Source organism: Haliotis cracherodii, unplaced genomic scaffold, assembly GCF_022045235.1.
Source record: "Haliotis cracherodii isolate W230 unplaced genomic scaffold, xgHalCrac1.p SCAF_3, whole genome shotgun sequence".
NCBI classification, from domain to species: Eukaryota; Metazoa; Mollusca; class Gastropoda; order Lepetellida; family Haliotidae; genus Haliotis; species Haliotis cracherodii.
In genome coordinates, this window is record NW_027266286.1 from 11,156,180 (window position 1) to 11,300,358 (window position 144,179).

The 144,179-nt window shown below is 42.0% G+C and overlaps 2 protein-coding genes across 4 annotated transcripts; one reads left to right on the plus strand and one right to left on the minus strand.

The window, feature by feature from the left end:
* Positions 1-1,879: 1,879 nt before the first annotated feature.
* On the plus strand, positions 1,880-49,095 carry LOC139473783 (multidrug resistance-associated protein 1-like). Its single transcript, XM_071256539.1, has 30 exons — positions 1,880-1,912; positions 11,225-11,401; positions 13,458-13,589; positions 14,683-14,811; positions 15,676-15,792; positions 18,819-18,880; positions 19,204-19,374; positions 20,914-21,180; positions 21,694-21,871; positions 22,834-23,154; positions 24,138-24,275; positions 26,720-26,866; positions 28,023-28,104; positions 28,976-29,042; positions 30,482-30,608; positions 31,240-31,416; positions 33,246-33,413; positions 34,713-34,902; positions 35,335-35,446; positions 37,416-37,536; positions 38,188-38,422; positions 40,525-40,835; positions 42,032-42,231; positions 43,309-43,435; positions 43,910-44,011; positions 44,682-44,828; positions 45,372-45,530; positions 46,066-46,232; positions 47,214-47,408; positions 48,952-49,095. The coding sequence occupies exons 1-30, from the start codon at positions 1,880-1,882 to the stop codon at positions 49,061-49,063; spliced, it is 4,671 nt and encodes a 1,556-aa protein (XP_071112640.1). The 3' UTR covers positions 49,064-49,095.
* A 4,118-nt stretch (positions 49,096-53,213) lies between these two features.
* Positions 53,214-119,674, minus strand: LOC139473784 (proline-rich protein 5-like). Of its 3 annotated transcripts, none has more exons than XM_071256540.1 (10): positions 119,569-119,674; positions 64,026-64,154; positions 62,186-62,266; positions 61,383-61,431; positions 59,520-59,577; positions 58,471-58,562; positions 58,254-58,329; positions 57,468-57,532; positions 56,220-56,382; positions 53,214-54,840 (listed from the first exon to the last, which is right to left on the minus strand). In XM_071256540.1, the coding sequence occupies exons 1-10, from the start codon at positions 119,631-119,633 to the stop codon at positions 54,659-54,661; spliced, it is 960 nt and encodes a 319-aa protein (XP_071112641.1). In that variant the 5' UTR covers positions 119,634-119,674; the 3' UTR covers positions 53,214-54,658. The 3 variants fall into 3 exon arrangements, with proteins under 3 accessions (XP_071112641.1, XP_071112642.1, XP_071112643.1); XM_071256541.1 differs by lacking the exon at positions 119,569-119,674 and adding an exon at positions 106,318-106,869; XM_071256542.1 differs by lacking the exons at positions 64,026-64,154; positions 119,569-119,674 and adding an exon at positions 62,579-63,576.
* Positions 119,675-144,179: the final 24,505 nt, after the last annotated feature.

Here is a 144,179-nt window from a genome sequence, read left to right on the forward strand (position 1 = left end):
TGCATCTATCTCTGAATCTGTATGCATGTATCTGATTCTGTATGCATGTATCTGAATCTGTGTGCATGTATCTGATTCTGTATGCATGTATCTCCGAATCTGTATGCATGTATCTCTGAATCTGTATGGATGTATCTCTGAATCGGTATGCATGTATCTCTGAATCTGTATGCATGTATCTCTGGATCTGTATGCATGTATCTGAATCTGTATGCATGTATCTCCGAATCTGTATGCATGTATCTCTGAATCTGTATGCATGTATCTGATTCTGTATGCATGTATCTGAATCTGTATGCATGTATCTCTGAATCTGTATGCATGTATCTCTGTATCTGTATGCATGTATCTCTGAATCTGTATGCATGTATCTAAATCTGAAACAGAAGGCCCTTGGAAATTGATTTTTTGGTCCTATCCTTCGCCCTGGCCCATTCCACAAAGCGATCTCTTCTCCCCCACCCCCTTTTTCAGGTAAAAAATTGACTTGTCTTTGCATGTGTTTGAGATGGGTGCCATGGATGGGGCAGGATACGCTAATCTGTTCGTGAACACCTGTATCATGGCTATTTGATAATCGTTCATAACGACATGCTCTTCATAATGCTGGAATTGAACGACCCATTTTTAGTAGAGGAATATTAAAAAGGATTTGGTAGCGTATTTATACTTGCAGGTTGCTGACAGTTACCAAAAACCAAAATGCACTCCAATCATTCACACGTGTGTTAGCAGTAGGGATAGAGTGTATTGTTAGCATTATTTGCACACACACATAACTGTAGAAACAAACTGCACCTTACACGCCAACGTATTGCGGTAACGTTTGTTTGATAAGTAGTGTAACTAATTTGAAGGCGAAAATATAATAGTATTTAATCTAATAATATAAGCATACACGGCTTCATTTTATCTAACCGTGGCAATATCCGCCTGCTGTCGTGGTCATGGACTGTAAACACATTGAGCCATATTGATCCGCAGTCGAGTATTGTTGATTGAAAAAGAAGTTACAGAATCCAGTTATTATACTGATTGTGCCAATTGAATAACACTATATTTCCATCAATGAAAAAACAAGACTTTGGAGTTTTATACGAACTCAAATTCATATAACACCAAATTGCCTTCTTCCTGAATATTGATAATATTGACTGTTCACTATAACGCTTCATCCAGAAACAATGAGTGAATAAAATGACTGACCAACTTTATAATAACATTGTTGGTTGCTCATATAAGTTGAACAGGTAATTCAATACATACAGTAAACTACGGTTATAACGAACACGCTTATAACGAACTGACTGATATAACGAACTTACTTTTTGGTCCCGACTACTTGCTGTAGTCATGCTGTATATGTACTTATAACGAACTACGGTTATTACGAACTGAAATTAGTGGTCCCTTTGAGTTCGTTATAACCGTAGTTTACTGTATATATATATATATATATATATATATATATGTGTGTGTGTGTGTGTGTATATATATATATATATATATATATATATATATATATATATATATATATATGTAATTATTTACATAACAAAACTTAAACGAATTCATAGGTGTAAGCTGAAAATTGTCAACTCAAGAAATCTACCAGTCACTGACAACCATCACATCCCGAAAGTGTGGCAAAAGGAAAAGTCTGATTTGGTCTGCATGTGAGCGAGCAACTGTTGCCATTGGCCTCGCTTCTTGTGCCGTGTCTGTGAATAAAAACAACCAATACAGCCACACTGGGAGATAAGATGACCCTAGTCTCACGGTGAGTTGAGTCACGCTGTTGGAGACACGTGAGACTGGTGTCTCATATTGACTTGTCGGTGTGTCTCCTGGTGGAATGGGTTGACTGAAGCCTGCTGTGATGACGGAGTTCTGTGATGGAGAACCCTTCTGGGTAAATATAGATTTTCATTTGTCACACACAAATATTACATTATTGCGTTTACGCCAATGTTGAAAAGCAGGGGTATTTTTACCATACACCTCTCACAGATAAGTGACGGTTCATTTGATATTGTTTGACGTTTATTTGGCTGAATATTTTTTCCGACAGCGCTTTGATGCATGGAAACCTATATTCTTCTCTGCTTGTCAGCGGCGACTAAATGGATCAGGTGGTTAGGCTCGGTGTCATATCATTCCAGTTGCGTAAATCGATGATAATATTGAAAATCACTGGACTGTCTGGTCCAGTCGGACGTCATATGGATGGAGTATTCCCGAGAGTTGCATTAAACAACAGAATTAACAAACAAACAAGATGAAAACATAGGAAGAGAATCACAACACATTATTTTCATCACTTCCAGTAAACGATTTAGTTTGTAAAACCCGAGAAGAAATTATGTTTTCCAGCATTTGCAGGAACAGATTATTTTTTTTTTTTTTCAAAAGAATATAAAATGGTCTGCCCCAAAAGGCATTTCAGATTCTTTGGTAACACTTTTCCATCCGATGCTTCATTTCTAAACAGGTCATAAAGTTTAAACAGTAACAGAAATAAGTCAGCGTGTTTTTAATTTCGATTTTCCGACGTCCTTCCAGAAATATCAGTTGTGTAGTGCAAGTATCACAGTGGTCTCTTTAGTATAATTATTTCTGATATCTTATATGTGATATTCATAACTATCTCTTTGACGTGAATACACAAGTAGGACAGTGTTTTTGAATGCCAGCATATTCAGTGGGCGCCTGCCGGTTGTGACTTTACTTATTGCGTGCCAGGGAACCTTTGTTTATACTGTAGTGTGAATGTTGTGTAATCATCTCCAGTGTATACATTGATCAACCACAGTTTAGATGAAATTGTGCAATCACTGGTAATGTAAGCTCAAGGTAAACAATGGTGGGGTAAGAAATTTGATTTTCAAAAGTTGTCTGAAATGTCACCGCAAAATTGTCAGACACACTACAAGTACATTGTCGACACAGTTGTATGACCTCCAGCTGCCTCAATGCATGCTGTGACACGCCGCCTCATCGATGACGTCAGTCTTCTGATGACGTGGACTGGAATTCGTTGCTACTCGTCTATCAGGGCCTGCTGCAATTCTTGCCTATTGACGGGAGGCTCTAATCTGTCTGTCAAGATGGTCCCACAGATGTTCAATAGGATTCATATCGGGTGAGTGCGCAGGCCAGGGCAAAACGTCAACGTTCTGCTGGTTTAGAAATTTCCGAGTCAGTTTTGCAGTATGGGGCCTGACATTGTCGTGTTGAAACAATGTCCCCTGCTGTTGGTTTTGTAAGAACGGAAGCACAACTGGCTGCAACACTTGGTCTCTGTACTGCACAGCGTTCAGGTTTCCCTGTATAATCACCAAATCAGTCTTCTGATCTCCACAAATACCGCCCCACACCATGACACCTCCCCCGCCGAATGGATGGACCTCTCGAACACACGCCGGAGCCAAACGTTCCCCTCTGCGTCGATAAACTCGTTCTCTGCCGTCATTTCGAAACAAGTTAAACCGACTTTCATCAGTAAACAGCACTCGACGCCAATTTCTCACTTGCCAGCGTCGAACCTGCCTCGCCCATCGCAGTTTCAGGCGTCGATGTTGAGCAGTCAGTACCATTCCTCGGAAAGGACGATACGCTCGGATTCCAGCAGCACGAAGTCGTCGTAGTACTATACGTTGGCTAATGGGATGTCCCAACGCTGTTGCTGTCGTCGCCGTCGCTGTCGCCGTCGCCGTCGCCCTTACGAATCTGTTTCGCAGGTGAATGAGTCGTATCTGACCAGTGGTGTTGTCACTCGGGGTCGTCCAGTTCTAGACCTGTCCTGTGTCCGTTGTATCAGCCTGGCTACGGTCAGTGGTGTACAACCAAACCTTCTGGCAATTTGGACCTGTGTTGCCCCCATTTCGGCCATACTGATGGCTCTCTCTCTCTCTCTGCTCCTGTGACAGTCGTGGCATTTCTTTTGTGTGCTTTCATCACGTGTGGTTATATCCTGCAGACGAACGCATTTATACAGCTAACATGCACGTGCAGTTTTTGCCATAGGCGGGAAACCTGTTTCACCATTTTTTTTGCTACCTCACGAGCGTCGTCAAAGGTGATGCGTTCTGGTGAGGTGTTTTTTGGTACCTGTTCCCGGGCAGTCATATTCCCAATACCCACTTTCCACTAGTTATCGCTGTTTTTAGGAAAATTACAAATTGCCAACCTATACTTTCTTTTGCCGCTTAGTTTAGATCTTGGCCTTTTAAAATGAAGGAAAAAGATTGGCAAACGATTAATCGTAGCTCCCATAGATATAATGTGTCCTCAAAACAAAAATGGTTCCAATACAGTATTATTAATACTGTACAAAACAGGATATAAAGAAATGATTTCTTTGCAATTTTAGTAAACGAGAAAAATAAACCTTAGTGCACATTTTGTTTGAGTGCAAAATTGTAAAACATATCTGGAACAACCATACACAATGGATCAAAGACAAAACTGGAACAGAACTAGAATTTTCAAAATAGACAATTTTATTAGGATATCAACAAAAACGAAATGATGTATTAAATCATGTTATAACTGTAACAAAGCAAAACATATTGAAATCAAACATTTCTGACTCCATACCAAATTTCCCACACATCAAACAAGAAATAACTGATTCAAATTACATCGACAGAAATATATTGTAAATTCAGAATATCGCTACCCGGTTTTAAGATTAACATGCTACGAAAGTTAAAACATACAAATGAAGACTTGAGTCTATATCCTTGTACCCACTGTAAAGGGAGGCAATTAGAGGATGAATTTCATGTTTTGTTTATATGTTCAAAATATTCTTCTGTCAGAAACCACTATTTGCCTTGGTTATCCAATGTCCATCATGATAATCACAGTTTATGTAATCTACTCAACTCCAAAAATATCAACATTGTAAAGGCTTTGTCCTTATACTTAAATCATGTATTTAATGTGAAATAAGACTACCTGTATTTATTTTCCTGACACCACGTGACGCAGCAATTATTGTAATTGTAATTGTACTCTAGGCCATATGGTCCAAAATACTGAATAAAGAATCTTGAATCTTGAATCTCTTGACAGAAATATATCATATTCACAATGTAAATACACACAGTTCATGACATTATGGTCTCTCTGTCCCACACGAATGGTAAATGTCTAAAACCTGCGTTACTTTGCCCCCCCCCCCCCCCCCCCCCCCCCCCCACACACACACACAAACACACACCATTTGCAGGCACATTGCAACAGAACTGACTACCGTTTAAAGCAGCGTTAGGCCCAATTCACGATACCATTGTGTCTAGGACTAGTCCATTCAAAGCCGGTGACCTTCCCTTGTTATTATGAAAGACTGATTACCACCGAGACGCGCCCGACCACCTGGACGCGTCACAGAGATAGTGGTTCTGGACGGTCAACTCAGCTGTCATTCTGCATCATCTAACCTTTATCTCGGTCACTTGGGCTCCTTGTTACGATGTACAGTAAACTACGGTTATAACGAACTCAAAAGGACTACTAATTTTAGTTCGTTATAACCGTAGTTCGTTATAAGCATATATACAGCATAACTACAGCGAATAGTCGGGACCAAAAAGTAAGTTCGTTATATCCGTCAGTTCGTTATAAGCGTGTTCGTTATAACCGTAGTTCACTGTATTGTAAAATGGGATTTCAACCTCGCGTACAGGATTATTGCACTGATATACGTGTATGTATTAGTCCGGGCTTAGGCTAACAAGCTGAGATACCATGTCGCGGTAACCGCACCCAGAATCCTTGTAGGTTACACACAACCAAATGTTTTCCCATAGACTTCTATAGTACCGTTATAGCTTTTTAAAAAATAACTAGGCATTCAACAGCCATTACATTTACATATTAAAGCTGCAATAAAAACACAAATTTTGGCTAGGTTACCCAGCTCCTTTTCCGAGTACAGGAAGCTGAACACACCAACCCCAGTTCCGCACCAAATATCACCTGCTTGAAAATATCTGTGCTTACATAAAGCACAAGTCATCTTGTTCAAAAAGTCAGCACCAAATATTGAAAAATAAGGGCAGTTTTAATTACTGGATGGATGTGCATTTAAAAGACATAAAAATCTTACACAATATCATCCAATCACAGCCTGCATATGTCTCTTGATCTGTACTGAAAACCGCACTGTCACAACCAGTTCTGATTTAGTGTAGTAGAACCTGTACTCAGTCCGAGCCGACCAGTCCGTGTTCTATCCATTCAATGCCGAACGCCAGGCAGCAAAACAACAAGTACCATCATCCTCTTTTGGAACGACGCGGCAGGGGATCGAACCACCGACCGACCGTTCTCCGGGAAGACGCTCTATTCACTAGTCCACGGAAATACGTAATGTAATTATATATATTAAATGTCCTTATAGAATTAAATCAGTCAGTCAGTCAGTCATTCAGTCAGTCAGTCATTCAGTCATTCAGTCAGTCAGTCAGTCAGTCAGTCAGTCAACCAACAAACCAACCAAATAACCAACCAACCAACCAACCAACCAACCAACCAACCAACCAATCAATCAATCAATCACTAAACGAGCCAGATTACTGTAGTGTAAGAAATGAATTAGAAGGTAAATTTATTTTTTTTACGAGGATCGTGATATATATGTACTGGACATTTATAGAGAAACTGAAACTCATCTTCTCCGTTATTTGCATAACAGAATTTACAAAAAGCGAACCTGACGTGAAATACCATCACGTCTACCAATATGTTTTGTAAAGGGATAGTTCTCCAACCCTAAATAAAGTAATTCTACATCGTGCGTCTCTTGATTTTATGTTTAACAAGTAGGTGTCAATATAGAACGATTGTGCAAATATCCAATAATGAACAATAATGTTTACCCCAGAATACAGATCGCACCTGACATTTGTTTATCCTTGTTTCATATTCAAACACAAAGGTCTCTTTATTGCCAACCCGCTGTGCTTCCCAAACAAAGCCATATCCATATCTAAACAATATCGTTCTTCTATCGTATGACCACCTTTAGCGTCCTGTACCATGAACCGCCATGGCCACCAGGGAACATATCTGCCTAGTGCTCGGAACTTATTGTTTGCTGTTTGCTGTTTGCTGTTGGTGCACGCAAATGTCATTTGTTCAGACGAGTTCATACAAACTGAGCATGTACTCTGAGTGGCAACCGATTTCTTAATGTCATCGTTCTGACCATCTACCCGAGGCAAGAGCGTTAACTGACTTTAAAAGTCCAGTTTCCGCCCTTGCCGAAGTAGGCTGGAATTACTGGGCACAATCGTAGCGCCACCAGTGGCTATTACCAGTTATGTCCCTTTTAAGCCTCTCCTATTGGCCAATCAAATTCCACCGCTCTCATCACTTGTGTTTACTTCACACAAAATGGTGGCGCCGAGTCAGGACGAGCTGATCGATAATCAAGATATATATATTGTGATAAAACGGGTCTTACATCGCGAAATGCATCAAATCACGTGAGCACTTTGATTATAAACATGAAAAGATTTGGAAAATATCTGCTGACAACGAGTTGGCGGTGCAAATGCTTTTCAAATCCTGCAATCAACCGAAATCTGCACGACAGTTTACGAACCGGATTTCGATTTTGGTGCGCGATTTTGATTGGACCATGCATAGACTCGTTAGTTCAGCCAACATGTAACTCCATAATACCAGCCTTGTTCGGCAAGGGTGGAAACTGGACTTTTATAGTCAGTTAACTCCTTGCCTCGGGAAGATGCGTTCTGACCAATCTATCCTGGGCTGGGGTTGTTGCCATTGGGCGTCCTGAGCGGACGTAGCCAATCGGCGTTATGTGTTATGGGTAACGGTTCATCTCTCAAGATGATAATGTACGTGCTCATTGTTCCAGGATTGTGACCCAATTCCTCCACACCACAACATCCATGTCCTGGCTTTCCCCCATTGAACATCACTGTTGGAGCTTGAAAGAAATAAAATGCCGAGAGTTTGAATGCTCCAAAGTTGTTTGATCAGAGTTTCAACATTCAAGGCCTTTGAAAAGCTTTCAAAACGTTTTATAGTAGACATGTGGAGGACATTCCCAAATGTGACGCATCAGTGACAAGAATTACGTCTGATGAAATTCCCTATTTTCACTTTTACCCCACGCCCCCGTGTTTGTTCAGGTTAACCAATGCCTTCCCTTTGCATGTGTTTGTGACGGTTGCAACCGATGGAAAGTAATACCCTCATCTTTTCGAGAACTCCTTGTATATCACTATTTCATAGTGCTTTATACACACGCTGAAGATATAGTCGGAATGAGTTCTGTTCTTAGTAGATATTTCTCATGAATTTGGAAATAGTTTCGTTAATTTGATTAAAACACGAATTGAAACGGAATTCGTTCATGAAATGGGAAATTGGTCCGGTAGTCCATTACACTTTCACCTCGAAACTGACGGCGCTGAGTAACACAAGCGTGGCTGGAAGGTTCTCCTTGATGCCTGAAGACCCCTCCATGACTATCAAAGCTGTTCAGATGAAACTGGACTCAACTGTGAACAATATACTGTGAACAGTATACGGTCTTGACGCCCGAAGACCCTTGCACGACTATCAGAGCTGCTCAGATGAAACTGGACTCAACTGTGAACAATGCACTGTGAACAGTATACGGTCTAGACGCCTGAAGACCCTTGCACGACCATCAGGGCTGTGTTCCAGCCTTGTTTTCGGAACCTGAGATGCATGTCGGACACAGATGCTGTGCTCCCTCAACCGATTGCGTACCGTCCTGCAACTAACTTGTCTCATCCCAGGAATTATGTGACATTTCGGTATCGATTCCTTAGATGCACCAATGATAGCTAAATGCAAATGATCCATAAACAATCATTATGATCGCCAAACAAGTATTGTGTGCTGTTACTAAAATACGCGTGAGAGTATCATGCTCACAACAAACACACAAACATCCAAATTGTGCGTCGTGCATTGACAGGCACATGCAAATTGTGAATCACGACCTTAAATGCGGGGAGATGTCTTCATGAATATGTATTTAAAGATGCATTATCTAATTCCAGAAAAAAGAGGTTTTACATCGAACCTTATTATACGCATAGTTACAAGCATCTTCCCGAGGCAAAGGAGTTAACTGACTATAAAAGTACAGTTTCCACCCTTGCCGAACAAGGCTTGTATTATGGAGTTACGTTTTGTCTGGACTAACGAGTCTATGCATAGTCCAATCAAATTCACGCACCAAAATCAAAATCCGGTTCGTAAACTGTCGTGCAGATTTCGATCGATTACAGGATTTGCAAAGCATGTGCACCGCCAACTCGTTGTCAGCAGATATTTTCCAAATCCTTTCATGTTTTTAATCAAGGTGCTCACGTGATTTGATGCATTTCGCGATGTAAGACCCGTTTTATCACAATATAAATCTTGATTATCGATCAGATCGTCCTGACTCGGCGCCACCAAGCAAACGCAAGTGATGAGAGAGGTGGAATCTGATTGGTCCATAGGAGAGGCTTAGAGGGGACATAATTGGCAATAGCCACTGGTGGCGCAACGATCGAGCCCAGTAATTTCAGCCTAGTTCGGCAAGGGTGGAAACTGGACTTTTAAAGTCAGTTAACTCCCTTGCCTCGGGAAGATGAGTTGCAAGACACCTACCAGGCCAATGTAGTGACTCGTTCAATTAGGTGTGTCACCAGCCACACGTGGACAGTGCCTAAAGCGCCAGACCGAGTATGATGGCTTTGTGAAACCTCAACTTTTACACTGTAAAGATTTAATACAACATCTTAGAGAACGTCTGTTTGACAGCATCAGTCTTCATCACTATCTCTGTCTTGAGAGCGACTGTGAACATCCCAATAGACGTTAAGCTTGTTGTTACCCTGCCTGGCACACCAAGGGCAATACCCTTCTTGTTGATTTATTCACTGTAGTAATTTCCTTTTTTGTACCGTGCCTGTGAAATCACAATCCTACTGTACAGAGTCTATATTTAATGTAAGCTACAATCTACTCACCGACAATAATGGTGGAAATAGAGACAATGCATTCATTCACGCATTCATATATGCATACGCACGAAGGACTCCAGATTCTCTCTCTCTCTCTCTCTCTCTCTCTCTCTCTCTCTCTCTCTCTCTCTCTCTCTCTCTCCCCCAGATCCACGTGAGGATTGTGATAATATACGGGAACTACCAAACTTAGCCCACCTTTCTTTAAATGGACTTGGCCGGATTCTATTCAGGGAGTCATCATTATTAAACGACGAGTGAGAGTTGTTTATCGTACAATGAATCACTGCAGGGAGAATAAACCATGAATGGCGCAGTCGTTTATTTCTTATATGAGATATCAACATTATATTCAGCTTTCTTAAGGATGTTGATCAAATGTGCGAGTCTTTCATTTTCATATTCTCACAATCCTCACGTCGATCAACTGTAGCTTTTCTCCCAACATGGTTTATTTTCCCTGCAGTGTTTTTCTTGTACGATAAGCAACGACCAAGAGTAGTTTAGTTGTTAGATATATGTATGTAAGTATGTAGGTGTGCACGCATATGTTATTACATGTTGGAGTATCTTCCGAGTAAATACCGAGAAAACATGTTAGAATTTGTCTTCTGATTCCCATTCTTGTAGTGAGAGGCGGCTAACGGGATCAGGTGGTCAGGCTCGTTGCCATGGTTGATGCATGTCATAGTACGTCATTCGCGTAGATCGATGCTCGTGATTTTCATCACTGGATTGTCTGGTCCAGACTCAAAAGGAAATGAAAAAACCCCAAACAAACTAACAATCTATACCTGTAAACATGGTCTGGGGCTAAACCAGGTTTGAGCCCAAACAGTTTGTCTATCTGCCATTTAGTTTGTAGATCTGTCGCCAAAGTTGCCCCTGAGCTATGGAATAGGCTGGTTTGGATATTAGGAACATTGACAGTCCTACTTTGTTCCGATCCAGACTCAAAACCTATCTTTTCACCAAATCTTTCTTAGAGTATTGAGGCTTTAAATTTGTGTTTTCCTAGATGTGTAATGTCTCTTTTTTGTGTAGACACAAATGAAGCGCTTTTGGGCAGTTCTTCGAACTGGATACCAGCGCTGTATGAATCTGTAGTTATTATTATTATTACCTGTCATTTTTGTCTGTCTGTGTCATAATAAAGAGATACCGGATGATGCTTACTCTTACACTCTGTATTGCAGGACAGTAACCTGACCCTCACCAGCACCTGGCCCCAGGTGACAACTTGCTTCCGGAACACGGCGCTAGTGTGGGGGCCATGTGGGATGCTGATGGTGACCACGCCCTTCTATGTCTACTACCTCGCTCAGCAACCCCCCAGACGCTACCGGCATACCCTACTACAGCAAATCAAACTGGTATGTAACTATACATGTCAACGCCAAGGAATAACCTGTCTCGATTATCCACGGAAATAGATTCCAATGTGCGGAACAGGCTAAATACCAGTGACAAATAGATGGATAGATCACTGAAAATCAGTGATGAGTGAGTGAGTGAGTTGGGTTTTATGCCGCTTCTAACAGTATTTCAGTTATATCACGGCGTGTCAGCTTAATGTTGAAGGAAAGCCCGAAGTGATGCAGGTATCAGACGTTTACCACGAGCAAGGGTACGCTGACAAACCTAGAAACATAATTGGGGCGAACCGGGATTCGAACCCACAATCATAGGTTTCTGGCGTGCCCAAGGGACGCAACTCTGCACAACGAATCGTGGCGCCTTAGACGACTGGGCCACCCTTGCCCCCTAAAATCAGTGATGTCAACAAATGTTCGTGAAAGGGGGAACATGTTTTTCTCTACAGGTACCACCCGCCTACAGTAAGACATACAGTAAGACCGTTATTGCAAACACTACGCTGTGCAAACTGTATGAATCCGCGTTTTTCGATTCATACCTCATTCTACCATGAATTTGGAATTTACTTTATTCAGATTGGTCATTCAAAGGCTATTAAATCACAATAAACCCACTCTGACTGAAACAGCTGGTTTGACGGCCGCATCACTGCGGAAGCTAATATTCAAAGAATAGTACTATTTTCAATCATTGTCGGTAGGCATATTAAAATAACTATATCTACAATTACAGGTTACAAAATGTACAGATGCGGTTACTACAATATTCAAAGGATGTGTGGCAATACATTTCATGCAGATAAACATGACAGAAATCAACAAAGCGAATGTATTTACGTTTTGGAGACAACAGAGAGCTTGGAATTTTGGCGCTTTTCTATATACGACTGTGACGTCTTATTTTTTGCGTCACAATGAGTGATATGACGTCGTAATGATGACGCGATGTAGAGCGAAAGCCTGGCAAGGTTTGCTTTGTTTTCTTTAGGGGTGCCCACCTCATGTTAGCTTACCAAGTTGCCATGCTTATATGCTTTCAATGCCTGTCATATGTTCGAGTGAAGTATAACTGTGTAAACAAACTGCTTGAGTATATACAGCACCATATTTTGTTCGGTGATTCCGTAATTCAGATCGATAACTCACTCAAAACACTGAACTCAACCCATGCCGCTTCACTCAGTATATTTGCTGACACCAAAGAGTCCGCGTTTTATTTATTCATGGTAGAATGTTGATAAACATACTGTGTTTTCAATGTAGAGCTGCGCGTTCGGTTCCAAATTCAATTTAGCGCGGTTAAATCTACAGATAACCTAGCTCTACATTGAAAACGCAGTATGTTTATCTCCTAAATGAACCGAACAAAATACACAGTCAATGCTTATGATTAAATTCGACAACGTAAAACATGTTTATCTACAGTAGTTTGATATATATCAAAACAGACAAAAATGACGATATTGATATGGTAGGAATACATACCATGGCGTGACATGAATCAGGTGATCGTTTAATTTATGCACATAACTTGACACACCTGCACGGTCAGTAGCCCATCAGCGGGAGTAGGATCAAAATAATGTTCATTGGACCTGTCAATCAAGGCAAGAGGCGAAAAGAACTGCAACAGTCAGACTGTAACCGATCGGAAGAAATATGTCCGGGAGAAGGCGGCTGTTTCAAATAACATGGTCCGTTACCGCCAGATTCAAACATTACTTCCCTGATTACGGTAAAACACAGTTGGAAAAATGCAAATTAGAAATGAAACCCGAAGACATGAAAGTTGAACCGAGGCGAGCGAAAAAAAAACCCAGGCGAGCGAAACTGCTCGTTTGTCACTTAACCAAGACCACTGCCCTCGTTTGTTCAACACTGACGATAATTCATTCAATCCTGTCACAATTTATACATTTTGTAAATGACCTCAATGAAATAGGACGAGGCTCCTGCATCTTGACACTCTGACCTCGATGTTCTGAAAATGAAAAACTAAAATTGCACTGGAATGACATGGAATTGCAGTTTCTAATTTTCTTCACATTTTCAGTTTTCCAGCGTGATGCTGATCATACTAGGCGTCGTGGAGATAATCAGCGCGTTCTCGGACAAACAGGACGGTGGGCTGTCCGTACACTTCAGTGCGGGCGTCATTGCGCCGATCATAAGGACAATAACACTGGTGAGAACAGTTCTGACTCATTCAGTGGTTATTCAAATTACAGAAACCGCTAAGGCCCATAATACACCACGCGAGTGAGTTAATGTTATTTAACACCACAGTCAGAAATAATCGAGTCATACCGCGACGACCTGCAAACGGCACTCGAGTTTGAACCAGGTAAACCAGTGTTTGAAATCATGAGCAATCATACGATGGCATCACCTAACCCACCCGTTCGACCCCGATATTTTCTCATCTCTACAAGTATGAGATTCTGGGGTTTATTCTCCCTTGAAGATCAGGGTTAGAATAGGTCTTCAGAAACCCATGCTGGTCGTCAGAGGCGACTAATGGGATCGGGTGGTCAGGCTCGCTGTCTTAGTTGATGCATGTCATTAATCCCAATTGCCTTGAACGATGCTCATGATGTCAGTCACTTGATTGTCTTGTCCAGACTCGATTATCTACAGACCGCCATCATATACCTTGAATATTGTGCGGCGTTAAACGAACTTATTGTCTTTAGCATCTATAAATATTTTACGATACTAAAGGTGAGGTGAGGTGAGGTGAGGTGAGGTGAGGTGAGGTGAAATGTAACGTCGCGTACAACACGTACCATACTTTAACGTCTTTTGGTACGAACCACCCGGGGATCGAACCCACGACCTTCCACTCTCTGGACGGACGCTCTACAACTAGACCACGGAGGCGGTGGTACGATACATAAAATATGATTGATATTTTTTATAAAACAAGTTGTAATGTACAATATTTATAAGTTGATAATTCGATGTATAGAAACAGAAGATTATTGTGCTTATTTTTTACGTGTCGATTCCCAAATTTCAACTATTTCCTCGAAAGTTCATGGTTGTGAAATTAACGAGAAAATGATCGAAATAACATAATTGAAGCAACGAGAATGTTTTTTTTGAAATTTCGTTTTTTAGATCAACTTGAAAAAACGAGAAAATATTCGAAGTAATGAGAAACAATTAATTATTTCGAGAAAATTATTGAAGTAACGAGAAATTTTTTCGAAATTTCAAGTTTTTGAAAAAAAAATTCCTGCAAGATTATTCTGTGACATATATAACGATGTTTTCAGCTCCTTGCACTATTACTCATTATACTGGAGAGAATGCGAGGCCTCGTCACATCAGGAGTGTTGTTCATATTTTGGTTCCTGATGGTATCGGCCAACATTATACCGTTCTACACATTCATCATACAAAAGGTAAATACGCTTACCTTTCTGTACATCTTTCTGATTGAGGAACCCGATCATCTTATGGTATATACATTAGCCGCCATCAGACATGGTGGATACTTTTGCCCGCCAGTTTGCTTCCACTTTGTTGAACCACGTTAGCCACAAACCAAGGGTTCTCCTGGGAATCACGTTCAGCGTATCATGGCCTAACTAAGGGACACAACCCAACGCAGCTAATTCCTGCACCGTAGACCTCTTGCTCAACAGGCCACAATTTTATACGAATTGAACATCGTTACAACGTCAGATAACAACTTCAAGTTGAATTATGTTTCTCACATTCACTTTACACATGTCTAAAAATTCATCAAGTTTACACTCGGCATGTCAATCAGCCCATCCTTTACATAATTAACCAAAATTTGTATTTACAGTTCTGACAAGAATGATCAAGGAAGCACATAGGGCATTAGTATCTTATCTGTCAGCGAGAGTCATCGAAAACAACTGACAATTGAGTGAACAGCGACAAATGAATATCTTAATGCACGGAGAGGAAAATACTCTCCCTCTGCATCATGATCCAGCAGATTCCGGGGTAGAATAGGTCTTCAGCAACCCATCCTTGCCGTAAAAGGCGACTTTGCTTGTCGTAAAAGGCGACTAACGGGATCAGGCTCGCTGACTTGGTTAATTAACGTCATCAATCCCAATTGCGTGGATTGATGCTCATGATATCAATCACTGGATTGTCTGGTCCAGACTCGATTATTTACAGACGGCCGTCATATAGCTGGAATATTGCTGAGTGCAGTGTTAAAGAACAAACCACAGTCAGAACCAGAACCATGACCCAGGTTGGCTACAGTTGTTTCTTGTGTTATTCAGGACTACAGCACGGACCTGACACGTATCAGTGTTTTCTATATCGGCTACTGCTTCATGTTGGTGGAACTGGTAGTTCATTGTTTTGCCGAGAAGAGCAGGGATTACACCAATGTTCTAGTGAGTTGCTTTCTTAATCCATGTTCCCGTGATATTGTCTCCCACAACGGAATCTAGAACATGTATGATTTTGTAATGGTACGTGCACGTATGTGTATTTATGTCGCGTGGTCTTGGATCCGGTAAGTGAGTGTGTAACTTTGGTTTGAGCGGCTTTGAACCATTTGGGTTAACGGGTGGTGGTTTGGTGAAAAGGGTTTAATGTCAATTACTGCATTTACATAGCGACGTGCATTCCTGTTCTAGTCCGGCTGACGCCGGTTTTATAGTGCTAGCCCGATGAGAAACCATGCTGCATTTACATAGCGACGTGCATTCCTGTTCTAGTCCGACTGACGCCGGTTTTATAGTGCTAGCCCGATGAGACACCATGCCGCATTTACATAGCGACCTGCATTCCTGTTCTAGTCCGACTGACGCCGGTTTTATAGTGCTAGCCCGATGAGACACCATGCAGCATTTACTTAGCGACCTGCATTCCTGTTCTAGTCCGACTGACGTCAGTTTTATAGTGCTAGCCCGATGAGACACCATGCCGTAATTACATAGCGACGTGCATTCCTGTTCTAGTCCGACTGACGCCGGTTTTATAGTGCTAGCCCGATGAGACACCATGCCGCAGTTTAACGTCACGGTGGATTCGTAACTCAGACACAGGGTGACCAGCCCTTGGACATAAATCCTTTATGCCCAAACGCCAGGCAAAGTGACAACAAGCACCATTTAATCACTTCTTTTGGTAAGACTGCGCCGAGGATCGAAGCCCCGACCTTCCGCTTCCCGGTCAGACGATCTTTCCACTAAACCACGGAAGCGGTCAGGTTAATGGGGGAGGAATTAGTAGCCTGTGGATGGTTTTGCGATATATTGGTTTGTAACGTAACAGTCTGTTATACATGAAATTCAGACAAAATGAATTGCCAAGACACCTGTAAAGATCCGGGATAGAATAGGTTTTCCTCAACCCATACTTGCCTTAAAATGACTATACTTGTCGTCAGAGGCGACTAACGGGACCGGGTGGTCAGGCTCGCTGACTTGGATGTTGCATACCCAATTCCCAATTCCTTGGATCGGTGCTCATGATGTCAATCACTGGATTGTCTGGCCCAGACTCGGTTATTTATAGATCGCCGTCATATAGCTGGAATATTGCTGAGTGTGGCGTTAAACAACAAACAAACAAACATTGCCAAGATTATTTACGTGTTTGATAATGAAACATGGATACGCGAAGGACATGTCGGAGTGTGTTATCAGCAATTGTTGCTGGACGCATTGACGACAGTATTCCTCTGGTCAGTGGTATGCTGAAAAAAGAGACATTAGGTGCCATTATATGAGCGACATTATTTTGAATGATATCCCAAAACGAAAATATAACGCGATTGAAAGTTCTTTTAGGGTGTGCACATGTGCATGGTGATATCTGGTTCCACTTACCCTGTTGGTAGGACGGGATGTGAGTCTGCTGATGTATGCGTAGAGACATCACTTATTTATACGTTATAACCATACATCTACAAAGCCCGCCATCCCTCAAATGTTGGTAGGGTTTGGTTTTACTTATCTGCTTGGCAAGCGCAGTGGTAGCTAGTATTTAATACATTGATAACTGTAATCGTGGTTGGTTCATTGTCAGTATCCGGTTCTGAAGGACAAACGAGTGCATGAGTTACACTGCTTTGTACATTATATCTATTATTCCTTAAGGTGTTAATTTCTCATTGAATTAAAGCCAAAAGCGATGGTCTGTAACATGAAATGTTACAGTGTCTGTATCAGTAACCTACAATGTTTCAGTTTCTGTGTAGTAACCCACAATGTTACAGTGTCTGTGTCCTACAATGTTACAGTGATTCTGTAACCTCCATTGTTAGTGTCTGTGTATGTGACCCACAATGTGACAGCTTCTGTGTATGTAACCCACAAGGTTACAGTGTATGAGTATGTGATCCACAATGTTACAGTGTATGAGTATGTGACCCACAATGTAACAGTGTATGTGTCCTACAATGTAACAGTGTATGTGTCCTACAATGTTACAGTGTATGTGTATATACCCACAATGTAACAGTGTCTGTTCCTCTAACCTCCAATGTTACAGTGTCTATGTCCTACAATGTTACAGTGTCTGTGTCCTACAATGTTACAGTGTCTGTGTCCTACAATGTTACAGTGTCTGTGTATCTAACCTCCAATGTTACAGTGTCTATGTCCTACAATGTTACAGTGTCTGTGTCCTACAATGTTACAGTGTCTGTGTATGTAACCGCAATGTTACAGTGTCTGTGTATGTAACCGCAATGTTACAGTGTCTTTGTCCTACAATTTTACAGTGTCTGTGTATCTAACCTCCAGTGTTACAGTGTCTGTGTCCTACAATGTTACAGTGTCTGTGTCCTACAATGTTACAGTGTCTGTGTATCTAACCTCCAGTGTTACAGTGTCTGTGTCCTACAATGTTACAGTGTCTGTGTCCTACAATGTTACAGTGTCTGTGTCCTACAATGTTACAGTGTCTGTGTATCTAACCTCCAGTGTTACAGTGTCTGTGTCCTACAATGTTACAGTGTCTGTGTATGTAACCGCAATGTTATAGTGTCTGTTTATGTAACCACAATGTTACAGTGTCTGTGTCCTACAGTTTTACATTGTCTGTTCCTCTAACCTCCAATGTTACAGTGTCTGTGTCTTACAATGTTACAGTGTCTGTGTATGTAACCCACAATGTTACAGTTTCTGTGTCCTACAGTTTTACATTGTTCCTCTAACCTCCAATGTTACAGTGTCTGTGTATGTAACCCGCAATATTACAGTGTTTATGTCTGTAACCTACAACGTTACAGTGGTGACAGATAAATGGTCATACTGGTCGAATCTGTGATTGGAACTCACCAGTGCTGCATCGCAATTCACATTGCAGAGTTGCATCCCTGAGCAGTACGAATAGCGACGCGTGTGGCCACTGACCCACCGTGGCCATATTGAAGCATGTCTCTCATGTCCGCCATCTTTCTCCACAGTATCCTTGCCCTGAAATGGAGTCCTCCTACCTCTCCCGGCTGACATTTGGTTGGACAACAGGGTAAACATAGCCCCAAGTCTTAAAGAAAAAAACAAGAACTTTAATAATAACAGTATATATATTTTGGGGACAGTGAATCGGTTCACTAGAAATGATTTCGAGATCCATTTTTGCATTAGACTTACAAACTACGTTCAAGAATAATGACAAGAAGAAACTATTTTTGCATCTTACATAACCTGCCAATGATTGTACATCATTCTGTGATCCTAAAATTCACACTGATAAGATGGGGCAAATTCGGAATGTTAAAACATGTCGCTGTGATATCTACTTCGCGTTATTCCTGTGCAAATTCTGTGCATTGCCATATGTCTTTACAGACTCATGGTCCAGGGATACAAAAAGACCTTGACCGAGACTGATGTGTATGACCTTCACCCTCGGGAGCAGTCAGCAGGGGTGATAGAACGTTTTGACAAGGTGGTGCAGCGGACAAAGGCGGACATGAGAAGAGACTTGGCCGGCTCCAGCTACCAAAATGGGACTGTGAGGTACATTGGCACCCTGCCAAATGAAAACATCATATAGTGACTCGTGAAGGATTAACATGTGTCATAAGCATTACTAATACCCATATATTCGCTTATTCATAGAGCTATTTTAATCAACAGTTTTTTTTGAAAATGTAATTTTTGTCATAAAAATATCAAATCGGTATTGTGCATACTGTGGGTCATGTGTTTTGTGTAGTTTATTTACTATGAGTTCAAGTGATGCAAGCACCCTAGTAACTGTGATGCAATCATTGTAGGTCATGTGATGCAAGCACCCTAGTTACTGTGATGCAATCATTGTAGGTCATGTGATGCAAGCACCCTAGTTACTGTGATGCAATCGTTGTAGGTCATGTGATGCAAGCACCCTAGTTACTGTAATGCAATGATGGTAGGTCATGTGATGCAAGCACCCTAGTAACTGTAATGCAATCATTGTAGGTCATGTGATGCAAGCACCCTAGTTACTGTGATGCAATCATTGTAGGTCATGTGATGCAAGCACTCTAGTTACTGTGATGCAATGATGGTAGGTCATGTGATGCAAGCACCCTAGTTACTGTAATTCAATGATGGTAGGTCATGTGATGCAAGTACCCTAGTTACTGTGATGCAATCAATGTAGGTCATATGATGCAAGCACCCTAGTTACTGTAATGCAATGATGGTAGGTCATGTGATGCAAGCACCCTAGTAACTGTAATGCAATCATTGTAGGTCATGTGATGCAAGCACCCTAGTTACTGTGATGCAATGATTGTAGGTCATGTGATGCAAGCACCCTTGTTACTGTAATGCAATCATTGTAGGTCATGTGATGCAAGCACTCTAGTTACTGTAATGCAATGATTGTAGGTCATGTGATGCAAGCACCCTAGTTACTGTAATGCAATCATTGTAGGTCATGAGATGCAAGCACCCTAGTTACTGTAATGCAATCATTGGAGGTCATGTGATGCAAGCACCCTAGTTACTGTAATGCAATCGTTGTAGGTCATGTGATGCAAGCACCCTAGTTACTGTAATGCAATCATTGTAGATCATGTGATGCAAGCACCCTAGTAAATGTAATGCAATCATTGTAGGTCATGTGATGCAAGCACCCTAGTTACTGTAATGCAATGATGGTAGGTCATGTGATGCAAGCACCCTAGTTACTGTAATGTAATGATGATAGGTCATGTGATGCAAGCACCCTAGTTACTGTAATGCAATCATTGTAGGTCATGTGATGCAAGCACCCTAGTTACTGTAATGTAATCGTTGTAGGTCCTGTGATGCAAGCACCCTAGTTACTGTAATGCAATCGTTGTAGTTCATGTGATCCAGTTACCCTCGTCCCTGTGATGCAATCATTGTAGGTCATGTGATCCAAGCACCCTTGTTACTGTGATGCAACCATTGTAGGCCATCTGATTCAAGCACCCTAGTTACTGTAATGCAATCATTGCAGGTCATGTGGTCCAAGAACCTTAGTTACTGTGATGCAAGCAATGTATGCCATGTAATCCAAGCACCCCCGTTTGATTATTTCAGGTACACCGACGGCTCAGCATCTGTGAAACATGATGGCAAAAACAGAAGGAACTACGGTTACACCCCACTACCTAACGGGGACATGAGCGAGTCCACTCCACTTATTGGAGATGATAAACCTCCGCTTCTTACATCATCGTCAGATACTGGACCCATGCCGTCGTTGTGGAAGGTGTTAATCAGGACGTTTGGGTTCGAGCTGCTGCATGCGCAGATCTGGAAGGTCATCAATGATGTGCTCATATTGACCAACCCGCTGATACTAAAGTGAGTGTTGTCTTTACTTCCTCCAGATAAATCCGGAGATTCTCAAAACATCAAAATTATGTAATTAAATAATCAAATAACAAAATAATCAAACATAGATATCAGTGTCCAGCGTATGTACAGGTTATAAACAGTGAATAATACTGGTAATGTATTTTTTATACATAAATACTTAGAGAATTCTATAATCGTAAAATGCCACGTCCTTTCATCAATGTCACTGTTATCTGCAGACAGAAAGAATGCTAACATGTCATGGTCTTCCATCATCTTTATCTCAACATCAAGATGATCAATTAGAGTGGAAAAGAATACTCATACATATCAATATTAAATGTGGTTACATTGCAACGGATTTCAGACCAATTAGTTCGGCATCAACTGCTGTCATCCTGGTTCCTTGGAACACAGATTTCCTCTATCTATTACCGTTGAATTTGCATATATGATAGACATTGCCATGGTTCTCCAAAAGCTAAACGTAGGTTATCATGAAACACGTTTTCTTTACAGGGCCCTGATTGCCTATGTTGGTGATACCAGTAGTCCTGTCTGGGTTGGTTACCTTCTGTCCCTGGGGATGTTTGTCAGTGTGCTAGTACAGGCAGTAACCTTCCACATCCTCAACCATTACACCATAGCCTTAGGCATCAGGGTCCGGGCAGCGCTGACGTCAGCAATATACAGGAAGGTAACATGAATAGAGTGAGCGAGTGAGTCTGGTTGTCGCCGCTTTTAACAGTACTTCAGATTTATGACGGTGGGTCGACCCCATGTTGCACGAAAGCACACTCCCTTGTTGTTTTGTTTGTTTGTTGTTTTACGCCGCACTCAGCAATATTTCAGATATATGACGGCGGTCTGTATATAATTGAGTCTGGACAAGGCAATCCAGTGATTGACATCATGAGCATCGATCCAAGGAACTGGGATACGCTGGCATGCATCTAACATGTCAGTCTGCCTGACAAACGATCCCGTTAGGCGCCTCATACGACAATCATTGTCACCTTGTACGACAAGCGTGTTGCTGAAGACCTATTCTAACCCGGATTTTCACGGGTATACTCCCTTGGTGAAACCGATATATAGGATCACGTTCATAACAAGGAGAATCGGGTACACGAATGCATAGCTCCTGGCAGGATGAAACAATGCACAGCGAATGGAATACCGTCTACCAGTGACTCATGCAACTAATGTGTGAATGACAAAGTTTGGTTATCGCCGCTTTGAACAGCATTTCCATGATTTCACGGTGTGTCATTTTTCTTTTAATGGTGGAAATCCCGAAGTGATGTGGGTTTTACTCCCACGGATACGGGCATTCTGCTGATAAACCAAGAAACAGAATGAAAATACCATTAAGATTTTGAAATAAGCTACTTTCAATATCATATTCAGTCGAGGATGTTTCAGAATATTCACAAACAATGAAACTGGACCATGAAGTTTATATCACACCAGCATGCGCGTATGTTTGGGACTGTAGGCTATCTCGGTCCCCGAATCGATGGCTCGTTACTTCCAAGGCCTGTGTTCGAGTCCCTACATAGGTGCAATATCAGAAGCACATATCCCTCCTGAAATATTGCTTAATGTGTGGAAGCCCCCTTCGTACTGACGCATCAGACCACATTTTCTCCTCTTCAGGCACTTACAATGAACAACGAGGCCAAGAAGCAGGCGAATGCGGGTGAGATTGTCAACCTGATGTCCGTGGATGTGACGAGGGTACAAAAGTACTGCGAGCAGATCTATTGGGTGTGGGCAGCTCCGGAAGAGATCGCAGTGTGTCTGTATCTCCTCTACTCCACATTTGGGACAGCAATGTTCGCCGGCCTGGCCTTCCTGCTGCTGATGATTGGCCTCAACGTCCTGGTGATGGCTAGGATGAGCACGCTGCAGGCCAGGCTCATGAATATTAAAGACCAAAGGATCCGGGTAGTGAATGAGGTGTTGAATGGAATCAAGGTGCGGGTTTTCTTTTAATGTAGCGCTGAATAAAGAAGCCTTCATTCAAAAACTGCGAATCCTGCGAATCCACGATTGCAGAAAGATTTGCAGAAAATGTAACTTACTGCAGAATTGCAGAAATATAATTTTTTATCCTTTTTATCAATCAATACACTAATTATCATCTATTTTCAAGCTTTTCTATTGAATCTTGCACTCGAAAAATTCCCAAACATTTAACAACCGATTCAAAAAATACAAAGTATGAATCCTGCAATAAAACCAAATAGTTTTCACATTTAAACGTTCGTTTTTATGGTATTATGACCATACAAACCATATTTACATCTAACCATAAATAAATATCAGTGACACTGTATATATTTATTTGCATATTTCAATGGTTCATCAAATGGTAACTGTTTATGACATCTTGTAGAATTGTTTCGTTTCGGAAAAATGAGTTTGTATACATATTTTTATGGGGAAATTGTTATGTTTTTGTCGAAGGACCTTTAAATTGGTAGCTGCAGAATTTTGGTAATTGGACCTCAGAATTCGTCTTTGATTGAATTGGATAACAATCGTTTGACGAGTTTTATACTGAATTGGTGGTATAACACTGTACTGATGTCTTAGATAACCATGATTATGATAATAATATCAGGGTGCCTATATAGTCTCCCTGATAATAGTAATTGATAAACAGTGGCGTTAAAAAAACCAATGTTATGAATTGTTTGGAAACACACTGAAAGGTGGGCAAGAATGGAAAGTGGACTTTTATAGCCAGTTAACTCCCTTGCCTCTGACAGATGTTTATATCATCATCATCATCATCATCATCATCATTGTTATTATCATTACTATCCACGCATTGTCACTGAACATATTTATGTCTGTATGTCTGTATATATGTACGGATATATAATAATATATTATACATATCCTTTATGTATAACCTGTGATTTATGAGACTTGACTTGTACTTTATTTCTCAGATATTGAAACTGTACGCCTGGGAGGAGTCTTTCAGGGATAAAATATTACGGATCCGGAAGGATGAGTTGAAGGTGATATGGCGGATAGCTGTATTGCAGGTCATCCTTACGGTCACCTCCATGATAACCCCATTCACCGTAAGTACCATCATCTTCACGATAACCCCATCCAGATTGAGTACCATTATAACCCCATTCAGTGTAAGTACCGTCTCCTCCATGATAACCCCATTCAGCGTAAGTACCGTCTCCTCCATGGTAACCCCATTCGGCGTGAGTACCGCCGCTCCCCGATAACCCCATTCAGCGTGAATACCGTCTACTCCATGGTAACCCCATTCAGATTGAGTACCGCCACTCCCCGATAACCCCATTCAGCGTGAATACCGCCACTCCACGATAACCCCATTCAGCGTAAATACCTTCTCCTCCACGATAACCCCATTCAGCGTAAAAAAACTTCTCCTCCACGATAACCCCATTCAGCGTAAATACCTTCTCCTCCATGATAACCCCATTCAGCGTAAGTACCTTCTCCTCCATGATAACCCCATTCAGCGTAAGTACCGTCTCCTCCATGATAACCCCATTCAGCGTAAGTACCGTCTCGATCTCCATGGTAACCCCATTCGGCGTGAGTACCGCCGCTCCCCGATAACCCCATTCAGCGTGAATACCGTCTACTCCATTGTAACCCCATTCAGATTGAGTATCATTATAACCCCAATTAGCGTAAGTACCTTCTCCTCCATGGTAACCCCATTCGGTGTGAGTACCGCCGCTCCCCGATAACCCCATTCACCGTAAATACCTTCTCCTCCATGATAACCCCATTCAACGTAAGTACCTTCTCCTCCATGATAACCCCATTCAGCGTAAGTACCTTCTCCTCCATGATAACCCCATTCAGCATACTTACCTTCTCCTCCACGATAACCCCATTCAGCGTAAGTACCGTCTCCTCCATGGTATCCCCATTCACCGTGAGCACCGCCGCTCTCCGATAACCTCATTCAGCGTGAGCCCCGACGCTCTCCGATAACCCCATTCAGCGTGAGTACCGCCTCTCCCCGACAACCTCATTCAGCATGAGTACCGCCGCTCCACGATAACCCCATCAAGCGTAAGTACCGTCTCCTCCATGGGAACCCAATTCAACGTGAGTACCGTCACCTCCATGATAACATAATTCAACGCAATTATATTCCTCGCTCCTTGAAACGGAAAGATGAAATATTGCGATGATTATTCAACGAAGATAACTGCTTGAGTTATAACTAATAAAGTGAAAATAAACAATTCCGCCGATAAGAAATATAACAGCAATGACGAAAACTGCAAAGTACCCCTTTCAAGAAAGTCAACATTCTTGGCGATAAACATCATTGGGTTTTGATCATGTGGTTTCAATACGGGTAAGAATCGACAGTCAGACGATTGCGTGAGGTTATTTTTAGTAATGACTTTGGTCAGTTGTACTTTAAATACTACATCTGCACATGTTCTTTCTGGTGATGTTCTCCGCTGCACGTGCTGCTAAATATAGTCGCTCTCAGTCACCTGACTGTCGGTCCTCACTCGGAATGTTACCACTTGATCAAAACTCAATGATGATGTTTATCGCTAAGAAATTTGACATTTCATGAAAAGCGCACCTTGCAATTTATTCAACGGACATACCGTCAGCACCCATCTTCCCGAGGCAAGTGGGTTAACTGACTATAAAAGTCCAGTTTCTACCCTTGCCGAACGAGGCTGGAATTCCTGGGCTCGATCGTAGCGCCACCAGTGGCTATTACGAGTTATGTCCATTCTAAGCCTCTCCTATGTGGACCAATCAGATTCCACCTCTCGTATCACATGCATTTGCTTCAAACAAAATGGTGGCGCCCTGTCAAGAGGATCTGATCGACCATCAAGATCTATATTGTGATAAAACGGTTCTCACTTCTCGAAGTACTTCAAATCACGTGAGCACCTTGATTAAAAACATGAAAAGATTCGGAAAATATCTGCTTTGCAAATCCTGCAATCGACCGAACTCTGCATGACAGTTTACGAACCAGATTTCGATTTCGGTTCGCGATTTTGATCGGACTATGCATTGACTCGTTAGTCCAGCCAAAATATAACTCCATCATCCCAGCCTAGTTCGGCAAGGGTGGAAACTGGACTTTTAAAGTCAGTTAACGCTCTTGCCTCGGGAAGATGGTCAACGGCATGATAATTCCTATTCAGTGTAAGTAACGTCACCCCCATTATAACCTCCATTCAACGTGAGTACCGTCAACTTTTCAGCGTTAGTATTTTTACGGCGTACCGCGAAAAATTCGCATTTCAGATTCAACGTGACAAAGACCTTTGGCTTGCCAGTATCGTTAGCAAACTCTTAGGCTGAACTAAAGCGGTGAACGTTTACGACCTACACCATGTTTGGCTTTCCTCTCGACTGAATATGACCCGTTTTGTGCTGATAAACTGTTCAAACGGCGTTCAATTCTATTCATTCGTTCTATTCTTCATCTCTGTATACTGTTTCAGAATCTGTTCCATCCATGCCCGGATATGTGTCTGTGTTGCAGGTCGGTTTGTTCACCTTCGTGGCCTATGTGTTTGTGAATGGATCTCACACCCTTGACGCCGGAACAGCATTCGTTGGTCTTTCTCTGTTCAACACCATGAAGAATCCCCTGACACTCTCACCCAAAATATTCAGCGACCTTGTGAAGGTATCATACTTTCTAACCCCCACCCCCCGTTACCTAAAGCCCAGGGTAAAGGTGGAATTGACTGGGGCTCGCTCGTCCCGCGTTCGATGTCTGAATTCAATTTCGGGTGTCCTCCGCCTTAATATTACTTAATATTGCAAAGAGCATTGTAAAACCAGTCACCCAGTCACTCAAAGCCTGTCTACCCGTGAAGATCCGGGTAGAATAGATCTTCATCAATCCATGCTTGCCGTAACAGGGGACTATGCTTGTCATAAGAGGCGACTAACGGCATCGGGTGGTCAGGCTCGCTGACTTGATTGATGCATGTCATCGATCCCAATTGCGTGGATCGATGCTAATGATGTCAATCACTGGATTGTCTGGTCCAACTCGATTATTTACAGACCGCCGTCATGTAGCTGGAATATTGCTGAGTGCGGCGTTAAACAACAAACAAACAGAGCCTGTCAAAAGAGACACCCAAATAATGAGTGGGTGGTGAGGCCCTGACTCTTTGGCTGATGATGTGTCATCGTACCTGGACGACAAGGGTCATTGTCTCATCAACCAGACTGCCGTGGTATAGTGCGATATTGCTGGTTGTGACTGTCTCGCTTCATCGCCTATGTCTTGGTCGTTAGCAGGGAGTGGTGTATTTATATCATATTTACTTCAATCACCTAAAAGTATCCACTATTATAGCTAAAATGGATAGAATTATCATAAAAACGCCCCCATGTTATCAGAAATGAGCGGGCCACTGTAACTTGATAATGCCCTCATATTACTTGACGACGGGCCATTATCACGTCCGTTGTTAGGTGACGTCATAGGATAGGGATAGGTGACGTAACGTTCAATAGTGACGTCATCTGGTTTGTTCTATGACGTTTCCATATTTGTAAATGTGTGTCAGTGACATTCGTGTTGATTGCAGTAAATGTTTCAAAATCGACATTGTTGTTTCTTTTTATTTGATAACAAATTCCATCCATTTTAGCTATAATATCGGTAACGCTATTTTTCAGGGCATTATCATTTGCAGAAGCCCTCGGTCCTTTCAACTGCCCTCCTTCGTCGGGCAGTTAATGGAAGACCTCGGGCTTCTCCAAATGATAATGCCCTGAAAAATAGCGTTACCCTTATATTAATGGTGATCGACCTGTACTTACAGTCTGTGATCAGTGTGAACCGAGTGAACCGATTTCTGCAATGTGGAGACCTGAAAGCTAAACCTGCAACAAGAAGTGAAAAAGGTACTTCTTTGGGTTTTTTCAGTGAAGTTTATACTCATTTTTATCTGGCTCACCTTCTCAGCAGTTATTTGTGGGGGCTTGTAAATGGATGCTACTGAACCGGAATTAGTATTTTCTTCCTTACCGTTGACACCCTATTATACAGTCCTGACAGACTGAGGAAAGATAAGTGGCAGAGTATATCAGTGTCGGTATGTTCACATGATGTAGGACAGGTCTTCAGCAACCCATGCTTGCCGTAACCGGCGACGATGCTTGTCGTAAGAGGCGACTAACGGGATCGGGTGGTCAGGCTCGCTGACTTGGTTGATGCATGTCATCGATCCAAATTGCGTGGATCAATGCTCATGATGTCAATCACTGGATTGTCTGGTCCAGACTCGATTGTTTTACAGACCGCGTCATATAGCTGTAATATTGCTGAGTGCGGCGTTCAACAACAAACAAACAAATTTTACGGCAACCATGGTCGCTGAAGATCAATTCTAAATACCGCGAGACCTTGCAGCTCACCTGAATGTTTCAGGAAAATGTGAGAAAATCAGAAAGTTTATACAAGAGGAAAGAAGCCTATTAATTGCGGCGTTAAACAACAGACAGACAAACATCATGATGCAGAACCAACATTTTGGGGATGTACGAAGTGTTTTTATTTCAGGAAACGATTCTTATAGTCTTGTTCTTCTACCAATTGAGCTAACGTCACGACTTGCTACATGTTGAGAACATGTTGATCAATTAATAAGTGTCTATTCAGAATGCTGCCTCGGGCCAATAGTATACAATACTGAACAGTTATCCGTCCATGTGTCAAGCACATGTTTCGTCCTGCATGTTGTGACCATGTTGTATTACCCGTTAATGTTGACAGGTTATCCCCTGGTTGTAAATAACGGGACTTTCACGTGGGACCCAGACGCCCCGCCCACACTCAGCAAGTAGGTATAGCCAGTCTGAACAGGTTGTGATCGAACACGATGTTACAACGCTTTTACTGAAAATTGACGACGCCTTCAAACTCAGTGTCTTCTGGAATACAAACCAGTGATAATGAAGACGCGCCCAACTCTAAACATACATTTAACCCCATTTGAGTCCGACCGCTTCCGTGGTCTAATGGTAGAGCGTCCGCCCGGAGAGCGGAAGGTCCGGGGTTCGATCCCAGCCGCGTCATACCAAAAGACGTTAAAGGATGGTACTTGTTGTTACCCTATTTGGCGCTCGGTATTAAGGGGCTAAAACAAGGACTGGTCGGCTCGGAATCAGTATACTGTGTCTGATTGGGGTATTCATGTTAAATTGCGGCATGGTATCTCAGTGGGCTAGCACTATAAATCGGCATCAGTCCGGACTACACGTGCATCCACGTCGCTATATAAGTGTAACAATCTTGGACGCGACATTAAACCCAATTTTACCTCACCCATTTAAGTCCTGTGTTTCTTGGTTTGTCAGCACCATACCCGTGTTCCTTGGTCTGAGAACTGTATCGTTTTGTAGTTTTGTGCCCACATTAAACTAACACGCTGTAACAACTGCAATGCTGTGGAAAAACGACATTTTGCCAAACGCAATCACTATATGGTGACACTATGAGTTTTCCGACTTCACAATCATTAGTAACATCATCGTGGTATTTATCAATCATACCAAGCAATCATCCTTCATAATTATAAAATAGTGGCCTGTTATGGTGATCAACGTTTGGTTGTTGGCGATCTATAGCCCAGTTTTATATTGTCCCTTCAAATACTAACTTTTTGATAGGTGTGTCAGTAAGTTTGATTTTACGCCGCTTTTAGCAATATTCCAGCAATATCACGGCGGGGGACACCAGAAATGGGCTTCACACATTGTACCCATGTCGTCAATAGAACCCGGATTTTCGGCGTGACGAGGGAATGCTTTAACCACTAGGCTACCCGGCCGCCCCAACTTTTGGATGACCTAATACTAGTTGTTTTAGCTAAAATCTGTGTTTATCTAGTTATTATAGACATGTTTTAGTTATCATTAGTGTGTAACCTGTGCTCGTCACGACATGGCTGAAATGCTGCCGATGTGACTTACAATCAAACTCTCTCACTCAGGTGGTCGGAGTCGCTGACTTGGTGGACACATGTCATGGTATCCCATTTGTGTAGATCGCTGCTCATTGAATGCCTGGTCCAGACTCGATTATTTAGTTTTTTAACGCTGAGTGTAGCATAGCTGTGCTCTGTACCTATCACTGCAGTGTTTCGGTGACTGTTTTCAGCCTAGTAACGTTTTGATAAAATCAAATTTTCAAGTGAACACTTACTTTTGCCCGGCAGTGTAGATGAATATGATGCCACCTGTGTATGTATCGTGTATATCGTCCTCTGTTCTACCCCAGTATCATGTTGCGCGTGTCTGAGGGGAGTCTGGTTGCTGTTGTCGGTCAGGTGGGGTCGGGCAAAACATCCCTCATCTCCGCCATCCTTGGCGACATGGACACTGTCGACGGTTACGTCAACGTCAATGTGAGTGACGTAGAATTACATGGGTCATTTACACACATCATTTTGGTGATATCAAGTGATATCTCATTGGAAATAATACTAATAAAATTGCATCACAATGTTTTGAAGATCATTGTGACGTCATCGATTACCATCACGTCACAATCAAATGTCATCACTTTCTTTACAGAAGCTTGTTTATTGTACTTTTTTACACTCAAGACACTGCTTACTACTGTTAACCAACTTAAAAAGTTGTAAGAATGATTTTGAATGATATGTAGAGCATAGCCATGTTGTTTTTTTATAAAGTATATCAACACGAATTGATGAAGTTAAGAACCCTATTGTGTCCATCACAGAAGGATTGACTCATCACGAGTCAATTGTCTGACTTAACGGGGCTTATGTGTTTCCTGAATGACTTAATGGTACAGTTACATAACATCTACGTAATCACAGCTTAAATAAATTTCCAATAACGTATCTTTGGGAAGGTGTTATTGGTTTTATGTTATCCAAGCTATCTTAATGACATAAACTTTGGTTAACTATGTTATATAAAGGTGTTTACATTAAACTTGCCTCAAACATTCTTAGTCGTATTCAGCTTTTCGGTTTGTCAACTGTAAATCTCTTGATAATTTTGCAGGGACGAGTTGCTTACGTACCTCAACAAGCCTGGATACAGAACGATACTGTCCAAAATAATATTCTGTTTGGCAAGTCTTTGCACCGGCGGAACTACGTCAAGGTTCTGGAGGCATGCGCACTAAAGCAGGATCTGGATATACTGCCTGGTGGCGACAAAACTGAGATCGGGGAAAAGGTGGAGTCGCCGTTCCACACGTGGTCATTTCCATCTATACCTCTGTACTGTACAGTTGTTTTTCAAATTCTATCATTTATTTCCCGATGCTTCTAACCAATTAGGGATGGGGCATTCAGGCAAGAAGTACCGTGCTCCCTTGTTGTTTGTCTGTTTATTTTAAATGAAACGGAATTTCGCTCGGATTGGCAAAGTCAAAACAGGGGAATCTGGCCAAAAGTTTAAACTTATGCTTCAGGTATATCGATGATCTGATATCGTTCAATCATGGTCAATTCACATCTCCGATTCCCCAATCTGAACTAGAAAAAGAAGAGACAATTTAAACCACATCGTCTGTTTTATCTTGAGATATATGCAAGATTCTAAGGCATAAACATCTTTCCACAAGAATGTGGGACAAGAGGGATTACTTTAACGATCCATGATCAACGTTTCCTTTATGTTGAGCAATATTCCAATATTCCTTTGGTGTCTATATTTCCCAAGTTACTATTTTGAGGTATATGTGATCATCCTCTTCCTACGGAGATGTCTAAGAGCCCCATACGATGAGACGGTGCCAACGATGGGGAAGGAAACGTCCCCCTTTCCGCGAACACCTCGTAGCAGGATGATTTGATAGCTATTCATAAACACATGCTTATGATACAGTCGGCATCGTACGCGAAGGTTTCTTGTGATTACGGAAGCTGTTTAACGTCTTCTGTGTCTATAATATCCTACATGTATGTGTTTCCTATCTTGTTATCAGGGCATCAACTTGAGTGGTGGACAGAAGCAGAGAGTGTCTCTAGCCAGAGCTGTCTACCGTGTCCTGTGTATTCTATGTCTTCCCTATCTTGTCATCAGGGCATCAACTTGAGTGGGGGACAGAAGCAGAGAGTGTCTCTAGCCAGAGCTGTCTACCGTGTCCTGTGTATTCTATGTCTTCCCTATCTTGTCATCAGGACATCAACTTGAGTAGGGGACAGAAGCAGAGGGTGTCTCTAGCCAGAGCTGTCTACCGTGTCCTGTGTATTCTATGTCTTCCCTATCTTGTCATCAGGGCATCAACTTGAGTGGGGGACAGAAGCAGAGAGTGTCTCTAGCCAGATCTATCTACCGTGTCCTGTGTATTCTATGTCTTCCCTATCTTGTCATCAGGGCATCAACTTGAGTGGGGGACAGAAGCAGAGAGTGTCTCTAGCCAGAGCTGTCTATCGTGTCCTGTGTATTCTATGTCTTCCCTATCTTGTCATCAGGACATCAACTTGAGTGGGAGACAGAAGCAGAGAGTGTCCATTCAGAGCTGTCTACTGTGTCCAGTGTATTCTATGTCTCCCCTATCTTGTCATTAGGACATCAACTTGAGTGGGGGACAGAAGCAGAGAGTGTCTCTAGCCAGAGCTGTCTACCGTGTCCTGTGTATTCTATGTCTTCCCTATCTTGTCATCAGGACATCAACTTGAGTGGGGGACAGAAGCAGAGAGTGTCTCTAGCCAGATCTATCTACCGTGTCCTGTGTATTCTATGCCTTTCCTATCTTGTCATCAGGACATCAACTTGAGTGGTGGACAGAAGCAGAGAGTGTCTCTAGCCAGAGCTGTCTACCGTGTCCTGTGTATTCTATGTCTTTCCTATCTTGTCATCAGGACATCAACTTGAGTGGGGGACAGAAGCAGAGAGTGTCTAGCCAGAGCTGTCTACTGTGTCCTGTGTATTCTATGTCTTTCCTATCTTGTCATCAGGGCATCAACTTGAGTGGGAGACACAAACAAGAGAGTGTCTCTAGCCAGAGATGTCTACTGTGTCCTGTGTATTCTATGTCTTTCCTATCTTGTCATCAGGGCATCAACTTGAGTGGGGGACAGAAGCAGAGAGTGTCTCTGGCCAGAGCCGTCTACAACGATGCTGACATCTACCTCCTGGACGACCCTCTCAGTGCCGTGGACAGCCATGTTGGCAAACACATCTTCAGTAAAGTGGTGGGCAAGACTGGACTTCTTCAGCATAAGGTAGAATGACCGTGCTTCATCCAATTCATTGGTCGTTCAAATCATGGGCGAATTCTTTTCCTTTGAAGTTTTAACACTCTTTATATTTAAATCTGATGCTGGTTTTATGGCTCCTATATAGAGGTCAGGAAAGACCAGGTCAACCTTATCCCAGGTATTTCATAAGATAAAAAGAGGCATTTACTTCTGTAATCCTCTGATGGCCACCATGAAAATATTGCAATGAACTGCTCGCTAGAGCGTATCGACTCAACTCAACTTCATATTACTTTATCCGTCTTCAGATCATACAATGATAGATGAGTGAGTGAGCGAACGCTTTAACCACTAGGCTACCCGACCGCCCTCAATGATAGATGATGCGTACCATAAACACAAATATAAGTTTAGGATTGCACTGATAGGCGGAGGTGTTCATAAGAGGCTGCTTAATCAGCAGCAACAATAATGTTACATTATGGTTTTCAGAATAATTATAGCTGTTGTCTGTGATAACATTTGTAATTTTAATGCATTATAAGTGTGTAGGATGACATATAACTCACTGACATTAGATCTTACAATGTAATTCGTGTGGTTATATTTAATCCATCTACCCTTCTCAAAGAGTAATCTATGGTTGCTTGTTCTAAACTTTACAAATGGTATAACGGAGCAAACCAACTACGGTTAAACTCGACTCATCAGTAACCATTGCTGATGAATGATTCACAAAAACGAATCCGCCTTAACGAATGAACACGGTATAATATTCTTTGTAAATATGTTATGGTTAATGTGATCTTTTTTGTAAAACAACTGAAACTTCTAGTCAGTTTACAAATTGCTTGATTCATTTAGTCACAAAGCAAGTTGCTCGAAAATGTCTTTTAATTATTTGACAGAATGGCCGATTTTAAAAGTACGAAAATGCTTTCACAAATTGCAATAAAAAATATTGTTTTGCCTCAGATGACAAAACTGCACTAAGATATAGCAGCAAAAGTGAAATTCAGGACATTGAAAACTCAATTCAAACTTATTCTACTTTGTTATCGCAGTTTATTAATGCTACAAATAGTCAATCGGGCATATTTGCCAATGCAATTTTCATGCAATTTCTGTTGGGGCTTAACATATACAGATACACCCTAACCCCAATCGCGCAGAAAGCGAGGTTAATATGGTCATAAATATTATAGAACTTGATCAATTGTGCCACCTGTCCATGTTGTAATCTTGATGATTCTCATTCCAGTTGTTTATTTAATACGAATGACATACAGTGTTGTCATTAAGTCAGTGGTCTATATTCTACAGACACGCATTCTGGTGACCCATGGTGTCCATTGGCTGCCTCAGGTGGACGTGATAGTTGTGATGACCAATGGCAAAATTTCTGAGATTGGTTCGTATAACCAGCTGATGAGTCACCATGGCGCCTTTTCTCAGTTTTTGATGACGTATTTCACGGAATCTAAAGACGACGAAGAATCCGAAGACGAAGTTGGTATGTCCAATCTTATTTATCTGAGATGACATTTCATCATTTTCAAAGGGTGGCTGGAAGAGGTAGTCCAGCATCTACAGTCTACAGTCAGAGACAGAAAGGGGGGGGGGGGGGGGGGGTGTGTGTGAGGGGGAACGGGAACGGGAGGGAAGGATAGGTAGAGGGAGTGAGTGATGGAGGGAGTATCATGTTGATAGTCGTCTAGATAGTCATAAACAGTAAGAGCATCGATCCACGCCACCGGGACAAGGTGGCACACGGTCAGCCATGTCAAACATTAGTCATTAGTGGAAGGTATCCAAGGAGCCCTAGGAGGGTATCCACAAAAAAGGCTTGGTGTTTGCTCAGAGTGTATACAAGTCGATTCTATTTGTAATATCTTTAAGATTTCAAAAGGTAATTCTCTTAACTAAAGGTGTAGCTTTTGTCCAGTTCAGGAGATGGAGAAGGAGGTATTTGAGCGACTGAAGGTGCTCCATACTACTGACAGCGAGCTTGAGAAGTCAGCCGAAGAATTTGACCGAACAATAGAGAAATTGAGAAGGTAAACGAAGTTCATATTTCTTGTTAATGGAGATCATATATGGGATGTGATGCGGGGCTCGTGGATGGTATGATTGATTTGATTGAATCAATGGATGTGCCAAAGCTTTGATGAAACAGTGGCAAGGCAAAGCTTTGATGAAACAGTGGCAAGGCAAAGCTTTGATGAAACAGTGACAAGGCAAAGCTTTGATGAAACAGTGGCAAGGCAAAGCTTTGATGAAACAGTGACAAGGCAAAGCTTTGATGAAACAGTGGCAAGGCAAAGCTTTGATGAAACAGTGACAAGGCAAAGCTTTGATGAAACAGTGGCAAGGGAAAGCTTTGATGAAACAGTGGCAAGGCAAAGCTTTGATGAAAACAATGGAATTGAAAAGCTTTGATGAAATCAATAATCAGGAGAGAGTATTTATGAGAGCTATAGAATGAATGACAAAGCTGATGATGAAAACAACGGAAAGTGCAAAACTTTGATGAAAACAACTGAAAGTGCAAAACTTTGATGAAAACAACGGAAAGTGCAAAACTTTGATGAAAACAACGGAAAGTGCAACGAAATAATGAACAGGGTGCAACTTTGATTAAAACAATGGAAAGGACATAAATTTGAAAAAAGCAACGGAAAGGGTAATGTTTAGGTGAAATAAATGGACAAGGAAAAGCTTTGGGAACATTGCAAAGGACCACGCTTTGATTGAACACAAGATTTGGTAAAACTTTGGTATGGCAAAGCGTCGATGGAAACAATATAGCAAACGTAAATATTGTGGCAACTTTAGTCACCGTGGAAACAGAAGACATATGAAACAAAGAAAAAAAGCAAATCCTAAGCTTCATGAAAAGACAGGTAACCTGCCCTGCCATCGATCTACGGCCAAAGTCTGTTATTCGATCATGATCATAACTATGTTGTTGCTCTAAAATATAGCAGTTATAAAACTAAGACAATATCCCCAGTAATAAAGGCTCCGTGTGGATGTGCTGTGTTTTGTCCATCAACCACAATGTCGTGTTTAATTTCATGTGATAAACCTTTCCCATAAAACCCTTCACATAACCAGAAGATTGGAAAAAGTCATTGTCAGATTCTGACTATATCAGTGATGATACCAGGTGTTCACGAAAGGGAAACTGTATCCAGCTCCATCGGTGGCATCGTCACAAACATGTCCAAAGGCAATAAAGTTGTTCACCTAAAACGGATCGGGAACATGTGGCATGAGTGAAAATAGGGAATTGCATCAGACACCCTTTTGGTTATCCCCCCCACCCCCCATGTCACCATAAAACGGTTTAATAGCTTTACCAAGGCATTGGATGTTGTAACTCTGATCAAACATCTTTTGAGTAAAAGTCACAGGACATTTTTTGACGCCTTCGTAAAAATGGCATGCTTGATTGTTCCTCCAAAATTGCGAAATGTAGATGCTTAATGCTGGAACTGCTTGCATAGTGCTCGACATAAAGGGAAAGTGAACTATTTGAAAGTTATCCCTCTTGTCAAACAGTCTTGTGGATATTTCTGGTGCCTGAATCTTAATGCAAACCTATATAGATGTGATGAGGTGGTTTTACTGGTTTCTTTTATTTCTAGTTCAGATGGGTTAATGAGTGGAATGGATATTTAAACGATATAAGATAGTCTATATACCTGACGCTAAAGTTAAACTTCTTCACCAAATTCTCTTGTTTCAATTTTGCCTATCCGCCTGCATAAGGGGAGCACAGACTGGTGTCCATGAGTATGCCTACGTTTTGCCTAAATGTCACATCCTACAATTTCGCATAGATGTTATCTTTGAGGAAGTCCAGAATTTCACATATTGTTCTCTCAGTAAACTTCAGATGACTTTTGTATTTTTGACAAATTGTACTTGACCTTTGGATCATGTAATTATATTCAAAACAAATGTCCCAAGCATGCCCCAATAATGTGTACATAAGCCATAATCATTATGATATTCTTTCAGAGGTTCTCTGCTAGAAGGATTGTCTTCCTCCACAAGAGTAAAGCGAGACAGGAAGGACAGCAGGGTGGAGATAAAGGATATGAACAAGTTGATAGAGGAGGAGGTTGTGCAGTCAGGTGTGGTGAGTGTCAGTGATAGAGGAGGTTGTGCAGTCAGGTGTAGTGACTGTCAGTGATAGAGGATGTTGTGCAGTCAGGTGTGGTGACTGTCAGTGATAGAGGAGGTTGTGCAGTCATGTGTGGTGACTGTCAGTGATAGAGGATGTTGTGCAGTCAGGTGTGGAGAGTGTCAGTGATAGAGGATGTCGTGCAGTCAGGTGTGGTGAGTGTCAGTGATAGAGGATGTTGTGCAGTCAGGTGTGGTGAGTGTCAGTGATAGAGGAGGTTGTGCAGTCAGGTGTGGTGAGTGTCAGTGATAGAGGAGGTTGTGCAGTCAGGTGTGGTGAGTGTCAGTGATAGAGGAGGTTGTGCAGTCAGGTGTGGTGAGTGTCAGTGATAGAGGATGTCGTGCAGTCAGGTGTGGTGACTGTCAGTGATAGAGGAGGTTGTGCAGTCAGGTGTGTGTGTGTGGGGGGGGGGGGGTGGGGGGTGGGGGGTGGTTGTGTTGAGCATCCGGGTATATATGTGACAGAAGAGATAGTGCAATCGGGTGTGTCTAAGAAAGAGGAGGTTATAGTGCAGTGAGGTGTGTGAATATAGAAATTAATCGAAAAGATCCTTCATCTTAAACGCTCCTTGGATAATGTTCTACAGAGCACATATTGCCCCCACAGGTGAAGAAGGCAGTGTACGTGTCGTACGCCAGGGCCCTTGGTGCAGTGAGCTCTGTGGTGATGATCCTGTCCTTCATCCTGTACCAGGCTGGGACCATAGCGGCCAGCATCTGGCTAAGTGGCTGGACAGATGACCCCCAACTGACCAACTCCTCCCTCCCGATTGGCACTCCGGAAAGACGGGAAAGGACAGATTACTTCATGGGAATTTATGGCCTCTTTGGAATCGTTCAAGGTATTTCTAAATGTTCATGCTGTTCGTCTCCAATTGTCATAGGTCCATTTTAGCAAGGTCACATTTAAATTGACTGCCTTTCTGTACCCCGTCAATTTCTCCGCCGGTAAAAAATGTTCATGTGACATTGAATCAGATTTAATGCACAGTTTTTTACCAAATCTGAAACAATTTCGGTTTGCAACAGATAAAAGACTCCTGTAAGCATTCAAATGGTTTAATTTGCCATACTGACTTCAGAAAATGCGTGATTTCATAAAAAAACCCATGAACATGCCAAAATGTCATCCCACATGTGCTCGATTGGTGAAAGATCAGGGGAGCGGGCCGGCCAGGGGATAACATTCACGTTGTGTTGTTGAAGAGAATCCTGAACAAGTCGAGCAATATGAGGCTGGGCGTTGTCATGTTGAAAGGTTATGCCTTGGCCATGACGACGCAAAAAAAAGGTAGAACAACAGGGCCGATGATCTCGTCACGGTCCATTGAGATTTCCCTCTACCACTATCAAACGGGCCCTCTGTCTTGCTGTAATCCCACCCCATACCATAACGCTGCCGCCCCCGAACCGATCTTCTTCAATGACACAATGATTGACGTTACGTTCACCTCGACGTCGGCACACTCGAATCCGTTCATCGCTGTGGCTGAGGTGAAAACGAGACTCATCAGTGAATAAAACTTGTCCCCACTGCATGGCCGTCCAGCGTAGACTCTGTCTGCACCACAGTAGACGTGCGTGGCGGTGGCTTCCTATCAAAATGGGACGTATGGCGGGTCTTCTGGCGACAATCCCTGCACATCTGAGGCGACGGCGTACGGTTTGTGAAGATATTCGTCGAGGGCAAGGGATTCTTCTTGCAGTCACTGTTGCTGGCTGGAATCGATTTCTTAGGTCGATTATTGGTTACGCGTGGCCTACCACTCCGAGGATGGTCTCTGACTACATTCGTCTGTTGCCAACGCTGCTATAAACACCAAATGGTGTTTCTGTGGATGTTCAATTGTCTTGCAACATCACGTTGACTAGATCCTGCTTCAAGCATACAAATGGCTCGCAGACGTAATTTTCGGACAGATGTGGCATTTCGTAATGTTGAATAATTGCGTATTTATTTTTTTCTCAGTGGTTGTTGTCAGCACGATGCTGAACAATGCATATGGAATCCCTTTAACGCACATGTTTTTATACCCATTCTTGGGTAGTAAAATGCATGGGACTTGCATAAAGTCAACTTTTGTATGGAATGCATGCTTTTCTGTAGCAGTTGCGTGTTTGTGACTTGATTCCATACATGAACTACAATACTGAAAACCAAACTTTACTTGTTTGAAAAATACTCTAAAATATTGGTGTCACAGGAACTTTTGTTGTCGAGTATATGTTTTAGTTAAAACACGAGTACAAGGGTTTTGTTAAAAATGTAAAAGCGCGAGCAAGGGAAAAACTGGAAATTTGATATTTTCAACCCAAAACGGAGGAGGAGTGTTTTAATTAACCGTCTAAATGTAAGAAATACCAGAAAGAATAAGAAAACACCGAGAGAGCTTATAGTGAAACAATATAGTAGTTGCGTATTAAAACGAATTATGTGACAGCGGGTGAGAAAGAGACCAGGTGCAGCAGACAACTAAAGTCATGACATGTAAGATTGAACACCCATTCATCACCTGCCCTGTTGACTCATTGGTTACAAACTAAGGTGGCTTCACGTCATGGAATTTTCATTTGCAAATTGTGACTTTTAACCAGTCTAAAAACATTTTATGGATATTATAGTTCTGTTTCCCCTCCATTTCAAATGTAAAAGTAGCTCTGAAGGTACTAACTCTCAAAAGGTTACTACAGGCAAAAGAGGCAGTAGGTTTATAAAAATCCAGGCATTGTCGCTTCCAATGAAAGGGTCTTATTAGCAAATAGTCTGTCTGAGTGAGTGATGGATAAGAATAGTATGTCTTGTAATTTGCCATTTTTCTAACGGCTTATTGTAGTAATTTCAATAATTCTCACAAAATGGTAACATTAGTGATGAGCTATATAATAACCGTCCAGATTCTCGAGGTAATACTGTGTATAATACTAACGGATGATTTCTACACAGTTGCTGCCATCACTGTGTATTCTATCCTGATGGCCATCACGTCGGTCCACGCCTCCAGGATCGTCCACAGCAACATGCTAGCTCACGTGCTGCGTGCGCCAATGTCCTTCTTTGACACTACACCCATGGGGCGGATTCTGAACCGCTTCTCGCAGGACATTGATACTCTAGACAACGAGTTGCCTATTACCCTGATGATGTGGATCGGCCGCGTGTGCACCGTACTCAGTACTGTCCTAGTTGTTAGTTACACCACGCCATTGTTCCTGATAGCTGTCGTGCCCATCTCCATCATCTATACCATCATACAGGTACGTGCAGCCGGTTGTGTCACGAGACCAATGGACCTATGGTTTTAATGCCTATATATGGGGGCTGGGCTAAAATGAGGGGCTGAACATTTCTTTTCACAACACCCAGCATGAATAGTTAACAATGAATTTTTTTTCTAAAACTTGAGCATCTTTTGACCTGAGAAAGGTGTATTCATTAAAAGTACAGTCTTTACTGTCTGAAACTCTACAGTGGGACTGATTTAGGAGATTTTATAGACGACTCTCTAAATATGATGATATTTTTAGTTTGTATATATGCTCCTCTTCTTGCGCTTCTGTATCTTTATGCACATTAACCGAAATTTATGCTCGGATTAGCAAAGTCAAAACATGTTCATTTGGCCAAGTAGTTGAACTTAAGCTTCTCAAATGCAATTCACTTCCACTGATTTACCCATACGAAGTAAAAATAAAGGAGACCAGCGGGTCCGCCTCATCTGATTCATATTTAGATATGCATAAAGATTCAGAGTGACAAAACACTCTCAACAAGAATATATGACAAGATGGATGACCTCAATTCTTCCTACAGTATTCCTACATTTCCAGCTCTTGGTGTCGAACATGCTTTTTCTACCACGATTTCAAAGATCATCATACGACTCAGAAGCTATGTGATCAAGGTTACAACATTCAAGGCCACAGCAAAGCTTACAATAGTTTAAAGTAGACATGAGGAGGACATTTCCAAATTTGCCGCATCAGTGACATCGATGATGTCCGTACCAATCCCCTATGTTGACTTGTACCATATATTCCAGTGTTTGTTCAGTTAAACAACTGATTTTCCTTCCTATGTGTTTGTGATGGGTGCTACCGGGTGCCACCGTGGAAGGATACGCTCACCTGTTCCCGAACACCTTGTATCATCACTGTGTGGTAGTGATTCATAAACACAAGCTCATGATACAGTTGGAATCGTACAAGAGAGAGATTTCTTTTGAATATGGAAAGGGTTTTGTCACTTTCATGTAGCTCATGGGGATAAAATGGCCACATCTTCATCAGCACTCATCCCTAAAGGGACAAGAGGTAACACTGAAACGTTGTGTATTGACAGTAAAGAATGTGTTATCCATACTACGCTTCGTTGTACTCAGTACTCAGCCCATGAGACAACTTGCAAATGTACCATTTGTTCCTGCACCAACCATACTGTGGACACATTTCAGAGGTTCTACATTCCGACATCGAGGCAGCTCCGACGTCTCGAGTCCAAGACTCGATCTCCCATCTTTGCCCACTTCAGCGAGACTCTGTCTGGTGGCAGCATCATCAGGACGTACCGGGCCGAGAACAGGTTCATCAAACACTCGGAGAGACTCGTGGACATGAACCAGAAGTTTTCGTTTGCTACCAATACAGCCAACAGGTATCAATTAACGTTCGCTCATCGTATAATACGAGTTATTTAAAAAAAACACACAGACAGAAATTGACTTTTAATGTTTGAACAATCAGCTCTTTTCGCTCATTTTTGGCTCATATTTTCTCTGAATACTGCATTTCATACCCAAACCAGATACATTTAGTGATGTGATGAAAATACAAGCGTCTGGTCAAGCAAACACTTCTAATAATTTTCATAACTATACTTCCAAATGTTCCGTACCTTTCTGATTTGACAGTGTGTTAAAAGAGTCTGTATAATACTTCGTCCTTCGGCCCCTCGCTCATTGTGGTCGGGTTCTCGCAGGACTGAATCACATCATGATGCAGTGGAGTATTATTGTAATGGCGGGATTAAAACTTGACTACAAGATAAAATTAGTTTACAGTTCTTCAACTACATGCATATTTGTTTAACTTATCCCTGGTAAGACATTTATATGGCAGATATAAAATGTTAACGTCATAGCATAACCAGTCTGGAATAACCCACAAAATTCCACAGGGAGTAAAGACCCGTAAAAGACTCCGGGGTAGAACAGGTCTTCAGCAACCCATGCTTGCCGTAAAAAGTGACTGTACTTGTCGTAAAAGGCTACTAACAGGATCGGGGGGTCAGACTCGCTGACTTGGTTGATGCATGTCATATTGATCCCAATTGCCTGGATCGATGCTCATGATATCAATCTGGATTGTCTGGTCCAGACTCGAATATTTACAGATTTACAGACCGCCGTCATATAGCTGGAATATTGCGGCGTTAAACAACAAAACAAAACAACCAACTGGGAGTTAATGTAATAATAACAGTGAAAAGTATATGAATGAATAATTGAAAACAAGTGATGACCCCATGTGTTCGCGAAAAGGGTAATCATGTCTTGCCCTACGAGTAGCCCCCTCCACTCGCACAATTTGCAGAAAAAGGTTTGTTGCCTGGCGCCACCTAGCAGTACTCCCGCCACACAACGCATCATGGCGTTACCGAGTTATTGGATGGGGAAAATACAAGTGTGTTTTTAAATGTAACGAGTGGATTCTATATGGTATGTTTGTATAGATGGCTGGGCGTCCGAATCGAGACCCTGGGAGCTCTGGTTGTGTTCCTTGCGTCTCTCCTGTCTGTCTTCTTGAAGGATTCCATCAGCGGTGGCACCATAGGACTTTCGGTGTCCTACGCTCTTGACGTAAGAGACACAACGATGTTTCAATCCTGGGTCCTCTTTTCACAGACCGATCTTAGTGTACAGACCATCGTAGCATCAATACTTTAACATAGCTCGAACAGGATTCACGACTATGTACCACAAACAAACAATTAAGTGATCATATTCTTATTTATTGAAATGAGATTTTTGAAGCACATAATTTAAAATCTTTTCGTATTCCTTGGAGTGTTCAGGCGTGCAAAAACGTTAATTCACGCTCAGCCAAGTCTGCTACATGCTATGATAAAAGGAGTTCAATGTACCACCAGCTAACATAGTGGTTAGTGAGAATTATGATAGTTACCTCCTGAATTTATTTAACTGAATAATATCAAGATTGGAACAATTGCCATGACAATGTGTAGCCGCGCCTTGATTACCTGAACATATTTTGTTTGCATATGTCATTAGTAATGAAACTGACAGTAGTATCTGAGAGTTTGTGTATCCCAGATTACCATCAGCCTTAACTGGCTAGTGCGACTAACCTCCGACATAGAAACTCAGATTGTGGCGGTGGAGAGGCTGAAAGAATACACAGAGGTACCAATGGAGGTGAGTATTGAATCTTATCCTTCTCTTTACGAGTCTAGAGTCTGAAGGAATACACTCACGTACCTATGGAGGTGAGTATTAAATCTTATCCTTCTCTTTACGAGTCTACAGTCAGAAGGAATCCACAGAGGTACCTACCGAGGTGAGTATTGAATCTTATCCTTCTCTTTACGAGTCTAGAGTCTGAAGGAATACACTCACGTACCTATGGAGGTGAGTATTGAATCTTATCCTTCACTTTACGAGTCTACAGTCTGAAGGAATCCACAGAGGTACCTACGGAGGTGAGTATTGAATCTTATACTCTCTATACGAGTTGAGAGACTGAAGGAATAGACAGAAGTACCAATGGAGGTGAGTATTGAATCTTATCCTTCTCTATACGAGTCTAGAGTCTGGAGGAATACACAGAGATACCAATGGAGGTGAGTATTGAATCTTATCCTTCTCTTTACGAGTCTAGAGTCTGGAGGAATACACAAACGTACTAATGGAGGTGAGTATTGAATCTTATCCTTCTCTTTACGAGTCTAGAGTCTGGAGGAATACACAAACGTACCAATGGAGGTAAGTATTAAATCTTATCCTTCTCTATACGAGTTTAGAGACTGAAGGAATACACAGAGGTACCAATGGAGGCGAGTATTGATCTACCTAATTTCTCTTCCAGGCAGCGTTAAGGGTATTTTCTACCCGTCCTCCCATTGAGTGGCCGGACAAAGGCGAAGTCCAGTTTGACCGCTACAGCACCAGGTTCCGCCCTGGACTCGAGCTGGTCCTGAAAGACGTATCCTGTCGGATAGCCCCCAAAGAAAAGGTAACTGCGAGTAGGAAATCACTGTAAGGAAACGCTACCTTCACAAAATGTGGACAGAACATGGGAAAAAAACGTTCATTCCACACATGTTTCCAGATATCTCAGTGTTGAATGACTTCCGTTTATTGTTTTTGGATTATTTGGATTGAAATGAATTGTTTGGAATATTTGGATTGTTTTGAATTAGTAAGTTCCTTTCATTTGTTATCTCATTTTGATATATATTTAGGTAAAAAACCACCGAAATAGGATTGGAATGAATATGGAAACATTGATAATACCATAGGTCATACATTCTTGACTATTTTGTGATATAAAATACTCAAGCTGCACTGATTATTTTTGGAGCATCGAGTGGCCCACTGAAGTAAGGAGCTACAATTGGAAGCTCGGGGGGTTCGAATCAAAGATTAGCCCCACTTATGGTCTATCAGTAGCATGGCACGTGGACTTCTCCAAAGATGTAATACGTGACCTCCGAATACGTGACACACAAGAAAAAAGGTTAAATGCGGGTTTAACCCACTCACTCTCACTTTCCAGGTCGGCATTGTTGGACGTACGGGGGCGGGGAAATCGTCTCTGGCAGTGGCGTTGTTCCGACTGATAGAGGCAGCATCAGGGGACATCCTCATAGACGGGTACAGCGTGGGCAAGCTGGGCCTACACGATCTCAGGGAGAAGCTTACCATTCTTCCACAGGTAGGCACCAGCAGAAACTCGTTGAGGCACGTAGATGAATCAGGGTAACCTAGGGCTTGCTCGTCAAGACGATGGCCCGGGTTCACATGCCGACACAGGTACACCATTGTATTTCTGGTGTATTGCTAAAAGATGCGTAAAACCTTATTCACTCATTCATGATTCTAAACAGCGCATTTCGAGGGCACCCCTCCACCCCCCTCCACGTTTTTCAAAACGAAATTTCTCATTATTAAAATTATTTTCTCGTCTCTTCGACTTTATTTTAAAAACTCGAAATTTCAAGGTGTTTTTTTCTCGTTACTTCCATTATTTTGTCGTTATTTCAATTATTTTCTCGAAATTTCGATTTGTTTCTCGTTACTTCGATTATTTTCTCGATATTTAAAGTTTGTTTTCAAAACTCAAAATTTCACAAATACTTGAAAATACGAGTAATTTCGATTTAAAAAAGAGAAAATGATGGTGCCACTTTGGTACCATTAGGCTTTCGTAATTTAATATGGGTAATAAATATTTTTTCTCATATGAATAGGACCCGGTGATTTTCGGCGGATCTCTTCGGATGAATCTGGACCCCTTCGGTCAGTATCGGGACGCTCAGATCTGGGTAGCCTTGGGTCAAGCCCACTTGAAGGACTTTGTGGACTCTTTGCCCAGCGGCCTGGAGTATCAGTGTGGCGAGGGAGGGGAAAATCTCAGGTGAAACCAATTTCTGCAACAACATTTTTTGTCGAGGTGAGGTGAGGTGAGGTGAGGTGAAGTTTAACGTTGCGTCCAAGATTATTGCACTAGCGACGTGAAGCACGCGTGTGTGTATGGCTGATTGTACTAGTCTGGACTGATGCCGATTCATAGTGCTAGCCCACTGAGATATATTGACTCCGAGTTTTAGCCCCTTAATGCCGACAGTCAAACAGGGTAACAAGTACCATCTTTTAACGTCTTTTGGTATGACGCGGTCGGGGATCCAACCCCGGACCTTCCTCTCTCCTAGACCACAGAGGCCTTTGTTGTTGTTTTTTGTCGAAAGATAAAAAGATTGGACATTTGTATTGACTCTTGTAACCTTGTCTGCTGAGGTTTCGCACGTTTAGTGAGTCTATTCATACGTTTGGTAAAACTGTTATCACGTTTGGTAAAGCTATTATCACGTTTGGTTAAGCTATTCACACGTTTGGTTAACCTATTCACACGTTTGGTGAAACCATTCATACGAATAATTGCGAAAAACTGCAAAAGAAAACCACTATTGGTAAACCCGGACTACCTTCTTCTCGGGCGATAATTTCAAGATAAGAGTAGAGAGAGCTTGTACCTTTCTATAGTTACTTAACTAGTAACCTTACTGTCCACTGGTAATAAAGGTACCAATGATCAATATATTGATTTACGGGGTTTGAATGCATAGATTCGGTCAGGTTCGGTTGATTGCATGGAGTCTGCTCATGTTTTCAGTCACTGGTTTACCGGGCCAAGACTAGATTATTTACAACCTCCGTTACATAGCTTGACTATTGCTGACTGCAGTGTTAAATAACATGGCCCCCGTATTTCAAGATGAATCCAGAAATTGAGACGGGAGTAAAATTAGATACCGATGATAAATACCATGATGGTAACCGAGAGATTGATTTAGTGAGTGTTCTGCAGCCTGACTTCCGTATATTGTTGTCCTCTCAGTGTGGGACAGCGTCAGTTGGTGTGTCTGGCCCGCTGTCTGCTGCGGAAGAGCAAGATCCTGATTCTTGATGAAGCTACGGCGGCCGTTGACATGGAAACGGACGACCTCATCCAGGAAACCATCAGAACCGAGTTCCACGACTCCACCATCATCACCATCGCCCACAGACTCAACACCGTCATGGATTACGACAAGTAGGTGACATTTAGACACGCCTCATCTCTACGTCATCTCAGCCAACTCTGGAGGACTCCATATTTCATTCGCTTACATTTACCTATCATACAATGGGAGGGCGTGGTTTGATAAACGTAGAGGCTCTTCGTGATAGAATTGTATTTATGCACTTGTGCACACATTTATTTGTCTGATGTTCCTCTTGTGAAGCATGTCAAGACTCAAAATGGAAACAAGGCATTCCACAGTTTTCTTAAAGTAGCCAAGGATGTACTGGACATGATTTCAGATGTCAGTAAATGTTGTTGATGATTCTTTACTCCTGGACGGTACAGTGGCACAGTGAAAAGTGAAACAGAAGGCTTTCTGCTTGCTGCCCAGGACCAGTTACTTCCCACTCGAAACCGTCAATGTGTGCTTTTGCATCAACATGTAAATTTGAAAAGTAGATTAAGCAGTAAATTTAATGAGACTGTCCAACACATTGTCAGTGGATGCTCAGCTATAACACAGTATCTTATATTAAGCGACATGATGGTGTGCCTCGATCCTTTTTTACCGTCTCCGCCAGGCTTGTGGTTTTGACACGGAGGTCCATCCATAGTACGACCCAGAATATGCAGAGGGCGTCACGGAAAATATTCAATATAAAATTCTTAGAATAGGCCCTTATATAGCCTCAGATTTATCCAGGCCAAGAAACCTGATCTTGTCCTGTTGGATAAATCAAATGAAATCGTATATATCATGAATTTTCTGTCACATTTGACACTAATGTAATTGACAAGATTCGGGAAAAAAAGCAAATATGCGGACCTCAATTTCGAAATGTCACGCTTGCATCCTTAGTTCCAAATTGTCCGACTCCCCATTAGTCCCTTAGTCATTAGTTTGCCTTAGGTTTGGTACCTCCCAAAACTGTTGACTGACAATGGGAGCCTACCCGTGTTTACTGCCAGGAATACAACCCTTTTGACAATCTTGGTAATGCAGAAGGCTGCAGTGTTGGGGAGTCTTCACATTCTCCTAAAAGTTCGGGGTGGATTCGACTGGGCAGAAATTCCTGGGCGAAGTCCCATTCTCTGTCTTACTTTTGTCCATTTATAAAGCACCAAGTTCCATCCACCAAGCATTTGCTCATAGGGCTAGTTGATGGGAAACATATATACAGTTCTGTGGTGAAGTCTTGAGATCCATTGGCAGCATAAGAAAAGGATTGTAACTGTCTTTCTGGTGCATAAGGGGTGATGGCCGGGGAAATTGGCCGGGTAAAGAGGGAAAAGGACATGGACAAGCCATGTTGGTCTTGTGACTTGGTTTGTAACAAAAGACTCTTGATAATGTTCTTTTTCTTACATCCGAGTTTGATATTCATCGGTTTATTCCGTCAGTTTTCATCGACCCAGTAATACCTGACTGAGTACATGACTGCAAGCAGTGGCACTCATCAATGGCTATGAACGGTGTCAGCTACTCTGCCATAGTGGCAGAATCCAGTAACAGAGATTGATTCGCTATGTATTTCGAGAATCCACATAAAGGCATCCATTTCTTCCACAGAATTATTGTCCTTGACCAGGGCCGAGTGGTGGACTTCGACTCCCCGTCCAATATGCTGCAGAACACGGACAGTTTGTTCTACAAACTTGCCAAGGACGCTAATCTCGTGTGATCTACCCATCTCACCTGTAACCTCGTGTGATCTACCTGTCTTACCTGTAACCTCGTGTGATCTACCTCACCTGCAATCAACATAATCAGAGACTCACAAGCATGGCCCACTGAGCAGATACATTGTTCAGACCAATGGGTGGTACTAGCAAGTCAGACACTCTGGTAGTTCTCAAGCGTAAATATGTTCATCTTACAGTTAATGGGGAGATCATATTCAAGCACGGATACAGGTTTTGGAAACGGGGTTCACAAGAAACATTTTGTTAGTCGTGTCATTTTTGTTAAACACTTCAGCAACTGAGTTTATGGTACTGTTCCACTGAATGTCAAGCACGTTTCAAAAAGTGGTGGGTGGGTGTGTACAGGGAGGGAGTAGGGATGAGGGGTGCTCATCCCTACACAACCTTCTGGATGCGGATGTGAAGTCTTCACATTACAAAACTGGTCAGTAGTTATTCTTAACTTACAGAAAACATTATGGCTTAACGTATGGGCATCATTATTTGTAATTGAATATGAGACTTAAACGTAGGCAGCTGTTGGGTGCCTAGTGGTTCAAGCTTTTGCTCATCACACCGAACACCCGGCGTCGATTCCTTGCATGGGTACAATGTATAAAGACAAGTTCTGACGTCTCCTTCCTTGATATTGCGGGAATATTGATAAAAATGGTGTAAAACTAAACCTACTCACTCTCTCGGTTATGGGTAATTGAATGTGCAACTTATGGATATGGGTAATTGAATAGTACACACAGTTCTTTAACAAGTTTTTATAACATGTCATATTTGGTCAACTAGTTCTGAAAATAACCGATTAGTTGTTAGTTCCACAGTTTTATTTTCATTTATACCCTGAAAATCCTGACCTTGTGAGAATGTTTACCGCAATAAGGAACTGGTCATTCATTACAGGGGTAGGTGGATCAGAGGATTTGATATGTTTGGATGGAGTCATGGTATATTTTCTTCATTTTTAGGGGCTTCTTAAAAGATAGCTGACATCTTTTTAAGATTTTTTTATTTGTTTATTTTTTTCACATTTCAAATTCAATATATGGAAATAATGTTAACATGTACTCACTGTTCCGTAAAAATTATAACTGTACAGTTGTAGGTGATTTTAAAACAGAACAATGAGAAAAGCAGTATAAGAAAGCATTCTTATATATGTAAGGGGTGTTAATTGATGTTTAGAGATAGTGCTAGTGCTCCTGCCCAGAGGGGGCTTATGATTAGAGGCGATACACTAAATTTTTGTTGTATACATTAAACAGAAAAAGGAGATAGAACTTCTGTGCACTCTGGAAACACATTGAAACAATTAGGTATTTTAGATAAATGAAGTTTTAAAGAAGCCTATTAAAGTGGTTTGCACTATAACAATACCCCAGAACATTGTGGAGCTTTTGTGCTCAAAAGCGTTTTTAAAATAGTGACAATAATGAAAGTACAATTATACAGTAAAGTGCATTTCTCCAATAACAAAGATCAGTTTTTGCCTCAGACTGGTCAGAATATAGACTCACTTACATCATCACAAAAGAGAAACAGGTGACGCCAGGCCCATCAGACTAACCAAAATGCAGCCATTAGGAAAGAATGTTCCAGTCAGGTGCCAGAAATATTAGAAGCCAATATCGTTCATCCCAGATCTTCAGGATGGTACTCTCCAGTTGTCATGATTAAGACCAACCACTTTGCTGTAGATTATAGATGCCTCAATGGAGTTACCAAGCCTATATTCTCACCTCCACGTTTTGAAGATGTCATTCATGCCAATATAGGTGACAGCCATGCTTACATTTTTAGTGTCCTTGATTGTGCTAGTGGCTTTTGGCAAATACCACTCCATCCAGATGCAAAACACAGGTTGGCTTTCATAACAGCCGATGGTGTTTTTAAATGGAATCGACTCCCTTTCAGCCTCAAAATGCTCCCATGGCATTTCAGCAAACCATTTCAGGCACTAAAAGATATGACTTGGCATTACATATTACTTTATGTATATGACATCTTAACATTTTCCAAAACGTTTTCTGAACATTTGAATCGCCTCAAGGAAGTATTCCAAAAGATCAAAGAAGCAGGACTCATTCTAAAATGAAGCAAATGTAAATTTGCGACAAAACATGTCACCTTCTTAGGGCATCTTCAGCAAAGATGGCATCCATGTCGATCCTTCAATCCTTCGATCCTTCAATCCTTCGAAAAACAGATCGGTCACACAGATCCAACCATCTAAAAATGTCAATGACATTCGTCATTTCTGGCATCACCTTCCCTCCTTACAACCTTCTCAAAATAGACACGCCTTTAGAATGGTCCAACAATTGCCAACAGGCAATTGAAAAGGTAAAGCAAACCCTTACAACAGACCCCATCCCTGCGTCTCCCGACCAAAACAAACCATTCATCAGCATAACACCTCTCAAACTGCAATAGGGCACATTTTAGGTCAACTTGATTCTAATACATTCTAATGGCATACCTTGTAATGTTAAGTCATGTCTTTTGACAATACAATTATCTTCCTTGGCATTGGTATTGATCTGTTTTTGTTTCTTTGGCTCGTCAGTTTAGGTTATTGGAACAAAATATTTTTATTTATATATATATGTTTACGCTATTTTCCAAGTAAGGGTAAATGATGCTAAATGGTCAGTTCACATCGCAGTCAACAACTATTTCAGTCACATCACAGTGAGTCATTAACCTCTTCCAGGGATACAACCTGACCTGAATAGTCTACTGCTTACTGCGCTCATGAACTGGGTGTGTGGGGTGTGTGTGGGGTTGGGGTGGGGTGGGTTTGTGGGGTGGCACGGATGGGTAGCCTAGTGGATAGAGCGTTCGCTTGTTATGCCAAATATTCCCGACATGGGTACAATGTGTGAAGCCCATTTCTGATGTCCCCCGTTGTGATATTTGCTGGAGTATTGGTTAAAGCGTCATAAAACCATACTCACTCATTTAGTTTGGAGACATTGTGTGTCAAATTCAAGATGTAAGGGAAAAGTAAAAAAACATGATGTGAGAAAGATGTGAAACAGGGAAAGAATTGAAACCTGTATTGTCCATATTGTTTTAAACCATGCCTCCTGTATTGATTAAATATTTTGAGAAAAAAATTTATTGTAAATTGAATTTGATGAACCAAGTGTTAGCAGCCGTGTTGATGCCTCGCATCAAAATATTAGTCAGGTCGATTGTCCAAAACTTACAACCAAACTGCCATGTAAACGTATGGGAGTTACGGTGTTCAGGCCCTTGACTAGCTACAGTTTAAGCCACAGAGCATGATCCAATATTTCTGTTTATGGAGTGGTGCAAAACCTTAATGGAAACAGACGTTAATTCTAAGAGAGTGAAATTGGGTAGAGACACCTTAATTTGTCCAACATAACACATCAATGTCTCCCTACATGACACACCCATGTGTGAATACAGCTGGCTGAGGAGTAATAAACAAACCAACCAAAATATAGCCCTTGGTTTCCACAACATACAGTTGTCATCACGTTTTAGATCTGGAAGGTTATCGGTATGGATGCCTTCACTTTGTTCAGTCATGTGTGCGACTTGCCATTTGTCAGCCTTCGAGCAATATTCCAACAGCTCAAGCCTTTGATGTCTGCATTAACTGATCATGCTCTTTCTACGAAGATTTGAAAAAGCCTCTTCCCTCTAGTTGTTTGGTCTGGCTCTATGGTAGATATGTGGAGAACATTTCCAAATTTGACGCATCAGTGACCAAAATGGTGTCTCATGCAATTCCCTATTTTGACGTCCACCGTATGTTCTCGTGTTTGTTTATGTAAACACTTCACTTGCCGGTGCATGTGTTTGTCACGGATGCCACAGGTGGGGAAGGATAGGCTCACCTTTTCGCGAACGCCTGGTATCATGACTATTTCATAGTCATTTATAAACAATAATATATTCGGAATTTAATAAAGGACTCATTTCTAATGATTACGGAGAGGGTTTTGACACTTAAAATGTGGATAATAATAATTTTTTACAATTGTTTCTTTCGTACTTAATTGAATATAGTTCACAAACATGTATTTAATCTTCTCTTGCCAATAGCTCCTCCACATTCAACATGAAATAGAAATACTATATCAACGATACAACAAACAATAATTTCATTTTGAATATATTTAATACTTAAACAAAATTATCTCTCTGTAACAAATCAGTCTTGCCTTTACAAAATAAATAAATAACTAAGGAATATCACTGGATGGCTATTGCATCCGAAACATATTTTTACACCATGAAGTGGAATGACTTAGTTATCACATGACCGCCATGTTTGTTTCAGTACAGACATTGTGCATACATATTTCATATATGATATATATAAATATTATTTGGCATGGTCGTAAATAGCAAGCAAGATGCCCCAACGCATCCTGGATGGCATCAAGTACTAGCTCGCTGAATAGGCACAGAAGGCATGTTGAAGATGTACCATCTGGCCCTGATATGTGTCTTTTCCAATCAAAATCCTGTGTGTACATGTATTACATATACCATCCCCTTCCACATATTCTGAACTTAACACACACGAAATGGACCAAGAATGATAAAGTCTTTACGAAAGAACAGCATTGTCCGTATTTGTAACACAACGAGACTACTGTCCACACATGATGTAAAGGACATATTATACATGCCCGCCTTCAATGCCTTAAGAAATAGCTTTGGTTTGAAAACCTTCATCTTCCATGTATGTAATAGAGCAACACATTCACAAGAATGACACAGGTGTTGGATAAGGGTTGAGATCGTAGTCATTTTATCACATATAATAAGTTATACATCGGAGAAGCATTTTCGATCAACATACACCTCAGAAGAATGATTCGTTTGAGACGTTCTGGGTAACTTGCATGTTTGGCAAATCGTGTAATGTTGTTATCATGTTTTGTTGTTATCATGGTGATGACAACAACGTAATGCTTTTATCACTCGGAATGCTATGACACTGACACACAGGCACTGCTTTGTACATGAAAGACAAGAGTGGATGTACTACACGTCCTATCATTGAGCAAGACTTCATCAATGAAGAAGGTAATTCCATGTCCAAGCAAGCAAATCCAATATTTTTCACAAGTCTGCCGCTTCCAAGAATGTGGGCTGGGACTTTGAAACAGCTTCCGTAACGACACACACACATTACGAACAGCGTCACTCACAACAGCAGGATACATATAGTCTCGGAATGACATCGCCTACGAAGCTGCCTCGTACTGTTTATCTCGAAGGTGATGCATCAGAGTCCATCCTTGTCATTCTCGAATCCCAGGTCTCCGAAGGTCCTGTCCCTTTTCTCAGGATAAAAACACAATTGTTGTTTCTATTCCCACCAGTGATCATCGGACATGGCTTTTTTGAGGGCAGCTATTTCCGGAGTTAGTTCCCATTGGATAGCTGTAATTGAACTCCACCTGTAGGCGAAACAGGTTCGGTAACTCTTCGAAGATTGATAGAAAATCGCAAAGACGTGTGACGTGTTTGGTGAAAGACGGCGACACAGCTGCCATACTGAATGATTCTTACACTTGCGTGATACACTGATGCTAGGATATTATACTGTGTCTTCTTCCGCCGTCATATACATGTTCAAACACCGGTGCGAGTTTTGCGTTACCATGGAGACCGTTTCCGAACCTGTGAGCATGTTTTTTAGTCATTACTGGAGACCATGTGTGTTTTGTCTCGTCAAGTCTGTCATGCTCTTTCGACACACTTTCTGTGCTTCCTGGAAATAGAACAAGATCATAAATATTTAAATATCAGACTCGTTTTGATTGTGTCACATTGTTCATCGATGCCGTCACCGCATTTTCCATAACGCCAATAGTCCTGTGTTCATTTGGGTGCAGAGGGCACGGGAGGCCCAGTCGTCTAAAGAGTCGCGATTTGCTTTGCAGAGTTGCGTCCCTTTGGCACACCAGAAACCTATGATTGTGGGTTCGAATCCCGGTTCGCCCCGATTATGTTTCTAGGTTTGTCAGCACCATACCCGTGTTCGGGGCTTTCACCCAAGTGGTAAGCGTCTGAGACCTGCATCACTTCGGGCTTTCCTCCTACATTAACCTGACACGCCGTGATATAACTGGCATACTGTTAAAAGCGACGTCAAAAACACAACTCACTCATTAGGGAGCACGTTGCGTCTAGGGTATTAGGTTGCATACCGTGCAACGATTTCGTCAAAATTCTGATTACTTCAAAACAAGAAGTGTTTCAGTTGTACCACAAATATATGCTGTCTAGGTATACTTCTAGGTACAAACGAGATATCAATAGTTCTACACTAAAATTGCGCATTGGTCAGCAGAACCTCATCAATGACGTCGCACTATCATTTTTATAGATGGATATGATACTGGACATTGATAGTCATATAACTAAAACCCTTCAAAGCACGAGAGTAGATGCTAAAGACGTGTGGCGTTATAGTCACTTTCTTCACTACAATGTAGTTAAAGTTTTCATTACACCTGAAGAGCCGTTGAACGGCGACAGATCTTGTGTGCAAAGAGGAGTTTTGACAACCAAGCACATCTGGACTTTCTGTGTATATGTATGTATCCACAATATACCTCGATCTACACAGTAGGGATGCGATGACACGGATCAACCAAGGCATCGAGTCTGACTACCCGATCCCGTTAGTCGCCCCTTTTGACAAGCATGTGTTGCTGAAGATCAATTCTAACCCGGATTTCACGTGGGTCATAATGGTAGTGTTTCACTACATTAATATTACTGTGATAATCCGAAAAAATCCCCAAACTGCATCCCTACACACCTACACATAAGGCTAAAAAGGAAACGTTTCCCGGGCATCGGCGCGTCACGTCGATGTTTATTGTCGGAGAAACATAAGGGCGGTCGGGTAGCCTAGTGGTTAAAGCGTTCGCTCGTCACGCCGAAGACCTGGGTTCGATTCCCGACATGGGTACAATGTGTGAAGCCCATTTCTGGTGACCCCCGCCGTGATATTGCTGGAATATTGCTAAAAGCGGCGTAAAACCATACTCACTCACTCACTCACGGAGAAACATATGTGTTTTTAATCAGCCTAATAACATGTATACCTATTAACCAAAAATCCCACTAGACGGCACTGACCTGTTGTGATTGTGACTTTCGGGGTAATCCGTGATGACGAGCGTATGACAGGTTCGGGGTTTCCCATATACAGCCCACGGAGTCCAAGATAAGGAACGATGACTCTGGCGACTAGTTTCTCCAGTTTGTAATAATTTTCTCCAGGAAATGTCTCGCATGCGCCCTGAAAGGAAAAAGCACAACTGTCAATCTGTGATAATGTCTCAAGTGTTCATAAGGTTGGTAACTCGATCCACTGTTATTGGTCAAACAGATCAATAGTCATAATACCATCAAAATTCATCGCAAAGAGTGTGGGTTTTATTAATACCTTTCTGAAGACGTCAGTAGTTTATGTAGCGGCATGCCTGCTTAATATCGGAGGAAAACAAGAAGTGACACTTGTGGTTGTCGGTCACTATATCAGTGCAACCCACGACAATGTGTGTATGTTGTTGGCAAGGGATGGTAATTGTGAGTGAGTATGGTTCTACGCCGTTTTTCCGCAAAATCCCAGCAAAATGAAAGCAGGGGACAACAGAAATGGTACCCATGTGGTAAATCGAACCCTGGTCTTCGGAGTGACGAGCGAACGCTTTAACCGCTAGGCTAACCACCACGCGGGTTGGTAATAACAAGAGTAAATCTTGGAATCACACCCATCTTAGTATTTGTTGGTTTTGCTGTTTAACGCCGCACTCAGCAATATTCCAGCTTTCTGAAGACGGTCTGTAAATATTCGAGTCAAGACGACACAATCCAGTGATTGACATTATGAGCATCGATCCACGCAATTGGGATACGATGACATGCACCAACCAAGACAGCGAGTCTGACCACCCGATCCCGTTAGTCGCCTCTCACGACAAGCACAGACGCTTTTTACGGCAAGCATGGGTTGCTGAGGACCTATTCTACCCTGGATCTTCACGGGTACCGTTCTAGTAACGAGGATAAAACCATTTACAATATTTGTAACAAACGAAGCAACATTCTCTGACGTCGTGTGTTCTTTTTGTCTTCTTTAAGAAATATTTTGTTAATCGGAAAATGTTCGGTCAAACACAGAATGACAAATTGTGCACAGTGAGCGAGTTTTCTGTCGCCTTCACATATATTCCAGACAGTGTTGATCCCGAGAACACAATACTCGTACACATGTGGAGACTCGAACCCGGTCTTTGGCATAATGGTCCAACACCTTAACCACTAAACCACCCAACGTCCCCTCTGTGGCAATGATTGCTATCACCAAGCCTGCTCACTCACCTGTAGAACTAGCAGCATCTGTCGGATAGAGGGAGGCACTTCACCGGTCAGGTTGTCCAAGGCATCTGAAAGTGGTTTATTGAAATAAATGAATATCGTGATCAGGGAGTGAATGTTGTTTTATGCCAAAGTCAGCAATATCCAGCCTATGTCACGACTGTCGGGACACAAACACGCCAAGACAGGCGGACAAGTGGTTGACAGCATGAGCAACACGTCGGGTATCGATAATGCACAATCGGCAAGGTAACACACTGTAGCGACACGATCCCTATTTCTGTCGGCTGTAATCACAAGCGTTGGACCAAGGGCTGATTGATGACTACAGAAGGGAATGCCAACTATAACTGATGGGAGGTTAGCATGAACAAATAATAGGCAGCTAGAGTATCATATATACTGCCTGTGGTACGTTTCTGGCGAAAGGTGTACCATTTAATGTGTGTGGATTCCTGCGTCAGAATTGTTCCTCAGCAAATTATGCTGGTCATAAGTGGTGACTTAGTGGATCTAGTGGTCAGGCTTGTTGATGGAGTGTCAAACTACCCAACGCCATGCTCACATTACCAATCACTGTATTGTCTCGTCCAGACTTGATAATTTACAGACCGCCGTCATATAGCGTGAATATTGATGAGTGCGGCGTTAAACAATAAAGACATACAAATACATATTATTTAATTAGAATTAATCTGTCAACGAAATCTGATAAGAATAGTCATTTTAGTACATAAATATAAGATTTGTGTATATTTAATAATTGGAAGAAGGACACAAACGCACTACCTTCGATGCTGACTTTGAGCATGACGATGTTTCTAAATTCCACTAATGTTACTTGTCGTATTGAGGCACCGGTTGTCTGTAAAGCAAGAATATGTCATTAATTATATATGGTCACAGGCACAACGACCACGAGTCGTTTATTTCTTAGATATAAACTAGATGGCGAATTAAATAAAGGTGTATCGTCACCAACATATCGGGGTATAACAGTACACACCTTGAGAGGGTAGAGCACCGCTTGGAGGTCAGGCAGGATCTCCGTGTAGAAGTAATCCCACGTGTCTCCCAGCTTCTTCAAGAGGTCAGTGCCTGGTCAAAAGGAATTATATTGAAATAAAATGTTAAGTAAGAAATATCCCCGGCCGCTTCATACCAAAAGACTTTAAAAGATGGTACTCATTGTTACCCTGCCTGCTCTCGTCATTGAGGGATTACAACAAGGACTGGTCGGCTCGGAGTCAGTATACTGTATCAGAGTGTGGTGTTCATGTTAAACTGCGGCATGGTATCTCAGTAGGCTAGCACTATAAAAATCGGACTAGTACAAGCAGCCACGCCCACACGTGCATGCATGTGGCTATATAAATACAGTAATCTTGGACGCGACGTTAAACCAAATTTCACCGCACCTGTTCGCTATGCGAGGAAGGCAATAGTATTGGGAATAAACCGCGTACAAAATACATGTCAAGGATTTGATCCAACGATAATTTCACTCTGGAGTGTGTCAGGCCAAGGATCGGGTTTCTATCCCAGGACAAAATCACTATAGAATGAAATTTAAGGGGAGTGATTTAATCCTACCACACAAGCATACACAAGGGTGCGGCGTTAAACAACAAAGAAACAAACAAACAAAACAAGAAAGTGAATGATGGCGCTTTCTTCCCGGAAAGGGACGTGTGGGAGTATAATTATGGCATGGAAATAGTCAGCCAAAAAGAAGGCTATTCTTATGCTCACACATAAGCAACCCATCTGCTAAAACCTAACTTAATGAATGACTTTGGACATCTCAATGTTGAAATACTGGAATTAGAATGATATATCAAAATTAATGTATTAGTGAGTGAGTGAGTATGGTTTTACGCCGCTTTTAGCAATATTCCAGCAATATCACGGCGGGGGACACCAGAAATGGGCTTCACATATTGTACCCATGTCAGGAATCGAACCCGGGTCTTCGGCGTGGCGAGCTAAGGCTTTTACCACTAGGCTACCCGACCGCCCCAAATGTATTAGTAACTTTGTCGAAACTTGTCTTACCTCTGTCATTCTTGATTCCTTCCCGCATGATGACCATCCCCTTCTTCAACAGCTGATCCTGCAACACAATACACGTCATTACCCACGCCAAGCAGAGTGAGTGAGTGAGTTTTTACGTCCCATCGACAATATTTCAGCCATATCGTGACGAGCGGACCGCAGAAGGAAGGCCTTAAAACAGAAGACCTTATCAGAGGAGTTTGTGAGAGAGTGGGTGAGTGAGATGGTTTTAAGCCGCTTTTAGCAATATTTTAGCACTATGACAGCGGGGGGCATGAGCATGGGTTTCGCACATTGTACCAGTGTTGGAACTGAACTCGCATCTTCACCGTAACGGGAAACGCAATACTCACTGGACTACCCCACTGCAGCTAACCAGTGAATCATTACGTAAAGAAATTCAATGTAAAAACTAACCTTCGTACTCAGTAAACCATTTACGTTGAAATATTAACAGACAATGCCCTTTGGATAGAACACAATTAAGTAGTAAACACTTTAAATTGTAATCCCCCTTAACCTTAATGGATGCCAAAAACATATGAAGCTAAACAGCTGTCCGTGCTTCATGCCTGAAGACTTGTCGCTATATATAATATGGATGCGATGCTAAATTGTAACTCACTCACACATCGCTATAAAGAAACATGTTTTTAAAAAGTTAACTAACCGCCTGTACCTTTGCTAAAACGATTATTTGATGAGTTTTTATTTAGAAATATACCTCAAGTCAACTTAAAAAAATACTTTAAAAATTAAATATTCCCCTGTTTCGTTTGGGTGATGGGGTAGCCTAGTGGTTAAGCGTTCGCTCGTCACGCCGAAGACCCGGGTTCTCTTCCAAACATGGCCATAATGTGTGAAGCCCATTTCTGGTGTGATTTTGAAGGAATAATGCTTAAAGAGGCTTAAAACCATATCCATCCTGCCCCTTTGCCCATTGGACCCGTGAAGATTCCGGGGTAGAATAGGTCTTCAGCAACCCATATACTTGCCGTAAAAGGCGACTATGCTTGTCGTAAAAGGCGACTAACGGGATCGGGTGGTCAGGCTCGCTGACTTGGTTGATACATGTCATCGATCCCAATTGCATGGATCGATGCTCATGATGTCAATCGTTGGATTGTCTGGTCCGGACTCGATTATTTACAGACCGCCGACATAGAGCTGGGATATTGCTGAGTGCGGCGTTAAACACCAAACCAACCAACCAACCTTTGGCTATTGACCAAGAAGATACGAACACAACACAAAAGATTATTATTGATCAGGCCTAAACATTATAAATGTGTGCATCATGTAACTGAATTTCCTTAACCCTGGTGAAATGAATATCCATGTATGTTTTATTGTGTTTGTGACATGCTATATATAGACATGCGTCACAAACAACAACAACGCACACTGTATGTTGTGTACAAACTAGGATATGTCAACAACGGAATTAAGATTGTTTTCTAACGGGAGCTATATTCTGACTAACTGCACAACAGAGGATCGGTTTATTAACAGAGGTAAATACAGACTGTATCACATCTCAATGACATTCTTTAGTAGAGCCTTGCTCATTGAATGGTGGAATTAAGATTTCCTCAAGCCTTCCGGAGATTTGGGTAATCCCAGCATTAACAGGGTATTCAGTGGGGAAAACCCACACGTCATACATCCGGAATTCCGCGTTGTCAATACACTGTACACCCACCTCATACGCGTATAGAAATGTGAACACTTTTCAAGCCTTTGGGATAATAGTATGCTTGAAGCCACGTGGGTGTGTATTTTGTTAAAGTATGGTGGAGTGTATATAGTCATGCTTTAGGGGTATAAGCTCACTCGGTAACGGGTAGTCTAATAATATCTCACCTTGTAATAATCTAAAATAAGCGGCCCTGCTTCTGTGCCGGCGAGGTACCTGAAAGATACATTGAAATAGTATCGATTCTGGAATATGTTTACTCCGTGAACTGAAAGTAGGTTATGTTTTATAATTGATTTCTCCCGCTTCACTCCCTGCTCCGCTCCCTGTCGCTCTCAGTGACAAGCCACACGAAGTCAATACATTAACTTACAAAGACGTACATGTACTCTTACCTCCACAACAACGCCTCGCCTGGGGCCGTTCTCGTGTGTCAAAACATCACTGTGTGTGGCTACGTGCACAACATCATCAACTAGGGTCAGGGTCATACCGTCTTCAAGCTAGTTTCCACATTATTTTTTCGATTTTAAGCGAATAATATTGATTATGAGCAAGATCAATATATTAGCAGGATTGGCACCAATAAATCGATTACTAGTATTCGGAGGAAACATGTTTACCAGCTTGTGGCTGGCAAACCTATGAAATTTATTATTGTCTTTTTATGAGAATTGTCGGCATTTGGTGGAGATTAAAGGTTATTGAATCTTTTCGCAGAGTATCCTAACAACGAACAATATTGTGATAGCGGGGTAGCCTGAATTTACAGTCAACGTACGAGGGGTGGTGTAGGGCGCACACCCTCCTTTGGAAGAATAATACGAATTCTTATCTAAAAAGCGATTCCCGAATTATTTCCTTAAAAATTTAAAAAAAGAAAAAAGTATCCTATGTCAAAAAGCTGTAGATCCCTCCTTTCCCTAAAATCCTGTATCCGCGCTTGAGTTCACCATCACACGACACGTACCTGACATTCTCTTGCAATGTGCCCAGTTCGTTTTCTTTCAGCTTCTTTCTTTGGAAGAGTTGAATAATGGCGGCCTGGATGCTGTAATAAACGAAATACCATTTATTTGCCAGATAGAAATCAGTTTTTAAATTGCAGCGGTGGCGATCAAACGTGCAGATGTCCTGAAATCCCGGGTTTGACTCCTTGGTAACCCACCACCGTGAGATTGCTAGCATATTGCTAAAACGGCGTAAAACCATTCTCACTCACACACAATATAATAGAGACCAATGAATTTATAAGAAACCAAAATGACGAAAACATTATTGTTTTCCATACCAGTGTGTTTTCATACAAACACTATGAAAAATAAAATCGTTTTTTTATGAATATTATTTCAAATATACATACCTGTTCTGAATTAATTGATCTCGTTTTCTCTGCCCTATCATAATCCATTTCAAGCGAGACATTCGTTTAAGAAGCATGTTAATTTCCTTCCTGTCAATGCGTAGAACCACGACGCTCCTTCACAACTCCCTTTGTCACTGACTTGTAAACAACCTTGAATTCCGTGTTAATAAAACCGATCTCCAGAACGTTACATCCACACTTCGCACCGTTTCATCATTATTCGAAATCCTTTCTTATCTCGTCAGTTTTCTATGTCACCTTTTTTCCTGGCAGTTACGGTGAAATGAGATAACCCAATTTGAATTAAATATAGATAACGTTAAATCACGTTCGTAACAGCTGAAACACGTATGCCTCGTGCCGATGACAGAATTTCCGTGTTCTGATATCGTGTACATCCACTGAAACACTGTCTCGAAAGCAAATTGATCCAGTGATTGACTCGACGTCATTTATAGGCTTGGACAAGATTCACAAGCCATTCAATCACAACCTGGTAGCGCACAGTGTCAATAACAGAAAACAAGCCACGCTGCGTCGCTCCGTCATTGAGTGCGCGATGTGAGAGATGTTTTTCTTCTTTCAGAATACACGCTGCGGCAAAATACGCTACACAAACAACCGTCGATACACGTTATTATAAATGCTTGTCATCGTTACAAGCCAATCAGCTTGGCTCACGTGGAGTTGATACAAATATGTCCGGGTAACAATTGCCTATGACACAACGAGGGATATAAATGTTATGTTGAAATCCTTAACTTAAATTAAATGCAAGCCCTCCTTTTCACATCGCGTTGCGTAGATACTTTCCTTCGCGTCTAATCTTAATGAGTCCCAGGAGGGGTGGGTGGTGTCACTGGCTGACGAATCCGTGACACACAAGGAAGGCGTTGTAAACATATCCTTAGCTGCTTAATGACTAGTTAGCCACATGTGAGGTTGGACATCGGCACTAGCAACAGTGGTGTAACGCAAGCGGAAATGGACCTGGTTGGTTGTGTAACCGCAACTTATGTCACTAATACGTCTGTGTTATGGAGATGGGTTAGGGGAGTGTCGTGTGTGGGGGGGCTGGGGTAGGGGTCGTGTAGGGCAATGAATTAGACTAAAATCTAGTCTCTGAAATGAACATATCGTACATAAAAACAGTTGTTCAGTTATCTTAATAAAAATATAATAAAAAGGAGCCCAGTGACTCTTCATTTTCAGACTTGCCAAACATTATAGACTTGCATGGGCTGTATTTGATATATATTTGTATCAGGGTCTGTAAGACAGACTAGGCAATGAATAGACACATCTGTAAGAGCCCGGGACATGGCTTGGGGGTGGTGATGGGGGTAGGGTGGGGTGTGTGGTGGGGGGTACTGTAAACAGCTGTGAGGATATGTCATTCATTCATTCATTCATTCATTCATTCTGAACACGAAACAAGATTTACCTTTCGAGAAGTTGCTGTCTGTTGGAAGCGTCGGACGGTGACCCTACCCCCAGCCCCGGGATAGTCGACCCCCTCCGCGCACCCCGGGGGAGGAGACGGGAACCAATGTCCACATTGGCAAGGCTGTGCCTGAAACACAATGAATGCATTTTATACGACTGGACTATTCCAACACCAACACGAACTTCGTATATTTTGCCCACGTTGGGAATCAAACCCACTTCGTTGTCCTAACGAGACAATGCTTTACCACCAAACGAACCCGGTGCCTAATCGCCCCTACGGAAAACGTTAACACAGAAGGCCAATAAGTATTGATGAACACACATTTACCTGTACCTGAAAACTACTGCCTAAACGTACGGAAAACTTCCATAATTCCATTATCCTTTGAATAACAGTGATTCATAAACACATACTTTCCACACATTCAGAGCCGTACAATCGACTATATTTAGTATAGATTTCGAATGATCACAGAAAGGGTTTGTAGATTTTATTTATGATATTTATTTATACTGTTATCAAATTATTTTATGAAGATAAGCTAACTCAGTTGGTTTTGAACCACTATTCAACACATACGCTGTTTCCCCATCAGGAAAAAATATACACTTGACCATATCAGTACGTCATATGACCTTGATTGAAAACAACAGCAGCGAGCAAAATAATCTCATGTTCCACGCTGACACGGTATGTATACGATTGCTAGCAACATGCGTCAGTTGTAAATTTCTGACAAAAAATGTATGCGTGCGTGCTTTTAAATATACAGTCAGTTTGGGTTACTGAAAGCAAAATATTTGGACATGCCAAAGTGAATGAGGGATTGAGTGAGCGGCAGTCTGTAATATGATATCCTCATCACTGAACACGGCATACCAACTGTTGAACGTTTATCGAATGATCATGTTGTTTTATGCCATAGTCGGCAATATGCCAGCAATATCAGGGCGGCCTGTTGTAAATAATCAAGTCTTGGAGTGAGTATTGTTTTACGCCGCTTTTAGCAATATTCTGGCAATATCACGGCGGGGGACACCAGAAATGGGCTTCACACATTGTACCCATGTCGGGTATCGAACCCGTGTCATCGGCGTGACGAGCGAACGCTTTAACCACTAGGCTACCCGACCGCCCCATCAAGTCTTGGAACAGCAAATCAGTGGTTGATAGTACGAGCACGACCCAATACTAATATTGATTATACACAATCACACATTTTGCATTTGAATACTCACATGACACTGAGAGCGTGAGTGAGTTGGGTTTAACGCCGCTTTGAACAGTAATCCAGTTATATCACGGCGAGTCAGCTTAATGTGGGAGGAAAGCCCGAAGTAAAACCCACGAGCAAAGTATGGTGCTGACAAACCTAGAAACGTAATCGGGGCGAACCAGGATTCGAACCCACGACCATAGGTTTCTGGCGTGCAAATCGACATACCGCGTGACACGAACTGCTATAGCTAGAACTACCAATTTACCTAATATCGCCCTTAAAACAAAATGAACACTGTTGTATGGAGACCAGTATCGTAACTAAAACAGCATAGCATCGGAAACAAATAGCACCAGTGCCACCAGACTAAAACGGAAGAATTTCATCGTTGGTCATTTCTCCAAGTTTGAACTCGTTTATCGAACAATGCCCAGCTGATCAAATCGCGTTTGATGCATTTCGTAACGAAATGAATATAGTTACACAATGCAATCAGACACCCTTCTTGATGATCCGAATATTTAAACACATAACATTAAGATGAGTACCAACACTACCTGTTCATGTATAACCCAGCGTGAAATGTACGCAGAGCAGCGCGTGAGGAGATATTTACACGGGATCCGCTGTCAGATCACCGCAAAGTGCGGCGCTCCAGATATGATACGCACATTGGACTTGATACGTTATCAAGTCTCCCTATCATCAGTTCAGCACAGGTCACACCCGACCTTTATACAATATCGCCCTTAAAACAAAATGAACACTGTTGTATGGAGACCAGTATCGTAACTAAAACAGCATAGCATCGGAAACAAATAGCACCAGTGCCACCAGACTAAAACGGAAGAATTTCATCGTTGGTCATTTCTCCAAGTTTGAACTCGTTTATCGAACAATGCCCAGCTGATCAAATCGCGTTTGATGCATTTCGTAACGAAATGAATATAGTTACACAATGCAATCAGACACCCTTCTTGATGATCCGAATATTTAAACACATAACATTAAGATGAGTACCAACACTACCTGTTCATGTATAACCCAGCGTGAAATGTACGCAGAGCAGCGCGTGAGGAGATATTTACACGGGATCCGCTGTCAGATCACCGCAAAGTGCGGCGCTCCAGATATGATACGCACATTGGACTTGATACGTTATCAAGTCTCCGTTCATCAGTTCAGCACAGGTCACACCCGACCTTTACACAAGAGGTCAAAAGAAATGGTCAGTAACTATACTGCCGAAAATACATTAAAGAACACCTGAATTTTAGAAATGGCTGTCGTCAATCTGTTAACTATAGCCATATACAAAGTCGTAGACTAAAATCTAGTATCTGAAATGAACATATCGTACAGAAAAAAACAGTTGTTCAGTTATCTTAATAAAAATATAGTTAAAGGAGCCCAGTGACTCTCTTCGATACTGCAGTGATCTAGACTTGCCAAACATTATAGACTTGCATGGGCTGTATTTGATATATTTGCATCAGGGTCTGTAAGACAGACTAACAAAGTCGCCATGCCAGATTAACTATAGGCATATGAAAAAGGGGTTTTCCTTGATTTCTTTTGAGTAGTATAAATTAGTGGGTGATTGTGTTGAGCTTAACGCTGCTTTGGGGTGTGGGCGGGAGCCTTTATCATACGACCCAGCTCTACTTATTTCTAGACTTATCAAAGTTTTATGAATAATCCAATCAATCCTGTCGCTGGATTCTTATTAGTAATGTTGGTAAATTATTTTCATTTAACGATGTTAAAAAATCACTTAATCCTTCAACGTATTTCTCAACCCGGTGATATTCATATTTACAGAGGTGAGGTGAGGTGAGGTGAGGTGAGGTGAGGTGAGGTTTAACGTCGCGTCCACTAATATAGCGATGTGCATGAACAAGTGTGTGTATGTGACTGTTTGTACCTGTCCAGACTAATGCCGATTTTACAGTGCTAGCCCACTGAGATACAGTGCCGCAGTTGTAACATGAATACCCCACTCAGTCACAATATACTGACCCCGAGCCGACCAGTCCTTCTTTTAGCCCCTTAATGCCGAGCGCCAGGCAGGGTAAAACAAGTACAGCCTTTTAACGTCTTTTGGTACGGCGCGGCCGGTGATCGAACGGATACTATTTAGAAATATTGATATATCGGAAAACAATTAGCAAAATAAAAGTCAGCTTATTGTTACTTTTTGTTGAAAACATGTCACAAGCTTACTTCTAAACATCAACATGATGAGAGTGCGTAAACATGAGAAGGGGAGGACGCGGATGAACTTCTAGATACGAGCATCTGGCTTTATCTGAAGAGGTCATCTTTATGTCTACATGGAATGTGCATAGTCAAGACGCATATCGACATGGTCTTCACAAAGTCTCCATTGTTAGAGTGTGAACATTGTATTCGTCCTTTCAGAGTAAATGATTATTCTAATTATAATATCTGCATCACTTCTGCACCAAACTGCATCACGGTACTGGAACGTACGTGCACTTACAAATCGCTGCCCGCCACAACATTCCTTGCACTTGAAGCCAGGATAACGAGTGCTCCATCTTGGCTACTTAAAACCAAGAGTGAGCTGGGAGTGGGAAACACGTCCCTTTTAAGACGGAGCCTTTGTACCAACTTTTTCTTCACAAACTCCGGCGTTCGGATATCTTCCATTTTATCTTAAAGTGTGACTACAGTTTCCGCCTCCCTCTTGTCTTCTCTAAACACGTGACGAATAAACGAGGTTTTCACATGCTTTCACAGGTAGAACTGCAGGTGTGGGTAATTTTGTTTCCCTGGTGATTATTGCTTAGCAACAACTATTAAAAGACTCGGGGATTCAATTACGTCATCTTGGCTTTTATGTTAATTATGTGTTCCACGCTAACACCGGAGCCAGGTGTTTTCAGTTGGAAGTCGGATGTAGAATAAATCAAGAATTCACCCGAATTTATTTTAATTGCATCTGTTTCCGGAGTGGTAGCAACAGTGTTTATTTATGTATCACGCGCATGGACACAGAACACGGTCAAGAAAGAAATATGTACGTTCAGCCATAAGAGCTGTAGTTACCGTATACCCTCATATGTGCATCGTTTGAAATACTGCTTCCTTCTTGGTCGCATACTTTCAAATATGAATCCTTTTTAAATGGAATTCAACTTTGAATAAGGATGGCAGATCGGAAAAAATAACAAATGCAGATCAGGGTCAGAATTGGTCTTCAGTAACCCATGCTTGGCGTTCTTTATAGACCGCCGGCATATTACTCGATTATTTACAGACCGCTGTCATATAGCTGGAATATTGCTGAGTGCGGCGTTAAACAACAAACCAACCAACCGACCAAATGATATTACTGGAATATTGCTGTGCGGCTTTAAATAACAAGCACTCACCCATTCGTAAACAAAAACCAGTACAATCATCACAGTAATATTCCGGCACCGCGAATCCCCCAATGGTTCATGTTTTCGATCTAGAATGGTTATTCAAAGTTCACTTCCAGTTAAATAAAGGAAGAGATTCACACACACACACACACACACACACACACACACACACACACACACACACACACACTCCAGTGTAACCCAACGCAGCAAGCTGTGATTACGTAGATGTTATGTAAGCACCCCTGTACCAAAGTGAACTCTTCCTAACTGAAAACACTAAAACGGATTATGTGAGTATATCAGATAGAAATATGACATCAAACCACATGCAGTAAACCTTTACTATACTTTGTGAAAAGTTTCTTTCGCACTGAAAACAGGACGGAGTAACTCAAGTGTGTGACAACCAGAAGACAGGCAGGTGCGAGTTACCTCCCTTCCTCCACTCAACACGACAAAATGAAGCGGACGGCAAATACTTGCAAGGGGTTGACTTGCAAGACGTCATCACCAGCGACCACTGCCAGCTTACAACTTATCTATAAAGTACAACAGCAGAGCCAAGAAAAAAATAAAAATAAATAAATTAAGCCGATGGAAAGGGTGAACCCATTGTAGAAAGTAATAGCGTACATGTATTACGAATTACGCCATATGAACAGAGAAGTGAAGACGAAGACTATGCCTTGCTCAACCTGGCGATATACGTCGACATTTCAGTCCTTTATAACGTCTGATTTAAGTCGCGCAGGCGACCATTGAGTGATAGCGTGAGCATCGGGGTTGCCCTTGGGTACGATTGTACACTAAATCAGCCAGGTGACAGACGAAATGGGAGTCATCAATGTATCACCCATACACGTTTCCACCTACCCTCCACACGATCTATGCTCACTGGATACTCCCCATAGTCAATGACACTGGAACTTGATATGCAATTATTTATAATATTCCTCTTAATGAAAATTATCAGACAATAGTACGGTGCCCCATAACGGACATGGAGTCTGTTTTTCAATATTTTGATATTTCACTTACTGTTATCGTAACCTTTTGCAAATTAACACGATTTGTCATAAATATGTGATAAATCATGTACATAATGAATCGCTAAAAATGAAGCGAAAATGAAAATTCAGAAAGTATTTCCACCGCGGTGTAGATAGTTTTCTCCGCGGTTGAAATATTATCAACGCGGTGGAAATACTTTTCTGTGTTTTCATTTTAGTTTTTGTCATTTTCGCTTTTGCTTTTGACATTTTCGTTTTGTTTTTGACATTTTCATTTTTTATCTTTTGACCTTTTCGTTTTTGTTTTTGACATTTTCATTTTAGTTTTTGACATTTTCGCTTCACATTTTAGCGATTCAATAGCTACTTGAAAGTACATTTTCCATGTTTTCGGTTGTTTTAAAACACGATTTATCACATATTTGTATGACAAGTTATGTTAATAAGTAAGTGAAATATCAAAATATTGAAAAACAGACTCCATGTCCCCTATGGGGCACCGTACAATCGTAATGTACGACATAGATATAACTGTTCAAACATACACGTGAAACTTTCTGAAGCGGGCTTGGGAGCGACGTATTTATTCGGATTTAGAAAGAGAGATATAGCAGGAACTACGTCCCTTGATGACCGAATATGCACTTCGGAGATGAAGAACCGACAGAAAATCTGATAAAGCAGTTATTTAAAGTATTACACAAATCCGTTGCCCGTATCTACGATGTTAACACAAAAATTGGAAGAAGTATCATTGCTAATCTTTGATAAAATACGCAATCCTATTTTTTAATTTCCTTCACTGTGGAGGAAAAAAACACATGCACGTCGGTCAATCGCAGGAAGTGTGAAATCGGGAACATTTAAAAGAGACAGGTCAGGTCAATCTGCATATATTATAAAGGAGTATGACATGGAGAGAGACCCGTTAAGATCCGGGGTACAAGAGGTCTTCAGCAACCCATGCTTGCCGTCAGAGGCGACTATGCTTGTCGTAAGAGGCGACTAACAGGATCGGGTGGTCAGACTCGCTGACTTAGTTGATGCATGTCATCGTATCCCAATTGCGTGGATCGATACTCATGACATCAATCACTGGATTGCCTGGTCCAGACTTGATTATTTACAGATCGCTGTCATATAGCTGGAATATTGCTGAGTGCGGCGTTTAACACCAAACAAACAAACAAACACTGAGAGACACCATATGTAAAACAAAAAACAACAGTTGTTTGACGCTGAATCTTGTGATATCAATGATAAATAAATAAATTTCTCAGTACAGATTGAGAACCAACTGTAAGCACAAAGTACAGAAAATGTGTGCAATCACTGCACGAATGCCCAAAGCCTACTTCCTCAGCTGATAACGCCTGATTTACCTAATTCCGTTGGCAATTGGAGCCAAGCCTCCTATCTCAGTTGTCATGGAGAATGAAAAAAGCATTTTTCGAGAGCCCCTCGTCGACCACATTACAATCTCCCCAGTCTCCTAAGGGGGATCACTCAAGTAGCTAAATCACCGTCAATGGCTAGTTATCACCTAGACAGGACTTCCATTTGCGAGGAGCGCAGAGAGCATCACGACACTCAACGTAACAACTCGCTCCATGTATTTACGTTGAAAGGGTTTTAATAGCCTTTGACCATACTTTACCGTCAATAACTTGCCACAACACACGTCACCCCTGTCAACGATGAGAATGCCACGTGAGGTTTGTGACAGCTCTTTGATGCAGTACTATGTAAGGATGGCCAAAGAAAATAGAAGAAATACCCGTTTCATATACAGTGAAACTCAATTAATCCCGTCGGTACCATTTACAATGTAATCGTCCGGGTTAACAATATTGATCCGGATTATCGTACGGCTACATTGCAATGTCCATATACAGTGATCCATTAATCCCGCCAAGCTCCTTGTGCTCCATGTTGAGTAACATATTTCTGTGTTCACACACCAGGGGTAAACAAAATTATACATATATAGTGAGTGAGTGAGTGAGTTTGGTTTTACGCCGCTTTTAGCAGTATTCCAGCAATATCACGGCGGGGGACACCAGAAATGGGCTTCACACTTTGTACCCACGTCGGGAATCGAACCCGGGTCTTCGGCGTGACGAGCGAACGCTTTAACCACTAGACTACCCGACCGCCCCCATATATAGTGAGAACTCGTTAACACGGAAAGTACAATTCAAAGTGAAATTGTCCGGATGAGCAAATTTAGGAATTAAAGAATTACATTTTGATTGTCTGGTCCAGAGTCGATAACTTACCGCCGTCAAATAGCTTGAATTGCCGGGCGCAGCGTTAAACAACAAACCAACCAACATAAAATATGGTCAAGAAGTAATACATCAGTAGTATATTATGCAGATATGTTTCCGAACAGTCCCCCGGAAAGTCGAGTGTCCGGAATAACGGAGGCCACAATAAAGGGCTTTTGCTGAATATATACGATTCCGGATTAACGGGGTTCTACTCTGTATGAGCTGGCCTCCCTATACTGTGGATATGGTCAGCGTGGAGAAGACACATACAATGTACTGCAAGGGTCGCATTGTCTATGCTAATTACAGCCACTGCGTGATACATGGAAACTAATCTCACCTCTTCAAATCTCTGCTTAAAGGCTAGGGTGAAAACGTCACACTATGTCAATGATGATCAGTGATCGTTCAGGTGAGGTGAGGTGAGGTGAGGTGGGGTTTAACGCCGCATCCAAGATTATTGCACTTATATAGCGACGTGCATGTACGTGAGTGTATTTGTATGTCTGCTTGTACTAGTCCGGACGGACGCTCTACCACTAGACCACGGAGGCGACACGTAAGGATTAGTCGCATACCATATAGCCACATAGGCTGGGGTGGAGAGTTGGTATTGCATGGTTATCAAGAAATCCGCAATGGTAAAACCTGAAATCCGCACTGATATTGTCCGCACCGGTTAGTCAGGAATTCGCACTGATATTACCAGGAATCCGCACTGGTACAACAAGGAATCCGCACCCGGTAGTACCAGGAATTCGCACTGGTAGCACCCGGAATCCACAATGGTACTATCGGGAATCCGCACTGGTACTATCGGGAATCCGCACTGGTACTACCAGGAATCCGCACTGGTACTACCGGGAATCCGCACTGGTACTACCGGGAATCCACACTGGTACTACCAGGAATCCGCACTGGTACTTTCGGGAATCCACAATGGTACAATCAGGTATCCGCACTGGTACTACCAGGAATCTGCACTGGTACTATCGGGAATCCACAATGGTACTATCGGGAATCCGCACCGGTTCTACCAGGTATCTGCACTGGTACTATCGCGAATCCACAATGGTACTACCAGGAATTCATGACTTCTGATCGTATCCGGACGGCGTTGATCGTTGTTCATGATATCAATCACTGGATTTTCGATTATTTACAGGAGGGTCGGTCTGGTAGCCTATTGGTTAAAGCGTTCGCTCGTCACGCCGAAGACCTGGGTTCGATTCCCGACAGGGGTACAATGAGTGAAGCCCATTTCTAATGTCCCCCGCCGTGATCTTGTTGTAATATTGCAAAAAGCGGCGTAAAACCATAATCACTCGCTCAATATTTACAGGCCGCCGAGATATAGATGGCCCATTGCCGAGGACAAACAACAAACAAATCTTATCTCAAGTGGCACCCAGTAATACCTGTATCAGAACACCTGTAAACAATCTTATCTTGGTCAGACAACCCAGTGATTAATATTATGAGCGTTCTTGCTAGTGCTCCGAATCATTTTCACAATACAAACGGGATTTGCATCAGGGAGAACGTTAGCTCAAGGGTCTTTGCGATTCAATTTACAATCTATCACAATTTGATATAAACGTCGTTAATTACCTGCTATTTATTACCTCCCGATAACGCCACTATTGACACATTCAATCCCGTTTGATAACCGCTCCTCACAAGCTAAGTAGCCTGCTGTGTTCTGATCGATTTATTCTTTGTTTCCAACATACTAACAGTTAGACTGACAAGGTGAAATGTGTACCATTACGTATTATCTATCTTATGGTGATTTTATCTCCTTAGCTCTACCCAGCAACCTAAAATACAAACATCCCTACCCATGTAACCTGTCCAATTTTATTCTGTATCTAACCAGCAAAGGGGAGATAACTCATGTTTCTTTTGTTATACTGGACCTTGCAACCCACAAAACATAATTATCTAAAACAACCTTGTTGCGTGGGTTTTCACAATCTTATCCCGACCCGTTCAGTTATCAACTTTACAGATCACTTCTACATGTTGAAATATCTATGATATTGCTCCTTATTTAAGAATATGTTAATCTTGATTTAGAGGGGCGGTCGGGTAGCCTAGTGGTTAAAGCGTTTGCTCGTCACGCCGAAGACCCGGGTTCGATTCCCGACATGGGTACAATGTGTGAAGCCCATTTCTGGTGTCCCCCGCCGTGATATTGCTGGAATATTTTGCTAAAAGCGGCGTAAAACCATACTCACTCACTCACTCACTGATTTAGATTTGGCAGATTCAAACTTATGGCTGACATTGGCAGATATTAGATAGACAGACCTATTTCAGGATGTCTTAATGTTAACTGCAAATTAAACAACTGTAGTAATGTGAGATCAATTCCGTGTTTTATTTTTTTAGGCCTACACCACTGTAAAGCGTCGATATTTGAGTAGCTAATCAAGGTACACGACTTCACGGCCGCTTTTAGAAACCTATTGAAAACTGATTATTTGGAATGTATTCATAAAATATACATGCATTAATAAAGTGTTGAAAATAAGGAATTGTGATATTTTTTTCTTTGAGAGATAAATATTGTAATATCCTCATGCAGGTTTGTTTGTTTGTTTGTTGTTTTACGCCGCACTCAACAATATTCCAGCTACATGACGGCGGTCTGTAAATAATCGAGTCTGGACCAGAGAATCCAGTGATTAATATCATGAGCATCGATCCATGCAATTGGGATCGAGAACATGCATCAACCAAGTCAGCGAGCCTGACCACCCGATCCCGTTAGTCGCCTCTTACGTCAAGCATAGTCGCCTTTTACGGCAAGCATGGGTTGCTGAAGACCTATTCTAACCCGGAATCTTCACGGGTCAACTGTTGTATGATTGTGTTTTTGTCGGTCTGTAATCAGTTGAGTAAGATTGGTGTACGCTGTAACATAACATGGCGTGTCAGCTTAAAGTTGGGGGAACGCCCAAAGCTGCCCAGAGTGAAGATGTTATTGAGACTCATATGTCTAGCTCTAGCCGACAACAGTTTATAATCGTGTGGGATTTGAACCCTTTATCAGCGGCTCCTGACACACATTAGGGACATATCTCTGCACACCTAATTGAGACGGGTTTTCTTAAACACCCGAGCTTCTCTCAGTTAAAAAAACCCCCAGTCCACATCTGTCTGATGGGCAACGGGGAAACTGAGCAGATTAGAAACGAATATCTTCGTCGAATATAGGGGGTAAACATGATTTAATTTCATTCTTGTCTGTTAATTTCATATCAACAATGAAATAGTGATCATTCCTTAATTTTCATTTAATGCAAATCATGACAACATGAACTCACACGTACGTCACTTTCAGCAATATGTTCAACGTGTTAGGGGACCACCTAACCAACAGGTCAGCCTAATAAGACTTAATACACTGGCCACGTTATTAATGGTGTCGCTGTATTTCTACTATCATTATACATCAAGTCAAGAAAACTACGTCACATGCGCGACGAGAAGCCCAGCCATGTTGGTGGACAAATTATTCACTAATGGTATCATATATAAGGCAACTTCAGAGTAAAATACCATTTTACGCGTAAAATGTTTTTCATGTTGCACTATAAAAAAAACATGTATTAATTGCGATGTATCATCAGCGACACATAAGCACTGGCTTGAGAGAGGGCCTTGTTCCAACGGACAATATTTGAAGGGTCTGTCTGTACTGTCTTTTCCGACGTCCGCGCTTCGGAATGTGGAATACAACGCCTTTGCCAGAGAACGATTATCCGCCGAAACAGATTCCATTGCAAGGCAAAATAGTGGTGACAATTGTATGAATGGATCACTCCTGCCATGCGACGGCGGCCTAGGCCTGTAACCATTGATCATGTCCAGAACCAATGACGTTTTCTACAGACTTGTTAATATAGATGGTTTCATCTTCACGACGAAAATGTGCTTGCTTCTGTGCTGTACCGATCCCAACATACGCGTGCTTCTCCATATGTTTTCTAACTGGTTACTTCTGAGCTTCATAAAACATATCATTGAAACTATTTCCCTCGAGCTAATTCTAGATGATAATCAACAATGTGCATAACTAGCCCTGGGTTTGATATGACCTATCGAAATAGTCAGGTATTCAGAATAGCCTCGAAACAGCAACCGTATTGGATGATTCTGGAACATATATGCACCGGAACGACCTCGCGAAAAAGACACAGTGACTGCAATTCAAATCAAGACCCTAGATTAGTATTGACATGGCATCGACATGTTGAAGTCCCATTTCTTGGGCAGATCCAAATCTCATTTGTTTGCCAATCTTATCCTTTTAAAGGTCAAACGGGAAACAGTGGAGACTCATTTGTAGGTTATGAGATCCATGGCTCGATATTAACACCAACTGAATGTGAAATCCCAGGTAATACAACGGCATCTGTTGTGAGGGACGATAGCCGACTTTCGTGTGTGGGATTACAGCCAACACATTCAGAAAACAAGTATCATATTTTCTGCGTCATGCTAATTCATGGAATGCGTCGTAATAACCCCATTTCTTACCACGCGCTGTGCATTAAAGGCCACAGAACTGTAGGATCATCACGATATGAACCGTTCACAACCCAGGACATTATTTACAATTCAGCGTCTTACGTATACCTAATCGATGGCAAGGACATCAGGTTAACTACTTAGATTCCGGTGTTGGTAGTAGCTTCGTGATAGCAGACAGTTCTCGGTATCCAACTTCGTGTTATCAGGTGTACTGCATCTGTCACTCTTGTGTCGAACACCGTAATTTCGACATTTTGCATTTCTCGACGTTTGTTTATTTTCCATATATCTACAATGGTATCTAAACAGTGGAATGTACAACTAAAATATGATGCTAGTGTCTACATCAGGGGCACGGGCGGCCAATATTCCTGCGATATCACGGGATTGGGCAGTGGTGGGTGAAGGCATAATTTGCAGTGCATATTTTCCTGATTCAGGTTTAAAATTCTATATGTATATAATATCCTCGCCTGTGGATATTCCGGAGAACGTAGGTCCTTAGCAGCCTTTGCTTGTTGTAAGAGGCGACCAATTGGATTAGGTGACCAGATTGTGATTTGGTTGATTGCGTTGATCGTTGTTCATAATATCAATCACTGGCTTGTCTGGTGCAGGGTTGGTTATTTACAGACCGCTGTCAGTTACTGGATTTGCACATTATTTGTTGTTTAACGTGGCATTCGACAATATTCCACCTACATGAAGGCGGTCTGTACATAATCGAGTCTGGACCAGACAATCCAGTGCTTGACATCATGAGCATCGAGCAAGCAATTGGGATACGATGACATGCATCAACCAAGTCAGCGAGCCCGATCCCGTTAGTCGCCTCTTACGACAAGCATGGCTTTCTGAAGACCTATTCTACCCGGATCTTCAAGGGATTCCGCGTCAGAATAGACCCCCAGAATCTCATACTTGTAGGTAGTGATGAGATAATATCGGGGTCGGACGAATGAGCAAAGGTCAATTCCTTCGGGGTAACAGGCCACAGAGACTACTCCGATACATTTAGTTGCCTTTAACGACAAGCACAGGTTGCTAGGGACCTATTCTAACTGCCGAGCATTCGTGACCAAATCGTGGTATTCCAGGACAAGCCGAATAGCGACTCGTGCCCTTCCCATGGCCATTTTTCCGACCGGGTACCGTCTTAGCGCAAACGGGCATAGCTAAAACAATTGTCAATTATTTGCGTAATGGTTCACATATATTTCCCAATATATTTTATATATTTCAGATGCAATCTAAAGCACATCTGGACATGCGGAATCATACAGTATGATTGAACACATTTAACTGTGTCTTGGGTATATTTTTAGATGCAAGACATATGTAAAATCAAAAATTATTTCTGAGGGATTCTTTGATGAACAACTTGAAATCATACGCGCATTCTGATTGGTTTGTCGTATTTTCGCATATATCATTCATCGAAAAGGGAACGAGTCTTCTTGCAGGTTACGGAAAGAGGCGAGTGGTGACGAATGACTCCCGAGGCCGGAAAGAGACGTCCTCTTGTAAAGCAGTGTAACTGGTGTCATGCATGACCATGTGACAGGTGTTCTTCTCTACTGCGAGTTTTATATGCATAACAAACGTTTCCGACCACCCACGGCCCACACCTTATTCAAATTATGATCGTAATACTGAAATCATTATTCAAACGATGCCTATGAAATATTCAAACGAAAACATAATGCCCCCTTCCGCGTTGACCTGCTTCCGTTGGTTGTATGACGGCTTGCGACACGTCTTGTTGAACAACGAAGACAACAGGTGCCAGGCTCTACGTATATATCACATCACATTGAGATTCATAAATATTAATATCGGCATGATATTTCTGTAGTCACAAAATGTGAAAACATCCTGTTCAATGTATAACGTCACGTATAGGACAAAACACTCCTCCGAGGTTGTCGTTAAAAATAAGCCCTCAGGCTCTTCCCTCGCTCGCGGCTTTACAGTTTCAACAAAAACCGAGGTGTGTTTCATCCAAAATATGAGTGAGTGAGTGAGTGAGTGAGTGAGTGAGTTGGGTTTAACACCGATTTTAACAGTATTCCAGTCATATCAAGGCATGTCAGCTTAATGTGGGAGGAAAGCCCGAAGTGATGCAGGTCTCAGACGTTTACCACTTCGGTGAAACCCACGAGCACGGGTATGGTGCTGACAAACCTAGAAACATAATCGGGGCGAACCGGGATTCGAACCCCGAATCATAGGTTTCTAGCGTGCCCAAGGGACACAACTATGCACAGCGAATCGCGGCGCCTTAGACGACTGGGCCACCAGTGCTCCCTCATCCAAAATATGAACCGTCTAAATGAAAGAAATACCCGCAAAAATAAGGTAACATCGACATACCTCACAGTGAGACAATACCGGGTGTCGCGTTATAAACGGAATTCGATCAAAGCGTGCGAGACAAAAAACACGTAGGATGGACCAACTGGAGTCATGACATGTAAAATTGAACAACTTCACATCACCTGCCCCAGTAGCTCAGTAGAAAAAACAGTGGGTTACAAAACTTAACACGAACTATTGTTTTCATATCAAGAAGCAAGTTTATAAAACGTTAATTGTGAAGTCTGTTAAAATGTAAAATACCCTTCAAAGTGACCCATCTCAAAATCTAAGTTTGTTAAGAGAAACCGTTTCAAACCCTTGGTTAGGAAGATGAGCTGGTTACTAGGGTTACCCGAGGTTGTTAGGAACCTAATGCAGTATAGGGTACTACGGTGATAGGTTTATAATGGTTATTAAATTGGTTGGTTGGTTTGTTGTTTCACGCCGCACTCGGCAATATTCCAGCTATATGACGGCAGTCTGTAAATAATCGAGTATGAACCAGATGATCCAGTGATTGATATCATGAGCATCGATCCACGCAATGATCCATCTATCCTCAATGATCTGGAATGTCCTTTCATTGTCTGAACAGAGTCCTTCGGGTCGGGAAAGGTCCAGAGAGGTCGACCAAGTACTCCCGACAGAATGATGCGTCCCGTAACATTCGGGAAACTCAGCCGATTTAGTCTAACAAAATCGTAACAATGTCCTGTGATTCGGTCGTTTTTTACCAAATCGGATAAGATTCGGATTGAGAACGGGAGAATTGGGACGAATTCGGCTGGACACGGCTGAATCGGGACGCTTCCTGGACAATATCTGATTGTTCGTGAATTTCCCGCCACGAATCACAAGATCTTGATAAGACTTTTGACAAATTTTAACCGGGTATGGTCCTATCAAGGGCGTCAGTAAAAATGCTGAACGTGTGATTGAGCCCTAAAGCATTGTAATATTGGGATACCCTAAAAGTTTTCTGTTTAAGATTTTGGTTGTTAAGACGACTCCATCTCTTCAGTTCACACATTGTCCTGACGAACAGCCTCCTCTGACCTGATCTGACCAGGTGGTCCCTTGTCCTCACTTGACCTCCTCCTTCAGTGACAATCTCTGACTATGACTGAGTTCTAGATGTCGTAGCTGGTGGGTCATGTGAGACTGAGTTCTAGATGTCGTAGGTGGTGGGTCATGTGAGACTGAGTTCTAGATGCCGTAGCTGGTGGGTCATGTGAGACTGAGTTCTAGATGTCGGAGCTGGTGGGTCATGTGAGACTGTGTTCTAGTTGTCGTAGCTGGTGGGTCATGTGAGACTGTGTTCTAGATGTCGTAGCTGGTGGGTCATGTGAGACTGTGTTCTAGATGTCGTAGCTGGTGGGTCATGTGAGACTGTGTTCTAGATGTCGAAGGTGGTGGGTCATGTGAGACTGTGTTCTAGATGTCGTAGGCGGTGGGTCATGTGAGACTGAGTTCTAGTTGTCGAAGGTGGTGGGTCATGTGAGACTGAGTTCTAGATGTCGTAGGCGGTGGGTCATGTGAGACTGAGTTCTAGATGTCGTAGCTGGTGGGTCATGTGAGACTGAGTTCTAGTTGTCGAAGGTGGTGGGTCATGTGAGACTGAGTTCTAGATGTCGTAGGCGGTGGGTCATGTGAGACTGAGTTCTAGATGTCGTAGCTGGTGGGTCATGTGAGACTGAGTTCTAGATGTCGTAGCTGGTGGGTCATGTGAGACTGAGTTCTAGATGTCGTAGCTGGTGGGTCATGTGAGACTGTGTTCTAGATGTAGCTGGTGGGTCATGTGAGACTGAGCTCTAGATGTAGCTGGTGGGTCATGTGAGACTGAGTTCTAGATGTAGCTGGTGTGTCATGTGAGACTGAGTTCTAGACGTCGTAGGTGGTGGGTCATGTGAGACTGAGTTCTAGATGTCGTAGCTGGTGGGTCATGTGAGACTGAGTTCTAGATGTCGGAGGTGGTGGGTCATGTGAGACTGAGTTCTAGATGTCGTAGCTGGTGGGTCATGTGAGACTGAGTTCTAGATGTCGTAGCTGGTGGGTCATGTGAGACTGTGTTCTAGATGTAGCTGGTGTGTCATGTGAGACTGAGTTCTAGACGTCGTAGCTGGTGGGTCATGTGAGACTGAGTTCTAGATGTCGTGGCTGGTGGGTCATGTGAGACTGTGTTCTAGACGTCGTGGCTGGTGGGTCATGTGAGACTGTGTTCTAGACGTCGTAGCTGGTGGGTCATGTGAGACTGAGTTCTAGACGTCGCAGCTGGTGGGTCATGTGAGACTGTGTTCTAGATGTCGTGGCTGGTGGGTCATGTGAGACTGTGTTCTAGATGTCGCAGCTGGTGGGTCATGTGAGACTGAGTTCTAGATGTCGTAGGTGGTGGGTCATGTGAGACTGTGTTCTAGATGTCGTGGCTGGTGGGTCATGTGAGACTGTGTTCTAGATGTCGCAGCTGGTGGTTCATGTGAGACTGAGTTCTAGACGTCGTAGCTGGTGGGTCATGTGAGACTGAGTTCTAGATGTCGGAGGTGGTGGGTCATGTGAGACTGAGCTCCAGATGTCGTAGGTGGTGGGTCATGTGAGACTGAGTTCTAGATGTCGTAGCTGGTGGGTCATGTGAGACAGTTTTAGATGTCGTAGCTGGTGGATCATATTACACTGAGGCATTATCACTGTGTAATGTAATAGTAGGATTGATAGTCATATACAAATTGAGTTCAGACAAATAAAGTTAGCAAAGGCTATAGTCCCGTGGGTCTAGTTTAGTGCTGAATCATATTGACGTCTACCTCATTGAATTATGCCACCTAGTTAATTGAATCATGCCAATCTATCTTAGTGAATCATGTCAATCCACCTCATTATATCATGCCAATCTACCTTACTGAATCATGCCAATCTACCTTGAATCATGTAAATCTACCTAATTGAATCATGTAAATCTACCTAATTGAATCATGCCAATCTACCTCATTGAATCATGTCAATCTACTTAATTGAACCATGCCAATCTACCTAATTAAATCATGCCAATCTACCTCATTGAATCATGTCAATCTACCTATTTGAATCATGTCAATCTTCCCCACTGAATCATGCCAATCTACCTTATTTAATCATGTCACCTAGTTTAATGAATCATGCCACCTAGCTTATTGAATCAAGTCAATCCACCTCACTGAATCATGTCAATCTACCTAATTGAACCATGTCAATCTACCTCACTGAATCATGCAAATCTACCTAATTGAGACACGCCATCGAGTTAAATCATATACATGCCTGCTAGGTGCGACTATGATAGTTTCAGATTCTTCCCCGCCAGAAAATGTTTTAATTAGTCGCATATAGCAAAACGATGCCCCCCCCCCCCCCCCCCAAGCTAATTATCAGTAGTACTTAGGTGGTTAGCAGGTGCAGCTCAGACTAATTACACCTGATCCCAAGCCAATCGTTATATACCTGGCATCAAACGAAGACTGTTCTGTTCATTTCATCGTCACACAAAAGGAGCCATTCACGATGTAATATCACACTGACAGAGACATCAGATAAAAAAAACCTCTACCTTTAAAGTTGTATATACAATACTTGACAGGTGGCACACATCAATATGGCGACACAATACATGCCCCGTGTGAATAACGGTATATAATCAATAGCATCACGTGATTTGAAGATGAGTCATGAGCTTCAAAATCGCATCCAAAGATGTATTACTAAACTTATAAAACCGTTTGCTCTTGTTGTGCACACAACTGTAATATAGCCTTTGTAACAGGAAAAGGCCCTAAGCCATTTAAGTAATTGAGGAACACGATGTGTCTGAAACAGACGAATCTCGACATTGACCGATTGCCGATGATGACAGCATGCAATGAACACATTGCCTGTGGCGACACGAGACCGACTTTATATCATTTAAACGATCAATCTTAGTGACGAAGATTTTGATTTATTTTGACGTTCTAAATGTTTAACTTAACTTGAGCGTGATGTTTGTCAGAATTTAAAAAAAAAAAAACAGTCATAAATCATAAACTATTTCTGAAATGAAGTCCAGATTCTGTGGTAAGCAGATGTTCATGCTTCTTGTAATATTTCCAACATTCAAATATCAAATTGTATCAATGTGCTTCGTGTCCAGGAAAAACAACAAAGGCGGGTAGTCGACGGACATACATTGTACCCAATTGTGAAATCAAACCCGGGTCTTCGGCATGACGAGCAAACGCTTAAACCGCTTGGCTTCCCCGCGCCCTGAATTCAAGAGTCCTACCTTTTGTAATATATCATCAATTGAAGTATCAACAAGTCTAATATATGCCAGTTTACAAACAAATACAACTCAGGCGGGTAGTCATTTGTTTGTTGTTGTTTACTGAATGACGTCGGTCTGTAAACAATCGGACCGGACCAGACAAACCAGTGATTATGAGTAACAATCCACGCATTAAGCATAAAGGCTGTTAAGTTATCTGCAAGGTGTTTCTATGGTGTACGGTCACAGCTGTGAGTGGTTGCCGTATTCATATCTTAGACTCCCCTTCCACAAAGCGATCGTTGTATGTTGGTAGAGCCCCTTCTCTTAAAGTACTTGGTCACAGCACGTTCCTCAAGTTTGTCCATTTTCCAAACGCCGCAGACCCCTGCCTATGTTATTGACATTGTTACAGCGAAACCATTTGCTCCACTACCTCAAGTATTTGTGGATAGACTTCATGACATCACGGTAGGTCCACAACAAAAGATTTCACTATTACGCAATTCCTTTTATGTGAAGCTTAGAGCTTATCAATAAACCATTGTAGAAGGGAGGCATTACAGCGCGTGAACACATTACTAACATTATCAGATCGATGCTAGAATTGATCTTCATCATCCTATGCTGGTCGTAAGAGGCGATCAGATGGGATCGGGTGGTCAGACTCGCTGACTTGGTTGATGCATGTCGTATTCTAATTGCATTGATCGATGCTTATGACATCAATCACTGGATTGGCTTGTACAGACTGCCGTCAAAAAGCTGGAATATTGCTGAGTGCGGCGTTAAACAACAAACAAAAATAAAACATATTAACACTATCGGCAGGATACAAACAATGTGCAAACTGTTAAGAATTGTCTGTGCACATAAATATATGACGTCATGATTATTGGCGCGGTCAGTGGATATTGTTTAGCCCTGAACAGACTTTCCTCGTGGTAATTAAATTTTCCATATTTTTTTTCTAACACAATTTTCTTCATTCACACTCACAACTACAGCGTACATAACTACTACATGTATACAAAACATATCTTTGTATAATAATTATACATAATTATACATATATATATACACACACACACACATTCACTTAGGATATATACTAGTACCTATAATTCAAGAGGAACGGGAACTCTATAAATAGCACATTTCAACATGTGTGTCTCAGCGAAACCAGGTCAAAGTAATGGAGCACCACCTGTATTATCCTGGCATGTCATTGCCTGCCCCCAGGGGAACTCAAGTTTATCTTTCATCCAGTTTCCGTCTCCGTGACCCAGAGCCAAGACGATCAGTCAACCATTACATAAGGAGTAGTTGGAGGCGAGCCGAATACAGTCATTCATTCGTCAAGCCTCAAGGTACGGATTGGAAGGGTTCTAGGTTAATGTTCGATTTTATAACCAATATTTATATATATATTCTTGTGAATAAGTGAGTGAGAGCAATATTCCAGCAATATCACGGCGGGGGACACCAGAAATTGGTTTCACACATGTCGGGAATCGAACCCGAGTCTTTGGCGTGACGAGCGAACGCTTTAACCACTAGGCTACCCGACCGCCCCTCTTGTGAATAAAAGAGACAAACCCTTCACATAATCATCAGAAAATGTTGCTTTTATCCAAGCCTACTGTACAATTCATTCCACATCATAAACATGTGTTTATGAATTTCTATCAAAGAGACCGGCGGCACCACAAACACACGCAAAGGCAAATCTTCAACCGAAATCACACACGAACACGCGGCATATGTCAAAAAGGGGACCGCACCAGACATGTGTAGTCATGCCATTTTACTAAAACTACTTACAATGTATTACATATTGGTATATTTATAAATAAGGTACATATTGCTTTAATCCTATACTTCAAACTCTTGTCCGCCATCATATTCTAAGCTGAGGAGCAAATTAAACGATACCTCTCAGTTGATTTTATCATATGTTTGATTTACCATTGAAAATATCAGTTAGCGATATTATATCCCCCAAAATCAGTCAGCACTCGAAGAATACTTCATGTTTTTAAATATATTTTAATTTAAACATTTTTTTCACATAATACATACCTGCTGGAAAGTATTTAATAAAATCGTATCTTTGAAAATAAACAAATTCTCTTAGACGAGCCAGAAACCCATTATTGTGGGTTCGAATCCCATATTCGCCTGAATACGTTTCAAGTTTTGTAAACACTATACCCGTGTTCGTGGGTTTCATCAAACTTGTAAACGTCGAAGACCCGCATCACTCCAGGCTTTTCTCCCACATCTTGCAGATACTACGTGACGTAAATGAAATACTGCTCAAAGCATCGTTAAAGTTCCCGATTTATAGCAGTTTGCTGCATCTGTACATTCAACTCGTGCATTACTCTTTAGCGTTAAACGAGCTTTCCCGCGAACAATTCGAATATACTTATAAATGTTTTTGGCAAAATGAGAAACTTAATGCAGAAAAAAAGCATGGTTCTGGCAATACAAAGTCTAATTTCACGAGGTCACGCGTATGTTATTTCAATCCCAGTCAGAATAGCATCTGGTTATTAACAGCGCACGGAGTAAACAACATAAAACAAACAGGAGTGTAAGGTTCCTTTGCATTGCCCTTACACGTGAGCCAAACTCGTAAACATCATCAAGTATTAGGTTTAGAAAAATGTCAATCTATTCATTTGCGAAAGAAAATAGTTCTTTACACAGCGAACACATAACAAACCGAAATAGACAATCACCCAAACGGCCTATATTTCTGCACGGAATGTCAACAAACCCACTAAAACAGCCTTGAACGAACAAAACATGACATTAAATCGAAGACAACAGTAAAAAGAAAGAAGCTTAAACGGCCAAAACAACTCCAGCAACAAATGAGAGTTTTAGTCCATTTTCTATTGAACATGTACCTCGCTTGGAGCAGCAGGAACTCGGCTACTAAATCATGGTCGGGTCCTTGTTGATGAGAATATGAGCCCCAACCGAGAATAGGTGACGAGAGGTGCCGTAAATAGCTTAGCATTGATCTGCGGGTGACAGTCAGTGGACCGCTAGTTCCTTGCTAGACACTTGGAAGTACTCAGCTTGGAAAACAGCTCCATTACACAAATGTCATAACATAACCTTGACCATTGGCACCACGTCCAATTGTAAGCTCAAAGAACTCCCTAGTGAGGTTTGTATTTCTTGTGCTTTGTTTTCAAACACTCTTGCACTGTCCTTGAGAAGGTCAATACATGTCTGCCCCACAACAAGGAATTTTATCTTATGAATGATTGTTTGGCGCCACACTCAATATTCCAACTATATGATGATCTGTAAATATTCGAACTTTTCTTTACATGCATTCCAGAGTATGTGAGTATGGTTTTACGCCGCTTTTAGAAATATCCCTGCAATATCACGGCGGGGGACACCAGAAATGGACTTCACACATTGTACCCAATTGGGAAATCGAACCGGGTCTTCGGCGTGACGAACAAACACTTAAATCACTTAGCGATCCCACCGCCCTAAATTCAAGAATGTATGGCAAACAGTCTCTACCTCTTGTAATATATCAACCATTCAAGTATCAACAAGTTGTTTATTATACGCCAGTTTACAAATAAATGCAACATAGGCGGGTAGTCATTTGTTTGTTGTTGTTTACTGAATGACGGCGGTCTGTAAATTATCGGATCTGGACACGACAAACCGCACTCAGCAATGTTCCATCTGTTCCGTCGCTCTGGAAATAATCGACCAGACAAACCAGCGTTTCTGAGCAACGATCTACGCCGTCAGGGAACATTGAACGTCACCAAGTCTGACCATCCGATCCATTAAGTTGCCCGGTAGGACATGACTAGTTGGCCGGCAAACCAATTCCATCCCGTAATCTCAAAGTATTAGACGTACATTATTTCAAAAATGAGTGAGTGAGTATGTTTTAACGCCGCTTTTAGCAATATGCCTGCAATATCACGGCGGGGGACACCAGAAATGGGCTTCACACATTGTACCCATGTCGGGAATCGAACCCGGGTCTTCGGCGTGACGAGCGAAGGCTTTAACCACTAGGCTACCCGACCGCCCCTACTTGAACAAGAACCAGTTGAATGTGACCAATGGTGTTGATTAAAGGGTCAATTCAACTTTATCAGTGTAGGTGTTGTTTATGCAGTTGTATTGACGATGTCACCATTGTCGACGTCGCAAACACTTCTTATGATTATTGAAATGGTTTTGTCACGTTTGTTCACATTTGTAGGGTTGAATATTTATAACGTGACAACAAATTTGTGAACCAGGATGTATTTGCTGTCTTGTCGTGTGTCTTTGTTTGGTCTGACTATCTATCTACCATGAATTTAGATGTTCGGGCCTGGACGTTAAACAAAAGAAGACTGAGAGAATCTCGGGAGGATCATTGTTCATGCTTTCAACCAATGGACTGCATGACTCGATTACTAACGGGCCGATATATTGCTTTGGAGTAAGAATAGTCACCCACTACCCGTTCTGTACAGGCAATACCTCGACGATGACATGGCTGCACAAATTTATTACAGACTCTGGGTGTGTCAGCGACCTGTGAAGATCCTGGTTAAAACTGATCTTAAGCAACCCATGCTTGTCGTATAAGGCGACTGACGGAATCCGATGGTCAGGCTCGCTGACTTGGTTGATGCATGTCATCGTATCCAAATTGCGTTGATATGTGCTCATGATGTCAATCACTGGATTGTCAGGTTCAGATTGATTAATTACAGACCATCGTCATACAGCTGGAACAATGCTGACAGTGGCGTTAAACAACAAACAAACTTGCTGGTACTTGATTAGTTAAAGACCGCCGAACTTCAGCTCGAAAACTGCTCAATATTTGCTCGAGATTTGTGAATCAAAAGACACAGATAGATGATGCTTTCTTGAAATGTATTTTGCTTAAAGCATTTGTAAATATTTGTGAAAGCCCTGATCATGTTTCGTTATCTCGACATGTGTTTTCTGACTCTTTCGATGTTTTCTACAGTCACGTGATACAAGCGGACAGAGGTATTTGTGCGAAACATTCCATGGATATTAAACATTCTGAATATGCAGAAAAAAACTATATTTCCGACGTACACATGACGTAGAGTCAGGAGTGCGACCTTGCTATATGGCTATTGACATTAATGTCAAGAGGAATGTGTGAAATAAAGAAAGGCGAGTTATCTGTAATTTAAGTAAACTGGAGACTTTTCTACAATATAATTAATCGTGAAGAAAATTGTAAAAAAATGTCATTTATGAACGAAAATGTAGCTTAAATAATATTTAGCAAGTAAATATAGTTTCAAAACGCTTTTAAAAATATAAGAGTGATATCAGGGGATATCAAGCAATGGCTTCATATACCCATCATGGGAATTGAACCTCTTCGGCGAAGAAATGTGTCAACCACCGGCGACCCGTGAAGATCCGGGTTAGGTGAGGTTTTCAGCAACCAAACGCTTGCCGTAATATACTTTGTTACACAGTGGTTTTTGCTTGGTAATATGATCTCTGTTATCTGTCTCATGATACACCACCCCAAGACCCCTCTTCATAAGGACCAGCACTGAGTCTGTTAATGGAATGTCATTTTGTAACTTGAAACTCCACAATCTCTGCTCCGATCCGAGCACATTCTGACCACTGGAGGATATAGTAAATAGGCAACTATACTGTCGTAAGGGGCGACTATGCTTGTCGTAAAAGGCGACTAACGGGACCGGGTGGTCAGGCTCGCTGACTTGGTTGATGCATGTCATCGTATCCCAAATTGCGTGGATCATGATGTCAATCACTGGATTGCCTGGTACAGACTCGATTAATTACAGACCACCGTCATATAGCTGGAATATTGCTGAGTGCGATGTTAAACAACAAGCAAGCAAACAAACAAAACAAACAAACCCACCGGCCCCTAATCTCGCGTACAAGCCCCAGTAAACTTATAGAGGTTTGACGGTTTCACTGTGGACAATGTCCCGCGACGTGCAGGTAATCACTTGTCAAGCACGTCGGTTATACAGCAGAAAGGAATGCAATCAAATGCCAAACACAGTTCGCCGATTTTAGCTCAAGATTGTTAAAAGGCCATCACCCTTGTAATTCCGTTTTATAGCCTCCCGCGCCGATGAGGCTTATTTCGTAATAGCCTCTTCGGGTTCATTAGTCGCCGACGGGTGAACGGTGCTGCAATATTGATTAACACGTTGGTCAAGAAGGAGACACTCCATCAGGGCCCTTTTGGTTTCATCGTTGGCCCTGATCGAGGTTTGGTTCCTGTCTGTTTGGTGTATGTAGGTTCTTAGAGGCAAAGAAAGAAATTTGAATCATGAACAACCAGCAGTGGAACTCACACATGATAGCAATATGCTTCTGATGCAGGCTACCTCCAACCAACTCCACAAGGCTGGATCATAGTGTCTGAACTCTGCAGACGGTTGGTTTCTTGAGAAGTGGTGCTTCATTCAACTTCGCTGGAACCTCGTTAACGTGAAGTCCTTGGAACCATTGGAATTATGTCCTGCTGTCTGAGACATGCTGGAATCGGTGTGCCGATACTGAACCAAAGTGCCGGTTGGGTGGGGGGGGGGGGGGGGGGGGGGGGGGGTGCGTCTCAAAGAATGTATAGTTTTAGTTATCCTGGAATACCTGTCCCTTACCCACATGAACGTTAATTAGATATGATATCTCTACTTTTACCAAATTATCATCATTTATCTATCATATAATGCCAGAATGGCTTGGTCTTCATAAACACACAGCCAGGCGAGAAAAGAAAGTATACCCTTGAAAATTGGATTTGCCCCTCAAAATTTCAAACATTACCAAAACGAAGGCTCAAAACTATTCGCCGAAACACTGAAAACGTTATCAGGGGATATCCAACGATATCCATCATATACCGTACCGAACATGGCAACTGAACCCAAATATTTGGCGCGGCGAGCGAACGTTTTAACCACGAGGCTTCCCCGCCACAAGCCACTGGTTGTATACTGCACGGACCTAGATATGTCTTGTAGAGTTCGGAAACGGATTCCATTTAGATAAAAAAAAAATACTAATCAGCTAAGTTACGTTTCCCGCGAAATCGGAAACTATACAAATATGGTCTTTCAGCAGATAAAGAAGTAATCTTCCTAACAGCAAGTCCGGGATCTCGTGACCCACAGCCCCCCCTCACCCCCTTCTCCATCCTACATCAGTATCGCAGCGCGTGGTATACAAAATGTCAAAAGTTAATTACTTACGTTAATGGGAATAATCTTCACTCTACTAACTTGATTTTCAAACATAAATCATTTTCAGATGTAGTTTGAGTTTATGAAAGTTCAAACTGGCTGAAAAACTGTTTTGATGCAAGTCTCTTTAATTCTAAAGGCACGTGTGGTATATGTATGGATTTCACAAGACCAATGACCCTTTGACTCCTGAAAGGCGAGTGGGTGGGCATTGCAGACAGATATATAAATGAAAACTGGCAGTGGGAATCCTCTTGATATAAGACACTTCTATCAGAGTAATCAGCCCGCATCCTCACGGGACATCACCAGATTGATGTAGGAGGGATCAAGATGTCGGTCATGTAAGGAAAGACAACTGTGTCAGGTGGTTGACTGCGCGAGTTGGGTTGTGTGTCACATGATTAGTATAACAGCTGTGTCAGTGAGTGAGTTTGGTGGTACCGCTTTGAACGGTATTTATGTTATACCACAGCGTGTCAACGGGATGTGGAAGGAAAGTCCGAACTAATGCAGGATCCACGGGCCCGGGTATGGTGCTGACAAACCTCGAAACATAATCGGGGAGAACCGGGATTCGAAACCACAATCAAGACAACCCGTGCCTTCCCCTTGGGCAAAACAAATAATCAGTACCAGGGAAGTCTCGGCTTCGAACCCATAACCATCGGATCCCGAAACGTCTAAGGGACGCAACTCTGCAGGACGACTGGGTCAGAGCATGATGAGAACATTGATGAGGAAGCAAAACTGCTTGGATCTAGATGGTTGTGTCCTCTGGGGTCGTGGTTGTGGCGGGCTTCCCACTAGCAAACCAAGGATCAGAATCAACTTGGATCCTGGCACGAGTAAGGGATGCAACTCTGTTCAGCGAATCGAGGCGCCTTAGAATGCACATAGCGATATACGTTTTTGATATACGCATGGGACATACGCGTTAAGAGGCAGGGGGGGGGGGGGGGGGGGGGGGGGGGGGGGGGGGCTTTTAACAGGCCATTGCATAATTCCTGATCAGAGAATCCCCAAAATAGTTACAGTATATCCAAAGTGAGGAATCGAACCCAGTGTGACGAGCGAGCACTTTAACCACAGGCTTTCCACAGCTGAAGAGAGCGGGGGATTTCAATCAAGCACAGTGACATCTTACAAGTACCCCAGTATGCTGAATTAAGCTAACCACATTACCGGCAAACTAATCACATTTGTACCTCTGTTGATAGCTGCAGCGTTTCTGAATACGTTTCACGGAGGACATCAGACCAACCACATTTTCATTATCAAACAATAGTCACAAACCACGGGAAAAATGTTAAAGTTTGTTTATGAAAACGGAATGTTTCTTTAATTCTGAATAAGACACCGATGCCATTTCAAGTTTTCATTTTATCATGGTGTTATACGAGTATCCAGTGATAGCGGCATCCTTCGAATAGACAAGTTGTGCTAGGTGTTCTGATAAGGGAAAGACTGGCGAAGACCAACTCTGTGTAGCAATACGATCATGCTTGCTTGATACATTTGCAATACAGTTATAGGTAGAGTTCCATCTGAACACACTGAAGACAGTACATGCTGCACACTCAAGCTATAACAAGCCGGCCTATAAATACTCGAGTCTGGGAAACGCAAACTAGTGGTTGATAGATTGAGCAACGTGTCAGGATGACACATCGCTAGCTAAGTTACACAGTCGAACCAATAGTCGGCTTAGCGATTCTGTTACTCCAAATCTGAATCAGCTTCTCGGCCTGCGTTTTCGTAGAGATGTAGATTGTGAAATCTGGCAACTGTGATTGGATGATATTGTGCAAGATTTGTTGTTTTTTAACTGTACATCGATCCAGTTATTAAACCTGACCATGTTTTTCAATATTCAATGCTGACTTTTTAACATGGTGACTGATGCTGAATGGGACCACAGAGATGTTCAAGCAGGTAACATTTAGTGCGGAACTGGGGTTGTTGTGTTTAGCTTCCTGTACACGGAAAAGGAACTGGCTAGCCTAAACACATCTTTTCAGCTTTAAAGTCAGACTATGCATACAAGTCGATGTAGTGACTGTTGAATGCCTAGTAGTTTAAAAAAACAAACAATATAAAGTCACTACAATGAACAAAGGTTTTTTACAACCTTTGTCTTTGTGTAGCGTAGACAAGCATGGGCTGGACAAATTCTACACCGGTATCCCCATAGCGTGACCGTATCGTATCGCAATATGTGCTGGTGTCGCCCGAATCTGATTCTGACCCGTGAAGATCCGGGGTTGTCCCTCTTTCACCAGGTAATTTTCAACAAACACATCCCAAGTATTTCAAGCCGAATGTAGGCGTCTATATACACCAGCACAAAAGCCTCTTGAATATACCCTGGCCTTGTTTAGGACTTTAATACAGTAACCTACGTTTATAACGAACACGCTTATTACGAACTGACAGATATAACGAACTACTTTTGGTCTCGGCCATTTGCTGTGTATATGCTCATAATGGTCTACGGTTATTACGAACAGAAATTGGTGGTCCCTTAAAGTTCGTTATAACCGTAGATTACTCTATATCATGTATATAACATATACAAGGTTAATCTGAAAAATGACAACATACCGATTCATCAACCACCAATCACTAAACTGGATTATTCTTGTTCAGATGGCTGTCATCCAATAAACGAATATTTTAAACTATATTATAAAAAAATATAAATTGATATATTTGAAAAGAACCTGTTTTTACAAACACACCGCGTGTGTCAGATATAAAGACACGGAAATTTAAATATATTGCTTTTAACCTCCATTTAATAAAACGGATTTAACAAATTGACAGCAGCAACAAAGATCGCTGTGTTTGATCAAACACAAGAACGTGATTTATATCTCCCATGGAGTAAGGTAGCAGTGTATACTGGTGTTTACCATGTTATCAAGTAAAGGACATATTGACATTTATGTCATGCTCGGAGCTTGACAACGGCGGTGAAATCGGCGCCGGGGAGGACGAAATTAACAGGTGTCATAAATCCCGATAAGCAGGATAATATACGTGGGTTTATGTTGCTGCGTGGAATCTACAACGTACCCTACACTGATAAAGCATACATTAATATGTTATCCTGGACAACCTTATCGGAATTTATTGTATTTGATTAGGTCGTGACGACATTTGATTTTTACAAATTGTTCTTCTCGAAAGAACAGTCGTTCAGCATACAGTGTACAAGCCTGGTAATATATAACGAGACTTCTGTAAGCTGAACTGCTTATCTGCGCGAAATTTGACGTCGAGAAACGGGAGATGCAGAAATCATTCCCCCCAACCTATTAGAACATATTGAGCAGCATTCACAGGCTCACTGATCAAGTGTTCTCTCAAACATACGATGTTAATCAAACACACCTGGTCCCTACGGTAAGCTGATTATAGTGTCCGGCCCCGGTTAAGGTAGTCCATGTTTGTTCATCGACATTCAAATTGAACGTTCGTGAGGACACGGAATCACAGGGACGAATGGTTGAAGCTACGAAAATTCGCCATGCAGAGTTATTGCCCTTTCCTTGCCAGGAGCCGCTATTCAATGCTTCATGTCATTCGGAAAATATTAAGCTGTCTTGGTTAAACAAACACAAGCAAACGCTGCTTCTACGTGACAACTTTAAAGTCCATTTTCCCAATCATATCAAATTTTATAGTTACAATAACCACCGAAATTGACGTGGGTCATACCGTCTTCTATGATCGCCTAAAATGCTTGGATGGACACGTAAATGACCATTTGACCCGTACCAGGTGTTATGTCAATTTTAAAGTCCTTATCGCAAGTCACTAAACCCGTGTGGAAATTATAACGGTGCTCGTCATTTGATAGACATATACACAGTCATTATTCTACCGTCTGAATGAATTTCACGTTCAACGCCCTCGCACCTTCCACACCCTGCCTCGAATCCATCATTTTTGTACCAAAACAGAATATAAACCAGACACACAGCTTGCTACGGAAATCGGGATCGCTGATTATTTATACACAGGCTATTGTGGTTCTACACCATGTACTTTGGCATGCCACTGTTATTTCTGTGAGTGAGTGAGTGAGTGAGTGAGATGGGTTTTAAAGACAATTTGTAGAGTATTCCAGATATATCACGGCGTGTCAGGATAACGTGGAAGGAAAACCCGTTTGTTTATTGTTTAACGCCGCACTCAGCAATATTCTAGCTATATGACGGCGGTCTGTAAACAGTCGAGTCTGGACCAGACAATCCAGTGATTGACATCATGAACATCGATCGACGGAATTAGGGTACGACGACATGTATCAACCAAGTCAGCAAGCCCGTTAGTCGCCTATTATGACAATCATGGGTTGCTGAAGAACTATTCTACCCCGGAATCTTCACGGGCCCAGACAAGTATGTACACAGCATAAGATGTACACAATAGGGGTACGATACCAGTAAATTGACTTATTCTCTTTCCGGATCTTCAGGGGTCCGGAAAGCCAGAAGTGATGAAGACGTTTACCACTTCGCTGAAACCCAGCAGCACGGGTATTTTGATTTCTTCAAGAGACAGGTTACTATTTAAAAACAAAATATAATTTAAATACCCAGCTCAGCGAAATGATTATTTTACATCTATTGCTGCCTTATATTTGAAGGATTAGTCACATTCTTACTTTCTCCATCTCTTAAAAATCACCGCCTCTCCCTTTGAACAATCGGGTGTTATAGCCCGGGTTTGTTTTCCCATGTGGGTACAGAGCGGCGTAAAACAATATCCACCCACTCTTTTCCTAATCATATCATTGTGCTGTAAGCATATTGTGTGCGGAATTGTGTGAATGCTGAGTTTATAAGCTTCTTATAGGGTCGCCAGAAATCCCATCCCACGGTATATATCAAGGTTTGATCATATACATGTGATAGTGGAGTTGTTAACCTATACGTCAGACGTCTCACACAAACGCATTACCCCCCCCCCCCACACACACACTACATGCCTAACAAGCTTTGGCTGCTCATGGCAAGTACGACAGTGAGAGCATGGAATATATTGATCGGTATTAGCTACTGTATATATCGTAATATCATTTATTATCATGTCTTTGTCGCACTGATGGTAGCAAAGACACGGGTGTCAGTATTGATAAAGGTCAGTCATGATAAACCTTCATTTGTGACAACAGCACCTCTCCATCTGACATACACATGCTCTCCTGGAGCCTCCGCTTACTTACTTAAATTAGGAATTTAACGTGCGCTTTCCGACATATGCGTATTTCGCGCACCGGAGCCTTCGCAAGTTAAGTATACATAATATATTTGGAGAATAGCCTACGAGGTGGAATGGGGTTTAACGTCGAATCCAAGATTATTGCGCTTATATAGCGACGTGCATGGTGGTTGTGTGTGTGTGTGTGTGTGTGTGTGTGTATGTGTGTGTGTGTGTGGTTACGTGTACTAGTCCGAACTGATGGCGATTTCATAGTGCTAGCCCACTGAGATACCATGCAACAGTTTAACATGAATACCCCAGACACAGTTTAACTGACCCCGAGCCAACAGTACTTGTTTAAGACCCTTAATGCCGAGCGCCAGACAGGGTAACAACAAGTACCATCTTTTAACATCTTTTGGTATGACGCGGCTGGGGATCGAACTCCGGACCTTCCGCTCTACCACTAGACCACGGAGGCGGTCTACGACCTACGAGGAAATACAGATTATCTGTCTCGACTGAAGTAATTATATAAGTTTCGAATTTTGGCTGCCCGTACGAGTACTACAGTTCCCTACACCATAGTAACTACTCCATATTGGTAGTGGGGGCACGGGTGGACCAACCGCAGAGTTGCGTCCCTTGGGTGCGCCAGAAACCTCCGATCTTGTGTTCGAATCCCGGTTCACCCCGATTATGTTTCTAGGTTTGTCAGTACCTTACTCGTGCTCGTGGGTTTCACCGAAATGGTAAACTTCCGAGAATTGCATAACTTCGGGCTTTCCTCCCACATTAAGCTGACACGCTGTGATATAACTGGAAAACTGTTAAAAGCGACATTAAACCCAACTCACTCACTCACTGGTACTACAGTACTACAGGCACCCTTGCTAGTTCAGTTAGCAGCCACTCAGCCCCCCACCCCCACCCACGCATACATACATACCCACACCCACCCCAGTAGCTAAAAATAAGATTCGCAGCAACTGTATTTTGTAAATCTTAGCATTATCAACATTTTGTCTAAAGGAGAAGTCCAACTATGCCTATATAACTAAATATCTCATGTTAGGTCCCGTGTTTGCCGAGATATAGAGCTATTCGGTCAACACAGAAGCGACCCTTAACAGTCTGGATTACACTGCCGTGCCAACAAATTATCGTTTAAGGTCAAGTGTTTGACGTCTTGTAAGACGCTGTTGAAATCAACATCTCTATCATTCACCAAAAGACTTTAAAAACACGAATTAAACCAAAACACTCTGACACGAAAATTTAAAGGATATCCCTTGTTTGAAAAATTGCAATGGTTTCCAAGTTCTTGAAAACCTCTCCGAGCCAAGTATCGATGTTCCATATTTGTCAAGATTGATAGGATTTCAACTAAAGGCCTTTCATGTCAGAAACAGATTGAGCAGGTATTTGCTTTCGCCTATTCTATATTTTAATGTCCGGATTGGCGGACATACTGAGTTATATCCAGTGTACACACTTCGTGAGGGCTTTTTTGTTGAAGGATGTGAAACAATGACGTTCCAACAGGCTAGTCCGGGGTGTTAAATAGGAAGCACCTTGTAATTTGAGGGCGTCGGAGTGATAAGCAACAGGTTTACTCCAAATAAAGCGGGGGGCACGGGTGGCCCAGTCGTCTAAGGCGCCGCGATTCGCTGTGCAGATTTGCGTCCCTTGGGCACGCCAGAAATCTATGATTGTGGGTTCGAATCCCGGTTCGCCCCGATTATGTTTCTAGGTTTGACAGCACCATACCCTTGCTCGTGGGTTTCACCGAAGTGGTAAACGTCTGAGACCTGCATCACTTCGGGCTTTCCTCCCACATTAAGCAGACACGCCGGGATATACCTGGAATACTGTTAAAAGCGGCGTGAAAACCCAACTCATTCACCAAATAAAGTTTCATAACGGCACCAAAATGGCAGCACGTAAATACTAAATTAAAATTAAATTTAAACCATGTTGATACACGATCAGGTTACAAATTAAAACCATCCGATCCACACTTTGTTTATCGCATTTGTATGTTTATAATAACAAGGCAGTATCGCTAAAATAATTAAGTTATCATTTGTTTGTTTGTTGTTCAACGCCGCACTCAGCAATATTCCAGCTGTATGAAGGTGGTCAGTAAATAATCGAGTCTGGACCAGACGAACAGAGTGAGTGAGTGAGTCTGGTTGTCGCCGCTTTTAACAGTATTTCAGTTTTACGACGGTGGGTCGACCTCATGTTGTATGAGAGGCCATCATACTCCCTTATTTTTTGTTTTGTTTGTTGTTTAACACCGAACGCAGCAATATTTCAGCTATAGGAGGTCGGTCTGTAAATAATTAAGTCTGGAACAGACAATCCAGTGATTGACATCATGAGCATCAATCTAGGCAATTGGGATCGATGACATGCATCAACCAAGTCAGCGAGCCTGACCACCCGATCCCGTTAGTCGCCGGAAGACCTACTCTCTACCCGGATCTTCACGGCTTATTAAGTTATTTATGTGTTTTTTAATTAGTGTGTGATGTTAACTTTCAAATCAGTTCACAATACTGATTTGCAAAGACAGCTTCAAAGTACTCTGGATCCGGCAAAGAAGTATGTACACAGCATAAGATATACACCATTGGGGTACGATATCACGTCATTAACTTTGAAGGAATCACTACGAAAGAGTTACCTCCCTTAGTCGTGTAATAATCCGCTTATCGCGGATTTCAACACAGTGGTAAACCTGAAATGCTGCAATATGGATGGAATCATGTTAAAATGACATTAAAAGAACTCACAAACTGATATAACAATCGGGAGATATTCCTGCCAACAACATAGATCCATCATCAAACGGATCTGCGTTTCGTAAGTCTTTCACCTTAAGCACTGGCATTGTACTCAAAGATTAATTTCGATTGCATTTCATGTGTGTGTGTGTGAGTGTGTGCGTGCGTACGTGCGTGCGTGCGTGCGTGCGTGCGTGCGTGTGAACTAAGAACAGTAGGTGTGGACCATCTTGTCAGAACCGCCCCCGTGGTCTAGTGGTAGAGCGTCTGGGCGGCGAGCGGAAGGTCGGGGATTCTATCCCCGGCCGCGTCATACCAAAAGACGTTACAAGATGCTACTTGTTCTTACCCTGCCTGGCGCTCGTCATTAAGGGGCTAAAATGGACTGGTAGGCTCGGAGTCAGTATACTGCATCTTAGTGGGGTGTTCATGTTCAACTGAGGCATGGTATCTCAGTGGGCAGGCACTGTAAAATCGGCATTAGTCTGGACTGGTACAAGCAGCCACACACACACGCACGCACGCACGCACGCACACACACACACACACACACACACGCGTGTGTAATAAGTAATACTAGTAATAACAAAGAATCGGGCGTTCTTCAACTTCTTTTAAGAAGTGTTTTACATGTAACCATGACGACGTTGAAGCATACACAAGTTCTGAGATGATTTTGAACCCATAACTGTGATATATGGTTAAACCCAATCCATTTTTTTCTAACAAAACCGAAACATGGCAATACAAATGTAGATTATTCCTCGCTGTCGTGTGTGTAAGCAATGCTTAGATGCTGCCTCTGAACGGCAATATAATTGCTCTGCGTAATCTGGTTTCCGTGTTACATTACACTGAATGCATCAATTGATCGTGGCTTATGAGAACAGAAGTTATACTGGTGATCTCAAGGTGTGGGTTCATGTGAACACTATCAACAGGAAGGCCACGCCACATGCAGTTGGCAAACGACACATAAGAGTTTCATCAATATGGCTTGACAGTTACATGACACACGCGTCATATTACGTCTGACATACAATCAGGCAGACATAACAGCCACAGGGGTCGTGGTTAAAACTCGTTTATGAATTCATCAATGTCCAAACACTGCCAGTTATGTCTGCCTAAGTTTTCCCATGATTGTTAGGAGAGGTGTTTCGTGATTCCCCGAGGCTACGTAATTAAACTAACCTAATACAGCCTGACTACCAAGATAAACAGAGTCTTAGATAGTTTATCTTTGCTTCGCAAAGTTAATACCTTTTTAATCCTAGGTCGAGGTAGACTTGTTGGTGACACTGTTGCCTGTCGGCGATATTGAAAGGGGGTATATGTTTTACGACTTTACTGATTTGAAAGAATAATTTTGTATTTTAACTTCATTTTCGGGGGCATACGACATTGTGTTCGTTAGTATACCACTTCATCGTTGCCAGGTTGACGTTATAGGTGAATATTTAAACCCGAAAGGATTCGAACCTGGATCTTGGCAGCTAAGCAACATATCCACTCAGCTATCTCGCCACCTCCCTTAACAACGAACATACGAAGGAAGCCGGTTAATGGATTCCCACACTAACAAAACTTGGCGACAGGGGGTTTGGTTAATGGCAACTTAATCTGACCCTTAGTTGGCTTTGGTCATTTATATACAGGGCATCACGGTCTTAACTACACACAACGGGTTTGGAAGTGACCAATTACTGACCAGCAAACATATTTGCATAATTACATATTCAATGTCGTCTGTGAGGTGCAAGTATAATTCAGTTAATGTCGATATCAAGTCTGATATCGTCTTGGGGATCATACTCATCAGAAACGTAGGGCAAATTAACAGACTAGCGCCTGTTTGTCAACGACACAAGCAGGCATGTATCGTTAGAGGTCAATAGATAGATAGATATTCTTTATTTCCTCCAGATATTGAAGATACATATCATATATGATATTATGTATAATTACAGAGCTGTACAGTAGTACAAATTAACAATATTCTGAGAAATGATAACTACAAAATGCATGACAATCAAGCATTCTTATAACTGTTTTGTAACAGATACAGCCATTTCCTACAGTATCTTGACACAATAACCATAAGGTCACCCCATAGACTTTGAGATAAAGAGCTAACACACTCAGGCATACCGCCAAGTAGTACAGACAGGATTATATCATCGTCCTCACTACATAGTCTTGCAAATGTAGAGACATCTATCACATCACAAATGATTTCAAATAGTTCATTTCTGTCATTCATATTCAATGTACAATACAAAAAGACATGCTTAATAATATCATGAGCTACAATTCTACATCGACATTCCCTAGATTCTATAATATATTTGGGCATCCCAGCCGTACAAGATGAGACAGGTTTGGGAACTGTTCAGGGCGTTCAAGTGCAAGCAGCCAGAGTCTGTGTTCTTTATCATTACGTAGCGAAACATATCTATTTAAGTTAAGTCTAGATAGCAGCTTAGAGCATACAGCTTCCTGGTCTGCAAAAATGATCCTTTCCTTCACCACTGGTCGCTGTTCAATAGCCTATAAACTAAAGTAGAGTAGAAGCGTAAGGCAAAACGAATAGACAAGAGACTTTGAACACTCACAATTAAACCAGTCTGCGGTAATTTCTTTTGGCTTTGGTGAACTATTGAGAATAGATAACATTTAGGGGGACACTTGTGTGCATATGTGTATAATTTTTTAATTTGACGTTTACACGATATACGTCTTTTCCATTGGACGAGAGGTCGGTCACATGACCGCGAAATTGACGTTCAAAAGTGTATGAACGACACAATGTGACGTTCATACGTTTTTCACTAGACCGTGTTCTTGAAATGACGTAAACACTGACGGACTACTTCCACATTCCTGGGGAAACCCCTAGCATGAAAACATACACAAGCATTATTTCTGATCATTTAGAACCTTTAATCTTGGTCTCAGCATTTCAGTATACATTGAGAAACGTAAGAGAGCTTGACTGCATGATTGTCCACGATTTTCCTCGCTACGGCCCATCCTAATGAGCAAACGAAAAAATGCACATCCAAACTATCGTCAGTATCGACTCGATCCGTGTCTGGCTGACAGTGATCGTCTCCAGCAATCTACGAATTTACCTTGGTGTCTGTTTGACGCATCTTTAATCACCTTTCAATAATCGGTCAGTTGATCAATGATGACTAACACATGTAACCGCCACAGGTTCATTAACAACTTCGTAAATCCTCTCGTCACGTTTATCGTGTCGGCCATTTTGACGTCTTGTACTTGATGTAAATGTATCACGATTTTGTGACTGACTTACTGAGGTAGTTCATTACAGACCTTTCTCATCTAATGGGGATATTATAAGAACACATGTGTTGCGTAAGATGTTTCTGAAGAGCATGTTCTGCATCCATACGCTCATGTCACCAGGACCTCTCTTTTTGGGGAACTATTTTATTCCGCGATATAGCTGGTTGTTGTTTGGCTGTCAGTGTAAACATGAAGTCGCACGTACTAAATATAATTGTGTTCAGATCTTGGCCTACATCCTTTGAGGTAAGACATTGTGATAAAAACACAACGACGTTCATACAGTTTGGCCCTCATTCTATGAAGGTTCATACTCCAATGAACTCACACAAAGTGAAGGTCAATTCTTAAATATATATATGTGACACTTCTGGGATAGCATATTCTCATTAAGGTTACATGTAGTTATATAATAGTCGACACTACCTGGTTATTCCTGAAGGCCAAGTGTAGTGGACGCCACCCTGCTACTCCAACTATATCAAAGTCTGAGGTACTACACGGTAACTTAGAGATACCTGAAGTTTCGAGAGAATGAGTAGGGAGGCCAGAGTGTAAAAAAATGTCTAAATCCGTTAATCGGGTCCTAAGTGTTAACCTGATTTTCGAGGGGCGCCGTGGTTGTCTTCTACTCGGTGGTTATGGAAGGTATAGTTTGTAGGAATATTGTTGAATCTGGTAGGAATAACAGGATCATATGCGAGTACTGGTTTGCTCTTGACATAATGTTTCTAACGGGGGACGTTTCTGACGTTTCTAATCTATTAATCGTATGCTATAAGGTAAAGTAGTGGAAATATGGGGGCTGAGTGTAATCTATTAACCTTATGCAGGAAAGTGACTGGTAACACGAACGCCGTTTGTAATCTTTTAACGTTATGCTTTCTTTGTTTGTTGTTTGACGCCGCACTCAGCAATATTCCAGTTATATGACGGCGGTCTGTAAATAATCGAGTCTGGAAAGGCAATCTATTGATTGATATCATAAGTATCGATCAACACAATTGGGATACTATGGCACGCATCAACAAAGTCAGTGAGCCTGACCACACCATCCCGTTAGTCGCCTCTCATGACAAGCAAGTTGTCTCTAACGACAAACGTTGGTTGCTGAAGATCTGGTTCTAACCCGGATCTTCACGGGTCGTAACCTTATGCAGGAGGGCAACATTGGTAACATGAGTGAGTTAGTGAGTTTTGGTTTAAACAGCATTCCAGTTATATCATGGCGAGTCAGCTTAATGTGGGAGGAAAGCCCGAAGTGATGCAGGTCTCAGACGTTTACCACTTCGGTGAAACCCACGAGCACGGGTATGGTGCCGGCAAATCTAGAAACATAATCGGGGCAAACCGGGATTCGAACCCACAATCATAGGTTTCTGGCGTGCCCAAGGGACGCAACTCTGCACAGCGAATCGCGGCGCCTCAGACGACTGGGCCACCCGTGTCCCCTTTGGTAACATGAACGCAGAGTGTAAAATATTAACCTTATGCGGTAAGGTAATATTTAGACAAAGCTGTATGTTTTTCACCATGACTCCCGATGTGGTGACAGGGTGACACTGTGCTATACATCAACATCAATTCTGACATTCGCTGTTAACAAATGGGCGTCAGATATTTTGTGACATCGTTCAACACGCTTGGCAGTGTGTTATGCGGGTTATCATTTTAAAATTATACCTCTTTGCAATAATGTAAGGTGCACAACAAAGATTCAGCGTTGCGAAAATTAAATATGTACAGTGAATTCACCACACAGCATCTGGCTTGATGTAGGCAGGCGATATGGGACTTGTTCCGTCACACACTGGAGTCCCATATCTCGACATCCGAGATGGGACATGTTCCGTCACACACGTGAGTCCCATATCTCGACATCCGAGATGGGACATGTTCAGCTACAGACTGGAGTCTCATATCTCGACATGCAAGATGGGACATGTTTAGCTAAACACTTAAGTCCCATATCTCGACATCCGAGATGCGACATGTTCAGCTAAACACTTAAGTCCCATATCTCGACATCCGAGATGCGACATGTTCAGCTAAACATTTAAGTCCCATATCTCGACATCCGAGATGCGACATGTTCAGCTAAACATTTAAGACCCATTTCTCGACATGTGAGATAGGGCATGTTCAGTAACACACCGAACCCATTGTTATTTCGAGACAAGAATATATTTTCTTCAGATTTTTGTTCCACTGAATAAGTGGATGTATAGGTTGTCAATATTATTTTAGCATCAAGGCCGCGGCTTGCAGATAATCGAATTTAGGACGCACACATGGTTGTTGAATGAGTGAGCGAATGTTTTTAAAAGCCGCAATCAGCATTATTCGAGCGTTACAATGGCTACATGTAAATAACCGAGTCTGGTCCAGGCATACCAGTGGTCGATAACATGAGCAACGACCCACGCCTTACGGACAAATAAACCAACTCACCCGGCAGGGGTAGAATAGAAATAGGACTATGCTTGTCGTAAGAGGCTCGCTGACTCAGTTGATGCATGTCATCGATCCCAATTGTGTGGATCGATGCTCATGATGTCAGTCACTGGATTGTCTGGTCCAGACTCGAATATTTACAGACCGCCGTCACAAACCTGAGTGCGGTGTCAAACAATAAACAAACAAACCAACACAGCCATTGTAATCACCCGGATGTACCTGAGCACAGGGGACATGCGCATATCCTCGGGGGTTACGTGCCGGAAGTTGAAAACTCCCTGGAACCCTACACCATGCTCAGAGATCACGTGAGCAGATATTCAGATAAGTGACGCGTCTCGCGTTTTAGAAAAATACAAGCTATTACGAATTGTGAATGTGTCGCAATCGATTTACATTTGAAAGACGTACAACAGTGATATTCATTTCAAAAGCAGAACCAAACGCCGGCATCTATTTCCTCAAACGATTGAAGCAGGACGTTTAGGAAAAAACGAGAGACGTGATATTAAGTGTCTGCACGTACCCGGTCCACAAGCTGGGAGCGGGTATTCCTGTTAGGTGAGATATAATTTCATAGCGTCTATAACGGATGGTAAAAATATAAAAGCAGATTTAAACGTTCATAAAAATGTATTAACACGAATTATACATGACACATGTCATTTCAAGGGTACGACGGCAGGCGGTAGCAACGTGTCTGTTTCCTGCACTATAGCGGGCCCATATTTCATTCGCGACAGTGACATTTTTATGACATCTGTGACTAATCCTAAAAATACTCATTGCAACTTTTAATGAAATGGCTCGCAAGGTATGCATCCATCAAACTCGTATATTATCGTAATAACTTATTTCTGAATGAAACTATGGAACTAAAAAAAAGAAAGAAAGGTTTTGGTCAGTGGCATGCATCGGTTCTAAACAGGACAAGGTTGGTTGGTAGGTGTGTTGTTTAACGCCGCACTCAGCAATATTCCAGCTCTATGACGGCAGTCTGTAAATAATCGAGTCTGGACCAGACAATCCAGTGATTAATATCATGAGCATCGACCCACGCAATTAGGATTTGGGATACGATGACATGCATCAACCAAGTCAGCGAGTCTGACCACCCGATCCTGTTAGTCGCCTTTTACGACAAGCATAGTCGTCTTTCACGGTAAGCATGGGTTGCTGAAGACCTATTCGCACTTGAAGGGCAGAGGGTATAACTCTCCCCCCCCCCCCCCCCCCCCTCTCTCGCTCATATAACTTGCTGATATATATATATATGCTCTGCGATTTTCATAGGAGTATGGTATATATGTATGCCTTCAGTTAGCAGCATACGGGTTAAGCTAATAGTTGAATGATATGATACTGCTAAGCATACGGCCGCCTGTTGTAAATATTAGAAGTGATTTATGGGGATGTCAGTGCAGTAATCTGAAACTGCAGTCGTTAAAGCAGTAATGAATGGTTCTGAGTGAAAGACGAAGAGCGATCGTCAAAGGCGTCTTTGGAAAAATACACCCTTCTCCCGTGTACGCGATAACGTGAAACATGTGTTGACGATGTTATTGCAAAATACCAGCATTAGGCCTTTGAATGACACCCATTTGGACACGAACTGTTGATCAATTCAACAGCAGACAATTTCAACCACCTCACTTTGCGTGTATGGTGGCCTGTCCGTGTATTCTCGTACAAAAGGACCTTTAACTTTAACTGAAACTACATGGTATCTTACATAACTTAATCCCATACACAGGACGGTACAATAATAAGAATAAAGACTGTTCTGGATAAACAAATCATTAGTATGTAGTAATGGCCCTGTACATATACGTATGGACGTTCCCAGCTGTATTCGTCCGGATAAAGCCGATGTCCGGATTCATGGGGTCCACAGGGTCAGCTGTTACAGCTAGTCGTCCCAAAACGTGTACATGTATCGCAGAGATTTGACAAATATATACTGAAATTCGGGTTACGAATAAACTACACTGAACGTTCAATAAATCTCTCTGAATTTCAAATTATTGTCGATCGCGTACACGTATTGATGAAATATTTCTGTATATAAAAACACACTGATCAAGTCAAATTCCTGTTTTAAATAATGCACCAAGTGACATTCACAAATTTTCAGTGACATACAACTTGTGAAACCTCAACCGTGACGTACCTCTTCAGTGATGATATTTTGACTGCGGATCCGAAAAATGACATGGCTGCTGTTGAAATTCACCCCTTGGGCTAGTCTTCACGTAAACTCCACCATTAGTAGTCGAAATCCGCATCTACAACTTCCCGACAAATGTCAGCAATCACCGACAAACAAAACAGTATCCAACACAACTACAATAAGATCAACCCACACTCCGTGCTGTTTACGTTCGCTCTTCACGCGGGAAACTGTCGTCTGCTTCCTGCTACTTGCAGACGACACTAAATAGTGACAACAATCAATCGGAGGGGCGCTGTGGAAAGGAAGTCATTCTACAACTGGTAGACCTCTGACAGCATATTCCTCGGTCTAATCGCACCTTCCCCTGCGAACTGCAGTCATGTGAAATATAGAAGCGTCGCCCCAAGCTGACGACCTGCCCGCGGCTGGTCTCAAGATACCGCCGACACGCTCTCCCAAATCGTCAACACTCAACGGTAGAAGCGGACAATAGTTAGCTCGTGTTAGCATACGGGCGCATCCTCTGCTGTGTTGTGTGCAGTGTTGATAGTACAACGCAACGAAATCTTCGCGCGTGGCGTTAGAGGAAGCTAGGATCAAGCATTGTGACGTTTTAGCTCAGTTAAATGACGATATTTCTTCCCTTATCTTTGGAAGAGCGGGAAGGCCGGTTTAGCCACATCTGATAAAGTCATTGCGTCTGTTCCATGTGCTCGTGTGGGATGTGCAAAAAAACATGATGCAGGGATGCACAGCGGAATTCCAATCGATCTGCAATTCAGAAAATGTGCATTGAAACAGCTTTATCCTTTCCCATTAATATTCATACCACGACGAGCTGTCATAACAATTTCAAACAGCACAATTTACAAACAAACCTCCGGATTTTACGGTGTGCATAATTCCAACACGTTTTACCAATTCTTTCATAAAACTGACGACAGCGGAAGCATTCCTCCCTCGACACATTCACTATGAAATCCCCGTCGTAATAATTCCCACGACAGTTATTTGGGCCAAGGAGGCAAATAACCTCCCTGAATTTCTTAACCCTTTATCATGTCACCGGATCAATTCAAGCGCATTTCTTCTAACCACTATCATATCTCAAATATTAAGATCATTTTCACAGCGAATTCAAGTCACATACTTATAAGTCAGTATTTTCTTATCAAACCCTTCCAGGCTACAAAAGCTATTTCCCGCGGGTCGAGATCCTTATTATCATTAATTTCGTTTTCTAGGGCACGAGAACATATTTATACATAAAAAAGAGCCTTGAGTCAGTCGGGGGACAGTACACCGTCCACGTCAGCGCTTACAGCTGACCTACATATGTATCTATAAACCAAACATAATGGAGAGTGTTCAAATTGATATAGGCGTTGTTTGACCTGTGTTTAGACAGATTATAAATGGACGTGTTGAAAAACACTATCAGTCTCAGCCAACAATCTCTCAGATAGAATTTTGACAAATGTGTGAAATGTGTGTGTGGACAGATTTGACCGCGAATCGATCTGCAGATAGAGCCTGACCGACACCAGATGATCAGTGATGTAACGCCACGGATAAAGGTGGTCTCCCGCGGGTGCGACTGTAGGTTCATCCGCCAGCGCGCAGACATCTGTTGTGACACAACAATTGACGATGGAGTTAACAACTCCATCTGGGCAAAGGAATACAGACACGCAATGTAGCGGCTACTGCTGCTGCTACTACTACTACTGCTTCTGCTGCTACTACTACTACTACTACTACTACTACTACTACTACTTTTACGAACAACTTCTACTGTACTAACCACTAGTGATCGATGTACTTCTACAACGACGACTACTGTTATGTACTACTACTACAACCACTACTACTACTCTATGACTACAACTACTACGACGATAACTACAACTACTACTGCCGAAACGACTTTTACTGTGACGACGACTACCACGACTACAACAACTACCACTACAACCATGCACCCTCTACCTTTGATGTAATTTGTGTTTCTCATTCCACTGGTATTAAGTAGCAACGTGCGTAGTAATTATCAGCATGACCAGTTAAGATAATGTAGTATAGTAGCATCAGTAGCAGTTATAGCGGTAACAACAGCAGCAGTTATACTGGTAACAACAGCAGTAGCAGTTGTAGCAATAACAACATCAGTAGCAGTTATAGTGGTAACAACAGCAGTCACAGCTGTAACTACAACAGTAGCAGTTATGGCAGTAACAACAGCAGCAGCAGGTATACTGGTAACAACATCAGTCACAGTTGTAACAACAACAGCATCATTTATACTTGTAACAACATCAATAGCAGTTATGGCAGTAACAACAGCAGCATCAGTTATACTGGTAACAACATCAGTCACAGTTGTAACAACAACAGCATCAGTTATACTGGTAACAACATCAATAGCAGTTATAGTGGTAACAGCAGCAGTAACAGTTATAGTGGTAACAAGAACAGTCACAGCTGTAACAACAGCAGCATCAGTTATACTGGTAACACCATCAGTCACAGCTGTAACAACAGCAGCATCAGTTATACTGGTAACACCATCAGTCACAGTTGTAACAACAGTAGCATCAGTTATACTTGAAACAACATCAAAAGCAGTCATAGTGGTGACATCAGCAGTAGTAGTTATACTGGTAACAGTAGCAGTTATAGTGGTGACAGCAGCAGTAGCAGTCATAGTGGTAACAGCAGCAGTAGCAGTCATAATGGTAACATCAGCAGTAGCAGTTACAGTAGTAACAACAGCAGTAGAAGTTACAGTAGTAACAATAGTGGTAACAACAGCATTAGCAGTTATAGTGGTAACAACAGCAGAAGCAGTTACAGAAGTAACAACATCAGTAGAAGTTACAGTAGTAACAAAAGTGGTAACAACAGCAGTAGCAGTTATAGTGGTAACAACAGCAGAAGCAGTTACAGAAGTAACAACATCAGTAGAAGTTACAGTAGTAACAAAAGTGGTAACAACAGCAGTAGCAGTTATAGTGGTAACAACAGCAGTAGAAGTTACAGTGGTTAGAACAACAGCAGTAGCAATTACAGTGGTAACTACAACAATAGCAGTTATACTGGTAACAACAGCAGTAGTTACAGTGGTAACAACAGCAGTAGCAGTTCCATTTTGTGCCGGGTCATGAACTGATCCATGTTATGCCGGATCATGAACTGATCCTTGTTGTAGCAGATCATGAGCAGATCTAAGTTGTGCCGGGTCATGAAGTGAACCAATTTAGTGCCAGATGATTAACTGATCCATGTTGTACCGGATCATGAACGGATCCATGTTGTCCCGGATCATGAACTTATCCTTATTGTAGCGGATCATGAACCCATCCGTGTTGTGCCGGATCATGAACCCATCCATGTTGTAGCGGATCATGAACTGATCCATGTTGTAGATGATCATGAAATGATCCATGTAGTAGCGGATCATGAACTGATCCACGTTGCAGCGGGTCATGAACTAATCTTTGTTGTAGCGGATCATGAATTTATCCATATTGTAACGGATCACGAACTGATCCACGTTGAAGCAGATCATGAACTGATCCATGTTGAAGCAGATCATGAACTGATCCATGTTGAAGCAGACCATGAACGGATCCATGTTGTTGCGAATCATGAACTTTCCATGTTGTAGCGGATCATGAACTGTTCTATGTTGTTCCGGATAATGAACTGATTCATGTTGTCCCGTATCATGAACTGATCCTTGCTGTACCGGACTGCCAATCATCAATACAAGATTCAAGTTAATCAAAAGCACGGCCCCAACGCACCTGCAAAACCCCCTCGGCGCCTGCAATGCATATTTCATGAAACCACCTCAAGGCAATGTAGTCATTGTTCCCTGAGTCTTCAGGCAGCTCAATTAAATGAATCCGTAAATGCCAGGTTACACTGGGCGCCCCATCGTCAAACAAACGTCAAACCCGCGGCTATCAAATATTAAATGTGTTGCCACCCAGCCAAGATAATCAAGATGGCATGTAAAGACGTTGGTGCGAGCCTTGACTAGTGACGGAGGAACACTGTACATCTGCTTCATGTGGACGTGAGTTCATGGTGTCCGTTTACATCAAACATAATACAATTCTCAAATTAAAACGAGATTTATGTGGCTGTGTTTATTACAAGTTTTACATCCATGGTGTCTTCGTATAAATAAATGCAACAATTTTAATAGTGATCTTAATTGCTACTACGCCTTTTTCGTATCATACTTAAGGATTTTCTGGGTGTATAACATTTTTCACGGCATTTTCTAAATGAAAGTTAACTATTCATGACGCATCTTCGCCTAAATGTGTAGACTTTCATAAACTGTGATAGACGAAATATGTGACGAAACGTCACATCTGTCTATTCTGTTGTACTAGATTGACCGCGAGGAACTCTGGGTAGGGCATAATCATCATTACGCGTGGTGTGAGTGAGTGAGTATGGTTTTACGCCGCTTTTAGCAATATTCCAGCAATATCACGGCGGGGGACACCAGAAATGGGCTTCACACATTGTACGCATGTCGGGAATCGAACCCGGGTCTTCGGCGTGACGATCCAACGCTTTAACCACTAGGCTACCCGACCGCCCCCGTTACGCGTTGAAGAACCTACTAGAACTATATTGGTATACTTTCATAATCGGCTCGTAAAATGTCATACATCCCGCTAGTGATACACGTGAGTATAAAACGGTAACGCCAGAAACTAACCAGTCTCGAGTATCCGCCGAAACAGGTTACATGGGGTGTAAAAGGCTAAGTAGCATCTTCCAGAGGCAAGGGCGTTAACTGACTGACTATAAAAGTCCAGTTTTCACCCTTGCCGAACTAGGCTGATATTTCTAGGCTCGGTCGTTGGCCGCCAGTGGCTATTATACGTTATCTCCCTTCTATGTCCCTCCTAGTGACCAATCAGATGCCATCTCTAATATCACTGGCATTTGCTTCAAAAATGGAGGCGCCCAATCAAGACGATCGGATCCATAATCAAGAAGCACTTCTTGAAGCACCTTGATTATAAACGTGAAAAATATGCAATATATCTGTCGATACCTAATTGGCGGTACACATGCTTTGGAAATCCTGCAGTCGACCGAAATGTGCACATGTTTACGAACCGGATGTCGAGTTCGCTGCGCGATTTTGAACAGACTATGCTTAGACTCGTTAGTCCAGGCAACATGTAACTCCAGAATTTAAGCTTTATTCAGAAAGAGTTGCACTTTTATAGTCGTTTAATGACCTTGTCTGTGGGAGATGCAAAATAGAGGTGAAAATTATATGAATTGATCACTGACAATCAGTGATGGCACCAGGTGCTCGCGAAGGGGAAAGCATATCCTGCTCTGCCGGTAACTCATTACAACGAGGTAACTTCTCAATCACACATCTAAATGTTATTATTATCATGGTTTTTATTATCTAAATATTTTCATGACTTTATAGATCACCGATACGGTATTTCCTATTTTAACCTGACGGAAAATGGGGAATATTATCAGTCTGATCTTAAGCTATGGCTCTCTGATTTCCACATCCTCTTGCACAACAGTCACGAATCCGGCATGATGGTATTCAACCCACTCCTAATTGATCATATAAATATTATTTTTTGTGAAGCTTCTATTTTAGTGAACCGGATTCAAATGACAGTGTGTATTGATCGGGATGTGAATGTATATCATACTGGATGCAGGCACAACATATATTTGCAGCTGTTAGGTCTTTGTTGATGGCGATCGCACAATCATTTCATCGCATCGATTGAAAACCCAATGACGTCAACAAATTCGCGTCAACTGACGACAGTACGGCTGGGGCCGTTAGCTAATCTGACACTTCTACCACGGCGATGTCAACTGTAAATACAACGATGATTATTACCTACCCTGAATGAATACCCTTGAGTTATTCGTCTTGGCGATTATTTTTAGGACAACGCAAAGGTAACTGGGCCCTCGAAACAAATAATGTATTAAAGTATAAAAGTAACAAAATACTACGTAATAAGATTTAAAATACAGCCTAAAATATATAATTTATTTAAAAAAATCAAATGAAAACAAACAAAAATACGTTAAACGGAAATTTCACTTTGCACATTCGTACTGCATGAGAATCTTTAACTTCCTCTGACCAGTGAAGTTCCAGTGTAGAATAGGTCTTCAGCAACCCATGCTTGGCGTAAAAGGCGACTATGCTTGCCGTATGAGGCGACCAACTGGATCGGGTGGTCAAGCTCGCTGACTTGGTTAAAGCATCTCATCGATTCCAATTGCGTGGATCGATGCCCATGTTGTCTGGATTGTCTGGTCCAGATTCGATTATTTACAGACCGCAGTCATATAGCTGGAATATTACTGAGTGCGGCGTTAAACAACAAACAAACAAACAAACAAAATTTAACTTCCTGCTTCGTTGTCCGTGCTGCTATCCATGAACTAACCTGTATATTGTATTGTACATGCATTTTGTGCGAATTGATCGTTGTAGACAGTACATTCGTACCGCACGTGCATTTTGTGCGATTTGATCGTTGTAGACAGAACATTTGTACCGCACGTGCATTTTGTGCGATTTGATCGTTGTAGCCAATGCATCTGTAATTCCCGTCCTCAGAACTAATGCAAGAGCTTAAAACTTGCATTGCAGAAAGTAGGTCAGTAAACTGTTACTTCGTTACAGACTGACGTCATAGCGCCAGAGGCACAAACCGGTGTCAGCGCTACGAATGCGCTCCCATACCCCAACAGAGTAATGACTGTCTTTGCGATGCGATCATATTACACCTGTCATTCCCTGAAGAAGACGATGTACATTGCCAGCCAGTGGGATGCTCTGATTATCGCCTGGTATGAAGTGTTATGTTGTAAAAGGATACTAAATGAGTCCACGAACAGATTGTGTTTTCGTGACGGGGCATGAACAATGACGTTGGCATACTACTCACGAACTCATATCGACAATTGAACCCGGATCTTTAGCACGATTATTGATCAATCCACACCTAATGTAGGTCTCCGGGTCACTGCTGCTGGAATGAGTGAGTGAGTGAGTGAGTGAGTTGGGTTTAACGCCGCTTTTAACAGTATTCCAGATATCGCGGCGTGTCAGCTTAATAGGGAGGAAAGCCCGAAGTGATGCAGGTCTCAGACGTTTACCACATCGGTGAAACCCACGAGCACGGGTATGGTACTGACAAACCTAGAAACATAATCGGGACGAACCGGTATTTGAACCCACAATCATAGGTTTCTGGCGTGCCCAAGTGACGCAACTCTGCACAGCGAATCGCGGCGCCTTAGACGACTGGGTCACCCGTGCGACTAGTTAGGCGACTAACTTGGTTGATGCATGTCATCGGTTCCAATTGCGTGGATCGATGCTCATGATGTCAATCACTGGATTGCCTGGTCCAGAGTCGATTATTTACAGACCGCCGTCATATTGCTGGAATATTGCTGAGTGGGACGTTAAACAGTAAACACCAAACAAACAAATCCTGGCCTTCGGCATAAAGGGGATAAAACAAGGACTGGTCGGCTCGGAGTCAGTATTCTGTCTCTGAGTAGGGTATTCATGTTAAACTGCGGCATGGTATCTCGGTAGGCTAGCACTCTAATACAACGTTATTTCGGACCAGTACAAGCGGGCACAGATATACACCTTCATGCACGTTGCTATATAAGTGCAATAATCATCTTTATAGCTAAAATGGATAGAATTATCATTAAACCGCCCGAACGTTATCAGAAATGAGGGGGGCACTGTAGTTGATCATGCCCTCATAATGCTTGACGACGGACCATTATCACGCCCGTGGTTAGGTAAGTCATAGGGTAGGGAAAGTGACATCACGTTTAATAGTGACGTCATCTGGTTTGCTCTATGACGTTTCCATATTTGTAAAAGTGGGTCAGTGACATTCTTGTTGATTACAGTAAATGTTTCAAAACCGATATTGTTGTTTCTTTTTATTTGATAACAAATTCCATCCATTTTAGCTATAATAACGGTAACGCTATTTTTCAGGGCATTATCATTTGCAGATGCCCTCGGTCTTCTGCAAATGATAATGCCCTGAAAGATAGCGTTACCGTTATAGTAGTGCATTGTCAGTGGCATCAAAGCGATCTAGCTTGAAAGTCGCTCCAGCTACATAACCACCGCCCACTTGAGTGGATGGGTGGTTTGCATTGGAGTGTTGTATGTTGAACATGCATTATAAAACGCTTACGAATCCGGACATTAGTGGAAAACAAAAATGGTTTAAATTTAGAGATTCGCGAGTGAAGAACGTTAGCGTTTTGTCATGAGGGCACTTCATGGGGGACGAGTGGAGACTTTCTAACCAACTGCATTTCAAATTTGTCCCGCACTGCGCTGAAGCTTGGACACATAAAAACCGTTAGAGATTTAACGGGCGCTTCTGGGAGAGCTGATTTGGCACTCGCAAAGATTGCCCAGTAGGAATATATTTTATACCTAGGAATATTATCTATACTGCATTGAACTTATTGAAAGACATATCGACTTCATAGATGCTCCGAGCTTTTATTAAATGATTTAAAAATTTCACATGCATTTTTGTTGATATGGTGGTTTCTGATCTATAGACAAACTATCACATGTTCTAAAAAACACTGCAGGACTGCTGGTTATGCTCTGAATCAAACTGAATGGGCGAGAGAATATATAGCGTATTCGTTTCTCATAGTATCTTTCTTTCGATGCTCATGTGGTACTGGGGGGCACGGGTAGCCCAGTCGTCTAAGGCGCCGTGATTCGCTGTGCAGAGTTGCGTCCCTTGGGCACGCTAGAAACCTATGATTGTGGGTTCGAATCCCGGTTCGCCCCGATTATGTTTCTAGGTTTGTCAGCACCATACCCTTGCTCGTGGGTTTCACCGAAGTGGTAAGAGTCTGAGACCTGCATCACTTCGGGCTTTCCTCCCACATTAAGCTAACACGCCGTGATAAAACTGGAATGCTGTTAAAACCCAACTCACTCACTCGCTCATGTGGTACTGAGATGCGTGAACTATCAATAATGAGCTAGGACCGACTGTGATGATTTGCCTTAACAATTCTTACGACGATATAAACAATCACTCGGATTATCAGAGTGAGTGAGGATAGTTTCTACACTGCTTTAAGCAATACGCCAGCACAATCACGGCTTCTCACCTTGTAGCCATACTGGGAAATCGAAATAGGGACATAGCTGGAATAGTGCTGAGTCACCCTCACCCACACCAACCCACCCCAAAATACCCCCAAACAACAACAAACCAAAAGCTGAAATATAGTTTTCCTCACTCTGAAGAGCTTCTCCAAATAGACCTACAGGAGTTATCTCCCCTGTATGAATATCCCTCGAAGATATTTCATGTGTCGCGTGAAATATCACGTTTCTCTCATCGAGTGACGTTCACGGGACACATGTATTATCCTATTTAATAAATACTTTTTGTGTCGACCGGAACATTTTATTTTTTTTCATTACAAACGTAAAACCTTAAAACGTACATTCTCCCTGCATTAGACGAAGACGTTTCCCTACCCCTTGTAATTGCGACTGAAAAAGCAGATCCTAGTTTGCAAAATCTTTGAAAATAAAAACAAAAGTAACACCAAATATTTGAGGTCACTAAAGTTCTTTTTCATACATTTGGATATGATTATATACAACATCAACTTCAACAAAAAACCACACGTGCATGCACGTTGCTATAAATATGCAATATTCTTGGACGCGACGTTAAACCCAATTTCACCTCACCTCACGGAGAGCGGAAGGTCCGGGGTTCGATGCCCGGCCGCGTCATACCAAAAGACGTTAAAATATGGTACTTGTTATTGTCCTGTCTGGCGCTCGGCATTAAGGGACTAAAACAGTGACTGGTCGGCTCGGAGTCAGTATACTGTGCCTGAGTGGGGTATTCATGTTAAACTGCGGCATGGTATCTCAGTGAGCTAGCACTATAAATCGGCATCAGCCCGGACTAGTACAAGCAGCCACACACACACACGTGCATGCATGTCGCTATATAAGTGCAATAATCTTGGACGCGACGTTAAACCCAATTTCACCTCAACTCAACAAAAAATATTACGGAAAGCTACGAGAACGCTGTTGAACGCGAAGAAATACACGCTGGGCAAGAAACGAAAACAGAGCTTTGCGAAACGAACCTTCTCAATTGACGAATTAAATGAGAAACTTGCGGTGAGGTGACTCTTATGGTATGTTCACTGCAATGAAAATATAACTTTTCTCAACTTTTCTCAACTCACACTGAAGTCATATAATAAATTTTATCAATTTTACTGTGAGCCATGGGATGTTTAACCAATGATACTTGATGCTGCACATGCTATATTTTCAGAGACGTCAATATACGTTAATGCACTGTATCCACGTAAACATTAACTACACACCAGTGAACGATATTATGAGCAATGCCCAACTCTATCGGGTACAATGACAACCTATCAACCATCACTTAGCGCCCGATCAATTTACGCTTCAACCACTAAGGCTGCCCAGTGACCCCATATCCGGTTCCACAGAGCGATGTTGTAGGGCTACACCTGAGGGCGTTTGGGTAGCCAAGTGGTTAGAGCGTTCATATGGGAAGCTGTTTTCACATTAATTACGGAATTACAGATATCTTCAATTCTTTTAAAGATATCGGTATTTTATTTAAAGATATCAATAATGTTGTTAAGATATCAAAAAATAATTAAAGATATCTTAAATTCATTTATGATATCCATAATACAATTACTGATATCTTAAAATGTTAAGGTGATATCAACAAATTAGTTTGTGATATCTCTAAATGTATTTAAGATATCATTAAACAATTACCATCCTACTATACGTAAATATATTAGAAATAAATTCAAGATATCTTAAATTCAATTCAAGATATCTTGAAATAAGTTATACATATCCACAAATGCATTAGAGATATCTTTAATTCAATTAGACATATCTTTAATTCAATTAGAGATATCTTTAATTCAATTCAAGATAACATTAATTCTGACCGTTACTGATATCAAAAATCCAATTAAAGATATCATTAATAATTTTGAAGATATCTGTAATTCCGTAATACATGTGAAAACGGCTTGCCATACGTTCATTCGTCACAACGTTCATTTCCCCCAAATGCTTACAATATGTGAACCCCAAGTCTGATATTCACCGCCGTGGTATTGCTGGAGTATTGCTAAAAGCGGCGTAAACACACACTCACTCACAGCCTGATCAAGCCATGCGTCTTGGGAGTAGCCTTGATATGCACTTGTAATCTGCGCTAAGTACGTATTCATTGGTTATCAGCAATAAATGTGCTACAATACTGCAACCTGTAAAGTTTTGACCAAGGGTCTGGAAGACCAATGAGTGATAGCATGGGCAGAAATCCACCTGCAAATACCCTGCACCAAGGGGAGAATTTATACCTTAAAAGGCAAAACTGTTCACATTTAAGTAAGACATGGTATTCATCTTCTACTTCTCCGTAGAATTACAAAAAATTGTACAAACAGAGTTCTTAAAATTACCGCCTTTGGCCATCCTACATATATTTACATTAAAATTGTGCAAAGATATTCTAAGTTTACAATAAGCAGTGTTTAAACTTTCATCGTTTAAACAAGTTAAATATGTTTGAGTTTGTAACAATGATTTAACTTTGCTGTTTGTACACAGTATCCAACATGATGATGTCATAATAACACTGAATCGAATACAGCTACTGTAACAGTTCATACATGTTTGTCAAGTCGTAAAGAAACTATCGTTTACGTGACCACTGAAGGCCACGCAACACTTTCCAGGACAGAAATAGACACGGTTTCCGTTTTGTCCCGCTACAACAGAAATTGCATCACGTACACAGGCCGAGAAAACAGACGGGGGGTCCAAGTCAGGATGAATCACCCACATCAAAGATGGGTATGGTCATATGGAGCAGCTTCAGTTAATGTTACACTTAACGTTACTATAAATGTACTATGGTTGTCAGAAGCAATAGTCTTATTTATTTACTTATTGATTTATTGATTTATTGATTTGTTGATGTTACACTTAACGTTACTATAAATGTACTATGGTTGTCAGAAGCAATAGTCTTATTTATTGATTTATTGATTTATTGATTGTTTGATTGATTGATTGATTGATTGATTTATTTTATGTTATTTTATCTTATTTTTTATTTATTTATTTATTTATTTTATTTATTTGTTTGTTATTTGTTTATTTATTTGTTTGTTTGTTTGTTTGTTTGTTTGTTTGTTATCGTAACATTGCTGTAACAAAGCCGATGCGACGATAACAGATGAAGTTTTTAACCACCGTTAACATAATCAAAATAGTTATCATACTCAATAATATTGATGTCGCCTTTATCATTATCATCAACAGCAGCAGCAGCCATGGTAGTAGTAGTGGCAAGCTCGCGATCGGTACCTATGCTTATCATCATCATCAGAAGTAGTAGCATCTCCATGTAGTACCTCTTCTTCTCCATGCCAGGTAAGGTGAAGACTAAAAGTGCACAAGGGGGTTGAAACGTGTGGCCCGTGTCACCGTGACCCCGGGGATCATTGCTCATGCTATCAACCCCTGGTATGTTTGACCCCCACGCTTATTCTGGCCGCTGTCTAATATACATTGTGGCGGAAAACAACATTCACTCGCTGATTTATTATTAAACCTCAGGACAGAATGTCACGTATTGTGTAAGGATCAATTAAATCATTTATTGTAATTATATACAAGTATATATATATTATAGATATATACGATCCATAGTTATGCAATTTTTGAGTATGCTTAAACCCAACAAAACTCTGTCATGATAAATCAAATATATAATACTAAAATTAATTACATTTTTCAATTTTACTTATTTTTTGCATTAAATTGACATTATATATAATTAGATCTAAACAGAGTTATTGTATATGCTGTCGGGAGAGGGGATTCAACAGTTGCCTTAGAGTACAATAGTGAAGCCCCGTTAGTCCGGCAACCAGCCCGTCGGACAATTACAACTGCCAGCGTTATTAATAATGAATGCAAAAGCATGCTAAACCGGAAAGTTATCCGGAGGATAGAACGTGTATTGCTCTGATCAAAGTAGTTAGAAATTGTGATCCTATATACCCAACCTCAGGGAAAAAACATGCACCACTTACCCTTTCAAGAACCAGGGTAATTTTCTGCAAAACGTCCTCATTTGACATACAACTTCAGCCTTCATGATATCCAACGCTGATGTCAAATCAATTTCACAACGCCGGTCAAGTGTACAGCACAACAACAGGAAACTCGACAACAAGGATGTCTATTGCACGTCAAGGACTCGCTGATATAGACATAACAGGAAGACAGGCGGAAGCGCCCTCGTCCTGCTCCACGATTTCACAAAGGTGCCATTCACGGACTCAGCCTGTTGATATCATGTTGTTTGCGATGCGCTCGTCAGCTGTCATTCACATCGCGGTTGTAAGACGTGATCGATTTCGGTGTCTATTGCAGCGCGTGCAAGCATCAACATCACGTTGGCTCGTGTCTGACGAGGATGTGTTTGTACATCGATCAGCCGATCGTGACATTGACGAGTGCATTGCAATAAACAAGTTGTCGAGCACCGCAGTGTTATTTTGAGAAACGTTGTTGCTTAGAGATTAGGGTAAGGTCGTACTCTGCCTATTATAGGCTTAGGATTAAAAAAAGACTGTTTGTTATTTTCGTTCTATTTCATTTAAAGATATACCAAAATCGTGGTATTTACGCTAGGAATATGCCTAAAATGTACATTTGTCTCTTGCAACATTTGCACACACGTACATGATAGATTTAACAACTTATATAATGAGCCAAGACATACATAGTTTCAACTTCAAATTATACACACATTTCGAGGCTACGTCTTGCTCTTTCATCGGGTGAAGATGCTGATCGAGGAATCTTTACAGACACATTTGAAGGTGTAAAGAAAGGTGAAGTCATATTGTGGATCAGTCTGTGAGTTTAGTTTAACGTCGCTTTGTTCAGTTTTTCAGTTACATCACGGTGTGAGAGCTTGTTTCTTTTTGCTTTGTTGGTTTCTTGTTTAACGCCGCACTCATCAATATTCCAGCGGTGTAAATAATCGAGTCTGGACCAGACAATCCAGTGATTGACATCATAAGCATCGATTCACGCAATTTGGATCGATGACAGGCATCAACCAAGTCAGCGAGCCTGACTACCCGATCCCGTTAGTCGCCTCCTACAACAAGCATAGTCGCCTTTTACGGCAAGCATGGGTTGCTGAAGATCTATTCTAACCCGGATCTGCAAGGGTCTGTTGGAGGTTTAGGTGGGAGGACAGCCTTATGTGATGGAGGTCTCAGACGTTAACCACTTTGGTGGAGCACGGGTATGGTGCTGACAAACCTAGAATCAGGGCGATTTTCGGATTCGAACCTATGATAACTCACGGCATTGTCGTAAAAAAGAGCATCATTTTACAGTTACTTTAAAACAGATGATCGGAACATTCCAACAGGACATCACTAAGTAAACAGAAAGGACAATGTCAAGGCAAACTCGGGTCAGAATAACCTGACCTTACGCTCGGACTGAGACTCATAACTTACGAGAGCCGAGTCGGACACTTGACCATCGGGCTGTGCTAAATGAAACAAAGACCGGCCATGTTATCGAGTAGGGGCAGAGCACTTGCAAAGACAAGCCAAACTAATGACTGAGACCAGAGACCATATAATAGATTATTCCAAAAATGTCTGTCTCTGAAACGAACACATTTGTTTCAGATGTATTTGGTTAAGATGTTTTAATATACAACTTCATATTGATACTACAGTTAACTACGGTTATAACGAACTCAAAGGGACTACTATTTTTAGTTCGTTATAACCGTAGCTCGTTATAAGCATATATACATCATAACTACAGCAAATAGTCGGGACTAAAACTTAGTTCGTTATATCCGTCAGTTCGTTAAAAGCGTGTTCGTTATAACCGTAGTTTACTGTAGTAATCTTTTCCTTTTAGGGTAGTCTCTGGTACAGATGCTGAAACAAACCTACCCTAGATTTATACAGTGTCTAATAATGTCTCTGTAACTTTAGACAATTTAACCAACACTATTTTTAAACTAATTTTATTTTTCAGAGACTTAATGTTAGTCTACTTAATTCGAGAATTTAGAGTTGCTAAACCATTGTAGACTTGCTCGTTCTTGTTTTTCGAATTGGTTCGTAAAAGTCCTTATCAGAGTCTACCCCAGTGAAGATCCGGGTAAGGTTGGCCTTCGGCAGCCCATACTTTTCGTTAAAGGCGACTAATGGGATCGAGTGGTTGGGATAGCTAGGTGAGGTGAAATTTGGTTTAACGTCACGTCCAAGATTATTGCACTAATATAGCGACGTGCATGTACGTGTACGTGTGTGGCTGCTTGTACTAGTCCGGACTGTTGCCGATTTATATTGCTAGCTCACTGAGATACCATGCCGCAGTTTAAACTGAATACCCCACTCAGACACAGTATACTGACTCCGAGCCGACCAGTCCTTGTTTTAGCCCCTTAATGCCGAGCGCCAGACAGGGTAACAACAAGTACAATCTTTTAACGTCTTTTGGTATGACGCGTCCGGGCATCGAACCCCGGACCTTCCGCTCTCCGGGAGGATGCTCTACTACTAGACCACGGAGGCGGTCTGGTTAGGATAACTGACTTAGTTGATGCATGTAATCGTATCCTAGTTGAGTAGATCGATGCTCATGAGGTCTATCACTAGACTGTCTGGTCGATTATTTACAGACCGCCATCATACAGCTAGAATATTTCTGAGTGAGGTGTTAACCAACATTACACTTGACTATACTGAATGTTTCCTTCTTATCACCTGATCCACTGTGTCGCCTCCTATCTATAGGTTACAGGGACCAATTCTACCCACGCAATTTTGTCAGGGTGAGTGAGTGCCAGCTTAATCTGGGAGGAAAGCCCGAAGTGATGCAGGTCTGAGACGTTTATCACTTCGGTGAAACCCACGAGAACGGGCATGGTGCTGACAAACCTAGAAACATAATCGGGGCGAACCGGGATTCGAACCCACAATCATAGGTTTATGGCGTGCCCAAGGGACGCAACTGTGCACAGCGAATCGCGGCGCCTTAGACGACTGGGCCCCCCGTGCCCCCCATTTGATCAGGCAATACACTACTACTCTTCATTTGGTCAGACAGTACACTACACTCCATTTGATCAGGTCGCACATTCAACGCCATTTGGTCAGGCAATACACTCACTTCCATGTAGTCTGGTCATAACATGAACAGGGTAGGTCGGGTAGCCAAAGGCCCGGGTTCGATTCCCCACATTGGTTCAAATGCGGCGTAAACCGACAATCACTCACTCATAACCTGAAAACCCGATCGATAACATGAACGCTCGATCCATAAGCCTCGTAAGACAAATTTGGTTCTTTGTGACCAAAGGTTACCCGGAACCCTGTCGGCGTTGTATCATTTGTGTTAACGTTCCATGTTAACACGTAGGATCCGTCCAACTGAGACCCATATCCGTGAGTACAAGAATTAGTTTTAACCCCGGAAGGACCAAGAAGAAGTTCGCTACGGATATATCTCTGCAAACATCTGTCAGTGCGATACAACGGATCTCTGAGCTCCTGGTAGTAGCATGTTCCAGGGAGACAACTCTACATGAATTGTTGATTGGATATAGCCAATTACAGATGCGACCATAGTGATGACAAATGTTTATCTACGTTTGTTGTAAGCTAAACAATGTGGATTCTAAAACAACCGAGAGAGAGAGAGAGAGAGAGAGAGAGAGAGAGAGAGAGAGAGAGAGAGAGAGAGAGAGAGAGAGAGAGAGAGAGAGAGAGAGAGGCAGCGAGTGTGTGTGTGTGTGGGGTGGGGGGCATCTAGGGCATCGTATTACTCCTCGATGAACATTCAGACATATTTTACACAATGTCCAGCTTTTACGAGTTCATTTCGTGGTTACCTTCATTCCACATAGGTCGATATATATTAATATATTAACACAATCACGTCATGAAAACACAGTTAAAAAAATGTAAAGGTAAAAAAAACATTTTTGTAAACATATCTATGAATACTCAGCAGCAAAAGTTAAACAACCTGGCTTCCTGCGTTGTAATTCAGGATGTTACAGATTCGTTGAGTGGATTCATCACATAATTCGCTTCAATCTGAATGAAATGCATTTTTACAAAAATCATTAAATTCTTAGAAATGTTGTTAGTGTTTATTGATCACAATCAAACATCTGCTACTATTTAAGGAGACATTAGCTGAATATCAATTGTATGTTGAACGGTTGACAATACAGTAAACTACGGTTATAACAAACTCGAAGGGACCACTAGCTTTAGTTTGTTATAACCGTAGTTCGTTATAAGCATGTATACAGCATAACAATAGCAAATAGTCGGGACCCAAAAATCAGTTCGTTTTATCCGTCAGTTATTTATAAGCGTGTTCGTTATAAACGTACTATACCGTACAACAGTAATGATCTTTATCAGCTTCAGTAGTTGGCTGACACATGGTCCAATGTATTTTCTAATGCTAAGCATTGGAAGAGTGAGTGAGTGAGTGAGTGAGTATGTTTTTACGCCGCTTTTAGCAATATTCCAGCAATATCACGGCGGGGGACACCAGAAATGGGCTTCACACATTGTACCCATGTCGGGAATCGAACCCGTGTCTTCGGCGTGACGAGCGAACGCTTTAACCACTAAGCTACCCGACCGCCTCTTCTAAGCATTGAAGAAGGTGTTCAAACAATGGCGTTTGATAATATGTATTTCTGTGACACACTCATGGTCGTCGCTAACTGTTCAACCACCATCAATTTCTACTGTTTGATTGGAAGAGATTTCAGGACCACCTTAAATGACACTGCGCAAAGGACGAGAAGTCTATGGAGGCGAGATGGTTAAAAACATTACGTTCGTTGTACAGATGCTCAGGTAAGTGTATCTATAATTCACTGTTTTGTAGAAAGGAAAACTGTGCATTTTAGCATGGTTGAATTTCTTGTGTATCAGATGATGACTCTCTTGATTGGTTGGTTGGTTTCTTGTTTAACGCCGCACTATATTCCAGCTATATGACGGCGGTCTGTAAATAATCGAGTCTGGACCAGAAAATCCTGCGATTAATATCATGAGCATCGATCCACGTAATTGGGATCGATGACATGCATCAAGTCAGCGAGCCTGACCACCCGATCCCGTTAGTCGCCTCGTGCGCGTACGACAAGCATAGTCGCCTTTTACGGCAAGCATGGGTTGGTGAAGACATATTCTACCCCGGATCTTCACGGGTCAAGAGAGAGAAACAGTTCTGCGCCCTTGTGCGGTGTCTGCTTTCTGCAGAAATGCATACAATCAGTTTTAGCTTTGGAAACTTTAAGGCCACTGGAAAGTGACCTTTTTTGTATTTTATTGAGACGCAATTGCAGTTGTCTCTCAACAGTATGACAACCGTGGGCACCTGGGGGAGAATGTGTACCCAGTCGTAAGAGGCACTTCGACCCTTACTTTGCCTAGACGGGGTGTAGAATGGGCCCGGTTCTATCAATCAGCTGGTCATGTCATTCCCTGTGTATACACTATTTCGCAGACATTTCGTATTATAGATATATATTGATTCTAAATGTATATTAAATGTGTTTCAATCTATAAACTTGCTTAGAGCCCTATGCCCAGAAGGCAGTGGCTCATAAACATGGGCCAATCTGGTGATGCAGACCTCCAAATTCTGCATGTCTCCAATTGATTGTTATGGGACGAATCCGCCTGACTTTTTATTTGGTAGGTAGTTATAGCTTTTCGTGTCAAGTATATAGCATGACACCCCTTAACCTCTGCCTTAGCACCTTCGAGATGGTTCAAAAAGACGATATATAGAATCTGACAATACCTCGTCAAACGAGACTACATCCAAACGATCTGACTATTGGTCACGTTTCTTGGTTATTGAAACTTTAGACAAAGAAACAAATTGAATCCATTTGCAATCTATCATTGGTATCTGCGGAGAGGTTACAGATGTCACAAAGCTTCGATCTGTGTCTCTCCTTGTAGAATGTGCACGGAGACCGCAGTCTGTCAATATGCTCAAATCAAAAGAGTTTGTCGAGACACTGAACTCACAGAGGGCATTGACCGCGACAGAGCTCATGGCCTGTCAGGCATGACTGAAGATAAAATTGCCAAGGACCGTGATCTGTCACAGCTGTCAAACGATTTACCGAAATGAAGGATGGTCTGGTCGAACCGAACAATACCTATCTCTTCACCCTCCCCGAACATCAATCCCTAAATCTATCAAAGATGATCGATTATTGTTATATTGGAGTTTAGGTGTATATCCCCAATCCACTCCGGTGCTAACCATGTCAAGCGTTTGGACATGGATCCAAGTCCTGCTGTTTGTTACCGCTGTGGTGACAGGCACAGGCCACTGACTGACTGCAGGAAGGATGTGAAGTGTGCAGACATGCTCTATGTGGAAACGCGACTCCTAAATCATGTAAATCAAGATTGAAAAAATGTCACATTATTTGAAACTGAGAGTGAGTGAGTGAGTATGGTTTTACGCCGCTTTTAGCAATATATTGCTTTGTTGGGCGTTCAAAAACAAATACACACTTTAACAAAGACAACGCAAGCATCAACAACTCAAATGAGGATTTTACTTGAGCTTCACTGTCCTTCTTTGGAGGATTCGTCACCAAGTGTACTTATCACCTAATAGCCATATGTACATGTTCAACTTTACGCCACAGGCCTAGTTAGTCATTATGTGGTTAATGTGATACATGGTTTTCATCGTTACTCGTTTAAATGGTCAATAAATCAGGGCACTTAATACCGTTTTTCCTATTTTCAGACTATTGCACACCGTTCTCAAAGGTGCACGCCATCGCTACTAGCTGAGGGTCCAGGAGTATATGATAGCCATGCTACTCTCACAGAGGTCAGAAAGAATGTAGCTGCTGTCAAAGGCTACTTCATTGGGGACACATTAATATCGATATCCCAGTGAAGAGTGAGACTGTAGACGTGTTGCATGTCTTTTCATGTCGTATCTTGAGAGACACATTGACATCTTCTTTGCGAAGAGTGATGCTGTAACGTGTTGCCCGTCGTTTCATGAGAGACACATTGACATCTATTTGAAGATTGATTCTGTAAACGAGTTGCCCGTCGTTTCTTGAGAGATACATTGACATCTCAAAGAAAAGTGATTCTGTAAACGTGTTGCCCGTCGTTTCTTGAGAGACACATTGACATCTCCAAGAAGAGTGATTCTGTAAATGTGTTGCCCGTCGTTTCTTGAGAGACACATTGACATCTCAAAGAAAAGTGATTCTGTAAAAGTGTTGCCCGTCGTTTCTTGAGAGACACATTGACATCTCCAAGAAGAGTGATTCTGTAAACGTGTTGCCCGTCGTTTCTTGAGAGACACATTGACATCTCAAAGAAAAGTGATTCTGTAAATGTGTTGCCCGTCGTTTCTTGAGAGACACATTGACATCTCCAAGAAGAGTGATGCTGTAAACGGGTTGCCCGTCGTTTCTTGAGAGACATATTGACATGTTAATAGTAATGTTGTCTTAAGTTTTTGATTGAGTAGACGGAGGAGATTAAACGGTAACAGTGGCAACAGTGAGTGAGTGAGTGAGTGAATGAGTGAGTGAACCGGTTTGAACAGTAACAACTTACTATGGGAGTTAAGTCCGAAATGATGCGTGTCGAATACCACAATGGTGAAACCCGCCCTGGACAATCTGGAATACGGACCCTGGATTACAACATCCATATACGTCTAAGGGACGCAACTCCGTATTAGCCATAACCAACTGGGACCACTGAGTCTCCGTTAATGGTATGGTATCAGTGTCGGTAATTTGCATAAATTACAGTTCAACTATGTCCTTAAAACGACTGAAACAGTCGTAAAAGCCTCGTTAGGGACGTTCCATCACTGTAAATTTCATCCCTGCCATGGCGAGCGAGTTGTCGAACAAAGACCTCCGGCACCCCCACCCCCTCCTTTCTGAGCATAGAGCCAGGTTAAGGGAAAAGTATTTGTTGCAGGACGAGCTGGGCAGTCACTGTACCATTTGCGTCATGATATGTCTTGCCTTTTAATTCTCACCCTTTTGAGTGAGTGAGTATGGTTTCACGTCGCTTTTTGCAATATTCCAGCAACATCACGGCGGGGGACACCAGAAATAGGCTTCACACATTGTACCCATGTCGGGAATCGAACCCGGGTCTTCGTCGTGACGAGCGAACGCTTTAACCACTAGGTTACCCGACACCAAACCCCCACCCCACCCCCAAACCCCCACCCCACCCCACCCCACCCCCAAACCCCCCAACCCCCCAACTACGTGAATTATTTATATATATATTTGTGATACATTTGTTGTTAGCGCGTGTTGAAACCTACAAAACCGATATGTATACATCTGTATTCAAATTTATGTAAGTAACCGATATTTGAGTATATACGATTTTGAATATGTTGTGAAGGTATTACTATAATTCATAATTCTGCGATACATGTTCACATAATACCTTCAGTAATAAGCACACGTCTCACAATAGACAAAGTAAATACTTCTACCAATCCAAAGTCGTGTCAGAGGCTGCACACGCCGGACGGCACGTATATTTGGAAACATTAGCCGGCGACGTTTGTCCCCCAATCCTTCAGGCAAAACAAAGGGTAACGAGGTCACAGGTCAAGCATGCATGGGCAGCTGTTTTGTCGTTGCCAATAAAATGTACATACTTTCTAACATTGCTGACCATATTCCAGATAAGGTAATACGACCAGACCACGTAATTACTTGTCCACAATCCCCATGCTTCTTGAGCTGTCGTCGCCCGGATGATCTTACCCATGACCTTATAAGGCTGCACAGCGTCACTTACAGAATTCATTCGTCACCACTCGCCCCTTTCCGTAACCTGCAAGAAGACTCGTCCCCCTATCGATGAATGTTATGTGCGAAAATACGACAAACAATTCAGAATGCGCGTATGATTTCAAGTTCTTCGTCACAGAATCCCTCAGAAACAATTTTTGATTTTACATATGTCTTGCATCTAAAAATATACCCAAGACACAGTTGAATGTGTACAATCATACTGTATAAATCCGCATGTCCGGATGTGATTTGAATTGCATCTGAAATATATATAATATATGGGGAAATATTTGTGAACCATTACGCAACGAGTTGACAATTGTTTTAGGTATGCCCGTTTGCGCTCAGACGGAACCCGGTCGCAAAAATGGCCACGAGAGGGACACGAGTCGCTATTCGGCTTGTCCCGGAATAACACGTGAATGGTCACGAATGTTACAGAATTATTATTCCAACAGGCAGGTGACCGATGAATGATTGATCTGTGACTCACGAGTGAGTGAGTGAGTGAGTGAGTGAGATTTTACGCGGCTTTCAGCAATATTCCAGCAATACCACGGCGGGGGTCACCAGAAATGGGCTTCACACATTGTACCCATGTCGGGAATCGAACCCGGGTCTTCAGTGTGACGAGCGAACGTTTTTACCACCGCCCAAAACGCATTGACATTGAACAAGCGCGCTAATAGAGGCACGCATACAAAAGCCACACAACCACAGAGTGCACGCTTATTAAAAGCTGGAAATAGATGCGACAGCATATACATAACGAACCATAATAAAATAACCAAGTCAGGCCCAGTCGTGTCTGGTGTCATGTCTCCGTGAACATATTCATGAATATGAATGTCAGTCAATTAAATTATGAAAAATAATTTAAAGAGTCATGGATGATGAAGTCGGCATTGATTTTATTTCGGTCACATGTGTTTTGTATTATAATTAATTCATAAATTAATTGGCTAATCAAACATTTTTGTCGCGTTTATGTTTCCATAAACATTAAAAATGAAGCCACACCCTCTAGCAGATGTTTTGGCCTTGACAGGCTGTTGACAAATAATAGATCGGGTTGGGTTGGGCTGCATTTTTGCGCTGAACTGATTTTGTCTGCGTTAATGATTAAATAGAGATTCTCGTCATGGTAACCAATGACAGCACGGTGGTCTCCAAAGCATTGAGTGCAATTTCATTGCAGTGATATCTACAATGTAGATATCCTTTGATCTCACCCAACGATATCTCCAGTTTTGGATTATAAATAAGGAGTCTGTGAAGCAATTATTGTTAACATGTTTATTCCTAATATTTGACTTCATTGTGTTTTTGCGTTAATGGTATAAACTTAAATACCTGTGTGCACACTGTGTAAATGCACGCGGATTTACAGAGTGTGCCCCCGGGGTTTCACGTTTTCGCTTCCATGTACGTAACAATATCGAAGTCAATTCTGAAATAGACCGCCTCCAGGGCCTAATGGTAGAGCATCCGCCCGGAGAGCGGAAGGTCCGGGGTCCGACCACGTCATACCAAAAGACGTTAAAGGATGGTACTTGTTGTTACCCTGTCTGGCGCTCGGCATTAAGGGGCTAAAACAAGGACTGGTCGGCTAGGAGTCAGTATACTGTGTCTGAGTGGGGTATTCATGTTAAACTGCGGCATGATATCTCAGTGTGCTAGCACTATAAATCGGCATCAGTCCGGACTAGTACAATCAGCCACACACACACAAATACACGTACATGCACGTCGCTATATAAGTGCAATGATCTGGAATAAACTTTAATTCATGTTTCATTCGGTAAACAAAACAAACAAACATTCGTTGGTAGGTACAATGTAACTTAAATTGTGAGTTTCAAGTCGACTGCTGGTGTCTGTGGCAGAGGTCCAATATTGCCTGGTGCAATGAACAGTTGGACTGCTTCTGGATATACCATGTAATATATAATTGTGGTGTCTGATATGTGTAGTATGTGTGTATGTACATGTGTGCTTGCGCGCCTGCATGTGTGTATGTGCGTGTGTGCGTGTGTGCGTCCGGGCGATGCGTTCGTGTAAGCGTGTGTATGTGTGAGTGCGTGCGTGCGCGCTCGTGTGTGTGTGTTCGTGTATGTAGATGTAGGTTTGCGTGTGTATGTGTAGGTGTGCGTTTGTGATCATGTGCGTGTGTGTATGCGTGTGTATGTGTGCGTGTACGTCCGCGCGTGCGTGTGTGTATTCGTGTTTATGTGTATGTGTGAGTATGTGCAGATGTAGGTTTGCGTGTGCAGGTGTAGGTGGGCAAATGCGCGCGCGTGCGTGCGTGCGTGCGTGCGTGTATGCGCGCGCGTGTGTGTGTGTGTGTGTGTGTGTGTGTGTGTGTGTGTGTGTGTGTGTGTGTGTGTGTGTGTGTGTGTGTGTGTGTGCGTGCGTGCGTGCGTGCCTGTCTGTCTGCCTGCCTGCCTGTAGGGGTGACAGGAGCTATTATAACAAGGTGTGCATTCCTTTGGGTTCAAAAGTGCAAGACCATCACGTGTGACAAGAACATTCTTAACGTCTTATCTTCTCCACACATAACTATGTACCATGCTGACCTATTCCAATAACGTGATTGCCTCGAAGGTGGGCATGGCCATTTAATGAATATTCAAGTATTTGTATACAATACACACTGCGTGAGACAATACAATGGACATAAACAATGACTCAAACGCAGAAGACCCTGTCGCCTTACAATGAGACGCTGCATGTGGTGGCAGTTGGGACACAAACGTTCCAGACGACCGTCTCCTGGTGCAGGGTGGAGAACGTCGGTTGTTCGATACCTGGCTGTATCCTATTGACTTTGCAAAACATGTACATATTAAATATGATGGAGGCATTTCATGTTCACGGCTGGCAAATAACTTGTCCAGACGTATTGATATGTTGTAAATTGATTTAGGGTGTTTGCTAGGCTGTATTTTAGACAGTTCACCCACAAATTTGAAAAATTCAAAATGGCGGCCACCGAGACATGAAAGTGAGTGAGTTGGGTTCAACGCCGCTTTTAACAGTATTCCAGGTATATCGGGCGGGGGGCGTGTCAACTTAATGTGGGAGGAAAGCCCGAAGGGCTGCAGGTCTTAGACGTTTACCATTTCGGTGCTGACGAACCTAGAAACATAATCGAAGCGAACCGGGATTCGAACCCACAATCATAGGTTTCTGGGCGTGTCCAAGGGACGCAACTCTGCACAGATATATCAAGACATTAAGATGGCCGCCAAAGCTGGGCATTTCGTCCCCAAACTGCGCCTGATGCAAACAGAAACTTACACTGAGTGATCTAAATTCATCGAACTATCACGGTAGGGGAAACTAACTGCAAATGACACAGCTATAGTTCTATAGTTTAACATAATTGTTTTCCTTCACCATTAATATTTTCTGACAATTCACCGTTTTCGTTTTGTCACTGATCAACGTAGAATAAGAATGAGTTTCAGAGCGAACGCGAAATATCAACTCTACTGATGCTAATTTAATGCTCCATGTATTATGCATATATAAATTTATATAACACAGTAGAAATATGAAAGTTTTGTCTTTTTTTTTAAATTGTTGCAATTTTACACAACTAACTATGCGTGAAGCATTTCTGCAGCATCGGCATGCGTGACATGTGCAAGCTTCACTGCACGGTAAGTGCATCAGCCTGCAGGGCCGTGCTTATTCGGGAACCCCTTGGAGCATTGGAGCATCCACAGGACATGATGTCTAAGAATGCTTTTGGAAAGGGTGGTAGAGAGAGAAATCGTGCTACCAGCTGCCCAACGATCCCAACACATATCTGTTACCATAGGAAGAACACCCCCTCTCCCCAACACACACACACACACACACACACACACACACACACACACACACACACACACACACACACACACACGCATGCACACCCGCTATACGGATACAACAGTGTTGAACTCTACGGGAAACCTCTTTCATCTAACCTCGTCGCTTTCCAGCTGTTATGTTATAAAAGGTATCTTTTCTGGACTTACAGGCCGGTAAAACCCACATTCAACTTCCACAACTCGATACTCATAACACAGTCTCATTGCTACTTAATCATACAGATTAATCCTCTATTATCAGTGGAATAAATCTATGGTCGCGGGTTCGAATCTCAGATTGGTCCTGATTATGTATCTAGGTTTGTCAGTACCATGAACTGTTAAATTCAGCGTGACTCGTGAAACTACGTAAGTCTAAGGTTTGGGTTGCAGTGAACACGGGTGGCCCAGTCGTCTAATTGAGTCTATAACTGAGACCCAAGGCGTGCCAGAAATGTTTTGATCGCCATCACCTCACTTGTGATTTCTGGATCAGTTCGGACTCTCTGTCTGCATCTTGTCCTTGTGTGACTATCTTGGGAATGTTGGTTCAGGAGGAAAGAGTCCGTCAGCCTCTAGAAACACACCTCGTCCTGTCATCAGCGTGTGTTCAGTGTTATCACAGAACCTAGATGAGGTGTTAGGGAATTTGTGGTACACCCCAACATTGTTCTCTAACCGGACTCGGAACAGATTGTTGATCTCCCACTACGTACTATTATCTGCCCGTGTTTTTCAGGTGCTCAATTGACTTGCCTTTGTGTGTGTTTGGGACCCCTTCCGTCGGTGGCCATTAAACATGCATGACTATACCAGTGACGGGTGAGGCGATGGGTCAGGATACGCTCATCATTTCACGAACACCTGGTATCATCACTATTTGATAGTGATTCCTAAACACAGCTTATGATATAGTCGGAATCGTACATTTGACTCTGCTTTTAGTCGAGATTACTTACGATAAAGGGCGGTCGGGTATAGCCTAGTGGTTAAAGCGTTCGCTCGTCACGCCGAAGACCCCGGTTCGATTCTCGACATGTGGACAATGTGTGAAGCCAATTTCTGGTGTTCCCGCCGTGATGTTGCTGGAATATAGCTAAAAGCGGAGTAGTAACAAAATGCTCATTCACTCACTTATGATAATGGAAATAGGTTTGTTGCTGATATTCCACTAACGACCAGTACACTTTAAATCAGCAACACAAAACGATACGATTTTGCTTCTCAGAAATAAAAAAAATATTTTAAATACGACCATGAAAACATTTCCTTTTGAGCATACACACAATGCCGATTTCGCAAGAACTCGGAATGACATTTCCCATTACACCACGCGTCTCTCAATATATTTTCAAACTAATATCATAGGCAAGATTTGCAGGACGGGCTATGTATTAAGAAACATCAATCAGTGACATTACCCACACCCTCCCCCTCCGTCTTCCCCTTGGTCTCCCCCTTGACAAAGAACCCGGGGGGGGGGGGGGGGGGGGGGGGGGGGGGGGGGGGGGGGGTGCACCTTGAAATACCGGTGACATGGCTAGAACACGCATGGCTAGAACACGCATTGTTCTAGGGGATACTTCTTCTTGTCTCCTTCGATATACGACACAAGTCCGTCTGAGGGTCCACAACAACTTTATTGGTCACAGTTACTACTTGTAGCTCTGACTCTCAAGTCTCAACTGCCCAGCTCGGCTGGTTCACGATCATATATTATATCTTTCCTCCACATATCTCACATTCCTGACAATGTTCCTATAAGGTTATACCTCCTGACCAGTAGCACCTCGTCTGCAATCCCCCATGTTGTCAATGCAGTGACCATCAGGATATCTTCTTTTTGGACTTGTATTCTAAGAATATCCCTGAGTTCTAGGAACACACCTGACTTCCTCTCACCCTTATGTAGACGTCCCTCCGTGGCTAACATGCGTGTTCCAGCCCATGTCACCGGTATTTCAAGGTGCATCCGCCCGCTCGTCACGCCGAAGACCCGGGTTAGATTCCCGACATGGGTACAATGTGTGAAGCCCATTTCTGGTGTCCCCCGCCGTGATATTGCTGGAATATTGCCTAAAACCATACTCACTCACTCACTCATAACTCTCTTCGCTAAATGTGGTGTACTTCCGTCCAACCTTCGTCAGTTCGCCCCTCCGCCACAATATTAACTCAATGAAATCATTCGTCATGAACCTATATATATCCAGTAAAATGTGTCATGTGTTGTTTTGACTTCTTCCCATATATATCATAATTATATCTTAGTGCTCGCTGTCGCTACATGTAGATCTAAGGACATCGCATCTAAGGTGACGTCAGAGCGACTTTTCGCGAACTTTGCCCGACCAATGAAATGACTAACAATAAGTCGACATTAGCCAATCAGAAAGCAGCTTTCTCTAGCTGTACGGCACCAGTTCAAACTGGCGACTCCCATTCCAGACTACGCTTCAAAATTTGAAAACTGAACAAAAGAAATTTCTGAAATGTCGACTAGATGGTCGAGATGGTATGGTAGGATCCCCACGGGCAATGGAAAGTTTCTTCCGTTTCAAATGTTTATCCCATTGAAGCGAGCAAAAGAAGATGACTTTTTGAGGCTGAATGATGAGAAGAAGAAGAAGAAGAAAAGAAGAAGAAGAAGAAGAAGAAGAAGAAGAAGAAGAGATATTCATGCATGATAAAAAACTTGGGCTTCTGCCCCTCGTCTAACAGAAAGCAGCTTGCACATTCCGACTGTCACTTTCTAAATCTTGTAAGCGACGCTTTGATTGGTCGGTCGAAAGGTCATTATGACGTAACCCGTAATGGTATGTTCCCAGATCTCTGTTTAACGGGAGCGAGAACTAAGACCTGATTTGAATGAGCATGGACTATTCACCTGATGAAGGAGTAAGCATATACTGCGGAACGTTGTGTTCCTCGTAAAAAAGAAGCTGACATCCCAAAACTTTCTCTGGTACATAGAAAATCAATTTAAATAATCAGACTATCTATTGTATTCATTTTGGTTCAATCGTGTTTCAATCATGTTTACTGTAACATACTGGACAAAAATATACTTATCGGTCTTGCACATAAAGCGAACAAGCTGGTCGCGTTAGTTTGTTACAGATAATACAAGTGAGTGAATGAGGTGAGTTTTTGTTTATCGCCGCTCTTGACAGTAATTCCAGTTATATCTAGTGCTGACAAACCTAGAAACATAATTTGGGCGAGATAATACAAGGATAGTGAGTGAGTGAGTGAGTGAGTTTGGTTTAACGCCGCTTTTAACAGTGTTCCAGTTATATCACGGGGTCGGGGGGTGTCAGTTTAATGTGGGAGGAAAGCCCGAAGTGATGCAGGTCATTGACGTTTACCACTTCGGTGAAACCCACGAGCACGGATATGGTGCTGCCAAACCTAGAAACATAATCGGGGTGAACCGGGATTCTGATTGGTCCATAGGAGAGGCATAGACAGGACATAACTCGTAATAACCACTGGTGGCGCTACGACCGAGCCAAGGAATTCCAGCCTAGTTCGGCAAGGGTGAAAACTGGACTTTTAAAGTCAGTTAACTCTCTGGCATCGGGAAGATGCACCGCGGTTTAGAATAGAGTAAACTAGGGCTATAAAGAACTCAAAGGGAACACTAATTTCAGTTCGTTATAACCGTAGTTCGTTATAAGCAAACACAGCATATGTTCAGCAAATGGTCAGGACAAAAAACAATAAGTTCGTTATATCCGTCAGTTCGTTATAAGCGTGTTCGTTATATAAGTAGTTTACTGTATGTTCGGCCAACTCGTGTTCAGCAACTGCATGGAGATCTCAAACTCCAGTGTGTATTTTTTCTTAAAATGAATTTAACCCTCAGAACCGCATTTTCCGCATGATACCCTTCATGCTTGCCGTAAAAGGCGACTATGCTTGCCGTAAAAGGCGACTATGCTTGTCGTAAAAGGTGACTATGCTTGTCGTAAAAGGCGGCTATGCTTGTCGTAAAAGGCGGCTATGCTTGTCGTAAAAGGTGACTATGCTTGCCGTAAAAGGCGACTATGCTTGCCGTAAAAGGTGACTATGCTTTCCTTAAAAGGTGACTATGCTTTCCGTAAAAGGCGACTATGCTTGCCGTAAAAGGTGACTATGCTTGTCGTAAGAGGCGATTAACGGGATCGGGTGGTCAGGCTCGCTGACTTGGTTGACGCATGTCATCGATCCCAATTGCGTAGGCTATATTAATACAACACATTTTTACACATATATCCGACTCTTAGTTCCCGGACCGCCTGCACGTCGCTATATAAGTGCAATAATCTTGGACGCGACGTTAAACCCCATTTAACCTCACCTTACTGTCTTTATGGCCTGAAATTGCAATCATATCCAAATGTGGCAATCTCACGTCGCGACTATTCACTAAAAAAATGCGTAAAAAACACGATAATGCTAGTGACGCATACATATCTATGTATATCTATAATTATACAGTTTAATTAACATCTGGAACACATCATGTGCTACCTACACATAAATGGATACCGAATTAATCATCCTTGACTCTATGAATTATATTTTTGATATTATTGATTATCATATATATTCATGAACGTTCAATGAGGCTTAAAACGACATACATAGAGGTTATCACGCGAGTGTGTTTGGGGATGGTAAATATCCTGCATTAGGAATAAACATTGTATTTAGCGAGCCTTGGCGAGCTAAATACATAGTGGTTTATTCCTAATACAGGATATTAACCATCCCCAAACACACAAGCGTGATAACCTCTTTATCATATAATGTCATTATTTAATTCTGTGCTTTAAAATCGCTTTCCCTCTCTCACAAACATTACCGAAACATTGCGAGTATACCTGGAATGCGCGCATTAATATTTATTACGTCACAGGGTAAGTGATGTGTCACTCCGACAGCGACAGTGGCCAATATAGTTCCAACAGAAATCTGTTTCTTATACAGTGGCGAAGCAACTTATACGCAAAACAACAGTTGTTTTTGATTGCCTTTCGCGGCAATTTATCGGTCTGTCCGCTAGAGTAACTGCCCTTTGTCAAAGGGAAGCTACTCTAACCTTAGTCTATGAGACGTCACGGCCACGGTCAGACGTTGTTGACAGTCGGTCTGTCCTTTCATAACGTTAAGAAGTGTAGTCAGATGTACACACAGCGACAAAACGAAACAAGGTAACAATTCAAACATATTTCGGCCGAATCCAACCATTTTGATTTTTGGAGAAGGTTTCAAACCACAGAGGTCTACAAACACAGATATGGCTACTGATCCCGCTTGGCTAGGCCTCGTGCCCTCGCAAAATTGTTTCGGAATTTATATCTCGAAAGTTGCCAAAACTTATAAAATGCCTTAGGTACGTCACAGTTAGACACTGATTTTCAGTATATTAGACTGTTCGTTTGATAATGATAGCAATCATCCCTGTGGTTTATCCCGATTCACGATGGTTAATTCTGACTCGATCGCCGAATGACGAGGGCGACGCCATGTTTGTTTATAAACAGTGAAAGTAGTCCTACTTGACCTTTGATATTTGCATCTCTTTCCGCATATGACCCCAACGGATATCGTTTTTATCCGTTGGCTTTATCCTGCCGAGAAACCTACCCATTATATGATAAACTCTTTTAATTGCTTTGCAATGTGGCGATTAAATGTTGACGAGACGGCATATCAACTATGCTAGACATGGTTAGACCCGAGTTTTGTTTATCTTATTACAATTCAGAGCGCATACTAAATAAATATTTCCAGCTTTATATAGCTGAACACTCCCTTGAGTCAGCCTATTTTTGAGAACTGTAAACATGTCAACATGGCTAACAAGGCTCCAGGAATCTGCAGTCACTGTATAATGGACCCGTGAAGATCCAGCAACCCATGCTTGTCGTAAAAAGCGACTATGTTTGTCGTAAAAGGCGACTAACGGGGTCGCGTGGTCAGACTCGCTGACTTGGTTGATGCATGTCATCGATCCCAATTGCGTGGATAGATGCTCATGCTGTAAATCACTGAATTGTCTGGTCCAGACTCGATTATTTACAGACCGCCGTCATATAGCTGGAATAATGCCGAGTGCGGCGTTAAACAGCAATCAAAGAAACACTGTATAATGCCCCGTGGGATCCATTACGGAATAAATGAATACATAATGGAATATAGTCATTAATGAATTCATTTTGGGCGTATGAAATAAGCACATTATCAACACATGGTACGGTATTGATACCATATGTCAGTTCAGGCTCGCTGACTTGGTTAATGCATGTCATCGATCCCATTTCCGTAGATCGATGTACATGATGTCAATTACTGGATTGTCTGGTCTAGACTCGATTATTTACAGACCGCCGTCATATAGCTGGAATATTGCTGAGCGCTGCGTTAAACAACAAACAAACAAAATCATATGATAGTTGTGGCCTAATCAAACAGTGACACGTATAGGAGCGAGCACGGTGGTTGTGGCACGTGTGGCGTATATTATACATCCAAGGGGAATGATTTATTAAAACTTTAAAACGCTATTATGTAATTACATCCAATTACACTCTATTAGTGTCCACGAAAACAACGGTTGGTGTTAATTGCAGTTGTTCATGAAATTTCCCTCTTTCGTTAAGGTTGGATATATGCTGTATGTGTAGGTAAGTTTTATATATACTTCGGTGTGAAAGATTTGTTTTCTGAAATTGAGAAAAGTGATATTTTCATTGCATTGAACATAACGCTTGATATTACACTGCAGTGAACATAACACTTTGATGGAACTATCATTATACAAGAGCTACCTCCCCGCAAGTTGTCTCCCTTTATAGAAAGTGCCTGGCCCCTACACAAACTTGCTTTTTACGTTAGTTCCACTTTAAAAAGGCAAAGTAATGACAGGTGGTAATTAAAGAAGTCAATATCGCTTCTAGCCGTTTGTGAGTCTCTGTTACAACGTTTCGTTATAAACTGTAAATTTCTCATTCAACTAGTCAATCGGGACTGGTCGTTTCTCAAAAGGCCATTTTTGTCACTGACCAGCGTGTCTTCCTTCGCTTAGAAATAGTGGTCCAGTAGCTTTCATGAATATTTTGTTTGAAGTTGATTTTGTATGTACTCATATCCAAATGTATGATAAAGCATTTTAGTGACCTCAAATTAAATATTGTTATTGCTTTTTTAGATTTTGCAAACTCGGAACTACTTTAAAGACGCAATTACAAGGGGTTTCAAAGTTTTTCATTTGTAATGAATTTTTGTAATCAATTTCCGGAAGACAACTACACAAAAGGTAGATAATAAAAAGAATATTCCACGTGTCACATGATATATCATGTTTCACATGATACAAGAAACATCCTCTTTGTATAATGAAAGCATTGCTCATACACACGAATACTGGCACCTTTCAGTCATTGGAACTCGTGTGACTCTCTCGCTGAGGTTGGCTATATGTTCTGTATGTATTGATGTGTTTATTATTTACACATTGTTCATACACACGTAAGTCGCTGTCAGGGTTAACCCAGTTTGTCTGTGACTTTTGAGAAGGCAGCACCGTCTCAGGAGAATAATCTACATTGCAGACCCGATGGCGCGGATTGCAAGTGTTAACCCCCTTGACGGACACCAATAAGTGGCTGTTTGACGGTTGGTTGCACACTGAACGTATATATCATTCGACGGACGGCGTTGCATGAATACGTACACCTTTCGGATAAACTTGGATTAAAGAAGGTCAACTGATCAATCTCAGAACAGAGTCTGATCAGTAGTTGGCTTAACGTTATTTAAACAGTCTTGCATACGCGTGCACGAAGTACCAAAGCCATGAGGATGGTCCATTCGTCACCACTCGCTCCTTTCCGTAACTTGCAAGAAGACTCGTCCCCCTTTCGATGAATGTTATGTGCGAAAATACGACAAACCAATCAGAATGCGCGTATGATTTCAAGTTGTTCATCAAAGAATCCCTCAGAAATAATATTTGATTTTACATATGTCTTGCTTCTAAAAATATACCCAAGCCACAGTTAAATGTGTTCAATCATACTGTATGATTCCGCATGTCCAGATGTGCTTTAGATTGCATCTGAAATATATAAAATATATGGGGAAATATATGTGAACCATTACGCAAATAATTGACAATTGTTTTAGCCATGCCCGTTTGCGCTAAGACGGTACCCGGTCGCAAAAATGGCCACGAGAGGGGCACGAGTCGCTATTCGGCTTATCCCGGAATACCACGAGTTGGTCACGAATGGAGGATGGTCGTATGGCGATCGTGTTTGGTTCTTAGGCACGTCCCATTCAGCTCCACACAGTGACATATTGTGTTCTTGTCTGAATGCAAGTTCTTTTCAACTCCATACAGTGACTTATAGAGACGTGTTTGATTCTTAAGTCACGTTCCACTTCACCTCCATTGAAAAACAGTAATGGTGAGTTCTGTGGAGAGGGTAGTGGGTGGGCGGTATCGTGTCAAAGATACCTTCAGGTGTTTGTGTAATTGTCTGGTTGGGGGATACGGTTTGCGGAGCATCAATAAATGACCTGCGGGGGTCGTCTCGGGTTAATAGTGCACTTAACTCTGGTATTTGCAGACGCTGGTCGCTAAAAGCCACAATACCCACCGTTACTCACGTGGACAATGGTCAGTGACATCTCGGACGTGTTTTCGTGGCTTCATACATCTGGCACGTGGTCAAGAGGACATGGGATCTTACTGACCCGAGGAAAACAATTTATACATGACCTCATGACATGACGTCGAATTCCAATAAAGTTCAAGATAACATTATTCACATCTTTAGAATATAAATGGACCCACTCCGGGCTGTGAGATTTCATAACCTTAAATAAAATTACCAAAGAATCCCAAGTATTGATTGCTGACTGATGGTTTGTTTGGTTAATGCAGCAATATTCCCACTACATAACGACGGTTTGTAAATAATCGAGTCTGGACCACTGCCAGTCGCCTCGTGCGGTGTCGTGTGGCGAAAAGTTAACTATCCTGCAACATCGTGTTTATATTCCCCGCATAGGCTTGCCTCTTTAACAAAACCTGCGTTCATAGCATAAAACTAGTTCGTCGTTGTTGAGCCGTCGTCATTTGTGTTCATCCTACAATTTGTATTTGGTTTGTTTGTTTGTTGGTTCTTTAACGCCGCACCCAGCGATATTCAAGCCTTATGAAGGCGGTCTGTGAATAGCCATGTCTGGATCAGACAACCCAGTGATTGACATCATGAACAGCGATCAATTGGGATACCACGACATGCATCAACCAAATCAGTGAGTCTGACCACCTGACCCCGTTCGTCTTCTCTATCGACAAGCATGGGTTGCGAAGGCCAATTATAACCAGGATTTTTACGGGTCAATCACAAGAAAGGCTAGCATACTAGCTAGTCCAGATTTATCAGGTTTCAGAATATGAAGAGATGTCCCTGGTCCCGTCTATCATATATCATAAGCCAATTTAACAGATTAAAGCTTGACAAATACAGAATTCGAACTCTAGACAAACGAATTTAAACGTTTACTTTTAGTTAAATCAAATCTTATAATGGGAATACAAATACATAACGTTTAGAGGTGAAGTGGTGAGGTGAAATTGGTGAAATGGGGTTTAACGTCGCGTCCAAGATTATTGCACTTATATAGCGACGTGCATGCACGTGTATGTTTTGCGTGTGGCTGCTCGTACTAGTCCGGACTGATGCCTATTTATAGTGCTAGCCCACTGAGATACCATGCCGCAGTTTAACATGAATACCCCACTCAGACACAGTATACTGACTCCGGGCCGACCAGTCCTTGTTTTAGCCCCTTAATGCCGATCGCCAGACAGGGTAACAACAAGTTCCATCTTTTAACGACTTTTGGTATGACGCGGCTGGGGATCGAACCCCGGACCTTCCGCTCTCCGGGCGGACGCTCTACCGCTAGACCCTGGAGGCGGTTCATAACATTTAGAGAAATATGAGATTTAAAGTTTCTGTGAACATTTAAATAAAAGCAAATAATATTAAAAATGCACAGCGTACTCTTATATCATGAGTGAGTGAGTATGGTTTTACGCCGCTTGTAGCAATATAACAGTAATATCACGGCGGGTGACACCAGAAATTGGTTTCACACATTGTACTCATGTCGGGAATCGAACCCGGGTCTTCATCGTGACGAGCGAACGCTTTAACCACTGGGCTACCCGACCGCCTTCTTATATCATTTTCTAGGTCAATGAATAACTATGATAAATAGCATACCATTCTGGATGGTAAATGAAATAAATAAATTACGAAACAGACCGAATATTGATTTGTTACGAATTAGTGGTGCAATATAGAGGACCTTTGTTTATGTTCGTGTATTTGGAAACAACAACTTTGACTTGGTTGGTGTGTCGAGGTTAAGTACACAACAAACAAATAGTAACATTTCTAATGTCATTTTGTGCTTAGTTAACTACGGCCGGGGAAATCACCATTGCTCACATTCGGACCAACTGGTGTTCCGCTACCTGTCGTGTACAAATGGGCAGAAAGATTGATGCGAACCGGGCGTTTCTCACAACGGTATCCATGACAACCTCTGTACACTCATAAGATTTTGTTTCACTCATTCCGTTTAGAAACAAACAAAAGTATTCTCCCATGTTTAGTGGTGGCTAAAAATGACATGAAATGCTTATTCTATGGTGATGTATTTGATCTAGTTATCATTGTTGTGTTTGCAGTGTTTCGGCGACTGTTTTCAGTCTAGTTTGTAATCATTTAGCGACATGTATGTACGTGTGTAGCTGTTTGTACTAGTCCGACTTAGGCCGATTTTATAGTGTCAGCCCGCTAAGATACCATGCCGCAGTTTATGAATACCCCATCCGACACAGTATACTCACTCCGAAACAATCACTTCTTGCTTTAGCACCTAAATGCCAAGCGTCAGGCAGGGTAACAACAAGTACCATAATTTAACGTCTTTTGGTATGGTATATTTGGCTCTCCGGGCGGACGATCTACCACTAGACCACGGAGGCGGTCATATACGATGTAAGTAGAGGTTCATACACTGTATCCAACCCTGACTAGTGCTACAGGTAACGACGTCCTGTCCAGATCCTCTGCCGCGTCAGTTCTTATAAACAATGATGGATTAGAACCACAAACTGTGTATTTTGAACCAACCACAATATCAAACAACATCCACAGGTTTTCTAAAAGAAGACGGTGTAACTGTATATAAATGACACTTAGTAAAAACCACGGAATAGAAAAAAAACATGTCTCCATGTCACATTTTGTCGCAGCGCAAGCAAATCCGGAAACAAGCCTTCTACGCCATCGAATGGATCGTTGCATGATATTTTTATAATAAAATGTCTTTTGAATACTAGCCGCTCTTTTGACGAAAAAACCGTCCTAAACATAGTGCAATAACTACCTTGGGTGGGTCTCTTTGGTGATGGCGGAAGTGATGAGTGATGCCATGTGTATGTTGTTTAACGCCGCTCTCAGACAAGACAATCCAGTGGTTGATATCATGAGCATCGATTGGTACAACTGGGATGCGAGATATGCAATCACCAACTCTGATCACTCAATTCATTTAGTCGCCTCTTGCGACAAGCATGGATTACTGGGTACCTATAGTCTTACCCAGAATGACCATGGTGGATGCATATACGTATATGTTCCAGCACACGAATAGCGTTGATGTTATAAGTGCACATTAACTTAAAATAAGTCTTCGGATGGAAAGGGCGGCTTGAAAAAGTAGTGTTTTCAAAATGTATTTGCTTTCACTTCAGCTGAATCCTCGTCAATTTTCTCCATATAAAAGTGTAACTGGTTTCTTCATGACTTCAACGGTGAAAACTTGGTTGCTCATTTTGAGAGAGATTTCACAA

Bases quoted from the DNA above. Each gene is read 5' to 3' on its own strand.
- LOC139473784 (XM_071256540.1), bottom strand. From the start codon at position 119,633: ATGAAGGCTGAAGTTGTATGTCAAATGAGGACGTTTTGCAGAAAATTA. The intron at 62,267-64,025 runs GTAAATCTTGTT...CGTTTATTACAG, and splicing joins AGACAGCAACTTCTCGAAAG to CATCCAGGCCGCCATTATTC. The intron at 58,330-58,470 runs GTGTGTACTGTT...CTTGCTTTACAG, and splicing joins CGGTGCTCTACCCTCTCAAG to ACAACCGGTGCCTCAATACG.
- LOC139473783 (XM_071256539.1), top strand. From the start codon at position 1,880: ATGACGGAGTTCTGTGATGGAGAACCCTTCTGG. The intron at 15,793-18,818 runs GTGAGTTGCTTT...CTTTCTCCACAG, and splicing joins GGGATTACACCAATGTTCTA to TATCCTTGCCCTGAAATGGA. The intron at 46,233-47,213 runs GTGAAACCAATT...TTGTCCTCTCAG, and splicing joins GAGGGAGGGGAAAATCTCAG to TGTGGGACAGCGTCAGTTGG.